Consider the following 143877-nt stretch of genomic DNA (forward strand, 5'->3'; position numbering starts at 1 on the left):
TAAAAGGGGAGGGGGAGGGAAAGTCGCTGTCCAGAGGAATTTACCAACTACATTTGGATGGCAGGGGAGACAATGAAGGGGAAAGAAAGGTAAAGTCAAAGGTAGCTAGGGATGAATGCAAGAAGACCCTACCTTCCATTTTTGCCTCATTCATCCAATGACGTGGCTGCTGGCTTATGAAAGCCTTTGCCATAATACATTTATCTGACTGAAAGGTGCCACCAGACTCTTTGTAGATTTGGTCGCAGCAGGCTAATGTGGCTGCCTCCTGGACTGTATTGATAGGTTTCCCTCCTTCCTCCTCCCGCCATTCCTGTTTTCTTCCCACTGGTATGTTCTCCCCCAGATCATGCAGTTTTGGATTAAGGGTCACCATTCCCTTTTGGGGTCTCTGAAATATGTGGCACCCCATGAAAGGTGAAGCCCAATCCGGCAGGAAGTTCTCCAGCCTTGTGGAAAACCCTGGGAACTGACCCAAAGTGTTGTGCCCTGTCTGGTTTGTCGGAAGGGGAGCATAAGGAAGTTTGCATCACAAGGGAGGAGTGTTTCCAATGCTGCTTGTCTTCTGGAATGTGACACTTGACAGAGAGGACTTGGGGCTACCCCTGAGTGCCTGCCTGTTCTCAGTGAGTCCTCACTACCCGACAGCTCTTCCATTCAAGGTCACTGCAGCAGTTTCATATCTAGCTGTCTGGTGCTGCTTTCTTATCTACCACACAGTTTCTGTTTCCCTCTCTTTGTGTTCCTGGAGATATTGTGTTTGATAAAACTTGCTGCTTTTAACACCCTTGGCAGTGCTCCATGGATAAATGCTCTCTTTTCCACCTCCTCTCACCAGAGTTAAAATGAGAAATGCCAGGGCTCACACCAGCCTTGAAGTCATTGTGTCCTCTGTTATTAGGACCATTATTGTCACATCTACAAAGTGTCAGGACTGTGCTAAGGACAAAGTACTTGGGGCCCCATTCAATTTGGGACCATGGTATACAGGAAGACTTCTCTCCCCCCAAAAAAACATATGCTATTTGCCCCAGTCTGGAACTGCCTGGGGGTGCTTTTTGACCTGGTGTTAGAAACCTAGGTGTACCCAATCAGCGAGGCAAATAGCAGCCCTCCACCCCCGGATTGTTTCAGGTTGAGAAAACAGTGAACACACATGAACACATGAACTGCCTTCTACTGAATCAGACCCTTGGTCAATCAAAGTCAGTATTGTCTACTCATACTGGCAGCAGCTCTCCAGGGTCTCAGGCAGAGGTCTTTCACATCGCCTCCTTGCCTAGTCCCTTTAACTGGAGATGCCAGGGATTGATTGAACCTGGGACCTTCTGCATGTCAAGCAGATGCTCTACCACTGAGCCACAGGGGAGGGAGACTGAAGCCCCCTTCTCTAGCACCATGGCCCTGGATTTGAATTTCTAGCAGAAATTCACAACTCACGACCGCTCATGTACACCCCGGAAGGACCCAGGGGGAAATGTAATGCGTAGTTAGGCCCATTATTATTTAATGAACATTACGGCACATATTCCACTCGTGTCACTCAAAACAGGTTTGTGAGGCTACACCGGGTGAACAGTAGTATACTGTGCCTTCCGTCCCAGCACTCAAGAGATTATCTTTCTCTATAAATTTGAATTAAAATGTCTGGGAAGGGTTCTTTTTGAGCCTGTGTATTTCTCAGCCTTAATTAACTCAGTGCCTCCAGAGGAAGGAGCCAGGTGTTTGCTACAAAGGAATGTCCTGACCCAAGACTTGCATTTAATTTAAAGGACTTTTCAGCAACCGCACAGTGTTTGCTGTAGGAGGAGGAGTTTTCAGAAGGTGGAACCTTATCTATGACCTTGTAGAAGCCAGAAGGAGAATGCTGATATCTGGATCTGGCATGAAAGTTGCTTCCTTAGGCAAAACGGTCCTTTGTCCACCCAGTGTTACTCCCCACCCCACAAATAAACTTGCCTCCTTGTTCTCTTCAGTCTTGTGTCTTCCACATTTGTCCCTGTGGGCCACAAACTGCATCAGCATGCTTCTCAATTACTATTACAGGCTCAAGGACTCTGCAGATCTTTGGCTTTCCCCTCGCCTCTGGCCACTGTAGCTCATACCTTAGTAATTCACTTCTTTTCCTTTATTTGTTTCCCATAATACCCATCTTGGGCCAGTCACACTAATTCTAGTCCTTTGGATTCCATTCGGATCCTCACTCCTCTCCTTGCTACTTAACTAGCTCCCTGCCACTTTCTGTAAGCCCCCCTTCCGCTTTTCTTCCTATTGCAAATTTTCACCCACTCCCTGTCCCAAATATTCCCCGTGGGATCCACTCCCAGTGCCCCAGTGTTCTCAGCTCAGTGGTCTCCTTTATCCCTAGTGTTATAGATTTGCCATAGCATCGCTGTTGCTGCCATAAATAAGGTTGTTGGATGTTTCTAGACCCGGGCAGCACACTACAGTCCCATCTAGGCAGTTGTCACATCGTGCCTCAGAAATTCAGGCTGCAACTTAACATGCTGACTGACCATGAGTAGGTCAGTCATTAGTGGCCTCATGCAAGCAAACCAGAACATTTATTTTATTTAGTATGATTTTTTAAAAATTATGCTGTTACTCTGAAGAGCTCAGAGTGACATATGTTAGTGTCCCCTCTTCATTTTATCCTCGCGCCAACTATGTGAGGTAGGTTAGGCTGAGAGAGAGTGAGTGGCCCAAGCTCCACGGCACAGAGTTGATTGGTCTGACCCTTTAGCCACTACGCCCCACTGGCTACAGGAGCCTCATCTGAATGCTGCTCTAGTGGTCAGCATGTTAGGTTGCGGCTATATGTCATCTTGGTCCAGGTGGCTCGGTTGTTCTTATTTGTAACCTGATGTTTAAGCAACTATGAAATTATGTATTCTCTTCACCCTTCCATGTGTATTGCTGTGCTTGGCTGCAGTCATTTTTTTTCTGGCGCTTAGCTGCACTAAGATCTAAAAACAGTAAGTGGGTTGGACTGCATACAGAAATCAATATAGGGAAATGACTTGAAAAGCAGTGTACACGCAGTTTCCAGATTCTCTGTCCCTGAGTCACTGACAATGATGCTCTCTGTTGGGTGGAGAAGGGCAGCTAAACATCGAGGACGTATATAACCAAGTCATACCTATTGTAAAGGGTGGAGCCGCTCTAGAGAGAATTAGGGTACGTGACTCATTTTACTGGGTTGGGGAGTCACTCATGCTTCCCAAATGCATGTTTTATGCCCACTTATTTCCAGACATGGGGAAATGAAGTTGGTAAGCAAAGGTTTAATTCTGAGTCATTTAAGAAGGTTAAGGCTGGGGCTCAAGAAGATGAAGCAACTCATGTTTCAGGAAGACTCCCATAACCATCTTTAGATGTTTTAATTTCAGGAAACAGAGTTGAGATAATTCTGTATGTACATCCCCATTCCTTCAAATGTAGAATGGAAAGACCAATTCACCAAAAGGGCTAAAGATAAATGTTGCCAAATCCAGCTTCTTGTCTAGGTTGGAGGTCCTTGACATTTCCCCACATTTAGATCTTCATGGTAGAATTAAAGAATATCCAAGAGCCAGAATTTTGGACAGAGTTAAAGGTCAAATTCCATCATCGGTGATCCAGTAGATGGAAGTTCAGGTTTTGCGACTACAATCGTAGGGCTGCAATCCTAAGTTCGCTTACTTAGCGTACCTATTACACTCAGTGGGATTTACTCCTGAGTATACATGCTCAGGATTGCACTGCGAACTCTTCAACGTCACTGTCTGTAATATTGTTTCAGGCTTGGGGATGATTCATATGAAACATTTTTATGGGAGGCGATAATGGATCCATTAATCAGCTGATCAGGTTTGCTTTCCTGCTTACTTGCTTAGGGTATAATTTGTTACCATATTTGGAGTTAGGAACAAAGTCTCCCTCGGGTCAGACTGGGAATGTTTGCCTTGCCTGTGCTGCACTTGCTTGAGCTATCTGGATTTTGATTATTTCTTACCCTGTGGTTCTATGATGTACCACAGCAGCATTTTTAAAAAACTTTCCACATTCAGGGAGCCTTTCCCACATCTGCTTAGGTAACAGCATGCATTGCAGAGGCCTGGGGCATATTCCAGCATGTACTGTCAGTTCATGCAGGCTGTTGGCCAGCCCTGTTGGACTCATGTGAACTGAGGGTGCACTTTAGAGCACACCCAATATGGTCAAAGGGCAGCACGTTTCAGGAAAAGATAGGTAAGCTGTAAACTTTCAGTCTTTCAGGAAAGCCTCTCCACCATTACCACGCTTGTCATTGAGAAAACTCAGTACTTTCTTCTATACAAACCTGCTTGTGTATTGAAATTGTTAGCGGAGGCCTTGCTTTGAGTATCCCTACTTTTGAAGGTCAGATGGAATAGGAACAGGGCCTTCTCTGTAGTGACACCTCAATTATGGAACATCCTCTCCAAATGTATTTGTCTGGTGCCTGTTTTATTATATTTCAAGTGGTAGATTAAAGTGGTTTTATTTTCCACCTGTTTAGGCTTTTACAGGATATATTCTGCTTACAAGGCTGATGGTGTTGATTTTAGCACATTCTAAAGGTTCTTACTTGCATTCTTGGAGTCTTGTGGGTGGAAAGGTAGAATGTTTTTTTTTTTTAAACCCATTCTATTAATCAATAATCTCAGGAAATGCAGGGCTCCCAGAACAGTCTGAAAATAACTGATCTACAATCCTGGAGCCATAGGCTCACAACATGCGTCTGCCGCAAATATGATAAATGCTTGGTGGGTCTTCCCAAGGTCCATTCTTAATGTGGCTTTAAGGGGGGGGGCAGAGTCTCTGGATTGCCAGTGTGACAACTTTACCTATTGTGCGTGGAACATCTATTAGTTGAAGTGTATGTGTGTCTAAGTGAACGGGCACTACTCATGCAGTCTGTCCACTGAGGAAAATACCAGGCCCATGTGCATCGGTGTTGCTGAGTCATGGGCAGTCATTGTTGCTGTGATAACGTTAATGCTTTCATGGATTTCCTATTGATTTTAATAGGATTTAAGTGTTGGTTACAACGGGAATTAAGAACACGGTGCTTAATTGAGTGTGAGGTCACACCATTGGCCTTTTCTCTGCCTTCATAGGCATGGCTAGATGGAATGGGAAAGGTGGTCACAGACCAGGGAGCTGATTTTAGGGGTGTAACTGGTTGAGCATGGCAAACAAACAAAGAGGCCAAGTATGAATCCACACATTCCAGGGTATCGCAGCCACCAGCCTCTTTAACTCCCCATCATCTAGCTCTCCGGAGTCTAAGACTAGAAATCAACCCTGTAAGGTTGTGCACTTACAAGGTGAGTTCCAATGAGTCTCTAACACTCTGCAGCTGTATTAGATCCAATTAACAAGCACCCAAGCAAGAAGGAATGTGCAGGCCCACTTAGGCAGCCCTGAAACCATTAGGGCAGATGATGTACCCAGCCCTATGAACACTTTCCATCCTCCTTGTTTCTCCCTCTGAGCTACAGTCAGCTCAACTGTGGTTCTCAGGGAACAGAAATCTTCCATGTTCTTTAGGCTTCAGCCAGACCCACTGTTTCACTTTTGAACAAGAGACTATGGAAGAGGCCTAATCTCAAAGGTCACTAATCTTCCCCCTTACTTATTTATTGCCCTTTCTAAACCAATAATGCAGAGAAAGAAAGAGAAGGAGAAGTCAGAAATAAGATTGCAGAATCTAATTCCTTTGTGAAATCTGAATGGTCTCATCTAAAGCAGGTCTCCAAAGAATGTGTGCCATGTAACTAAAGGGCTTTATTCAAACCTCTTCTCTGTCCACACTCTCCCTTTTCCTGTTGCATCAGACAATTCTAGGTGTTAAACTCCTGGGAAGGAAATTGTTTCTTTAGGAAATATATTCTTCAATACCAGTTAATTTTAGACACTTCATAAATAAAATATGGTGCCAATAAGGATGTTTTTAAAATGGTTTTAATTTTGTGTTTCACAGGATTTTATGTGTTATTCTTCTAGAGAGCATTTATTATTGACATATTGTAAACCCACTGTGATCCTATGAGTGAGAAAACCCTGCTAGTTATGTAGAACTCTGGTTCATGTTGTAGGTCACATCTGGATGTCCCAGATGTGGCTGAGCAGCTCTGTCCACATCCAAAGAGGCATCCAATCAGTGGAACCTGGATGAATATCACAATGTGGATGGTGATATACACCCTCATCAGCTATGCTGTGCACATGGATGTCTACTTTAATATGCAGATTCCTGGATTAGGGCAATTATCTCTAAATGTTTTCTAGGTGATTAACTGTCTTGTAGAAGGCCTGTCCATGTTTCATAAACAATGCACCACCAAAGTTTCCAGATACTCTGGGATACTAGGTCATTGCAAAGCGGAGGGGAGGGGCTGTGTCTCAGTGGTAGAGCATCTGCTTGGCATGCGGAAGGTCCCAAGTTCAATTCCCGGCATCTCCAGTTAAAGGGACTAGGCAAGTAGGTGATGGGAAAGACCTCAGCCTGAGACCCTGGAGAGCCACTGCCCGTCTGAGTAGGCAATACTGACTTTGATGGACCAAGGGTCTGGTTCAGTATAAGGCAGCTTCGTATGTTGGTGTGTTCACAAAGGCAGTTCCCTCCCCCCCTCCATTTATACTTCTTTCAAAGAAATTGCACCTGGTTGGCCACTGTGTGAACAGACTGCTGGACTTGGTGGGCCTTGGACTGATCAAGCAGGGCCTTTCTTATGTTCTTATGCTCCAATCACAATTTAAAATTAGTTTTTCCCACTGAAGGTAAACACTGAATATGTAGCTCCTCAGACTGATAAGGACTGGCTGAATCTATTACTGTCAAGTAGAGCCAGCATGATGTAGTGGTTAAGAGCGGCAGACTGTAATCCAGACAACCAGGTTCGATTCCCCACTCCTCCACATGAAGCCTGCTGGATGACCTTGGGCCAGTCACAGTTCTCTCAGAACTCTCTCCGGATACATGGAGGCAGGCAATGGCAAACCACCTCCGAATGTCTCTTGCCTTGAAAACCCTGCGGGGTCACCATAAGTCAGCTGTGACTTGACGGCACACACATACATAACTGTCAGGTAGTACACAGTCATGCATAATGCAGTGTTGCGGACTTCCCTAGATGTGATCATTTGCTTCCTCATCTTAATAGAGCCAGTGGCAATTTGCAACTGAACAAGTTTTGTTTTAAAACAAGCAGCATCCAACTCTGTAGTCTTAAAGGATGCAGCCAGATGTACTAACTGCTCAGTTACTCACTAATCCCCAGCCTGGAGCTGTCTTCCTTAGGTGGTGCTGGATGCTAGAGTAATCATACAAAACACCAAGCTGGAGGTTGGTAGGGGAAAAAAACATCAACATGGGTAAATTAAGATTCTGATTTACATACACTAACTAATTGGACATAGCTGTATATAGTCAATCCACTAAAGAGTTTACATTGGTCAACAGCTTTAATGGATTTCTCTTTACTTGTTTTCTAGATCAATGTACATGCTGAGATACTAATGCCATTTAATTGATGATGCCGGAGTTTTAATTTTCCCTCTGAGTTCCTATCAATTTGTCCTCCGTTGCTTCATTTCTTACTGTTAAGTCGAGAACTTCCTCCAGGGTTCAGCCATGACTACTTCTGCCTTGCGGCGGCAGGTAAAAAACATTGTGCACAATTATTCCGAGGCCGAAATCAAGGTGCGTGAGGCCACTTCCAATGATCCCTGGGGGCCCCCTAGCTCCTTAATGTCGGAGATTGCAGACTTGACCTTCAACACGGTGGCGTTTGCAGAGGTCATGGGTATGATCTGGAGGCGGCTGAACGACAGCGGCAAGAACTGGCGTCACGTCTACAAGGCACTGACACTTCTGGACTACCTCATCAAAACGGGCTCTGAGAAAGTGGCTCATCAGTGCCGGGAGAACTTGTACACCATTCAGACTTTGAAGGAGTTCCAATATATAGACCGCGATGGCAAGGACCAGGGCATAAATGTTCGGGAGAAGGTCAAGCAGGTTATGAACCTGCTGAAGGATGAGGAAAGGCTGAAGCAGGAGAGAACCTATGCCCTGAAGACTAAGGAGCGGATGTCTCTGGAGGGCATGGGCATCAGCAACAGTAACAGCCAGCAGCTTGCCTACGGACGGCGAGCGTCACAGTACGGAGATGACTACGGAAGGTCAAGAGGTTCTCCATCCTCCTTCAACTGTGAGTACTGTAGCATGACGGAATGGGGCGGCTCTAATGGCTCCGGCCATGCAACTATTTCTCATCAGCAACTTTGCCAGGAGAGGTCTGGGTGCAAGTCACACACCATTTGTGAATGTTCTTGGTTTCCTGTGCGGGGAGACTGAAGTAGCTATTCCTAAAATAGAATAGCACAAAAAAAAATTACACAAAGAAGATTTTAATCTCATGAGTAGAATAAATGCATATGGCATTTTTAGTCGCATTGGCAACAAAAATTATTGCAGGACATACCAATTTTTGTTGTTGTTCTTTTTCTCTCTCCTCAGAATAGCATTTGAGGAGGGAAGGGTAGGACTTCGGGAACATTTGGGTGGCAAACATGTGCAGGTGGGTGGAACAGACAGGTGTTGAAGTGGGTCTACGGAGGCACACTGACCTGTGCTGAGTGCAACAGCTCTTCTCTCTCCCCCTTTCCACATCTCTCCTGATTCACTTGTGATTGCACATGCACCTTTTAAAGCTCTGCCTACATACCCTGGCAACTGGCTGCTGTATATGTAGGCCTAGTTCTAAAAAATGCATGCAGTCACCAGGAAATGGCAGGGAGGAGAGGTTTTAATCCCTCTCTGCCCTACCACCGTGGTCCCTATCCGAACTGCACACACCCCGTGCCTGCTTTTTTAAGATTAAAGCAAACGCTGAGAAAATCACAAACCTAATGTGCAATCGGGTCCTCAGTCTCTCACAGTGCTCTCTAATTTGTTTTCACTCTGTGCCTTCGCATCATTATTAATTGATAAGGAAACAATGGGCTCAGAAGAATGATTTAGAATTCGAACAAATGCTGTCGTGATCACAAAACACCGGGGGCTTGTTTATCTTAGAGGATGCTGGTTCTTGGAATCTTTGCTAGCTGCTGAGGTCATGACTTGAGTTTTTAGACTCAAAAAGTTCATTTTGGTTTCTTATTGACATATCTACACCACAGACATGTATCAGTTTTATATGAATTTTACCTGCTTCCTGCCTCCTCCAAATCCTGTTGCAGTCGGATACTCAGCATTCTCTATTTAAAAAAGCCCTTCATAGAACTATCTACCTACACATTTTTATCCTTTTTTCCCCTTTAGTTTCAGTGTGACACTGTTCAAGGCTGAAATGGCTACATGCGCAGTATCATTAAAGTAAATCCTTCCCTTCCTCCAAGGATATCAGGGTGACATATGTAGGTCTTTTTCACAACCCCTCTGTAAAGTAGGGAAGAGAATGACTGGCTCAAAGTAATCTTGTCAGCTTTTTGAACTGAGTGAGTATTTGAACTTCATTCTCCCAAGCCATTGTGGTGTAGTGGTTAAGAGCGGTGGTTTAGAGTGGTGGACTCTGTTCTGGAGAACCGGGTTTGATTCCCCACTCCTCCACATGAGTGGCGGAGGCTAATCTGGTAAACTGGATTTGTTTCCCCGCTGCTACACATGAAGCCATCTGGGTGACCTTGGGCTAATCACACTCTCTCAGTCCTGCCTACCTCACAAGGTGTCTGTTGAGGGAAGGGAAGATGATTGTAAGCTGGTTTGATTCTTTCTTCAGTGGTAGAGAAAGTCAGCATATAAAAACCAACTCTTCTTCTACATTGTCCAACATTTTAACTAACTCAGAAACTTCCAATTGGTACAAAATGTAGCAACCTAGTTTTTGATAGGAACAAACATAACACCTGTTTTTCAGCACCTTAATAGGTTGTTTGTTACTAAGCTCAATTTAAATTGCTAATTTTTACCACTAAAGCCCCTTTGTGACTTGGGATCCACACTTAAAAAGTCTCTTCCAGTCTGCACCTGTCTGATATCTGAATTCCACTCAACAGCTTTTACTGGCTTTTCCATCTCTCAGGACTGCAAGGTCAGCTTTGGCTCACTCCTGGGCCTTTTTGGAAGTAGCCCCATTCTTTAAAACAGTGTTCCTTAAGAGGTAGAAAATCATCTTCCCATGCAGCGTTCAGGAGGTCTTGCACAGCAGCATTGTTCTGAAGGGCCTCGGGTAGTGTATAGGTAGAGAGCGGGTTTGGAATGCAGGGCCTGTTCTGGTTTGTGATGTTTTTATTTGTGCATACTATTTGAAAGTTATTTAAAAAATTTTATTGGTTATTGCTCATATGCCTGTTAGTATATATTATGTAAACCTCCTTGAGGCTCTTGTGTGAAGGGAAAATGGGGTATAAATATTTAAATAAACAAATGTATAAATAACTGATACCGCACTGTTTTGAGAATTTCACTGGGCAAAGGAAATTATTTTTAAGTCTGTCCATATTATAACTAAAACCGTGAAGCATCTGATCAAATTAACATGCAAAAGATAGGCTGGGGAAGAATGGGAATAGCCATTGACAATAAGGGAAGCCTGTCCTACCAAAATGTCACATTCAGAAACTGTTACGTCTGTCTGGCTTCTCCAAGGAGCTCAAGAGAAGCATACTTGGTTCCCCCTTCCTACATTGTGTCCCCCCTCTTCATTTTCTCCTTGTAACAGTTCTGTGAGGCAGACTAAGCTGGGAAGGAGTGACTGGCTTAAGATCACCCAGGAATCTTCATGACTGAATGGGAATTTGAACCGAGTGGGTTTGACTGCCTTTTTGATCACTTTGCCCTTTATCCCTCAGCCTCTTCCTCATCTCCTCGGTTCAATTCTGATCTGGAACAGGCAAGACCACAGACTACAGGGGAAGAAGAGCTTCAATTGCAGCTTGCCCTGGCCATGAGCAGAGAAGAAGCAGAAAAGGTAATGTTGGGGCGTTCTTCCTAGTTAAGTCAGGCCTGACTGAGATTTCTGGATGCTTTCAATGCCGGTATTGCTGGGCATGGTCTTGGGTTGTTATTGGCTGCTCCACATAAGCCTCAGCAAATTAGGAGACCATGATGTGTGGCTGGCATCTACATGTGAATGCAAAAAAGGCTCCTTGCTGCAGTAGCAGCAAATAGGGTGGGAATAGGCAGGAATGGCAACCACATGGCTCATTCTTGCTCTGCTCACTGTTCCCACTTCTCCACCCTAATTCCTCCCCCTGTTCTTTGTCATGCCTGTGCAAAAGCACAGGTGCAGCTGCCTTTGCAGTGGCACCCCCAGCACCCCCCCAGCCTTTCCCCTTTGTAAGACTACAGCATCGCTCAGCAAGGAGAGGAAAACCCTTTAAAGGGCTAAAGGGAAGCATGTCATCCAGTAGCAAATGAAGTTTTTATTTTCTCTGGCTCAAAGAAGAAAACAACAGGAGCAAGATGAGTCATGCCCACATAGGGCACAACATCGCGCGGATGCACCTGTTTACTGCAGGGCCCCCTCACTGCCCATGGAAGGAAAAATCCCTGTGCGGATGCAGCCAGGACAGCTTTAATGTAGTGTATGTATGAGAACAAGTGAACCTGTGACCTTGTGATGATAAACTAGTGTGATTTAAATCAATAAGATAGGCTCTTCTAGACATAGCATCAGTGCTCCTCATTTTTTCTTCTTAATGGCTTTCTTGATGACAGATGTCCCTTGACACATCTTTAGGGAAAATAATTGAATCCAGCTTGAGACGCACATTCAGGATTTTGTTTTTGAAGGATTCTGAAAGACTAAACTGGTGTGTGAGAGAGAGAGGCGGAGGAGACACAAATGGACAGATAGACCTGGGAGTAACACCCGTATAGCCTCCATATACAGAAGCAGCAAACTTCTGAATCCTGGTGCTGGGAGTCAGCACTAAGGGAGGGCCCTGGAGGGAAGTCCTGCAGGGAAGCTGGTTGGTCGCCATGTTGGACTGCATGGACTCCTAGTCTGATCCAGCTGGTTATACCTGTGTTTGTAGGTTTAGAAATAAATGGCATTGTAGTGGTCAGTGCCAAGTGGATTGTACTCCTGGTTTTATTTGTAGGATTCTGTTATTTTTTCTTTTAATGCTTTGATATGTACCCATAATTCTTTTGTTGATTTTGTAGCAGCTAAGGAAGAATCTGCTTTCCCTAGGCAGTGTGAGTAATAGGGGCAGTGTGTGCGCATGTGTAGGTATGTGTGCCATCAAGTCACAGCTGACTTATGGCAACCCCTGCTGGGGTTTTCAAGGCCAGAGCTGTTCTGAGGTGGTTTGCCATTGCCTGCCTCCGTGTGGGCTGAGAGAGTTCTGAGAGAACTGTGACTGGCCCTAGGTACACAAAGTCTCCAAAAGAATCTATAAATGGATGCTGTTTCATGTGCAGTTTGTCTGCGCAAGCTTTCCATTGTGCATTACCAGAAGCACCAACTGCTATATCTGAAAGTGCCTTCTAAGTTGGTTGACTGCACTTGAACATTTGAAGCTACTTTTTGGCTTGCTTACTTGACAGCAATTTCCAGAGATGCAGTAGAGTAGTCAAGGTCCTTTTTGTCCGCACCAGAACTTCTTGTCAGCAGATCTGCTGCTCCCTTTCCAGGTCATTCAAGTGTTTGTTTACCCACAGAAACACAAGCTGAAATTAACTCTGACTCCCCTTCTTGTCACAAAGGATGTTGGTGACATTGGAGAGGTTGTAAAGGAAAGGCAGCTCCAGCCCTGAAATGGCGGATCAAGGACTTGTAGGTTTCCATCCCATGGCTTACTTATTTTGGTTCAGCTTTAACTGGAAGCATCTCGCCAGCATATTCTTCCTTAGTTTATCATAAAATATAAACTGTAATACTCCCGGTTGTACCCCAAGGACACACACACATTGATGAAGCCAGATCCTATCTTAAGTCCCTGGAAGAGCTGAATGATAATTTCCATAGCTGGCTCACTTTGTTCTGTTTAACTTTGGGTGCAAAGGGGTTTATGGCCAGCCCTGCAAACTGGCTTGCATTGTGTGCACCACTAAGATGTATAAGAGGATATTATACTTCCAGTGTGATATTGTTCTGAGTGCACTCTCAGAGGCATCTGTTGTGTAGACTTGCCCTAAAAAATAACCCTCTGATGTTTACATTTGTTTCAAATGAAGCCATCAAATGGGTAGCACTGGCATACCATCTATTGCATTTAATTTTATATATAATAAACTTCTCTATGGCCTTTGATTGATATATAGCCCTCGTCTGCTTGCTTAGAGGGAAAGACTTTATACATTAACCTGAAAACCAAGAGGAGCTGTAGGAGAAACCTGTCATTGTCAAAATCCCAGCTGTCTGTCCACATTGCTTCTTGAAAAGGTTGGGAAGCACTTGCTGTGTCAATAAGGCATTATGGGAGAGAAATTCCTTGAGAAGCCCAGAAACCACTCACACAAGGTAAAAGAAACCAAACCCCAGCATGAAGACAAACACATTGTAAAGTGATTTTGACACACATTTGCCACATTCCAATGCCTTTGTTGTCTTGACAGCAAATTCAGAGCATGCTTCCGCCATGCTTAGAATATTCGCCTGTCTTCACCCATAGTTATTGAAGACTTAATGTCCTTTTGACAGGGTCTTCTAGGCCTGCTTGCTCAAACACTGCTTGCAGTGTTGATTTCTGAGTCATCTACCCAATTATTCATTAAATTCATCTGAGTCTCAGGTATTAGCTAGATGGGAGCACTACCTGGAACATTAAAAAGCTTGAGTGCAAAGAAAATGAAGCAGGAAGAGAGAGAAAATGCTTCTAAGAATTGGTTTATGTATTCTTGAGTACTGAGAAATGGAAAAGTTTTATGAAGGTGCCTTTTTGGTAAGGAGTACTGTCAAATTAATTGACTGAAAGGAGCACTGATGACTTGTCTCTTATTCGTACGTCAAGTGAATTGCATTGACTAGTCGAATAATGAAAGCTGGTCTTGAAGGGCTGTGGTATGATGATGTTCTAAAACGGTAATCTGTCCCTAAACAAAGGTATTTAGTATTGTTAGGGCAAGCCGTTTTAGGGTGGAAGAAGGAAATGTTCCGCCTGCGATTGGACCATTTGTGATCATATGTCCGTCACTTCCTTTTTATTTAAAGGTTCTTGCTGTTTAATATATAATGTACAACACTATCAAACAGCCTTTTCCCGCTCATGAACCCAGCCTTTCCCTCTCATAAATCTACCCTCTTCCCTTGCCCTAAACAGAAGGGAGGGGGAAAGTGAGCAAGAGAGAAAAAAGAGTGAGAGAAGATCCAGATATACAGCAGAAAACAAAGAAAATAAAGAGATAAAATAAGTTTTTTTAACTGAAGTTTCATAGAGATCTAAAAATACCATTGTATTTCATATCTGGGTCCTGTCTATGAAATGCTACTTTCCCCTTTACTGCAAGATCCAGTAGTTCTTCGGTCCAAGCTTCCATATGTGGTAGAATTACAGTTTTTCAGTGTTGCAGGATAAGACATTGGCAGTAACAGCAGCCCATAAAATAGAGAGCTTCTGGTCCCATATACTCAAGAAATACTTTACATTTTTCATAAAAATCAGAGGTTAATCTATTATTCACTAAAGACATTAACTTAGCCATATCTGCGTATTCTGCTACTCTATTTGTCCATTCAGTTACATCTGGGTAGTTTTCTGCTTTCCACTTTCTTGCATACTCCACTCTTGCTGCTGTCATATACTTAAATAGTTCACTATACATTTTTGGCATATTATCTGGCAAAATATTTATCAACATACTTTTTGGATCTAACACAAATTTTATTTTCAATATTCTTTGCATTTCATCATGTATCATTTTCCAATAGTTTCTTGCTTTTTTACAAGGCCACAACATATTATAAAATGTTGCATCTGTGCTTTGACATTTCCAACAGTTTCCATCAAACCTTTTACTGGCCTTTGCAATACCTTTAGGCATTATATAACATCTAAAGTACATTTTATACCAGTTTTCTTTGAGCAGCACAGTCAGATTTGTATGCAGATAAAATGGGAAGAAGAAGGGAGCCCCGTGGCACAGAGTGGTAAGCTGCAGTACTGCAGTCCAAGCTCTGCTCATGACCTGAGTTCGATCTCGATGGATGTTGGTTTCAGCTAGCCGGCTCAAGGTTGACTCAGCCTTCCATCCTTCTGAGGTCAGTAAAATGAGTACCCAGCTTGCTGGGGGTAAAGGGAAGATGACTGGGGAAGGCACTGGCAAACCACCCCGTAAAACAAAGTCTGTCTAGTAAATGTCGGGATGTGACGTCACCCCATGGGACAGGAATGACCCGGTGCTTGCACAGGGGACCTTTACCTTTTTAAGATGGGAAGAACTCATTTGAGAAGGCAGGAGGTAGAGGGAGAATGGTGAGCATTCGTTACAGCCTAGAATGGCCAGTGGGAGGTAGCAGGATTTCCACCTACCTGGCCATTCTCTGTCATATGGAGTCATTCTGTTTCCCTGTTTCCTCACTCAGGACTTCTCAAGCCTCACTGAATTATGCCTACAGTGTGCCCTTATGGTTTGATAACTCAGATACCATCTGTGCATTTTAGCTTTCAGCAAAGTACTGACAAAACAGTTGCTATCAAAAACAGTGCAAACGCCCTCCCAGTCTAGCTACCTCTTCTCTGATCACTGTGCGCAGCTTGATTCGTTCCCAAGACAAACCTCAGGGGATACAAGAATCAGATTATATATTGCATTTTCATTTATTCCAAAAGGCTCAGGGTAGCACAAATACGGTCTGCCAGTTTTATCCCCATACTAACCCTGTAGCATACATTAGGTTTAAAGAAGGTGACTAGTGCAAGATCACCCAGTGAGTTTTAAGGCTGAGCAGGAATCTGAACCCTCCCAGTCCTGGTTCAGTGAAGAGCTACGAGAACTGAGTGGCCTTCTACCTGGACGCCAACGACATTACTGACGTGGGAAAGAAGCGCTCCACCTTCCTCAGCCTGTGCGCGGACTACAAATGTACTATTAATAAGGCGCTGCGGCCGCACGCCTACCCCGTGCCCGTTGTCAGCCACCTCCTGGCCTCCCTCGCCGGGGGCTGGGTGTTTGCCAAGTTGGACCTCGCCCAGGCATACCAGCAGCTGCCTTTGGACCCTGAGTCGGCAGAGGCGCAGACCATCGTTACTCACCGGGGTGCCTTCCGGGTGACGTGTCTACAGTTCGGGGTCAGCACTGCCCCGGGCATCTTCCAGAATTTCATGGAGGACCTCCTGAAGGGCTTGCTGGGCATCGTCCCTTACTTCCACGATGTCTTGATCGCCGCCAGCTCCCATCATGAGCTCCTGGAGCGCGTCCACCGGGTGCTCCGCTGTTTCCGGGACGCCGGGCTGACGGTCAAGTGGGAGAAGTGCCAGTTGGGCCTGCCACAGGTGGAGTTCCTGGGCTACTTGATCGACGCGGAAGGCATTCATCCCACGCCCGACAAGATCAAGGCCATCCACAACGCCCCGCCGCCCCAGTGCAGGCAGGAGCTCCAGTCGTTCCTCGGCCTGCTGAATTTCTACCACGCCTTCCTCCCTAACAAGGTGTCGGTTGCCGAGCTGTTTCACCGCCTCCTGGACAAGTCCTCCCTGTGGTCGTGGGGCAAGACTCAACACCGGGCGTTTGAGGCTGCCAAGGCCCTCCTGTCTCCCTCCAGCTTGCTCCTCCATTTTGACGAGAAGCTTCCCGTTCTCATGACTTGTGACGCCTCACCCTATGGCATCGGAGCGGACCACAAGCCTCTCTTGGGGCTGTTCATGCTGGATCGCCAGACGCCGCAAATCCTGTCCCCCCGCATGCTCTGGTGGTCGATCTTTCTCACGCCTATGACTTCAGGCTGCTGCATCGCCCTGGAACTAGCATCGCGAATGCGGACGCTCTCAGCCGCCTGCCGCTCGAGGACTCCGGCCAGGACCCGTCCCTGGCCTACGACGTCATGCTGCTGGAGACCCTGCCGGAACCACCGCTGCATGCCTCGGACATTGCTGCTCACACCGCAAAGGACTGCACCCTCGCCTGCTTTCTGAACTGGGTGGGGAAGGGGTGGCTGGCCGCCAGGCCGGATGGCAAATTCAAGCCTTTTTCCATGCGACAGCACGAACTCTCGCTTAATAAGGGGTGTCTGCTCTGGGGGAACCGTGTCGTGGTTCCAGCCAAACTGCACACCAAGGTCCTGGAGGCTCTGCATGCCTGCCACCCGGGTATCGTGCGTATGAAAGCCCTGGCTAGGAGCTACGTTTGGTGGCCGGGCATAGACACGGTTGTAGAGGAGTGGGTGAGCCGTTGCTGGCCTTGCCAAGAGTCGCGCCCCGAGATGCCGCGAGCTCCTACTCACCACTGGGAGTCCACCCACACACCCTGGTCCCGCCTCCACATAGACTTTGCGGGCCCATTCCAGGGCAAGACGTTCCTGATCATCGTGGACTCCTACTCCAAGTGGCTGGAGGTCGCCGATGTCGGCTCCATGAGTCGCGAGTGGTGGTTCTGGAGCTGCAAAAGATTTTTGCCACCCACGGCTTGCCAGAGGCGGTGGTCTCCGACAACGGGGCCCAATTTACGCTGTGGAAATCGAAGAGTTCTTGACCAAGAACGGAATCCGCCACACGACCTCAGCCCCGTTCCACCCCGCCACCAATGGACAGGCGGAGCGAATGGTCCGAATGACCAAGGAGGCGGTGAGACGCATCGAGCGCAACGACTGGGACAGGGGGCTGGCACTCCATCTCGTCCTCGTGTGTCCTCCCCATGCGGACTTAACAGTTTCACCCATGTGGGATATGAGTATGATACCTCATACACGTAGGGTTGCCAACCTAGCTGGAGATCTCCTGCTATTACAACTGATCTCCAGCCTATAGAGATCAGTTCCCCTGGAGAAAATGGCCCCTTTGGCAATTGGCCTCTATGGCATTGAAGTCCTTCCCCTCCCCAAACCCTGCCCTCTTCAGGATCCGCCCCCAAAACCTCCAGGTATTTTCCAACCTGCAGCTGGCAACCCAACCACAACTTCAGCAAGCTACATCCCTAGCAAGCTATGTGTTACAGTGGGATATATTTTCTTTGTCTTAGTAAAAGCATTTGTAAACAACTGACTCAGACTTCACAGCCCCTTCTTTATAGAACACACTGACAATCCTCAGTTTCCTTTACTTCCCATACTATGTTTTAGAACGGAGCAGTCAGTGATTCTGGGGCCTTAAGCAAAAGTCCAGGGTGGGACCCTAGACTCATTGCCACTCCCCCACCAGCCCCACTACCAGGGCCAAGCAAGGGTGGCCCTCACCCCACATCAGATGAATGGGGTCCTGTGCCACCAGCAGCAAGCTGGCCAGGCCCCAGATGGGCTAGAGGCAGGTGGTGGCAGGAGCCTGTCTCTTTTTTCTTTTTAGGAGATGGGCTGTGAGTAGTTTTGGCCCCTCCTAATGTGGGGCCTGCAGCAGTTATCCCTTTTACCTACTGGCTAAGACCACCCCTTTTATAGAGTACAGTGAGTTCCCCTCAACTAAGAAAACCATTTCTGGGACAATGCTTGTTTTCTTCCTATCAAATCAGACAGTCCCTACTCCAATTCAAACCTTGGAAATATATGGAAGGTGATAAAAGGAGTGGTGAAAGCCAAGAAAGATTGGTAATAACCTGGTACCAACCTTTTAACCTAGTTAATTATAGACAGTCCTTCCATCCAGTGTATTAGTGGAACAAAATGTGTAGGGCATAAGAGGTTGATTACAGCCACGTTATAATAATGGAGACAGTCATATCCTTCTAATTACCTTAATTATTAGAGTTGGAAAGCAAGTCAGGATGCCTAATGGCAGTTCTTGCAACCTTTTATTTTCCTACACAGCAAATTCAGTTTTCAGTCGGGCAGCCCAGTCCTGAAGGGGGGGCAGATCCGTGGTGGCTGAAAGCAGCGGCTCCTCAGAGGCTTCCTGGATGCTTCAGAGGCAAAAAAAGAAGTTTATAAAATAAACAAAACAATGGGGAAATACCCCATTGCCTCCAATGGGGCCGCACCATCAAAAAGGTGGCGCAGCACCGCCATAGCGCGAAAGGGGTGAGGAAGCTACCTAACAGTAGCTCCTCCCCAGGAACACCCTGGGAACGCCCCCCCCCACCAGTGTGGGCTTTCCCTTTTGGGAAATCCCTGCCAGCGTGGCTGCGCTGGCGGCGGGGGCTGGCAGCGCCTGGACACCGACATGTTTGCCCCTGCACTGGTGTAGGCACCACCTTATTTCAGGTGGCACCTACGCCAGCTTCTAAGGAGCTTCACTCCCCCTTCAGGAATGGGCTCTAACATGTCAAACAAAAATGTAACTCTTATGGATTCTAGGTTTTTGTAAAAGTAATCAACCCCATTTTTCTTTCAAAATAATCTATATAAATATACTTGTAGTTCTTCAAATATATACTTGCAGTTGCTCTTCATAATTCCCAAAGCCTTCCTTTTGTTATTCCACATATAAAACTGAAGGCATAAATTAGTAACATTTGTTTAGACAATTTGCCTTTTCACATACAAAAATGGACAAATGATCCATCACGAGTTTTCTGTGTGACAGGAATTATTTGATGCTCAACTAATTTGCTTTCCCTTGCACCCATGGACTGACTCCAGTTTTTGTACATAATATGAGCAGAGCTCTCAAAATATAAAAATCCATAGAGTATGAACGAGTAGCCACCCTATAGTAACTGTCCAGCTATTATCTAGTTAATCCTTGCAAGTCAAAATGCCAGATCAATTTTTTAATGACTTTTAAAAAAAGTTTTGTTATATGGCTTTCTGATGCTTATGACTGAAGAACATTCTCAAAATAAATCTACCTATCAGCTCTTCTGCCCTGACCTGGATGGCCCAGGCTAGCCTGATCTGGTCAGATCTCAGAAGCTAAGCAGGGTCAGCCCTGGTTAGTATTTGGATGGGAGACCACCAAGGACCACCATGGTTGCTGTGCAGAGGAAGGCACTGGCAAACCACCTCTGTTAGTCTCTTGCCATGAAAACCCCAAAAAGGAGTCACCATAAGTCGGCTGCGACTTGATGGCACTTTACACACACACACACACACACACACACACACACACACACACACACACACACACCAGCTCTTCTAGTAGTATCTAAAAATAACGGATAATGCATCTATTTTATAAGCAAGAAGCTTAAGCGCAAAGGAAATAGTTTTGTACTGTATGGGCTAATCCATGAAGTGCGTTCCCTAACCCACCTTTCAGTCTTCAGTTTAATTCAAAACCCACTCCACTACATTTGTTTTACAGCAAGTCTCATTTCCCTGTTTAAGCTGTTTCAGCCTTTAACTGCGAAGCAGTAAATCTACCCAACAGAAAGCTGAAAGGCAGGAAACCTAGTCTGGATATGCCATGGCTGAATCCTCATGGTGGTCATTGGACACTGATAATTGATTTTAGGGGCAATAGAAAGGAACAGAGATGCAGCCAGTGGGAGTGGGGAGGTTGGTGCCTGTTTCCTGGCCACTCACCCCATTAGATGTCCACTGGCCTGGGAGCTGCAAATTGCTACAGTTTTCTAAGAATCCCAGTCGAAATGCAGCCACATTCCTCAGCTTGACAGAAAGGTGATCTTCACAGGGCTCTGCTGAGGAAGTGGTTCTTCATTGACATGTGGAATCAGATCAACTGTGGGAATTTAGCACAGCGATGCCCTCTAGAAGGCAAATGGCTTGCCATGATTCATGGAGCCAGGCTGACAAGAGTCTCTTCAAGAATGCATGTAAAAGTGGCCAGCCAGTTTTTGTGTGGACTTATTCTATTAAATATTTGTTCTTTCATGCACTTGATTGTATATTTTCTCCCTTTTTGAAAGCTGCGTATGAGTAAAGATAATTGTAAAAAATAAATAATAAAACAAAGCCTGAGTAATCAGCAATGGCAGCTTTACAATGGCCAGTAAACACCAGACCAAGTTTGATGAATATTTTAATGCTTCCTAAAGATGCTTAGGCTTTAGCAGGTCACAGGAGAGTCCCATATGTGTGCTCAGGAACCATCCAATTGTCTGCAAACTTTGCAACAAATACCATGACGTTCTCATGGTTTGTCGTGAGTTGTGCTTTACTTTGGGGATTTTAATGCGGAAATTGGCACCTTAGAATAGATCTGTTTTACTGTGGCATCCTTCAGCAACAGCAAGGGATGTGACGCAGTTTCTCGGTGCTCTCACATTCTAAACTTGCCTTGCCCTTCATTTACCTTCTTAATCTGTTTAATTTTAAATCAAAATAGTTAGCTGAATATGCATATGGAGTACATTGCTATTTCAAATTGCAGAGACACAAACATGATGGGTTCTCAGTTTTCCAGTCTTTGCACACCTCTGTGTGTTTACAGATATTTAAAAGAGGCCCATATCTGTCTGGGTGCAAATCAGCTGAATTTTAGAAAAAAGGCTCTAATCACCCCCTTCCAGTTGAAAAACAGCTACATTAATAGGAAAGGAGGAAACTGGTATTTACTGTGTTTAGGATTACAAAAAGACTCACAGAGTTCCTGGAAACATATTGTACTAGGACAACAATGAAACAGTGCATTCAGAAACACATTTCCAAGGATTTTTTAACAGAGGTGGCTCTACTACTGATACAACCCATTCAAAGCAAGAAGATAACTGGCAGGACAAGCTAGTTATCTGAGTGCCATGAAGCAAAAATCTAAGTCTAAAGCAGCAGATTCATTTCAAAATAAATTTGAAATTGGGGTAAAGTTACTAGGGGCTGATTCCTGAGGGGGGTAAAGTGGGTCATGTAAAAAATTCACCCTTTCCCCCATTTATTTATTTATATCATTCCTCTTTTGGGCAGCTCAGAGTACCTTCCATGGGCCACTGGCAGGGGATGAGGGGTAGGGCTGCCAGATCTAGGTTGGGGAAACTCCTGGAAATTTGGGGATGGAGCCTGGGGAGGACAGGGTTCTCAGTAGGGTACAAGTACATTATTGGCCTCTCTCGGATTTGGCACCAGAAAGACAGTCAAACAACTCTGCTTCTTTTCCACCCTCAGTGGATGAGTACAGGAGGTCCCCCCCCCATGTATTTTGCAAATATGTAAAGCCTTGGGAAAAGCTGCCAAAAAAAGTGGCTTTCCCCCCTTTTTTATGTGAAAAGGCAACATTTCAGTTGGTTTCAGGCAGCTTCCCCCAGCACAGGGCAAGGCTGTCTTGAAGTGAAGTGTCAGTTGCCCTATTTCACTGTACTAAGTGAACTGAAAGTTAGAAACAAGCATTTACAAGCCACTCCTGCAAAACAACAAATGTAGAAGCTCCTGTTCCCCTTTCCATCACTGATATTAAATCTCCTAATCTCATTTCCTCTTTGTAATCCCATTATTTTCTTTGTTTTTTAAAAACTGGTCTGTCAGTCGTGTTATTTCACTGTTGCATACCAGCACAGCTATTTATTTATTTTAAATTCCAGCTTGCAAAGTCAACAACAACAAAAATGAAATGCTTTCCCCTCTCTTACAGTCACCATCCTGTACATTAAACATTTCCTCATCACATTTCCTTTTAGCAATCACAGTTGCTTAAAAATAATGAGGGCGGAGACTGCATTGGAGGACATTTGACAATTATATCGCAACCCAGAAATGGCATAGTGTTACCAATCACATCACCAGTCTGACCCCTCCTCCTGCCAGGTATATCCATAATGCTTTGCCAGTCTACTCTGGGCAGCTTAAGGCTGTGTTTTTCTTCAAGCCAAAGATATTTTTACAAACCAGCTTTTAAAAAGACAGGAGGACAAACACAGAACACACTGAACTTCAACACTTTACTATTATTCTCCATAATAACCACTTTACTGAAGGATGGAGATTCCAGACAAAATGGCTATTCAGCTCCATCCGTCAGTGTAAATAATACAAATATCTGAGGCAATCATGAAGATTCAAGGGAACAATATTTATTTGTGAAAGCATGGGATAAAAACTGTTACACCTCGCCACTGAGAGCAAATATCCTGATTCCACAAGGGTGATCTATATTCAGAAGTAGCCCATCTATACTCATAGCTGAATGTGCATCTGAATATGCATCCCCATCTACGTAGTGATGCTCATCGGTGTTCCACTGAAGTGGCTGGCTGTGTCTTTTGACGCATGTGAGAATTCACATCCCTATCTGGAACCATAGGTTGTTATGCACAACTAGTGTCTAAAGATAAATCCGGCCTGAAGACAAGTACCCTGAAGCATTGTGTGTATTTAAAGTACACGATCAATGCTAACTGCTAGTAACAGACCTAAAGGCAGTATCATGACAGGGCTTAATGGTGTCGGTGGTTGTTCATGCTACTAAAAAGTAGGGTCACGATTTTTCTGTTAGGGTAGCAAAGCACATGGTACCTGCTGATGCCGCCATCTGTTTGCTTGCATTTCAGCCCTGTTGGAGGAAAGTGGGTTTTGGAACAACACTTGATATGCTTTGGTTGTAAGGAAGGACAGAAGGGTCATAGCAGCCTGTAATGCAAGCTATATAGTTACATTAGCTTGGGAAGACAGCCAGCTAGCTAAAAGTCCAAACAAAAAATGGAAACCAATGCTGTAGGCACCAAGTAAGACATAGAAAGGCACTGATCGCAATGCACTGGTGTACTGTTTAGTCTCCAGAATGCAGTTTTAAGCTTGCTTCCTGCTTCTTACACTTTTTTCTTCTCCCCCTTCCTCCTGCCAGCCATATAACTAGGATGGGTAAATGTTAGTTCATAAATGTTAGTTTGTTTCTTTCATTAGCTGTGTTTACCTGCGTTCTGAATGTTCACTGTGCAAATATATGCGAGGTTGCTTAACTAGTGTTAGGCTTCTATTTTTCCTGTTTGTATTTAATCTAAGTGTTATTATTAGATCTACAGTGATCAGATAGAGTCCCCTGCTCCAAAGGGGATCTACATTGTATTGCTAATGAGATCTGTATTTCAGAATTTGGCTTACATAGGGGGTTACCGCATTATGTTTTCCTAGCAATGTATTAAGAGTTTGACAATGTTATAAAAAATACTGTTCACATTTTCTATGCATTCCCACCGATGTATTAAGAGTTTGGAAATGTTATAAAAAATACTGTTCGCACTTTGTTTGGCCCCTTTAGCTGTGAAGATGTCTTCCAACCATTTATTAGCCGTGGTATCCAAAAACCCTTTTAAAGCGATGTTTTTTACAACATTTTCAAACTCTTAATAAATCGCTGGGAATACAAAGTGTGGTAACCCGTTTGATTCCCCACTCCTCCACGTTAGCGGCAGAGGCTAATCTGGTGAACCAGGTTGGTTTCCCCACCCCTACACATGAAGCCAGCTGGGTGACCTTGGGCTAGTCACACCTCTCTTTGAGCTCTCTCAGCCCCACCTACTTCACAGGGTGTCTGTTGTGGGCAGGGAGGGTGATTGTAAGCCGGTTTGATGCTTCCTTAAGTGCTAGAGAAAGTCGGCATATAAAAACCAACTCTTCTTCATTCTTTGTGATAAACACTGAGCCAGAAAAAAAGAGGTAGATTTCAGCTATAGGTTTTAACAGAAGTTTCAGCCCTCATTGTTGCCATCATGAACACACTCAGTGGGCACTTTGGCCACAATCTGACACAGCACTAGCAACCTTATCTAGGTCTGTGTAAGCCCAGTGAGTTAAATTTGTTTAATTGTAAGCATATCTTTCTGCCACTTTATGACCGTGGTCAATTACATCTTCAAATTACTTTACAAGCAGTTACTAAATACAGCAGCCATGATTCCTACTCACAGTGTGTACCAATTTTTAAAAAGGGGGAACAATTTTTCCAAAATCTGCATCTAAACGTATTGGGTGTACAGGTGCACAGTATGGGAAATAAATGTGTTTGATAAATATATTTTTTTAATTGACGCAGTTACTGATTTTGCAATTCCCTGAGGAAGAAGTGCATATGAGTGAAGATAAATACTGAGACAACAAAGGGTCAAATAAAGATAAACATGCCAGAAAGGGTACGCTGAAGCCGCCTGTAGCTCATTGCAGCAGCCAACAGAAGACACATTGCAATTCAAGAAGAGGAAGGATATGTCAGGCCTTAATTAGTCAGGGGCTATAGGGGAGCTGTTAGTCTTGACAGGGCCAGAGGCCAGTAGCGCAGCCCAGGGCAGGCAAAAGTCAAGTCCCAAAAGCAGAAAATTAAGGTCACAAGGGCCAGAGGCAGATAATGTAGTTCAAGACAGGTAGGAGGTCAGTTTACAAAAAGGCAACAGTTAGGGTCACCAACCTCCAGGTACTAGCTGGAGATCTCCTGCTATTACAACTCATCTCCAGCCAATAGAGATCAGTTCACCTGGAGAAAATGGCGGCTTTGGCAATTAGACTCTATGGCATTGAAGTCCCTCCCCTCCCGAAATGCCGCCCTCCTCAGGCTCCACCCCAAAAACCTCCTGACGGTGGGGGAAGAGGGACCTGGCAACCCTAGCAACAGTGCTGGGGAAAGTGACCAGGTTCCTTTCCCAAGCAACAGAGAGAAGCAATTCATAGAGAGGAGCAAATGCTCCTCAATATAAGGTGCACAGTGGGCTGGGCTGGTCATTGGGATCAGCTGATTGAGTGCCGACTGCATAGGGACGCTGGCTCTGTGTACTAGGCAATACCCTTGAAGCACCAAAGTCAGTAAGTACTGAAGTAAAAACCAAGTGTCAGGCAGCAAGGTCCCGAGGTTTCGCTACTGGGAACCCTTGTATCTCTACAGGGACATGGTGTTGCCACTTCGGGGTCAATATTGACTGAGGAAGGAGAGATAGACATTGAGAATGTTACAATAAACAATGTAATGTATGTAGTGTACAAAATGTATTTGAATCCAATCCTTATCTCATTTGTCCTTGCAAAGTCCTTATGAGGGAGGTGCCTATTTTCAGATGGGCAATGAAAGCTGAGAGAAAATGCCTTGGCCAAGGTCATCCAGTGAATTGTGTAGGTACATTTAGGATTCTGGGGGGGAGGCAGTGAGATTTCACTAGGCAAGGAGGGAAGGAAGCAAGACATTCAGCAACGTTTACATGTTTTGGACATGTCATATACTGTGTGTGAAAGATTACAATGCCAAAAATCAGTTTATTATAAGAGCTTTTGTTGGGATTACATTTTTCTACCTCATAACTTTAACAATGCTATCACATAGCTTAACAAAAGAGGGTACCATTTGATCTAAGGGATTTTTTCCCCTTTAGCACATAAAGCCTATTTGATTATTTTATAACAATTATTTTATAACAATAGGCCCTCCATATATAGAAGCATTGGGGCTCCTGAGGAAGAACACGGGCAGTAGGGAAATTCTCCCCACACCACCTTCTGTAAAAGATTCCCTTGAAGTATCATTTACTTAGTCAGACCATTGGCATAGCAAAGTCAGTACTGTCTCTGACAGGCAGCTGCTGTACAGGGTCTGATATAGAGATTTTTTACATTACTACTTGATCCTTTTTAACCAGAGTTGCTGGGGACTGAACCCGGGTCCTTCTGCATGCAAAGCAGATGGTTTTCAACTGAGCAAAAGCCTCTTCCTGTAATGACTTTATGGCTGAGCTGGGTTACACGTTCCAGCTTCTCAAATTCAAGTCTACCTCTTGAAAACACTGGCTCCACAGTATCTCAGTTCAGAACAGAAGGGTAAAATCTCACATGAAGAAGCAAAATTAAGTGTGGGTGGATAGCCACAAAAACAAGGGGAACAAGATGGCTGGATAGATGAATTGACTTGGTGATATTGTTACACGTGTGAGTTGCTAAATGGGCGAGAACAATGGATGAGTGTGGGGCTGGATTCAGTGCCCTCTTGCTCTTTGATCACAAAGAGAAGGGAAGGTTAGAAGTCAGAATGAAAGATTAAATACAGAACCCTGGAGCAAACCTTTACCCAATTCTGCTTCATTGCCAGCAGCCACCTCCTCCAGTTTCCAGTACAGATGAAGATGTGCAATTGCAGATAGCGCTTACCCTGAGCAAACAGGAGCACGAGAAGGTATCTCAAACCCAGGAGGTGAAAGGGCGCTTTGACTTTCCTCTTCTTCACCCTTCTCTAAATGGGGAACCTTTTTGCCTTGCTTTGCATCTTTCTGAGATAATGCTGCTCTATCCAGAAGGGGCTAGACATTCTGTACATCTGTTTATTTTCCACCTCAGCATCTGCTGACATTGTTGGAACCCTAAAAAATATGCATGCAAAATAACATTTCAGTTTCTATGATTGTGGAAGAAATCTTGAATCATGTGAGGAATTTCACCAAGAGTGGGTAGGTTGGGGGTTTCCCTTTTTCTCCCCTCTAATCCACAGCATAATTAATGAAATTCTGGAAGATAGCAATACTTGTTAGAAAATCAGATAAACTTATGCAAAAGACATATATTCGTTTACCTATTTTCATAATATGAAGGCAATTCTAGGCACATTTACTTAAAAGTAAACCCCTTTGGATTTAATGGGACTTATTTCTAAGTAAGTGTGTACAGGATTGCAATCTCTCTTTAGAAATTGAAATTGCATGGTTTTTCAAATGAGAGAATTCTAGACCCCATCTCACTGCTAGCTATATCTATTTCCTTCTCGCTTCTGATACTTCCCAAACTTTCACAGTTCTAAAGACTAACTGTTCCTAATAGAACATTTAACATGGGTTACACATATGTTAGAAAATTAAAGTTGCTGTTAAACATTGAAAAGTCATAAAGCAAAATATGACCTTTGCCAGCAGGAAAGAATCCTTTCTTTTTCAGCTTTCTTGCACTCAACTGAGAACTGTCCATTTTGATTGCAGGAAGTTAGGGCATGGCAAGGGGAAAATTCACTGTTACAGAAGGCACTAGAAGAGAGCAACCTGGGTGCAGAAGAGGAAGAAGATGATAAGATGAAGAAAAGCCAGGTATATAGTACCAATGCTCAGCTGTCTGGTAGTAGAGATGCAGAAATATTTACAGATTTCTCTTCCCCTACCTCCACTCTTTTCTTGTTGAATGTGTTTAAGATCCAAACACACAGGGCAGTTTGTTTTTCATTTTTGCAAATAAAATCTGCTAATTTCACATGTGGTGCCTTGGCAGTTTCCATTCGAAGCACTGGCCATATTGACACTTCCTTAACTTTAACAGCATAGCCTACGGTTCTCACACTCAAGGCCTATACAGCATGGAATCTGGTACAGAATTTTACTTGCTGAAACTCTCTAGTTAAGGAAGGAAGACCATCATAAGATCATGCTTTGTGCAGGTGTCTGTGTGATCTCCACTCTTTGATGACTTCCTAACCTGTAATGTACTACACATGTGCAAACCATTCACACTCTGGGTATCTGTGGACCCTAATACATTTTATCTGTCTGTATCTTTGCAGTCTTCTGTGTTGGAGCTGGCAGATATTTTTGGATCAGCACCTGTAACTTCTACCCACACATCAGCTGACCCATGGGATATTCCAGGTGGGGGTTATCCTCGATCAATTGAGGTTTGGAACCATGACACGGCCTTTTCTCCTGCCTTTTCTCCTCCTCTGTCCCTGTCCAGTTCTTGGGAGCCTAACAGTAAGGAGTTTTGCAACTGTTCTCTCCTTTTCTTACTCTCTCCAATTCCATTCATGCTTTTGTTCTTGCTTGAAGGAACAAACATGGTGACTAAGGTTAACCCAATGTTTGTTAATTGTATGAGTCTCCCTTCAGTTGTAATCTATCATTGATTAGGAATTTAGCTTAATTGATTGAAAGTGTTTTGATAGATTAAAGAGATCTTTTTGCCGCCGCCCCCTACTTAATTAAGCTGCAGATGCATTTAAAGCATGTTCATTATTTTCAATAGAAGTCCTTACTGAGGTTACAGTCTTCAACCTAAAGCAAAAACCATTGATCTAAAGCAAAAACCAAAATGATTCATGGGCATAAAAGAGCAACCAAAATGATCAGGGGACTAGAGGAGAGCGGTTAAAACACTTAGGGCTGTTTAGTTTGGAAAGAAGGCGGTTAAGGGGAGATATGATAGAGGTCTATAAAATTATGCATGGTATGGAGAGACTGGTCAGGGAGAAGCTTTTCTCCCTCTCTTATAATACTAGAACATGGGGTTATCTGCTGAAGCTGGTGGGTGAGAGATTCAAAACAGATAAAAGGAAGTATTTCATCACACAACATATAGTTAAATTGTGGAACTCCCTGCCCCAGGATGTGGTGATGGCTGCCAACTTGGAAGGCTTTAAGAGGGGAGTGGACATGTTCATGGAGGATTGGGCTATCCATGGCTACTAGTAAAATGGCTACTAGTCATGATGCATGCCTATTCTCTCCAGGATCAGAGGAACATGCCTATTATATTAGGTGCTGTAGAACACAGGCAGGATAATGCTGCTGTGGTCGTCTTGTTTGTGGGCTTCCTAGAGGCACTTGGTTGGCCACTGCGCGAACAGGCTGCTGGACTTGATGGACCTTGGTCTGATCCAGCATGGCCTTTCTTATATTCTTATACAGGTGTAACCCATTAAAACCTATACCATTGACTGACTAAAGTTACTTAAATTAGATGGCAGCCCTCATTCCTGTCCTCTACCCTCATCCATCTGTTTGTGACTTCTCATATATCTGCCTTCCCCCACCCTTGTGCCACCCCGATTTCATTTTAATTCACTTTGCACTTCCTCCTGCAACACCTGTGACTCTTTTTTTCAGATCCCAAATCCACTGTGGAATCGACAGGAACATCCTGGGGACCCCCTGCAGACCCCTGGGTTCCAGTGTCTTCCGTGGATCCTCTCAGTCAGACAGCATCGTCTACTAATCAAGCCTCTCCAGGGCCCTGGAACCTTCCCCCCATTTCCTCTTCTGCCTCATCCTCTGATCCATGGGGAATGAAGTCCCTGTCTTCCAGTGTCTCATCTTCAGATCCCTGGGGGAAGTCCTCACCACCTGCTCCAGTTGCTGCAGGCACTATTACTACTACCGATCCCTGGGGAGGCTCTACTGATAAGCCTTCCACAACTAGTAAGAGAATCTCGTTTTTGTCTGCCATTTTCAAGGCTTTGTAATGTGGTGAATCTATGGTTTTGTTTCCCCGTTTTTATGACTGTCACCCAACATTTCCTCCAATGCTTTTGGTCAGTTTCACTTGGAATTGCCTCCTTACCGAGGATGACTAGTACCTGGGTGAGAAACTGAATGGTACATTCTCGTGTTAAGAGTAAAAGCTGCTTGGATAGTTGGCTCAAGGGACAGAAATGGGATTGATCACTTCGTTTGTGACATTGATCCTGGAGTTCTCTCTGGCTCCTTTCTGTCTTTGAGGTTTCTGGCTGTTGAGGATACAAACAGCAAGTGCACCTTCACACATAGCATGTACCTCTGCCACTGCTTGACATATGGTGCAATCCTAAGCAAAGTTACACCTTTTTGAGCCCATTGACCTCAGTGGATGTAGAAGGGTGTAACTCTGCTTAGGTGTGCACTGTTAGGCTCCCAATTCCAAGTGATGCACCAGTGATGGAAAGAAATGAATGAACACATCTCTACCACCACTTCCCCAGGGCTCCCAAGGTGTCTGGGGGAAATCCATCTATCTTCTTGGTTTTCCAAAACAAAGACAAGTACACAGACTGATCAGTGCCTCCATTTCCCCTGTACTCCTGAATCCAACAGAAGTAGTCAGAGTGGTGGAAGAAGATGCAAAGGGGCAGATGAGAGAGATGCTGAGTTTTCTTTCTATCTTTGCATGTCCATAGGCAGTGCTACTTTTGACTTGTTTGCAAAACTACCAGAACAAGTGGATCAGCCAGAGCATGACAACACCCAGGCTCCGTCATCTGTGAAATCTAACAGCCCCATAGGTGAGCGAAGCTCTAACACATGCTAGGATCCAGGAGAGAGGGAGATAGTTATGAGAAGTGTGAAGGTGGCCATGGAAACTAACTTCTGACTTCCTGTGGCATTTTCAGGCATCATGTTCCTATAATCTTGACAATCAGGGCCAGGGGGATTCTGCACCTACTGCAGATCTATGACTGTGTTTATTTTATAGCATTAATCCTAAAAATATCTACCTTAGTCATGGCTGGCTGCTCACATATCTATCCTCAGTTTTGTCATTAGAATCCAAAATTTGCTATCAGCCCTTCATGCGTGGTGGGGGCTGGCCCTGTTATAAGGTTGGAAACTCATGAGGTGATTTTTAAATGTGAGACTGTGCGTGTATTCACATGCAAGAGCTACCTTAGATTAGGTTATCCATGAAACTTTTCTGGGAGAAACCTAAATTTTGCAGTAAAAATGCCTGTAGGAACGAGGACACTTTGAAATATCGATTAAAGGATAATACATTGTGTGTGTATGTGTGTGAGTTAAAGAAAAGCAGTTCAAAGCATAAGGAAAATTATGTGAGAAATACCTTATACAGAGTCCAAATAATTGAATATCTGATGCAGTGTTGTCTATTATTAGTAACAGTGGCTATCAAAGGCATCAGGTAGAGGTCTGTCCCAGTCATAACAATAGAATTCCTTTAACTGGAAATGCTGGGGATTGAACCAGGAATCTTCTACATGCCAAGGATGTGCTGAGGTACATAATGTGCTGAGGTGTGTGTGTCTGTCTGTCTCTCACGCACACAGATATACATGGAAGAATAAGCAAAAATAACTTGCAGCCATAAAGAAAAATGGTGGAATTACAGGAGTAAATTTTGAAATGCTGACTGAAATTTAGTGGGAAATGAGAATATGAAGGAAACCATGGATTGTTTCAATGATAAAGACAAGGATTAATACCTCTCTCTCACTCTTCCTCCTTCCCTGTTTTTGTTGTTAGATTTGGACCTGTTTGGGGAACTTATTCCAAGCACCAAGGAGAATGGAGTCAAGAATACAGACGTTTTTGATGTTACAGGTTTAGGAGACTCTCTTCCTGATTCCAAGGACAAAAAGGATTGCAAAACTCCAGAAACCTTTCTTGGCCCAAATGCCTCTTCTTTGGTTAATTTAGACTCCTTGATCATAGCTCCCCAAAGCTTGAAATCTCGTAATCCATTCTTGGCAGGTAGGTTATAGGAAGGGAAAATCCATGGGCGATTCCATATGGGTTTACAAGAGGCCTACTGGCCCTTATTTTATACCTACGCTTGCGTGCATTGAGCCCTTAGCCTAGAGCAACAATTTCCCCATTGCACAGTCTCCTCCTTCACCACAGAATTTCCACCCTTCCTCATTTTTCTGGGCCATTTAGTCACCAGCATCAGTCCTGGTCAGAAAGTTCAAAAAGCCACATATTAGGAGTTGGTGGGATGGGAATTTCCACTAACGGAAAGAGGAGGAAGATTTTTGCTGGTTCCTCCTTCCTGCTGCAGACCTCCAACTCATCCCTCGTTCTGTTCCTGGGGGCTCCCCATCCCACATTTTGGGCTGCAACAGAATATGGGCAGCAAGGAAGTCCCATTACACTGACAGGAATCTCTTCCGTTAGCAGAGATTTACTGCAGGGTCCAAGGCAATCTTTGCCATTTGAATGTAATGGCATAAGAAGCACCCTGTTATATCAGACTAAAGGTCCATCTAGTCCAGTCCTGTTTTTCACAGTGGCCAGCCAGATGCCTGGAAGATGCACAAACAGGCAAAATGATACCAAAACCTCCCCCATTGCCCCAATTCCATCGGGGCTTCTGAGCACTGAGGACCCATTTAACAATTATGGTGAGTAGACAGTGATGGTCTTATCCTTCATGGATTTGTGGAATCTTCTTGTAAAGCCATCTGAGCTAGTGGCCATCATGTCATTGTGTGGCATTGAGTTCCACAAATGGTGCATTGTGGGAAAGAGTGCTTTCTTTGGTCTGTCCTTGCTGGAAGAGCGCTTTGGTGTCCTCTGTGTTCGTGATTTTAGATAACTCCACTAACTGCTAGGTACTTCAGACCTTGAAAGAGTATGCAGGTTTCTTTCAGTGCAGTCCTAAGCAAAGTTACACCCTTCTAAATCCATTCAGGTTAATGGGCTTAAAAGGGTATAACTTGCTGTCTTCTTGTGCAACATTCTGAGGGCCTAAACGTCTGACTTTGAGTGCAAGGGAGGTTGTGACGGTGTCTCTTTCCCCTTCTCTCAGGTCTCAGCACGCCGTCTCCCACCAATCCATTCAACACCATGGACCATCCCAAACCAACTCTCAACCAGATGCGAACCAACTCTCCAGTGCCCAGCGTAGCCATGGGAATGACCATGAACTCCATGACCTACAGTGCTTCCCTCCCTCTTCCCCTCAGCAGCATCCCTCCAGCAATGACAATCCCAGCCTCCGTGAGTGCCTTTCCTCAGGCTGGAGCAAGGCCTTTCCCAGAGATGCCCACCAACTTGCCTCAACCTCTTTTACCACTGTCTGGCTCAGGTCCCCCTCCACTACCTTCTCAAGGCAGTATGAACCCCTTCCTTTGAGAAGATGCTTTAGGCATTGTGTCAACACTCTTGCCCTTCCCCAGCTGTGATGGAAATCTTCCCAAGCCAAAGCTTCGTGGGCACTGGCTCGTAGATTCGGATGGAGGACATTTCTCCCTGGATGCTCTTCTCCTAGGTCCAGCCCAGGACAGAGACAAACTAGCATGAACCTCCTTGGTTGAAGAGTTAACTGAGGAACCAGCTGCTCCTTCATGTTGAATGCTGCTTCTGGTGGTATTAGGGACATCCTGGTCACCAGCTGGCACTATTTCGATGGGCATAAAGTCCACAGGAGATCCCTTAAGAAGGGCTTTAATTTTTGAAGGCCTCTGTACTCCAGTGCTGTTTTTATCCTGGTACACCCCAAAATTAAGATAAAACATAAATTAACTCATAAAGATTGTCCCTATAGTGGGAAGGGATTTTTTTTTGTAAGTTGCATGGAAAACACAAACACTTTTGCCAGAGCTTGCAGCTATGTGGCGTGCATGACAAGGGTACAGTCTCACTTCTGGTGATCAGGACAGCTCAGCAAGTATAGTGGTGCTATGTACAAGAGAAGGAATCAGATTTCTTTCGCCAATTACACTTTCATTGGGTTGCTTGACTAAGAAAAACCTTTTTCGCTGCTTCAGTCACCCAGTACCACTACTGGTACTGCATTTAGAAAACCCAGATTTTATGACCATAAAAAAGCTTGCATAAATATTCATCTCGTGCATTCTTTGTGCTGGTTGCAAAGTATACAGCAGGTTTTAAAATGTACTGTTAGGGATCAGTAAGGAGGGAGGGGCTGTGGCTCAGTGGTAGAGCATCTGCTTGGCATGCAGAATGTCCCAGGTTCAGTCCCCGGCATCTCCGGTTAAAGGGACTAGGCAGGTAGGTGATGTAAAAGACCTCTGCCTGAGACCCTGGAGAGCTGCTGCTGGTCAGAGTAGACAATATTGACTTTGATGGACCAAGGGTCAAATACAGTATAAGGCAGCTTCATGTGTTCATGTGTGCAGAGCAAGTTTATAAAACGGGACAATCTATGGAAACATCTGTAAGGCTGGTAACGGGGTGGGTGATAACATGATCAATATGGGAAACAGAATGAGGTAGCATGAAGAACTCATCTCCAACCACTTGATCACTGGAAGTCTGACCTAATTCTTCTGACTTCTGATTCTTTAATAGAGCTAATAGAAAGAAATGACTAAATGTCCATTGAATAACAAACTTGCTTTTATAAAAACCCAAGATGGAGATGTTTGAAGAAACTACCACTCTTAAGAGTTCACAGTTCCTGGAGTCACTCAGCTTTCTACTTGATGTTCTGTATGGAATCCAACGTCCCTCTGCCTACTTTGAGTCAAATGACTTTTAACATTGCACTACATCTTCGTGGAATCTGGTTTTCCCCCTTGCTGTCTCCATGGATGACCTCTTAGATACATCCTAAGTCTCTCTTCCGGTCACCTCTCCCTAGATTGTTCATGCACCTGAACTCCAAAATTTGGGATGACATCCCAGGAACTGAGAAATGCTCCAGCAAGGGCTGACGCCGCAGTGCAGAACCACTGGAATAAGCAAACCAGGCTTTGTGAAGCTCATGAGAAAAATATGGACAGCTTTAAAGGAGACAAATAATGGAGGCCTTTATTTGAATATGACTTCAAGCACCTTGATATGCAAGGGACTGTTTTATTGTGCTCAGTGATCTTGGGGCAATTCCCTGGAGCTCAGACCTGCTTCAACAACACGGAAAGACCCAGATAGATACTTTATTTACTGGCTTTCATTTTTCGATCAGCTTCCCCCACCCAGGTCCTTCCAAGATATTAAGATATGTGTTGGAAACCAATATGCTGGAATAGAAGGAGAGTCTGTACAGCATGATGTTAATATCCTAATTGCCAGCTGTGTCTTAACTTCGGATTTCAGCATGCCAGTACAAGTTGCATCTGCAGGACAAGATGACTCTGGAGCGCTGATCCACCGGGTCCAGTCCAGAGGTGGTATGTGATACAATCACTGTGGCTTTATTGCCAATGCATAAGCACTATCACATCAGTTACCATACCAATAACAGACTTTCTGGCTATAATGGAACGTAGGAAAAACTAATACGCAGTCAATAAAGTGTTCAAATGTGCTTGAGGTTTCATACTTCATGACCTTGCATCCGTCAAATCCCCCCCTTTCCCTTTGCTTTTGGCCAATCAGGGCTGCACCGGATGTCCTCTAGTGAAAGGGGGAGGGGTCAGGGAGCCCAAAATGTTCCTTTTTAGAAGCTCCTTGATTCATGTTTTCTGTTCTTGGCAGCAGCTTTGGGGACGCTACTGTTGCTCAAACAGGCGATGTCATCCCAATCAGGAATGACAATCTGCATGATGAATCCATGCTAAATCATCATGTAGCCAGTGACTTTTAAGCTGTACAGCATCACAAAGCCAATTAAGAAATAGGCAATACCTGTTGATCTCAGTATCAATGGACCATAGCTACGCATCGTGTATTCAACTGGTTTTGACTGTGTGATGATGTCACAAAGCCAATTCAAAGGGAGGGCCACACTTCCTGCCTTCATTCGGGATGGGCAAATGCCTTCAATCCTGTTTGCAGCCCCCTGAAAAATCACGAGGGTAGGTGCTTTTCACAGGGGACAAAGGTGTTTGTAAAAAAAACACCCCTATTTCAGGTTAAACCCTGAAATAGTCCCAGCTGTAGTCAGTGGTGTAATTTGAGGCACTGCACTTGGGCCAGAAACAGGCCTCAAACAGCTTAGCAATCTTGAATGATGCTCAGGGTTGCCAACTTACCTGGAGAAAACTGTCCTGCCCCTTCAACAGAGGCTTAATAGGATGTGATTTATCTCCATGCCGTGAAAAGCTTCAACTACCCATTTCCACACATTCAGTGACAGGACTTATTTTTTTCTCCATCCGTTACCAGCTCTAGAGCACAGCCCTCTGACTTTCTGCTTCCCTTATCACACACACACAATGCTATTCTAAGAATGGTTTCCTGGGAGTAAGCCCTACTGAGTAGACCCCCTTAAAATGGCATTGTTAGTATGCTTATCCATGTATGTAGTGGTTTATGTCACTGACTGCAGTGCTATATCTGCTGCAGTAGAACAAAATCAGGTGAATTCTCTCCTGGATTTCAGAGCTAAATGCTGAACCCTCCCAAATTCTGCAACAACAGAAATTCAGATCCAGCAGCCAGAGCTTGTTAAGTCTTCACATGCTAAACTTAAGTCTTGCCTTTCTCTGTTCCTTTTGTAGATGTTATAACATGTTCTCAAACATCCGGTAATCACAGTCACAAAGAGGGCTGCCAGCTTTTGAAGCTGCCCCAGCAGCTGTCCCTTGAACAGCAATTTAATTGGCAGCAATTAGTAGGTGATGTTTAGCTCCATGCTGTTTAAAAAAACAAAATTTTAGCCAGTTGGCAACTCTTAACAATGAGAGACAGAAACATGTTTTGGCTTGTTCATTTGAGTCTGGAAGCTGAAAGCCTCTGTATGTGTTGCTACAAGATGCTGTGATACCTGTTTGCATAAGAGTGTGTTTCTTTTTTAAAAAAAGATTAGATATGTGAATGGAACTTCCATGTTCAGAGACAGTATACCACAATGCCTGGCTTATGAGCTTTGACTGGCCATTGTTGGAGTAAGAGTGCTGTAATAGCTGGATTAAGAGTTCAATCCAGCAAATCACATTCTTAGGATAACAAACAGGTAAATTATATACTTAGTGTGTGACTATAAAACCACGTTGAAATATATGTAGTCCAAGTCTTTTCCTCTAGCATCCAGTGTTATCAGAGAGGTCTAGAGTAATCTCCCAATTAAAATAAGGGGAAAACCCCTGCTGATAGTATTGCTTTAAAGAGAAAAATGAAAAGCTTGCTGTTTTTGCTTTGAATTGCATTTGCTTGGCATAACTCCTGTAGAAGGGATCCTGGATGTAGCCTGCAGCTCCTCTGACCATCATCTACTAGGAAACTGACTCAGTCTACTGATGAATGCATTCTGTAACTACTTAAGAACATATATGTTGCCAGAGCAGCACAAACGGTATCTGACTTTCCCCCCAATTTCATGTTTAACTTGAGACGCAGTTAAAGGTAAAGGTCCCCTATGCAAGCACTGGGTCATTCCTGACCCATGGGGTGACGTCACATCCCGACATTTACTAGACAGACTTTGTTTTACGGGGTGGTTTGCCAGTGCCTTCCCCAGTCATCTTCCTTTTACCCCCAGCAAGCTGGGTACTCATTTTACCGACCTCGGAAGGCTGGAAGGCTGAGTCAACCTTGAGCCGGCTAGCTGGAACCAACTTCTGTCGGGATCGAACTCGGGTCGTGAGCAGAGCTTGGACTGCAGTACTGCAGCTTACCACTCTGCACCATGGGGCTCCTTGAGATGCAGTTAAGGATTTGATATTTCATTCAAGAGGAACTGACATATTTGTTAGCAAAAAAACCCTATGAATATTACTCCTGGGCATCTGCTGTCACTACATATAAGCCACAGTTTTTGATGTGTGTGTTATGTACGTCCACACCTTATGCTGACATGTCCATCTGCACCAATACAAGTTGTCAGATACGACACACTACATGACATGGTACTGAGAGCACATGAGGGCTCATGAAGTTCTGAACCTCTCTCTGAAATTCATAGCAATGCAGTATACATTTGCAATAAAAAGAATGCATGTTACAAGGCAACATGTCACATAGAAACAGAAGAAACAGAGTTGGAAGGAACCTCTGGGGTCATCTAGTCCAACCCCCTGCACAATGCAGGAAATTCACAACTACCTCCCCCCCACCCTCAGTGATCCCCTGCTCCATGCCCAGAAGATGGCCAAAAAAACAACCCTCCAGAGTCCCCAGCCAATCTGGCCTGGAGGAAAATTGCTTCCTGACCCCAAAGTGGCTACCGACATTACCCTGGGCATGTAAGAAAGGGCCACAAGAGCCAAGCACTGACGCAACCCTTCCTGCCCTCCCTCTCATGATCTGCCTAAGTTCACAGAATCAGCATTGCTGTCAGGTGGCCATCTAGCCTCTGCTTAAAAACCTCCAAAAAAGGAGAGCCCACCACCTCCATAGGGAGCATGTTCCACTGATGAACTGCTCTAACTGTCAAGAAGTTCTTCCTAATGTTTATCCAAAAACTCTTGATTTAATTTCAACCTGTTGGTTCTGGTCCAACTTTCTGGGGCAATAGAAAACAACTCTGTACCATTCTCAATATGACAGCCCTTCAAGTACTTGAAGATGGTTATCCTATCACCTCATACATTTGTACCATTTTAGATTTGAGAGGACCTCTTCCTTTATCTGTGCTCTCAGAAAAGTGGCTTGAAGCTCCAGCAGGTAATGACTGACCAAGATGGAAGGCAGAAAAGGGAAGCTGTCGTGCATCCATGCATCAAATGTCAGAAAGCAGTGATGTGGCTTACATTTTCTTGCTGTGTGATAAGCCAAAGCAAAAAGGATCAGGATGTAAAACTGAATACATTTCTGCTAACCTAGTTCTCTATGGGTCTTTGTGACCTTGACGCTATCTTGATGTCTCTTCCTGAAAGCCTTTATTAAAAATATTGTTAGTCAAATGCCATTCTGATACACAATTTTAACCAGTAGAAGCTAGTCAAAAACTAAATAAAAATGCATCTACTGCATGGATTAGATCAGGCTATTCTAATTAGCTCTCCTTTAGCCCAGGCATCGGCAAATACACCCTCAATGCACAGTTCCACGTATATGAGAATTTAAATCCAATAATTAAGATGCTGACACACCAGTTTAGGGAAATTAAGTCTGACCTGGGAACTGTTCAGCCCCTGTGGTTTGTCTCTTATACTCTGAATGCAAATAGAAGCACCAATTTGAATGATGCATATTCTATGCTTCCAGTTAGAAGCTTTAGAACATGCTGCAGAATTTGGAGTTTCTGCTTTTAATTTTAAGAAGAGTTGGTTTTTATATGCTGACTTTCTCTACCATTTAAGGAAGAATCAAACCGGCTTACAATCACTTTCCCTTCCCCTCCCCACAACAGACACCCTGTGTGAGATAGGTGAGGCTGAGAGAATTCTAAGAGAATGGTGACTAGCCCAAGGTCACCCAGAGGGCTTCATGTGTAGGAGTGGGGAAACCAACCCGGTTCACCAGGTTAGAGTCCACTGCTCCTAACCACCGCTGTTAATCACTATACAACACTGGCTGTCATGCATGTAACTAACTGCTTGAAGATGCCTGTGCTTGAGTCACATTGCCAGCACATGTCCCACAGGAGGCTCCTGGGAAGTTTGTCCAGTAAAGCTTTGAGGGCCAGAATGCTGCAACCATTGTCTTGGCTATTCTGCCACCCACTGCATTGTAATCTATTTCATCTTTTATAATACACACACACACACAATTCTAGGCTTGCAAAGATAAAAAGTATGATCAACAAAGCCACAATGAATGCATCCCCTCAAAAAACTTGCAAAAAAGCCCCATTGTCTAAAACTCTCAATAGTTGGCTTAAATCAAAATAATATATATAAAAGCTAGTTATTTCAGTCCAGGGTATTGTGAATACGGAAGTAGCCAAAGAAGGGGAATCAGATTGTATCCCAGATAGTAATATCTAGCATTCAATGTCACATTTCAGATGTTCAGAATGCTTCGAATAACACCTCCGGAATCCTTTCAAGAGTGTTGTAACAAAGGCCAACATTCTCACATTCCAGAGGATGGCTTGAGATGGTAACTGAAAAATTACGGCTAAGGGGAACCCCCTGCCAACCACCACCCAATCACTAAGTCATTCATACTCTAGCTGTCAAGCATTAAAGCATTACCTGCAAAAGTTAGAATATTATGTGCATGAAAAAAATAGCTGACTGAGGAAAAGTACAGATCCGATTAACATCTTTGGAATGGTATGAAATCTAGCTGTTAAAAACTGGAATCTCAAATGTAAGGCAATTAGACTTCTAACTGTGTCCTGGGTATAAATCTGTAATTTGAGCAATACAGTTTAATAAAAAACAGCTGTTGGAATGGGGCTTTGAGTCCTTAAGCAGCTTCCTGCTCCTACCTGCCTCAGCATCCCAGCTCACGCCTCTCTGCAATTTGCTAACACAATTTGCTTAAACTCAGGGGTCTCTTTTCTTTTCTTGCAGAGAACACAAAAGCCCTAATTAAGACTAAGCTAATATCATTATCATACCCTTTTCACTGCAAACGTCTGCCTAGAAGAAAAGCAAGCATATCTATGCAGGCAACCCTCCCTCTGCAGGAGCCTCGCTAATAATGTACTATCTTAAAAAAAGAAATCTAGTAAAATTATCCTGTTTACTTTAATGGGCATCTTTCCCCCCTTTTCTCAGCTGCACAAATGGGGAATCAGTGATCAAAAGTCAGCAAGGCACAGGAGGAGGTTAATATGAAAGAGCTCTTAATGCCAGCTAAGGAGCCTAGTAGGATGGCTGTGTATAAAAGGTATCAAAGGTAGAGAATGGCAAGCTGTTAATTGAATATTAAGGTTGCTTCAGAATGAGACTGGAGTGGCATGAACCTCCTGGTTTAACAGGCTTTCTGAAAATGAGAAGGGATAATTCAGTTCTCTACCAAGGTTTATTTTTTTCCCCTATCAGTGGTAACAATTTCACTGTTTGGTGCAAAGCATCCCGCACCATTCAGAGCAGCCAAATGAGACAAATCAGGCTAGCGGGTGATAGCTAGAGTGCTTTTAATTCCATCATCTCCTGCACAATAAATATTTTATTTGTAAAATCATTTTCCAGTGCACGCATTTTCAAACAGACAGATAATGGCTTGCAGCGCAAAGAAACTATGGTAGTCATCTGTGGGTACACTTTCTTGCCCACTAGGCTAACTTCAATCCTTAAATATGTTTACTTAAATGGAAAGCAACCAGGAAGTTGAACTGATGGAGCCAGTTGGCTGGCAGCGCCCTGCCTTCTGCTTCTGATGGTTTGAGTCCCAGTTGGCTCTCCCTGCAAGACAGGAAGGGGAGAAAGCATATTTCACTTTTAAAGAAGAGGGGTTACAGCTCAGTAAAAGAATACATTCTTTTGCATACACTCGATTCCAGGTTTGGTCCCCAGCATCTCCGATAAATGGCCTGGGTGGGAAAGACCTGGGTTCAATGCCAGAACAAAATCCAGGACATGTGCCTTAATACACTGCTGGGTAGTGGCTGCATTTGTAGTTTAGAATAAACACATACTGGTATGTTTTGAATGCTAAGCAATGAGCAGAAGAATACGTGTGCTGTCTGCCATCACAGTAAGAAGCCCCGAGAGGTAGCTGGAGTTATTTTGCAGGCTGCATTTGGTCTGTTGGTTGCCAAGTTACCATCACACAGATGACCCGGCCGATCTAGAGCAGACTGAGAGCTCAACCTAGCAGGTCTTCTCAGAAGTTAATCCGGTTTTATTTAATGGACCTTACTGCCCCATGGCGTAGAGTGCTAAGCTGCAGTACTGCAGTCAAAAGCTCTGTCATGACCGGAGTTTGATCCTGACTGAAGTTGGTTTCAGGTAGCCGGCTCAAGGTTGGCTCAGCCTTCCATCTTTCCGAGGTCGGTAAAATGAGTACCCAGCTTGCTGAGGGTAAAGTGTATATGACTGGGAAGACAATGGCAAACCACCCCATAAACATAGTCTGCCTAGGAAACGTTGGGATGTGATGTTACCTCAAGGGTCAGTAATGACCCGGTGCTTGCACAGGGGACTACCTTTACCTTTTACTCCCAAGAAAGTGTTCTTCTGATTGCAGCCTGAGCCTCTTCTACTCTCTTGAGTGACTAGGAGAATTCTTTTATGCATACAAGAATCTGGGAGACTCCATATTAGCTTTGAGAAGACAGCACAGACACAGTAGCAGTTCCTAGTATGGCCAATGATTCTCAGACGAACCAAGGAGCAGAACAGAAGAGTTGGTTTTTATATGCTGGCTTTCTCTACCACTTAAAGAAGAATCAAACCGACTTACAATCACCTTCCCTTCCCCACAACAGACAACCTGTGATGTAGGTGGGGCTGAGAGAGCTGTGTGGCTCAGAGAGCTCTAAGAGAGCTGTGACTAGCCCAATGTCACCCAGCTGGCTTCATGTGTAGGAGTGGGGAAACCAACCCAGTTCACTAGATTAGCATCCGCCACTCATGTAGGAGTGGGGAATCAAACCCGGTTCTCCCGATTAGCGTCCACTGCTCATGTGGAGGAGTGGGGAGTTCAACCCGGCTCACCAGACTAGCATATGCTGCTCATGTGGAGGAGTGGGGAACCAAACCCAGTTCACCAGATTAGAGTCCATCACTCCAAACCACCGCTCCTAACCACTATACCACACTGGCTAGAAGACAACAGATATGACATGGCTTATCTTTAGTTTTTGTCCTTCCCTTGCAGCACTAGCAACAGCACTAGAGTGTGTGGGAGAAGGACTCCTTCTCCAAACTACGTGTTACATTTTAGAGCAAGTGGGGTCTGGGTTTGCCGGCCCACGTTGCTTTCCATGCAGCTGCACAACATCTGTGGGGAATCACATTTTAGGACTGAGGCATGTGGTGACGACCGGCTGCTGCCTTTCAGGAGTGGACTGGGAATCAACAATAGCCCTGGAGCAAGCCAAGGTGAGAGGCCCTTGTGGCGCTACTCGCCAGCTCTGCAAGGGTCACTCCGTTCAGTGGAGCAAACAGCGGGCATTAGTTCTCCTATTGCTTCTTTCTGAAAATCGACAGCAGTGCAGGAAAATGCATTTGGTCAACTGATACCAATGACCATTGCTGATGAAGGTGAACGGATCTCTATCGGCTGGAGATCAGTCATAATAGCAAAAGATCTCCAACTAGTACCTGGAGGTTGGCAACCCTACCACCAGTGGCTCACTGGGAAGTGTCACTATAAGTTAAATGGCCAGGCCTACTGCCTGCCCCCCTGCACTGTTTTACCAAGCTGAAACGGCCCCGGGGGGGGGGGGAGTTATCTGCCACATTTCGGAGCTGCATGTGCAGTATTTCATGCACATAACGGCCCTGGAACAGGTCTGGTTTAGAAAACAGTGCAGGGGAGGGGAAAGGCAGGAGCATCTCCTCCCTCCACACCCCAGCCCAGGGCCAAATCAGGACCATGCAGACCTCTAGGCATACTGAGAGCTGCCCCTCCCTTTTGTAGCACAATGGGGAACAGATAAGGCCACCGTTTTTTGCAAGAGCGCTATGAGGAGCAGAGATCATATTACTGCTGCTTGAGTCTCTGCAGTCCCACAGAGATAGCTGAGGAACATGGCAGCCATGTGCTTTCTACCAAGCGTTTTCTTGAAGTGGCTTATGAGGGTCCTGCCAGAAAAAGAGGAAAGGTGTGGAAAAAGGCAAGAGTGGGAATTTTTCCTCTCCTCCATGTAACAGTGTTTTGCTCTAAACCTGAGAACTTTGAAGCTTTGAGACAGGGTTTGATAATGTGGAAACACAGATGATGGCACCTTCCTTGTCTTGGGCTACCCTCAGTCAGGCCTGGGGCCACTGCCTCCCTCCATGAGACCCAAAGCACACCCCGACACTCTCCAGGCACTCTATATATGCACATTTGATATATGCACACAGACAAAGTGAGCTTTGACTCAAGAAAGCTTATTATACCCTGGACATTTTTGTTGGTCTTTAAGGTACCACATGGACTAGAATTTTATATAGAATTTTATTCTATACACGCATGGGTGTGGCATTTATTTTTAAGCCCTTGATGTAAAGGTATCTATTGATTTACTTCACTGAGAGCCCACTCTCGAGCTGGCACTCAAGGCATATTACAAAATATAGAAAACAATGGAATCAGATACATAGAAGTAGGGTTGCCAGCTCCCTCTTGGCCACCGGTGGGAGGTTTTTGGGGCAGAGCCTGAGGAGGGTGGGGTTTGGGGAGGGGAGGGATTCAATGCCATAGAGTCCAATTGCCAAAGTGGCTCTTTTCTCCAAGTGAACTGATCTCTATCGGCTGGAGATCAGTTGTAATAGCAGATCTCCAGCTGCTACCTGGAGGTTGGCAACCCTAGATAGAAGACATCCAGTGAACAATGCAATAAGACTAGGATTACAACATTAGAAGACCCTCCCTCCCAAAAAGTCTAGATCAAGACACATTATAAACAGTGCAGACTCAGACAATTTGGCCGCACGGATCCATGCTTTTTGCAGTCTTATGGCTGGATTGCTAGGATTGCCAGGTCCCTCTTCGCCATCGGTGGGAGGTTTTTTGGGCAGAGCCGGAGGAGGGCGGGGTTTGGGGGAGGGGCTTCAGTGCCATAGAGTCCAATGGCCAAAGTGGCCATTTTCTCCAGGTGAACTGATCTCCGTCACCTGGAGATCGGTTGTAATAGCAGATCTCCAGCTAGTACCGGGAGGCTGGCAACTCTATGGATTGCTGTAATGTGCTCTGTATTGGGCTGCCCTGGAAGACAACCCAGAAGGTGCCGCTGGTCCAGAATGCAGCAGCCCAATCACTGTCAGGAGGTAGCCGACAGGAACATGCTGGCCATTTTGAAACAGCTTGATTTGCTGCTGCTTCGTTTCCAGGTTTAGATCAACGTGCTGGTTATGGCCTTTAAGCCCTTCAGGGCCTGAGGCCCACATATCTGAAGAGCCCTTTCCTTCCATTTGCTCCCATGTGCCAACTAAGCCTTCAGCCCTCCACCTGCTGGCTGTTCCTCCACTTTGTGTGGCCTGCCTGGCATCGGCTAGAGCCCCGGGGAGCCTTTTCCACTGCAGCCCGACTCTGTGGAATGGACTCCCTGAAGAGGTGAGGGGAGCCTCCTTCTCGGAGATCTTTCGGAAGTGCTTCAAGGCTTCCTTGGGTGAAAACGCACGGTCGCTTTATCCTCCTTCAATCCCTATTTTAGCCAGGATCGAACGCACATTAGGCGAAACGCATGCGCTCGATCCTGGTGAGTTCCTGGCCAAAACAGGGATTAAAGGAGGATAAAGTGACCATGCGTTTTCACCCCTTGTTCTCCAGGGCTTTTGATGGGATATGAAAAGCAGGGATGGGGGTTGTTTGGGTTTTTTAAATTTTATTTGGTTTTAATTTGTAATGCTTTAATTATTATTTGCCAGCAGCCTTGAGCCAAGAAGAAAGGCAGGGTAGGAAGATTTTTAATAAATCAAATAACAGATAAAAACCCATTCCCCTCCTTAGAAAGGAAGTCTGCCTGCTCAGTGTGGACTAGGGTTGCCAGGTCCCTCTTCGCCACCGGTGGGAGGTTTTTGGGGCGGAGCCTGAGGTGGGCGGGGTTTGGGGAGGGGAGGGACTTCAATGCCATAGGGTCCAATTGCCAAAGCGGCCATTTTCTCCAGGGGAACTGATCTCTATCGACTGGAGATCAGTTGTAACAGATCTCCAGGCACCACCTGGAGGTTGTGCAAAGAAATAATACCAAGCTCTGAAACTTACTATATCAAAATTCTATTAGTGACAAAGTGAAAATCATACAAAGTGACCAAAATGAAAAATAACTATGAAATATTACAACATACAAAACTACAAACCGTAGCTGTAATGACGCTACAAAGATGCTACAAAGCAGCAAGGTTGCAAGATAATTATAAACTCTTATGATAGGAAAGTCTTTTTAGTTTGCAGAATGAGCGAGCATACAGAAGGTCGCTATGATACGAAAGTCTTTTTTTTGTGTGTATAAATCTTTCTTTGCAGAATGAGCAAAGCTTGTCTAGTTAATACCAGTGCATCTTTTGCTTAGCCACCCGGAGGTTGGCAACCCTAAAGCGGACCGCTTAAAACTCAGGAATGCCTGTCAGACGTGGTCCGGAGCAAACCCCCAAAATCAAATGCCACGGGAGGCCTTTTATTTACTTCGTTCAGCAAGCAAACAGCGTGCACTGCAAGCATTTCAGAACTGCACGAAAGGCTGACCTCGGCCATTTATGCAAGGGGGGGGTTGGCCTTGGATTTGCCCCTCTCTAGATGCACATTTCCCCCCATCCGGATTCTCAAAACTCTGCATGGGGGGGGGCTCGTTTTTGAGTTTTGTAATAGCTAAAGTTTGGAAGCAAGTGAATAAACCTTAAATTCGTGACTGGAGAGGTAAATTATGGATGTATATGAGGATGGCCAAATTAACAGAATTCCTACATGGAAAAGATATGGAAGAATTAAAAAAAAAAAAACTTGGGTAAAGGCCGTCACATCTTGGGATAAAACTGGCAAAAATGGATTTTACTATTTCAGTTAGTGAGTTATAGAAACAAGTGTATTTACTTTTCTATTATTACTATTAATAACTTTCAAAACTGTTTAGACACTTCTGCGGAAGGTGGGTGGAGGGTCAAAAGGGTATTTTTGCTTTGTTGAACTGTATAATTTTGTATGATTAGAGCTGATACTCTTTTGTATTTTCTTTTTAATGTTTTTTTGTTATTGTATTTGTTTGTTTTGTTTCATATTATAAAAAAAAAACCAAAGTCAGGTGATGGGTCCCTTTTTAAGGTGGGTGGAGGGTCAAAAGGATATTTTTCGCTTTGTGGAACAGTATAATTTTGTATAATTAGAATTGATACTTTTTTGTATTTTCTTTTTGTTTTTTGTTATTATTGTATTTGTTTGTTTTGTTTTATATTATAAAAAATAAAAAAACCAAAGTCAGGCGATGGGTCCCTTTTTAAGGTGGGTGGAGGGTCAAAAGGGTATTTTTTCGCTCTGTTGAACTGTGTAATTGTAATGGATACGCTTTTGTATTTTCTTTTTATGTTTTTTTGTTATTATTGTATTTGTTTGTTTTGTTTTATATTATAATTTTTTTTTTTTTTTTTACCAAAGTCAGGCGATGGGTCCCTTTTTAAGGTGGGTGGAGGGTCAAAAGGGTATTTCTCGCTTTGTTGAACTGTATAATTTTGTATAATTAGAATTGATACTCTTTTGTATTTTCTTTTTGTTTTTTGTTATTATTGTATTTGTTTGTTTTGTTTTATATTATAAAAAATAAAAAAACCAAAGTCAGGCGATGGGTCCCTTTTTAAGGTGGGTGGAGGGTCAAAAGGGTATTTTTTCGCTCTGTTGAGCTGTGTAATTGTAATGGATACGCTTTTGTATTTTCTTTTTATGTTTTTTTGTTATTATTGTATTTGTTTGTTTTGTTTTATATTATATATATATATTTTTTTTTTACCAAAGTCAGGCGATGGGTCCCTTTTTAAGGTGGGTGGAGGGTCAAAAGGGTATTTTTTCGCTCTGTTGAGCTGTGTAATTGTAATGGATACGCTTTTGTATTTTCTTTTTATGTTTTTTTGTTATTATTGTATTTGTTTGTTTTGTTTTATATTATAATTTTTTTTTTTTACCAAAGTCAGGCGATGGGTCCCTTTTTAAGGTGGGTGGAGGGTCAAAAGGGTATTTCTCGCTTTGTTGAACTGTATAATTTTGTATAATTATAATGGATATTTGTATTTTCTTTTCATGGTTTTTTTGTTATTATTGTATTTGTTTTGTTTTATATTAGAAAAATAAAAAAAATTACCAACCCCCCCCCACACACACATAAATTCCATATTAGGCGGGTTCCCTGCCTTTCCAGGCGTGACCCTCCTCCCCTTTGAACGGCGTCCTCCCACAGCGCCTTCAAACCGGAGTCACGCCCCATGACGTCCGCATCGCGCCCCGAGGAAGAGTCCCCGCCCGCCCCCCTGGCGCCGAGAGAGGACCGCCCCGCCTCCGCCTCCGCCTCCTCCCGCTCTCCGGCGCTGGGCGGCTTCCTCCGGCAGCAAAGCTCCCCGCAGCGCCGCCCTTTGGTGGCCGGCGGCCTCGCAGGCGGGCGGCGATGCCCCCCGCCCCCGCCCTCCTCCTCCTGCTGCTGGGCCGCCGTGGCTGCCGCCCGCTGCTCCGGCGGCTGGGGCCGAGCCGAACCGCCGCGGCTCGCAGGTACCGGATTGGTGCCCTGCCGCGCAGGGAGGGAGGGCCGAAAGCGCGGCTGGCCCCGCCCACAGCCCTCGCGACGGGTCACGTGCCACGGTCGACCTTTATCCTCCTTTAATCCCTGTTTTCAGCCAGTGACTCTTGTTGTCTCATGACGTGACCAAAATACGATAGCCTCAGTTTAGTCATTTTAGCTTCTAGGGGCAGTTCAGGCTTGATTTGATCTATCAAATCCAATGGGATTTACACGATAGTAAATATGGAACAGCCTTAGTGATCCTCAATAGGTGCTGTATCCACTCCCATGTTTTGTGGATTCTTTAATTGCTTCGGTGCTAAATTCTTCAATACAAAGTTATTTTGCTTTGGAGAACTGAAACCAGCGCATCTGTGTCAATGATCAGCGAAATTTATCAAGCCTCGGGGAAAACAATACCGGCCTGTATCCTACCACTCCACTAAGCATAGTATGAAGCCTTTCCTAAGGAGACTTCCTCTATTTTGAGTGACTATTCCTCCAATGGAAGAGCCACTTGAAGGAAGACTCCTTAGGGTGGAGGATTCTGCTCATAGTCTCTTACCAAATTTGCACAGCTGGTTGTAAGTCCTGTATATTTCATCTGTGAAATCAAATGTCATATAAAGCCTCATATAAAGAAGAGGCACATAGAAAATCTCAGTGTTGAGATTAAAAATAACCTGTCTCCTCCCAGATAGTTGAGATAGGTAAGAAATCTGATACAATCAACCATAAGTCTCCTTCATATTCTTAGGTCATGTTTTTTTCTTCTTCTTTAATGTACATGGATGTGGCAGGGAGCCATTGACCAATACTGACTTCCTAGCATACATTCTGTTGAAAACATGCATAGGACAAGTGCATAAAGCCCAGTTTTACATACATAAAGCCCAGTTTTTTACAAAAAGCCCAGTTTTACATGTGTGATGGGTAGCTGCCCTAAGATACTGGTTTTGAAAGACAATATACTGCAGCATGTCCCAAAATACTTTTAATGTATTCTCGTATTTATCTTATTACATTAGTTCAGAGGAATCAAGGTGAGGTTTTCCAAGACTACTTTCGAGTATAGTTTAAGCAGCCAAGTGTGAGGAAGGAAATGGAAAATCGTGTGGATACTCAACACCCCTACCACTCTAGTTCAGACACAAAACCGGAGCAAAACATCTGCCGGCTTCCAGCTCAGATCTCCCAGATCCTAGTATGACACGCTGTCCGCAGTGGTGCTGACTCTAGGGCAGTGGTTCCCAACCTTTTTTTGACCAGGGACCACTAGGACTTGTTTGTTCGGTGCAGGGACCCCAAGGTTCAAAATAAAAATTCCGAGAATTTGAAAATAAACTTTAATCATAACTGTTAGTTAAACATTAAACTTAGAATAATATTTGAATATATATATTTTTATAATAGAGAACTTTTAATTGAAAATGTTAATTTATTATGGGTTTATAACTTTGTTTCGCGGACCTTAATTTAGTTCTCGCGGACCCCTGTGGGTTCACGGACCCCCGGTTGGGAACCAGTGCTCTAGAGTCTGTTAGAAATGTGTGTTCTGATTGGTCAGATACAAACCACCTTCTGGAATGGGGGTGGAGTCAAAACCATTTTGAAAATTCACAGCTCTGACGTGGTTTCTTTGGGTTGGCAGGAACGGCAAAGGTGCTCCGCGGAGGTGAGATAGGCCGATAACTCAACATCTGAAACAGCAGCAGCGCTGCAGAACTTTAAGGTGTTTTCTGTTTAGCTGTGTTCGGTGATGCTGTGGCCGTTTTGAAAAAAGAGGATTAATTAATCACCTTAAGCAAAGGCGATGCTTTGAAAGAAGGGATTTGTCTGAAAACAAGGAAGGTCTGGCAGGAGGTGTTATCACCTGTTTCTGTTATGCATTTTTTTGGGGTTGTCAGTCTAGAAAAGTTGGGGTTTTGTTTCGTCTTGGATGCCAATCGTTGATTATGAAGTGGCTGGATAGTGTTATGTGATTTTGGAGTGTAAGGAACATATGGTGGGAAAAGATTTATATCAGTTGTAATTATTTGTGTTGCAAATAGCAGGAAAATGTACATTACTAGAAGGATTGAGACTGTAGTAAAGGAAGAATTAGGAGGCATAGGGAGGATTTGTGGATGGCGGTTAAAATTAAGAAATATGTGTTGGGAGGGAGGTTGCAGTTTAGTTAGATTCAGCATCAGAACAGAATGCAAAATTATTTCCAATGGTGTCTTCTGGTATTGATGTGATAATACAATCATCTTTCTTTTATTATTTACAATTGCTTCTTGGCTGAAATAAGATCCCTTAACCGGCTTATACCTTAACCTGGATAGCCCAGGCTAGCCTGATCTCATCAGACCTTAGATCTTAAGTGCGTGGGGTGGGGGTGGCTGGCGAGCCTGCAGCAGGTCCGCCGGTCCAGATCGGGACTGGGGTGTGTGCGTCTGCCTCTGCTGGCTTGCAGACCAGATAAGAGCTCTCAAGGGGCCGGATCCAGCCCATGGGCCGTATGTTTAAAACCCCTGCCCTGTGGGGTTGCCATAAATCAGCTGGATTGTAGGAGCAGTCAAGTCATAAAGTCCTTCCTGAAAGAAAGGTCTTCTTGATCACCCTTTGAAACACAGGGAGGGAGGTAGCCAGTTGTGCCTCTCCTGGGCAAGGGCCAAAGAGCAGTTGCCATAGCCAGCAAGGCCTTGTGGCTAGTTGCTACCCATGGCTCTTTGTTGCTTATGGTGATATTAGTGGTTAAAAGCACATTTTTGTGTTTTTACATCTGACATATAATCCTTCCACAAAGGGTGTATGAAAACATGTCCTTGCCCCAGAAGCAGCAACAAGTGGGGTGGGAAGGGCTAGGAATGGCATCTGCACACACCTGTCCTCACTGAATTCTCTGCTGCTGCTGCCCCCATCCCAGCTGCTTCTGCTTTTTTCCCATTGCATCTGTGCAAAATCACAGAGGTGCCGATAATTCAGTGCCCGTTCCCCATTTATTTATTTTATTTTATTAGATTTTTAGGGCTCAGGGCGGCTTACGAGGACACAATATAGTTAAATCTGCATCATAACAATATGGAACATGTAAAATAATTAAAAGTCTGTAGTACAATATAAATTAAACAACTTTAAACCAGAAAATCTAAGATCCAGATGGCTCTAACAACTGGGGTTGCCAGCCTCCAGGTACTAGCTGGACAGCTCCTGCTATTACAACTGATCTCCAGCCAATAGAGATGTGTTCACCTGGAGAAAATGGCCACTTTGGCAATTGGACTCTATGGCATTGAAGTCCCTCCCCTCCCCAAACCTCACCTTCCTCAGGCTCTGCCCCCAAAACCTCCCGCCGGTGGCAAAGTGGGACCTGGCAATCCTAGGTCCCGCAGATACAATGGTCTAGAAACCCCTCATTTCTCCTCTTCCTTTCTTGGCAAGTCCTGATGTCATGCTGAGAAAGGAAAAAGCCCTTTAAAGGGCTAAAGGGGGGTGGATGCAGAGCTTAGGTCTGCCCCTTTTCATAGTGACTGTGGGCGGAGTCCCAGGTGGACGCTCTACTTGCAGCCCCCATCTATTCTCCCTTTGAGCGGGATTAATGTGGGTATATTTTTAATCTGGCTCAAAGGGGGAAAAGATGGATGCCACACGAGTGATGCCTACATCGGAACAACATCACCTGGGTGCTCCCAGACAGTGTAGGGGCTTCCTGATGCCCATGCAGGAGAAACCGTTCTTGTGGAAGCAGTCATAAATATTCAGTAGCAAGAACTATCTGAGATTTGTACTGTGTGGTTCTCAGGAACTTGTGATCAGGACAGCCAGCGAAGTAGTGTGGATAGACAGAAATGCTAACATTGGACTAGGTTTTTAATTCCTGTTCAGCCATTGGATCTCTGAGGGCATATCTTCTAGTGCCTAATTTGGGGTATCGGATGCTCTTGTATACTCTACACTCAGCAGGGACTGGAGCTCACTGTGGCTTCTGCCATCCCACTTGCCTGACTGGGGCTGTGAGAACAGACTGGCATGAGAGTACATGCCACATCTATAATGTTCTGAATGGCCTTAAGAACGTCATTCCCTTTTTCATATGTAGAAGGGGAATATTAGCGACCTACCTGTCGCAGTTGTGTAAGTAAGTGCCATCAAGTCGCAGCCCCAGCAGAGGACTTCAAAGGCAAGTGATCAAGCAGAAGTGTTTTGCCATTGCCTTCCTCTGCAGCGTCTTCCTTGGTGGTCTCACTTTGAGTTTCCTACCATGCCACCTTCCCTCCACCTTACACAGTTAGCGGGGTGGATAAGATAAGGATGGTAAAGAACTGGGTGCTAAAACCGCAATAGAGATAATCGACCCCTACTCACTTTGAGAATAAACCCAACTAAGAGACAATCTGCATTGGGCAGCTGACTCTTGGGTTGGGAGAGCAGCTCTTCTCTCAGCTGTGACTTTGCTGAAACATAACCATAAGATCCATTTCTGTTGACCAACACAGTGAGTTGTGCACCAAGGAAGCCTGAAACCAGCCTGCGTCACTGGTGTTGTGTAGGCCTGGCAGTAGCATTTCCTGATAATTCAGACTGAGCCTGTCCAGTTGCTGATCTCACCAGGAGGTGAATCGCTCTCAGAAAAAGCCTGGCTTGATGAGCTAATCCAGCCCCTAGGGTTTTGGAGATTAGCCAGACTAAAAGCCCTCCGTCTGTGTTTCTTCTTGCAGAACCGTACTTCTGAGAACAGCGTTAGCCATGGCCACAGGAGGGAGGGACAGCCATTCCGGCAGCCCTCAGTACACTAACCGTCTGATTCACGAGAAGTCTCCTTACCTCCTTCAACATGCCCATAATCCTGTGAACTGGTAAGAGCAGTTTTCTTTCCGTAAGCAGAGGACGAATGGTCTTGGGGAAAATAGCTTTGGGATATAATAAACATTGTTTTTAAGGGGACACACGTTTCCTTTACTATTGTCAACCGGCCACACAGGTCTCCTGTTCTCTTCAGAGCCTCCACTCCCTCTCCCGAGCTGCCTCCTAGGCCTGCAGTTCCTTCCCAGAAGACCTGTGTGGTGCCACCTCTCTTTCAGATCTCTGCTCACCGCTCAGCTTTTCCATGAAGCCTCTTCCTTAGCACCTCTTTTTCATCCCCAGCTGAAAACGAAGTCTAAGAATGCGTAACCACATACACAAAATTCTTGCAAACCTTTCCTCTCCCTTTCTTCCTTCCTCTCTCTCATTTGTCTGCTCCTTTATTATAAACTAAGAGCCCCGTGGCGCAGAGTGCTAAAGCTGTAGTACTGCAGTCAAAAGCTCTGCTCACGACCTGAGTTCGATCCCAACGGAAGTCGGTTTCAGGTAGCCGGCTCATGGTTGACTCAGCCTTCCATCCTTCTGAGATCCGTAAAATGAGTACCCATCTTGCTGGGGGTAAAGGGAAGATGACTGGGGAAGGCACTGGCAAACCACCCCATAAACAAAGTCTGCCTAGTAAACGTCGGGATGTGACGTCATCCCATGGGTCAGGAATGACCCGGTGCTTGCACAGGGGACCTTTACCTTTTTTAAAATTATAAACTCCTTGGAGCAGAGACATGTCTTTTTGCCCTGAAAAAATCAAGGCAACTACTTATTTATGTATTTACACATGTACATCCCTACTTTTCTCCCACATCAAATAAGAGAGCAAGAATTCTATTTTCTGTTGGACTGTAGGGATTCACGCCATATGTGTCCCCCTATTCAATTCTGTGTATAATCAGAGCCAGCATTGTGTAGAGCAGGGGGTCCACAACCTTTTTGAGCCTGCGGGCACATTTGGAATTCTGACACGGCCTGGTGGGCGCAGCAACAAAGTGGCTGCCAAAAAATGGCTGCTGCAGGAGGCGGAGCCAGATACAAAATTATTGCCTCGGCTTAACTTCAACAGCATAGTAAGAACATAAGAAAGGCCCTGCTGGATCAGAACAAGGCCCATCAAGTCCAGCAGTCTGCTCACACAGTGGCCAACCAGGTGCCTCTAGGAAGCCACAAACAAGACGACTGCAGCAGCACCATCCTGCCTGTGTTCCACCGCACCCAAAATAATAGGCATGCTCCTCTGATACTAGAGAGAATAGGTATGCAGCATGACTAGTATCCATTTTAACTAATAGCCATGAATACCCCTCTCCTCCATGAATATGTCCACTCCCCTCTTAAAGCCCTCCAAGCTGGCAGCCATCACCACATCCTGGGGCAGGGAGTTCCACAATTTAACTGTGCGTTGTGTGAAAAATACTTCCTTTTATCTGTTTTGAATCTCTCACCCTCCAGCTTCAGCAGATTACCCTGTGTTCTAGTATTATGGGAGAGGGAGAAAAACGTCTCCCTGTCCACTCTCTCCAAACCATGCATAATTTTATAGACCTCTATCATGTCTCCCCTTATCCGCCTTCTTTCCAAGCTAAACAGCCCTAAGCGTCTTAACCGCTCCCCATAGGACAGTTGCTCTAGTCCCCTAATCATTTTGGTTGCTCTTTTCTGCACCTTCTCAAGCTCTGTAATATCCTTTTTTAAGGTGTGGTGACCAGAACTGTACACAGTATTCCAAGTGTAGATCATTGTGCTATGGTGGCAACTGCTGCCAAAGTAACATTAAAAAAAATCTGTACATCCAATCAGAAGCCTTGATGGGCAAAAGCCAGTGTGGTGTAGTGGTTAATAGCCGTGGACTCTAATCTGGTGAACCGGGTTGGTTTCCCCACTCCTACACATGAAGACTGTTGCGTGACTTTGGGCTAGTCACAGTTCTCTGAACTCTCTCAGCCACACCTACCTCACAAGGTGTCTGCTGTGGGGAAAGGAAGGGAAGAAGATTGTAAGACTGGTTTGATTCTTCTTTTAAAAGGTAGAGAAAGTCGGCATATAAAAACCAACTCTTCTTCTTCTCCTTCTTCTCTGGCCCTACACACTTCCAAAAAACTCTTGGTGGGCACCAGAAAGAGTGTTGGCGGGTGCCATGGCACCCACTGGCACCACGCTGAGGACCACTGGTGTAGAGAGCCAGTGTGTTGTAGTCATTAAAGCATTGGAGTAAGATGTGAGAGACCCAGATTCAAATCACTACTCTGCCATGGAAGCTCTCTTTGAATGACCTTGGGCCAGTTATGCCTTCTCAGCCTACCCTACCTCACAGGGATGACGTGAGGATAAAATGGAACGAGGAGGGAGGGAATGTTGTAGGCCACTTTGGACGCCCCATTTGGGAGGGGAAAAAGCAAGATATAAATATCTAAATAAATCATTCATAGCCTGTTCTAAGTGCATCAGAATAAACCAGATGTTCAGGCTGGTGGATCAGGCAGGCGAGATGTGTTAGCACAGCTCCCGGTTCTTTCTAGGTGTACTTTTGCACCTTCAAGCTTCTCATTCATGGCAACATTATTATGTCTTTGAGCACTGAGCAGTACAAGGAGGCTGAAGCTATGCCGATGAAGCCTGCCAAATGTGTCCCTTGCCTTGTGCTCCATGGCTGGGCATGGATAGGCCCTGTCTGCACATCTTTTTCTAGATGTTGTGCTGTTTGACAGAGTCTCATATGTAATTATGTTCAATTAGAGTTGCCAGTGATTGGAGGCATGTGTTTAAACCCTTCTATCTGGTTTAACTCTAGGCATATTAAATTGGTGAGCTGTAATGATGCAAATCCCAGTGTCTGTCTCCCTTCCCCTCCCCCAACTGCAGGTATCCATGGGGTCAGGAGGCATTTGACAAGGCAAAGAGGGAGGATAAGTTGATATTTCTGTCAGGTAATAAAGGAACGGCTTTATTTTATGTTGACTTTTATGTGCAGAATTATAGATACTTATGTTGCATATATGAAATTTCAAAACCATGCAGCACAAGCAATCACACCAGTTTAGTTAATGCTGGCATTAAATCTTATAACAAGATAAATTTGTGCATGGAGATTACAAATGGGTCTGATTAGGTCCCGCTCCAGAGGATGTGCCTCCCTGTTTCCATCTAGCTGTTTTCTGGCAATCCATCCCCCTTTCCTTTTGGGATCCCCCTGTGCAGTCTTTTTAGTGGGTGTGCAGTTGGCATCCGCAAAGGATGCTGCAAGGATTACTTACGAGGAAACAATCAGAGGATCACAAGTAGATTAGCTAGTACCAGGAGATGCAGCCTGTCGTCAATCCCAGGCCTGTTGTCAGGGAAGAGCTCTTAACTTGCTGGTTCAAGCAGGTGGGGATTTGGAAGAGGATAAAGATGCTTTTAGAATCTTCAGATACTTTAAAAACAGTTTAAGAAATTACTTCTAAAAAAGTTTCTAGCCTCTGTGGGTTTTAAAAAAAAAAAGAATTAATGCTTTAACATTTTTAAAATAACCTGACCAGTACTTCACTGTAAAAACAGTTTATGGAGAATTTCCAGTCTCTTTTCATATATTGGTCCAGCTCACTTTTAAAACTGTGCTGTTGTTTTGTTCCCTGAATGGATCTTAGGAAACCATTCCACAATTTTACTGAGAATCCTTCTTGTGGTTTCTACCCTGTTGTGTATATGTTCTCTTTCAACCAGTTCCTCCCTCATTTGTTCTAAGCCCTTTAAGTTATATGTGTGCAGATGTAGAATGCTATGGTGAGCGAGCATGGTGTAGTGGTTAAGAGCGGTGGTTTGGAGCAGTGGGCTCTGATCTGGAGAACTGGGTTTGATTCCCCACTCCTCCACATGAGCGGTGGAGGCTAATCTGGTGAACTAAATTTGTTTCCCCACACCTACACATGAAGCCATCTGGATGACCTTGGGCTAGTCACACTCTCTCAGCCCCACCTACCTAGGTGTCTGTTGTGGGGAGGGGAAGGGAAGGTGATTGTAAGCTTCCTTAAGTGGTAGAGAAAGTCTGATTCTTCCTTAAGTGGTAGAGAAAGTTGGCATATAAAAACCAGCTCTTCGTCTCTTGTCTTCGTCTCTCATCTCCCCCCCCCCCAATAAATTGTTTTCATCTCTTAATTCCAGTTCTCCGTTGCTTTGTTCATCATTGAAACTGTCATTAATTGACAATATTTGTTTTCAGTTGGCTATTCAACCTGCCATTGGTGCCACGTCATGGAACAAGAATCCTTCCAGAATGTCGAAATTGGTCAGATTCTGAATGAGAACTTTGTGTGCATCAAGGTGGACCGGGAAGAGAGGCCAGATGTTGATAAAGTTTACATGACCTTTGTGCAGGTGGGGAGTTGGAACTTGGGAAAGTAGCACAACGCATTGGGGGGCCTCTCTTTACTGTTGTCTCCAGATGTGGTGGAGAAGGGAACCTAACACATCCCATACCTTTTTCTTCAGGCAACCAGCAGTGGAGGGGGTTGGCCAATGAGTGTATGGTTGACGCCCGATCTCAAACCATTTGTAGGGGGGACTTACTTTCCTCCTGAGGATGGAATTTACCAGGTTGGCTTTCGGACAGTGTTGCTCCGCATCCTGGAACAGGTATGGAGTTCGGGCTTGTGCAAGAGGTTTGCCTTTCTCGTTTGAATAATACAATGAAGATCAAGTTAGATAGCTACTGGTGCTAGTTTGATCTTTGAAGGGCTAATGTGAAAAATGAATGAATCGTGATGGGCAAAGAATTTGGGAGAGATGAATTTGTCCCTTAGTTGTTATGAGCTGAATGAGTCACCACTGCACTTTCTTCCCTGTTACATCTTGGTGTGCAGTCCTGGAAACTTCTCAAAGTCCAGTGTTTCAGTTGATACTACATCTTGGGACTGATTTTGACTTTATAATTTCTGTGTGAAAGCTGCTGGAAATGCTTTCATGTGATGGTGGTTGCAGCGGCAAGTGTAATACCTGAGTACAGCTCACTGGCTCTGTTAAGATACCATGTGAAACTATGGGCTTTTACTCATTCTCATTTTCCTGGCATCTGACTTCCTGTTTCTTGGGAGGTTCTTTTCAGTTCCTCAGGTGTTTTGCTCCCTCTAGTGGTCAATTCAATGTAACAAACTTTTTATCAAGTGCAAAAAGCTGCTGATTTAAACTGCAGGGGAAAATGCTTCCTGTAGAGCTGTGTGATGTCGAATCGACCATCAGAGGGAGCAGAACACATGCAAAATTGGAAAAAAAACCTGAAGAAACAGGAAGCAAGACGCAAAGAAACTGAGAATGTGTAAAAGCCCTATGATTTAATTAAACAGACTGTGGTTACTGTGACCACCTGAGCATGGGCCACTCTACTAACTATGATTAGTTTGGATATGAAATCATGGTTTGAAGCTGGCTTATTAACCACAGTAAGATGTAACTATGATTTTGCATCATATAGAAATGTGGACATTCAGTCTTCATCCCTGGTGCCACCTCGGACGCAAAGCAGGCTGGGATACCAACTGCATTTCTGTGTGGGAGGTGGGAGGTGTTTTTATTGTATTGTTAACATTTAAAATGTATATTAAAATCTATATTTTAATGTTTAAACATTTTAATGCCTGATATTCTTACACACACACACACAGAGGAGTTATACCATTCTGTGGCCATGATCTTAAAATGGTGTAACTCTGCTTAGGATCATATGGTTAGGACTCTCTTTATTCATGCAAATTATGAGGAAGTTTTCTATTAAATCTGTAATTAGCTTATGCAAATTACTCCTCTTTAGCTTTTAATGTGTTTTTTTAATGATGGCTTTAAATTATAAATAAGATGCCACTTCCTAGTAGATGTCATTTACCCTGTAGTAAACATTGGAACCATATATATCTGGATGGATTCCTCCTTTGAACTCTGGCTAGCCATGCTTCATTGAGAAGAAGATAAACAGGCAAAACATGCATCCAGTTCTGGCCCTTTGTTTGTAGTTTTAGGGGAAGGTAGAGCACATTCTGCAACCACCTTTCTGAATTCATATGTGTGAACGACATCCTGGATGGCAAACCAGTGACCTTTGTGGAGTATTCACACATAGTCAAAAAGGGCAAGAGTCCAGTAGCACCTTAAAGACTAACAAAAATATTTTCTGGTAGGGTATGAGCTTTCGTGAGCCACAGCTCACTTCTTCACACATAGTTTGCCTCAATACCGAGGCAGAAAAGGATTGCAGTTTTTCTGAGGAGAGGGATAGTTGGATGAAGCAAAGGTCATGAGTAACTACTAGAAAAACAATAGATTTAAATTGTTTCTCCCCCTCCCCCCAGTGGAAACGGAACAAAGCTACCCTTTTGGAAAACAGCCAGAAAATTATATCTGCGCTGTTAGCCAGGACGGATGTGGGTGTACGAGGGGAGGAGGTGCCCCCATCCTCACAAGAGGTGATGACCAGATGTTTCCAACAACTGATAGAGTCCTATGATGAAGAATATGGTGGATTCTCAGAGTCTCCCAAATTTCCTACTCCAGGTTAGTTCAAGATCTAGTCCAGCAATCCCAGAAGGAGAGAGTAGCATGGCATAAGCAGCTGATACCGATTCTCTGCTTTCTTGCATTTCAGTCAACTTGAATTTCCTGTTTTCTTACTGGGCCCTTCATCGGTCAGCCTCTGAAGGGGCACAGGCCCTGCAGATGGCACTGCACACACTCAAGATGATGGCATACGGTGGGATCCATGACCATATTGCCCAGGTAAGGAGGGGGAGAATGTTAGTGTAGAGGTTCGCAAACTTCACTGGAGGATTCACAGGGTACTTCAGGACCTAGTAGCCTTTGCCCCACCTTCCACCCATCCCAGTTTTAGCTTTCAAATCTACCTCTCGATCATCCACTTTGAGGATAAAGGTAGATAAAAATAAAGTCAACGAGCATAGCATCATGGAAGAATAAAAACAGTAGTTGTTTAAAAGAACACCCAGAAGTATATGCCTGAAGAGAAGACTCCCAGGTTGTTTATTGGACCAGCTCGTTTAATGTAAGATAATTTCATCTATCGTGTGGGTCAGGATTGTTACAGAGACCCTGTTATAAACGTCCTGACTGAGGCAATCCTGCAAATGACATGGTTGCCAGCCCCAGATACCCCCATGTTAACCCATGCTCATATAGCCTGTGCTTACCAGGGCCAGATTCTCTAACAACACTGCATTCTGGCTGCCCAATAAGATGGGCAGAGGAAGGAAAGGTTTACTAGCAGTACAATCCTTAACAGAGTTAACAGTGTTCTAAGTCCATTGGCTTAGAAGGTTATAACTGTGTTTAGGATTGCACTGTTACCTTTCTTGGGAACGACAACAACAAAACTTATTGTACATGGTCTCCTCTCCTGTCCCTGTACCACTTTGGCTGTTCTTCTGCAATTCTATTCCAGCTTTGGCTGGTGGGCATTACGACATGGTGCCTTTCTGCAGGGACAGAGAGAGTAGCACCACTGCAGCCTTATAAGTGAGTCTAGTGTCCACAGAAAGGCGGCATTCCCTCAACACAGTTATAACTTCTAGCCATGCTACAAGGTGCTCAGTGACCCCTCCAGTAGTAACCTCTCCTGACCACTTTGGAATCAGTGTGTTAGGTGGGCCTGTCTGCAAGTTCTGCGAGCCAAGCTACACGTTACATTTCCCTCCGTGCCATTTTATCAACTTAAAACAGGCTTGGGAGGGTACTGTTTGCTGGGGCCTGCACATGTTATGATGAGCTACACGTTACATGCCCACAGGGGAGTAAATAGCACTCCCCATGGTTGTTTCAGGTAAAATGGCATTGGGTGTGTGTGTGTCTATGCCTCTCTTGTTTTGTACCACAGTCCTGATCCAATTACAGTAGTTCAGAACACGCCTCTCAACCTGATACAGCGACATCCTTGGAGAAAACGCAGCATGTAGTTAGATCCTCAGAGGGTTTTTTTTTTTAAAGATGCAGACAATGTTCTGCTGAAAACAAGATCTAGCCACAGTCTCAAGTAGGGGGAAGTGATAACAAAACTGTTTCTATCCACTCTCCTGTAGGGGTTCCATCGTTATTCCACTGACCAGCGTTGGCACGTCCCTCACTTTGAGAAGATGCTGTATGATCAGGGGCAGCTGGCAGCAGCCTATGCCAAAGCATTTCAGGTATTCCGTCACAGATGCCCTAAGTCTAAGCAATACCCTGGGCTTTCTAGAAGAGGGCCAGAAAGAACTGGTCGCATGTATCTGGTAGCGGGAAGGAAGAATGAGTGGAAATCACTTCTTTCATGACTAGAAATGCTGTTGTCAGAGGAAATGCATGGTTGGATGCATGCCGGTGATATGAACAGTGCTCATGTCAAGCAAAGAGTGGAACCAAAGCAGGACATTATGCAGGTATACTTTGGGGAGAAAGGATAAATTAGGTGCATTTCCTCAACAGTGGAATTCTATATTCTTCTCTGAAGGATAGCTGCGTTTGCTTGTTTCTGTCCCAATGACGTCACACGTACCAGAGAAGGGAAATACGGCAGTTCTCTGAGCAATATCATGACTGCTCTCTCCTTCTAAGTTTCCTGCATTCATGTTATTTATCCCATGACCCCAATCAGGCACATATATGGGGTGACTTTGGGAACAACACCATCCTTGTAACCTGTCGCCATAATGGCTCTTTCAGGCCACAAGAACAAAACAAGGCTGAATCATTTGGATGGGGTATTATATCTAGTAAAAGAAAAAAGAGGGGAATAGAACCCAACCTAGAAAACGGAAGTTGGGTACCCAAGGTTGGGTGGGATGAAAAATAAATAAATAAATAATGAAAATATATAATTTATTATATAATTTATAATAAATATATAATTTATTATAAGAATTAAAATTATTTAAAAACCGTTAAAATAGCACAATGGTATTTCTTAAGGATGATGTCTGTCACCACAAGCCAAACGCGTTTCGGCCTATACGGCCTTCCTCAGTGGTCTATTTAAGTCATATATAAAACATGCACACACATTACAAATATATTTACATATACAGGCAAAATACAACAGACCAGGCATGTAAAAGGTTGTATATATTACCAATTACACCAACATCTGGTAGGATTGTCTTAGGTTTTATGCTGGGCTGTATATGTCTCTCACAAAAGTTGTGTTCAAGTATCAACCTATGTCAAACAACGTCTGTTGTATATTGCCTGTATATGTAAATATATTTGTAATGTGTGTGCATGTTTTATATATGATTTAAATAGACCACTGAGGAAGGCCATATAGGCCGAAACGTGTTTGGCTTGTGCTGACAGACGGTTTTTAAATATTTTTAATTCTTATATAGCGCTTCTAATAAATTACATATTTTCTTTCTTTCTTTCTTTCTTTCTTTCTTTCTTTCTTTCTTTCTTTCTTTCTTTCTTTCTTTCTTTCTTTCTTTCTTTCTTTCTTTCTTCCTTCCTTCCTTCCTTCCTTCCTTCCTTCCTTCCTTCCTTCCTTCCTTCCTTCCTTCCTTCCTTCCTTCCTTCCTTCCTTCCTTCCTTCCTTTTCCAACCCACCCAACCTTGGGTGCCCAACTGGGGTGTTATATCTTCCCTTACCTGAATCCTGCATTGAGATTCAGTGAGCCCAGGGACTTGAGGCAGGATTCACAATCGGCAGCCAGCTGGGAGCACTATTTGAATGCTCTCTTCAACCTCACTCCCCCCCCTTTATTAAGGAAACACGTGATTTAATTAGCTTTGAGGTGGAGAAGGCGACTAGGGGAGAAGACACAAATGTAAATAGAAACTAAGCTTCTTGAACCCAGTTCCAGGATCAATCCAGTGTAAAGGAGAAGAAATGGAATGGCTTATTGGCCTCCTTGTTCCTGTCAGGCTGACTGCGACAGTACAATGCAGGGCAATGGCAACAGAACGCACGGGGTGGGGGGAGAGTTTCTTCTTTCATCTAGAAATTATTCTTGGCAGTGTCGTGGCACCTTGGGACTGTAATGAAAGCTGAGAGCAACACGTAGGCCTGTCGTTTTGTGCATTGTTGAGTTGCGCAGGGTTGTTCGGAGAGGGGAGAGGAACAAGAAATGGTTCAGTGGAGCAATGAGTATTACGTCCCCTCTGTGGTGCGTGGGCTCTGAGGCAGAATGCGTTTGCTTGGGACGTCAGCCACAGCTGTTTGTCCTGGGAAATGCTGGGTGTGGGCAGCTTGTACCATCTGCCTCCTGTTATACCACTCTCTATACAAAGTTTCCCAATTCCCCAAGAATATCCAACCAGTGTTGTTCAGTAAGTGGCCCTGAGAACACTTCACCAAGGTGGGAAGAATATTATCAGAGGGAAGCCTGGTGCAGGGTTAAAGGATACCGCGCAACTTTCTCGTCATGTCAGTGGCATATCCAGAAGGTTTTTTTTTTTAAACACAACTCCAAGGGGAACACGTTAGGCCTCCCTGTCACCTCCCTGTGTTCTGTCCCACTGTCTGGAATGCTGGAATCGATCCCTTTTCAGGGTAGACGGAGCCAAGTCTGGGTAGGACCCTTGCAAACAGTAAACCACTCCTGTAAAAGCTTTAGGCTTTATTTCAGTATAATCTGAAAGGTTTGGGAACAAACATCATTCAAGCAAGTTGGTGCGGTGAAAAGAAAAACTTCTAACTCCTAATACATACATGAAGATAAGTACAAGTGAAGGCTCAGGAGGTTCCATCTTCCCTGTTTCAGGGTGTGTGTGTGCGCACGTGTGTGTGTGTGTGAATGAGCGAGATTTGACTCCGTTGTTCACTCTGCCTGTCTTAAAGAAATGGGCTTCCCTCCTTCCTTCCCATTTGGTCAGGCTGTTAACAACCAGGCTAGATCCTTTGATAAGCAGACGGCATGTACAGGCTTTGACGTAGACCCTCTGTGGCACTTTCTCATCCAGCAGGATGTTTGTTCAAGTTTTATGACTGGACCAAATGCTCGGTGCAGTTCCTTGATCCGTTAGACATCCTTGCGTGAGCCAACCTACCTCTTGACAGAGGGAAGCTGCCTTGGGCTGCTTCAGAAAGAGATTGGGCGCATCTTTACTGGCTGCTGGCCACGGTGGCTAAATGGGAACCTCCATATTCAAAGGCATCATGCCTGTAAAAAATGGTTACAGGTTAGAGGCCTACTGTCTTCTGCTGGGCTTCTTGGAAGCATTGGGTTGGCCAGTGTGGGAAGCAGAACTCTGGACTGAATGTCACTGTAGCTTCTAAATGCAGTATGAGATGTCGCGGATGCTAGGTGATCCTTGACTGGTTAGGATCATTCTGGGAAGAAGTCCTAAACAGGGATAGAAATTATGGCAGAGGAGCAGCACATAGGCCAAAATGGCAGGGTTAAAAAAATGTGAATATTCTCATTAATTAGACCATTTAGAAATGATTAAGGGAACAAAGCTTAACATGTGTTTTAAATCTATGGCTCCTGTGGGCAGCAGGGCTAGGGTTGCCAGGTCCCTCTTTGCCACCAGCAGGAGGTTTTGGGGGCAGAGTCAGAGGAGTTAAGATGTGCAATATAAGAGGAACCTTATTGTAAGTATGTATTTTATTATATAGTTAAATTAATTTTATAGGAGATTAAGTGTGGAAAATGGCAAATTTATTTTATGGACTGATGAAGAATTTATATTCAAAGAATTTGAAATGGCTGTATCCTCTATGAATTTTTTCCTCGTTGAATTTTTCCCCTCATTGAATATTGATATTCTCCAACTCACCTGCATTGAGAAAAGCGCAGAAGAATGATGCTTGTACTCCTTGAGACACGTCATACATGAACTGTTCCCTTTCTTCTTTCACCTTTGGGTGCTTTGTTGTATGTTGTATTTATGTGTTGTATATACCTTATAGTTGACTTAGTACCTGGAGGTTGGCAACCCTAAGCAGGGCCCTTCCTCCTGGGGAAGCTATTTTGGACCTTGCTGAGGCTGGTTGAAGTGGGAACTCTGGCAGGTAGAGCAGATCCTTAGGCATGAAGTCTGCCCATTCCTGCCTTTCAATAATGATTTGTAAAGCCTCTTGTCAAAAGGCACAGGGAAAAAAAAGGAAGACTGGGATATGGACTGAATCCAGTTAATAATTTTTTAAAAGCCAGCGATAGCACACTGGATCCTCAGCAAGAAGTGCTGCTGGCCATAGCGGGAGGCGAGAGCTTTGAAGGTAAGCTACTCTCCTCCTCCACGCTAATTTTAATTGCCCATTACCTGGCTGCCCAGATGCGGTTCGGCTCTGAGGATTAGATACGGAAGCCGAGAAACGAAGCCGCCCGCTGCCTGTGTTAGGCCTCCTCCCCATCCTGTGATGATCCTGGTTGTCTCACTTTCACATCCTGCTGTTGGCACCATCATGGTCACAGCTTGTTAACCTTGTTAAGTAGCCTTAAGAGAAGTTCACCCGTGGGTGTGAATTCTGGCCATTTATCCATCCTCTTTGCTCATAGTTCTTCCTCAAACGGCAAAGGTGAATTCCACGAGAACAAATTGTGCCAATCAGACAAATCAGACTAAATTTCCATGATGTGCCTGGTTTGGTCCAAAATTTTGGTTGCTGCCAAAAAAACAATTGGCACAGGCTGGGCTGGGCTGGGGTGGGGGAAAAAATCAGTAAGGGCAGTTGGGAGCAAGAGCTGTACAGGATCAGTGGTGGGTGGGGCAGTCATTGTGAAGAAACGGGAAGGTGAGCTGAATGCAGCAACCTCAACCATTTCTATTTTTGTTGATATTTATTTCTGAATTAAGAAAGGATTTCACCCAACATGTCACCACAGAACCAGTCTCAGGACTGGAGTCCCTTCTGCCCCAGTGCTATCATTTAGTCAGCTAGCGTGGTGTAGTGATTAAGAGTGGCGGACTCTAATCTGGAGAACCAGGTTTGATTCCCTGCTCCTTCACATGAGTGGCAGACTCTAATCTGGTGAAGCGGGTTGGTTTCCCCACCCCTACACTTGAAGCCTACTGGATGATCTTGGGCTAGTCACAGCTCTCTCAGAACTCTTTCAGCCCCACCTATAGGCTTGCCAACCTCCAGGTACTAGCTGGAGATCTCCTGCTATTACAGCTGATCTCCAGCCGATAGAGATCAGTTCACCTGGAGAAAATGGCTGCTTTGGCCATTGGACTCTATGGCATTGAAGTCCCTCCCCTCCCCAACCCCGCTCTCCTCAGGCTCTGCCCCCAAAACCTCCCGCTGGTGGCAAAGAGGGACCTGGCAACCCTACCCACCTACCTCACAGGGTGTCTGTTGTGGGGAGAGGAAGGGAAAGAGATTGTAAACCAGTTTGATTCTCTTTAAAAGGTAGAGAAAGTCAGTATATAAAAACTAACTCTATCATCTTCATCTTCTTCATCATTCAGTTAAGCAGTACACTGGAAGATCAGTGCGCCTGGCTTTGATCCTGCCCAGCAATCAACATTTCTGCTACCTCATGTTTTTTTAACGTTCCCGTAGTCTACTGGTGTATGTCAGAAAGATTTCTGTTCCTTGTTGCAGTTGCGTGCTTTGGGGATCCTGGTGTACAAATTATGGTCTCTCTGTTCTCACTGTGGATTTAACAACCGCCCGCCCCCCGCCACATCCGCTTTTTAATTAATACGCTGCAAATATATCTTATTGGCCTACTTTCCTTCCCCCTCATATGCAGTTTCATTAAAACTGGAATGAAATCTATTTTGTGTCCTAAAACAGATTTCTGGCGAGGAATTCTTTGCAGATGTTGCCACAGACATTCTGCTTTACGTCTCCCGGGATCTGAGCGACAGGGTAAGTCACCCCGTCGGGAGCTTTGCTATCAATGCTAAGTTTGTCTTTGAGTCTCCAGCATCCCTGGGGAACTGATGGAACTACAGCCGGCTCAGTCCTGTACTGCTCCTGAAGACTCCAGTCTGATGGGTGAGAAATAGTCTCTTTCCTCCCTTTCAAGCTGACACAGGGCACCCTCTGTTACTTCTCTCAGTACATCCTGGAGTTGATTCCCTAAAACCCTGGAAATACCTCTGCTGATTTTGAAAACATATCAAATGAAAAGATTTTTATATAGCTCCAAAGCAATGCCATTTTGAGTGTCCCCAGGGCCAAAGTACACATGACACACAAAAACACACGCAATAAACCCCCTGATGGTGGCTACTAGGCAAATGTGTCTGAAACCTCATGGGGAAGGGGAAGCAGCTTGGGGGTGGGGGCGGGCGGGCGAGGAGAAGCAGTGAGTATGGGACTGCATAATAGGGTTGCCAACCCCCAGGTACTAAACAAATACGCACAGACAATTATACACAATCTTGACAAAATTATCATACATCAACAGTACATGCCATCTCAGGGGCGGCAGAAAACAAGGAAAGTATAACTATACAAGAGTGCAATGTCTCTCACTGTATGTACATCATTTACTGTATAAGTATCATACAGGTAAGTAACCAATTTTGTAAATGTTGTTGTACAGTTCCAAAGGGATTTGTTTCCAGGAGGATTGCTTCAAGAAAGATACGGCCGTTTCAAATTCTTTAAATTCTTCATCAGTCTTTCAAGCATATTCCTCTATATTGCACATCTCAAATAAATTAATTTCAAAGTGCTGCATGCATTTCAAATCCCACCAAATTAATTTATTTGAGATGTGCAATATATTTTGCACTTCTAGTATTTCTTTGCTCCTGTACTGAATTCCTTATCTGTTGATACTGGTACAGTGGTGTCTAATTTCTCCCTCAACCCCCAGGTACTAGCTGGAGATCTCGTGCTATTACTACTGATCTCCAGCCAATAGAGATCAGTTCACTTGGAGAAAATGGCCGCTTTGCCAATTGGCCTCTATGGCGTTGAAGTCCCTCCCCTCCCCAAACCCCACCCTCCTTAGGCTCTGCCTCAAAAACCTTCCTCCAGTGGTGAAGAGGGACCTGGCAACCCTACTGCATAAACACTTCCAGCATAGGGTTGCCAGGTCCCTGTTTGCCACCGGCAGGAGGTAATTTAAATTCAGATACCTTTATTGGTATACTACAGTTCACAAAATATAGAAGGGTAAAAATTAAAATAAAATTTGTGTATAATTCATTCTTTGATGTTATGGTCCACCAGCAGGAGGTTTTGAGGGCAGAATCTGAGGAAGGCGGGGTTTGGGGAGGGGAGGGAATTCAATGCCCTAGAGTCCAATTGCCAAAGCGGCCATTTTCTCCAGGGGAACTGATCTCTATCAGCTGGAAATCAGTTGTAATAGCAGGAGATCTCCAGCCAGTACCTGGAGGTTGGCAACCCTATTTCAGCACCTGTTGTTTCTCTGCTTCAAATCATTCCTTCCCAAAGCGGCTCTGCTTAGAATAAGCAGCTGCTGGGTTTACTTATGTATGTCTGCAGCTAACATACCTGTGAAATCTGGACAGTGAAGAAAGCTGATAGGAAGAAAATAGATTCCTTTGAAATGTGGTGTTGGAGGAGAGTGTTACGGATTCCGTGGACTGCCAAAAAAACAAATCAGTGGGTTATAGATCAAATCAAGCCTGAACTGACCCTAGAAGCTAAAGTGACTAAACTGAGGCTATCGTATTTTGGTCACATTATGAGATGACAAGAGTCACTGGAAAAGACAGTCATGCTAGGAATAGTTGAGGGCAGCAGGAAAAGAGGAAGACCCAACAAGAGATGGATTGACTCAATAAAGGAAGCCACTAGGACTGTTGAATTAAAAAAAATTCGGTATAGTTCGGATTCGGCCGAATTCAGCTCGTTTAGATTCGGGATATGCCGAATTCCGAACTCCCCCACTTCGGATCCGTTCAATTCGGCGGGAATTCAAAGTTCGGAAAAAAAATTCGGCCGAATAAAGCCATTAAAAACACAATCGCGCCTTTCCGCGGCTCTGGGGGAGCATTTTTGGGGTTAGAGGTCCCAAACTTTCAGCAGAGCTTCAAAGGACGTTTATTGAAAGACTCCCCAAGTTTTGTAAAGATTGGGTCAGGGGGGGCTGAGATATGGGCCCTGAAAGGGGTCCCCCCACACTTAATGTGCATCTCTCAGCAGAGCTTGCCGCCCACGCACAAAGCTCCCAGCCCCGACAACTGAGAAATTTGCAAAGCAACTGCAAAACAACTTCAAAACAACACAACCTTGTAAAACAACACCTTTGCAACACACAACTGAAACCTCCCCCCTCAAACCAGGGAGCGAGAGACTCGAGGGGGAACACACACCCCAGGCAGAACCGACGAAAGCCCCCTTTGGCTTCCCCCCCACCCACAGAAACTGCTCCCTCCCCCCCCACACACAGACTCTGCTTTCCCCCCCACACACACACATACACAGGAGAAAAATCATAGAATAAAGCCCCCAAAGAGGTCTTACTGTGGCTGTCTTCTGTTCCATCAAGAGGGGCTGGGGAGGACTTGTAATCCAAGATGATTCCAATTAGGCACGGGACGTTTTGCTCTGGAGAAGATGCACAGGATCGGCTGATCCATTCATCCCAATAGGGAAAAGGGGAAAGGGGAAAGCCCATATCTCGGGATCCCCTGACCCAATGTTCACAAAACTTGGGGGGTATCTTAAGAACACTGGTCTGAAACTCCGCTCAAAGTTTGGGATCTGCACCCCCAAAAATGCGCCCCCTGCAGCCATGGAAAGAGAAAAGGGGGGAGGCGATATTTCTGCCCCCACTGAACCCATCTTTACAAAACTTGGGTAGTATCTTAAGAATAATTGTCTGAAGTTATGCTGAAAGTTTGGGGGCTATATCCCCAAAAAAGCGCCCCCTGCAGCCACATAAATGGAAAAAGGGGGGAGGGAAAAGGGGGAGAGCCCATATCTCGAGACCCCCTGACCCAATGTTTACAAAACGTGGGGGGTATCTTAAGAAGCTTCATCTGAAGCTCCACTGAAAGTTTGGGGTCTGTACCCCAAAAAATGCGCCCCCTGCAGCCATGGAAAGAGAAAAGGGGGGGAGGCGATATTTCTGCCCCCACTGAACCCATCTTTACAAAACTTGGGTAGTATCTTAAGAATAATTGTCTGAAGTTATGCTGAAAGTTTGGGGGCTATATCCCCAAAAAAGCGCCCCCTGCAGCCACATAAATGGAAAAAGGGGGGAGGGAAAAGGGGGAGAGCCCATATCTCGAGACCCCCTGACCCAATGTTTACAAAACTTGGGGGGTATCTTAAGAAGCTTCATCTGAAGCTCCACTGAAAGTTTGGGGTCTGTACCCCCAAAAATGCGCCCCCTGCAGCCATGGAAAGAAAAAGGGGGGAGCCCATATCTCGGGACCCCCTGGCCCAATGTTTACAAAACTTGGGGGGTATCTTAAGAAGCTTCATCTGAAGCTCCACTGAAAGTTTTGTGTCTGTACCCCAAAAAATACGCCCCCTGCAGCCACAGAAAGGAACGAATGTGCACAAGCACCCCCCACACACACATGAGGATTTCTCTCTCTCTCTCTCTCTCCCTGGCCGGGCCGCACATCAGCTGATTCCTCCAGTACTCAATCCTGACTGATTGGCCAGAAGAAGACCCAGCTTGGCCACCGATTGGCCGGGGGAGGAGAATGCTGCTTACTGACGGTTATGCTGCTTACTGACGGCCCCGAATTTGCCGAATTTATTCGCGAACTCCCGAACTCGCTGAATTCGGCCCCCCCGGTTGCCAGCCAGTTTTGAGTTCGGTTCCTCCCGAACTAAAAACCACAGAATCAGGGGAAATTCGGCTGATTTTCAGTTCGGGCCGAACCGAATCAACAGCCCTAGAAGCCACAGCCTTCAATTTGCAAGATCTGAGCAAGACTGTCAAAGATAGGACATTTTGGAGGACTTTCCTTCATAGGGTCGCCATGAGTCGGAAGCGACTTGACAGCACTTCACACACACACACACACACACACACACACACACACACACACACACACACACACAACATACCTTTCAGCCCTGAGACAGCCTTCCCTAGGGCAGGGGGTCAGTAACCTTTCTAACTGGAGAGCCCAACTGCATCAAAATTCAGAGCAACAGATCGACATAGAGCCAGTGTGAGAAAACCTATTTGCACAACTGAAACTATGCAGCTTAACATTACTGATAATTAGGGTTGCCAGGTCCAGGTTGGGAAATACCTGGAGATTCTGGGGGTTAAGCCTGAGGAGGGCAGGGTTTGCAGAGGAGAGGGACTTCAATGCTATAGAGTCCAATTGCTAAAGTGGCCATTTTCTTGAGGGGAACTGATATCTGTTACCTGGAGATCAGTTGTTATAGTGGGAGGACTTGTGGATTCTCCCACCATGTGTGTGTGTTAAGTGCTGTCAAGTTGCTTCTGACTCATGGCGACCCTATGAATCAACGTCCTCCAAAATGTCCTATCTTTAACACCCTTGCTCAGGTCTTGCAAACTGAGGGCCATGGCCTCCTTTATAGAGTTGATCCATCTCTTGTTGGGTCTTCCTCTTTTCCTGCTGCCCTCAACTTTTCCTAGCATGATTGTCTTTTCCAGTGACTCTTGTCCTCTCGTAATGTGGCCAAAGTACGATAGCCTCAGTTTAGTCTTGTGAACTTCAAGACTAGATTCCCCATTGTGTGGCATGGTCATGAACACGTATAAGACTTCCTGATCAACTCACTTCCCAGCAAGACTCTTACTCCTTTGTCAGTGTGGTTCGTGTGGACAGGGGTACTTTGTGTAAAGTGCACGCTAATGCTGCTGCTTTTGTTTCCAGTCAGGGGGGTTCTACAGTGCGGAAGATGCTGATTCCTACCCCACAGTGGTGTCAAAAGTGAAGCAAGAAGGGGCGTTCTGTGTGTGGACAGCTCAGGAAATCCAGAGGCTTCTACCAGACCCGATTGAAGGAATCCCAGAGAAAAAGACCACAGCAGATGTCTTCATGCATCACTTTGGGGTTAAGGAGGATGGCAACGTGAATCCGATGAAGGTGAAATGGGAGGAGAGGCATAACCTGAATGTGGGAATTGTGCCACATGGTCAGTGATGACACAGGTGCTAACCAATAGGTGCCAATGACATTCTTTGCAGACTTATTCTGACCACTGCTCCCGAACTTAGTAGCCCCACTGCTGAGAGAAAGTGTTCACTTACTGTTAAGTGATCTGCTGCTGAAACAGTTCAGCCAGCCAGCCAGCTCACATTTGTTAGCTGTTTTCAGACCAATTCCCCTTCCTTTATGGTCTGAAACAAAACTAGTTTTATTTTGTGTGTGTGGGATACCAGAAGTTTTCAGCGGGAAAATATATTTATAGGAAACACCAGTTATGTTTCTGATGAATAATCATTCATTAGTCACAGCAATCCATAAGGACACTTAAGGCTTTAAGAGGGGAGTGGACATGTTCATGGAGGAGAGGGCTAGTCATGGCTACTAGTCAAAATGGCTACTAGTCATGATGCATATCTATTCTCTCCAGGATCAGAGGAGCATGCCTATTATATTAGGTGCTGTGGAACACAGGCAGGATGCTACAGTTGTCTTGTTTGTGGACTTCCTAGAGGCCCCTGGTTGGCCACTGTGTGAACAGACTGCTGGACTTGATGGGCCTTGGTCTGATCCAGCAGGGCCTTTCTTATGTTCTTATGACACATGACTGTCAGAAATTGGCCCTCCTCTGCCCTGCCTTGGCATGCGAGCTCATTTTAAGGCCCCTGGAACACCTCTGCTTTCTTTGGCTCTGGTCCTCCAGCGGCTTCGATACATGGAGGCAGGATGTGGCTGCTGGCAAGCCGGCAGACAGCCGACACTTCAAGCTCCTTGGCTGTGCGTAGAACCTGCAGCTGGATCCTTTGGCTTATCTGTCCCAATTCTTCCCAATCCTTGCCTGGACGGCTTACTTGTTTCCCACCGGTTTGTCCTTAGTATGCCCCCGGCCCGATTCTGCTAAGTAACCCTCATTCCGGTTTGCCCCTGACAGTGACATTTCAGTTAGGAGGTAAATATGCAGACTATTATCTGGAAGTCATTCTTCTCCATTCCTGGAACACACCGGAATGTTTTGAAAGACAGGATCATTTCTGTCCTCCTGGCAAAAATGATATTCTGCCGAGCCTAATGGTACCCTCCCATAGGGAAGGGACCGTCTCAGAGAGAGTGGTTTTCATTGTTTCAACATCCTTCCTTCCTTCCTTTGAATGTAAACTCAATGAGGGGATGAGCTGTCGGAATGAGAAGACTGAGAAGAAGGAGCTGGCAGAGTGAAAGGGGAGAACGGAAGTCGCACAGAGGCTAAGAAAAGCAGCCCTGTGGCTGGAGGTCCTTGATTCAGCTCTCGCCTCTGCCACATAGCTGTGGCCAAGCCGTTCTTTCTCTCGGCTGCCGTCTGCAATACTGGTCTACCTTACAGGGCTGCTATAATGATTACAAAGTAATGTACGGGAAGCACTTTGAATACTGAAAGCATTATGTTAGTGCTAAGGTTAGGATTATTACAACTACTAAGGCCAGCCTTTGGCTGGGGAGGGCGGGGTAGAAATGTAACATAAATAAATAAAGCTGTATGTCAAAAATAATCCAAGTCTAGTTATACTCCCAGAACACTCCGTTACCAGAAGAAGAATCACAGTTTCCTCAATAATAATTTTGAGTGCTGGGACAATACAATATCCCTAGGGTTGCCAACCTCCAGGTACTATGTGAGAGGGCAGCACGAGGCTCAAAAAGAACTTAAATATATTTAGAAAGACAATGCTAGCTTAGGCCAATAAATTTATATTAGTATAACGTGTGCAGTAGGCTCAACTTCACCCGACTTACAGGAACAACCCCATTCAGATCTTGGTAATCTCTTGAATCTACCTTCTAGAATCGCCGAAGCTAGGGCAGAACTAATGAACTAGCTAATGAAAAAGCCCTTCTTTGTTTGGTTCTTGTAGGTTATCCGGGCTGTGTAACCGTGGTCTTGGAATTTTCTTTCCTGACGTTTCGCCAGCAACTGTGGCAGGCATTTTCAGAGTAGTAACACTGAAGGACAGTGTCTCTCAGTGTCAAGGGTGTAGGAAGAGTAATATATAGTCAGAAAGGGGTTGGGTTTGAGCTGAGTATTGTCCTGCAAAAGTATTGTCCTGTAAGTATCAAGATAATGTGCTAATGAGGGTATGGTATGTTAATATGGAACCATTGTATCCTGAAGTGATCTGTTAATGTGTGTAATCCAAAACTAATCTGTATGGCTATTGTTGAATGTTGTCTTTGTCTGGAGGTTTTTCAGGGCAGGAAGCCAAGCCTTATTCATTCTTAAACTCTCCTCTTTTCTGTTAAAGTTGTGCTGATGTTTATGAATTTCAATGGCTTCTCTGTGCAATCTGACAAAATAGTTGGTAGAATTGTCCAGTCTTTCAGTGTCTTGGAATAAGACCCTGTGTCCTGTTTGTGTCAGTCCATGTTCAGCCACTGCTGATTTCTCAGGTTGGCCAAGTCTACAGTATCTTTCATGTTCTTTTATCCTTGTTTGTATGCTGCGTTTTGTGGTCCCGATGTAAACAAGACCATGGTTACACAGCCCGGATAACCTACAAGAACCAATGAACTCTGACCGTGAAAGCCTTCGACAATATCCCTTCTTTGTTTGTTTCTAGGAATGAAAGGTATTCTGCTGGCGCTAAAGAGAGGGCACCTAGGAGCAATTGTGGCAATTGTTTGGGTCATTTCTTCAACTTGCCTTGCTCAGCTATCTATAGGGTTGCCAACCTCCAGGTACTAGCTGGAGATCTCCTGGTATTGCAACTGATCTCCAGCCGATAGAGTTCAGTTCACCTTAAGAAAATGGCCGCTCTGGCAATTGGACTCTATGGCAGTGAAGTCCCTCCCCTCCCCAAACCACACCCTCCTCAGGCTCCGCCCCCAAAATCTGACAAAGAGGGACCTGGCAACCCTATGTATCCCCCAAACAGAAGCAGTCCTTTCAGGGAAGATTCCTGGATATTGTGAGTCACATCTGTGCCTTTGTTGAGCTAAAAGGAAATGTTTTAGAAAGAGGGGTTCTTTGACAGAGCTGGGACTTCCCTGCTGAGCCAGCATAGGCCCCTAGTTAGTGGAAGGAAACATCTGCTGAGGAAAACTAGGCGAGACTGGACTTCCGAACTAACTGGATTGTTGCCCCAGCCCCAAGTGAAAACAGTTTGATAAGACTTGGGGCACTTATGCACATGCCGAATAATGCACTTTCAATCCGGTTTCAATGCACTTTGAAGCTGGATTTTACTGTGCGGAGTGGCAAAATCAACTTGCAAACTGTCGTTAAAGTGCATTCAAAGTGCATTGAAAGTGCATTATCCAGCATGTGCAGACGTTGGTGTAGACTTCAGAGGGAACAAGGGGGCTGTAACAGGAGAGTGCTCTAGTGATAAGCCCACAGCAGTGTTGTGATGGAGATCTTAGAGCAGCAGCTTTCCCATGCAACCTTCCTGAGGCTGGGGTGAACCACGGTTGCGGATCTCAACCCAGGTTTAGCGCAGTCCCCGTAGTGGGCTCCGAGGGAGGGAGAAGGATGTTAGCACCGGCGAGTATCCTTTCTGATCTTGTTCTCTGATGTTGGGTTTTTGTTTTAGGACCCTCACAATGAGCTAAAAGGAAAAAATGTGCTCATTGTTCAGTATTCCCTGGAGCTTACAGCTGCTAGGTTTGGACTGGGGTTGGAACAGCTGAAGGCATTGCTCACTAAGAGCAGGGAGAAGCTCTACACAGCACGTGGGCAGAGGCCGCGGCCCCATCTGGACACCAAGATGCTTGCGTCCTGGAACGGTAAGTGTTCTTTTTGGGTCTTTCTGTGCTGATCTCAGTGGCAGTTGATGCTCCTGTTGTGTCCATGCATCTATGAGTAGAACCTATAGCTCTGTGGAAAGATGGTATTCTAGTAGGTTTTCCCCATAATAGGGGAAGTGATAACTCACAGGCAATCAGTAGCATCTTATCAAATCCAGGTTTTCTCTTTCTGCCTTGAGGTAGGTGTTGTACAAGTTATGAAGCTGTGTTGTACAAGTTATGTGCGAAGTCATCTCTAATTCTGGAGGAAGAACCTTTGTTATGATCAAAATAGTCTGATGGCTGCTGTCTTTCATCAACCCGCTCTTGACCTATCCAAAACGCACTAGGTATCTATTTTCTGGAAATGTCCTGTCAACCAGCAGGGGGCAGCAGAATCTTGTTTCCTTGGAAGAGCTTTCCTTAACAGATACACTTGTGTTACTGTGGTTTTTCTGATTATTTAAACACATGGGGGCACTACTGCCCCTTATAGAATGAAGATACACGAAAATATAACGGGGGGAATCTGTCGACAAATGCCTGCCTCCTGAGAGAATGCCTGTGTTCAGCAAATCATTCCCCAATTCACAGGGTCTTCTTTCAGCAATGAGTTCGGCTCACAAGAGTACACTCGTCTTTTAAAAAGTAGTGGGAGAAGTAATGATTGAAACTATAAAGTCTATTTTGCTATGGCTAAATGCTGACGATTGCCCTGGGGCAACTTCCATACCTGTACCCATTTGGTTTGCATTGTTCTGCCAAATGAAGAGGGAAATGTTAGAACTCTCCTTCTGCTTACTCCAACCTCCAGGGACTAGCTGGAGACCTCCTGCTATTACAACTGATCTCCAGCCAATAGAGATCAGTTCCCCTGGAGAAAATGGCCGCTTTGGCAATTGGACTCTATGGCATTGAAGCCCCTCCTCTCCCCCCGAACCCTGCCCCCAAAATCTCCCACTGGTGGCAAAGAGGGATCTGGCAACCCTATACCCCAGTCTCTGGGTGGGAGTGGAACTGGCAGAATTCTTTTCGCACAGAGTACTGTGGCCTAGACAATGGTCTTACCAAGTGATTCTGTGCACGTTGTGATAGGGTTGCCACGCTCCAGGCGGGGCCTAACATTCGCCCAGAATTACAGCTGATCTCCAGATTACACAGATCAGTTCTGGGGAAAAAATGGCAGCTTTGGAGGGGTAGCCTGCACGGAGCCAGATACCCACGGAGCTCCCCCCCACCTCCCCAGGCTCCACCCAGAACTGGCAACCCTTCCTGGTGGTAAATGGTGGTCTGTATTCATCTTTCGTTTAGTCTGTATTGAGAGCCACCTCCTTAAGCAGCCGTTTTAGTGTAAATTGGCTGGGCATCGTTCCGGCTCTGTTGGAAGCTGTGAATGGCGCCTGACCTGTTTTCTGACTGCGCTGAAATGTCAGGAGACACGAGATTCTCACAAGAGTACTCGAGGGTGTCAAACTGAGCGCTGACTGGTGCTGTTCTTGGAGTCTGACCGGGTGCCCTTTCCGCCCCCTTCCCAGGGTTGATGATTTCTGGTTTTGCTCAGGCTGGAGCCATCTTGGGCAAGAAGGAGTATGTTGGCCGGGCGGCTTCCGCGGCTGACTTCTTGCAGAGACACATGTTTCATGCCAGCTCTGGAAAACTCCTCAGGAGCTGCTACCGGGGCAAGGACAACTCGGTGGAGCAGAGGTGAGTTGCAGTAGGTGGCAGGGCGATTGCCCCTCTCTCTGTGGTGCCGTTCTTCTAGCTGATGGGTTTGTGGGAGAAGGCAATTGAAAAATGGAGAGCACCAGGGCTGGGTCCATGTTCCTCCCTCCAAGCAACATCTAGTAAAGATTTGGAAGCCAGCGGAGACAGTGGATGGGCCTTTTGGGCCATAATGTTCCCTTCTAGCTGACCCTTTTGTCTTACTGTGGCTCATTCCATCAGTCTCTCGGGCTCTGCTCTCACCTCTCACTAGGGTTGCCAGGTCCCTCTGGGGGTGGAGCCTGAGGGGGGGTGGGGTTTGGGGAGGGGAGGGGCTTGAATGCCATAGAGTCCAATTGCCAAAGCGGCCATTTTCTCCAGGGGGACTGATCTCTATTCTCTATCGGCTGGAGATGAGTTGTAATAGCAGATCTCCAGCTAGTACCTGGAGGCTGGCAACCCTCCCTCTCACCCACCTCCGACTTTAAAATTCTGAACTCTGCAATCTGAACAAAGCAATAAGAGATTATGATCGGAGAGCTTTATAGTGCATGGTAAATTGATCCTGGCTGGTGCAACCTTCCTCATTCTCTGGGACACAGTGGCAAACCCCCCCTTCCCATGATGTTATTAGCTTTAGATTGCATCCTGAATTCGTGGTGAAGTGTGTGACCTTGTGAGAGGTAAGCGGAGCTCCTCATTTCATGCCAGCCTTGTACTTTGGGCCGTGGAGGGCCCTGTCTCTTTGAACCACTGTGGAGTTTGAATAACGGCAGCAATGTTCCATGCCTAATAATACTAAGCAGAATATTTCTCCTAACTGCTTCAGTTGTGTTACCTCTGCACTCCCTTACAACAGCCTTGAAGAGTAGGCCAGGAATATTGTCCCCACATCACAGCTGGCAGACTAAGGCTGAAGGACAGAGAAGAAGAAGAGTTGGCTTTCTATATGCTGACTTTCTCTACCTTTTTAAGGATTCTCAAACCGGCTTACAATCTTCTTCCTTCCCTCCCCACATCAGACACCCTGTGAGGTAGGTGGGGCTGAGAGAGTTCAAAGAGAGCTGTGACTAGCTCAAGGTCACCCAGCTGGCGGCATGTATAGGAGTGGGGAATCAAACCTGGTTCTCCAGATTAGAGTCCACCGCCCCTAACCACTAAACCACGCTGGCTCTCTCAAGGTCATCCTTGAGGCTTCCTCAAGGTCATCCACTGAGTGCTTGAACAGGGCCTTCCTGGCTCGTAGCTGAGTCACCAAAGAGCACCACCTTGTACATGATGGAAGCAATTCTAGGGTGGAGACCAACAAATTCCATCTAGCAGAGAATGAGCGTTACGGTGGAAGGAAGGTGTCTCCCGAATCCAGCCAGTGTGTGTGTTTGTGTGTGTGTACGCACACACACAAACTGCAATCTGGGCTGCCACAAGAGGGGAACACACAAAGACAGGCAAGTGGGCAGTTGCAGCAGGAACACAAGCCTTTCACGCATTGCCAAGATCGCAGTATCTCACCAGGGCACCTCTGCCGATGCTTGGCGTGCAATGGCTCATTCTGCTGATGAAATGATGTCCAGCTAGTGGAAACTTCCAGACTAATAACCCTCCCCGTGGCGTTCTCCTTGTTCCTTCTCAAAGGCATCCCTTCTCTCATGCAAAGCATAAATTGAGTTTATGCCAGCCGACTGGGAAAAAAGAGTTTGCTTGGCTACTGAATGCAGACAGGAGCTCTGTTCTCCCCCCTTGTTTTAAGGGTTAGTGCATGAAGGGGGCAGGTGAAAAGCTGGGGAGAGGATGCAAAGGAGAATGGGGATGGGTGTTTAATTTTAAAACTTGGTTTAAGAAGAAGAAGAGTTGGTTTTTATATGCCCACTTTCTCTACCACTTAAGGAAGAATCAAACCGGCTTACAGTCACCTTCCCTTCCCCTCCCCACAACAGACACCCTGTGAGGTAGGTGGGGCTGACAGACAGTGACTAGCCCAAGGTCACCCAGCAGGCTTCATGTGGAGGAGTGGGGAAACCAACCCGGCTCACCAGATTAGCCTCCGCCGCTAACATGGAGGAGTGGGGAATCAAACCCGGTTCTCCAGATTAAAGTCCACCACTCCAAACCACCGCTCTTAACCACCACACATTATTTTTTCAAGCAGGAGCAGCCTTTCCCTAGTTTAGCTCCATGAGTAGAATGCTTCACTTCTGTCACGTGTGCGTGGCAATTTCAGTGGGGAATGGAGTGTTGCTGTTTTCCTTTTTGCCTCCCCCACCCCCCTGCCAGGAAGAATACATTGTCGATCAGCCATTTGTTTGCCTTGAGTCAGGGAATAAATTGAGGACTCGTCCTCTGAAACGGATTTGTTCTCCAGCCATTGTTCCATCTGGGAAGACAAGCCCTTATGCTGCTTTTCCAGAACTGCCCATGCTGTTTCTTCCAGGCACCCCAGGGGAAACAGCAGTAAAATACTGCTGCAAAGCCCAGTGTTAATTTAACATCACACTCCTGCATATTCAGCAATAGTTTCTGGTATGGACTGGCAATGGGCTGCAAGTGCAAACAGATCCTCACTCCAGTGTCACATTCTCACCCCATTCTCACAATGGACAAGAGCAAAAGGTTAAGTAATTTCCTGGCCAATGCTTAGGGTTGCCAACCTCCAGGTACTGTAATACAACAACACACAGACTGGCACAATGCAGCAGATCAAATAAATATAATAAATACAAATTCAAGTGAACAACCACTGGTATGCAAAAATAAAGACGCAGCATCCCATCTAAAAGTTCAAATAGGTACTCAGTATAAATGAAGTTTCTTTCTTCACTATAAATGATGTTCCTTTCTTCCTGATAGGAGAGTACCTCCAGGTACTAGCTGGAGATCTCCCACTATTATGACTGATCTCCAGCCAATAGAGATCAGTTCCCCTGGAGAAAATGGCCGCTTTGGTTATTGGACCCCTATGGCATTGAAGTCCCTCCCCAAACCCCACCCTCAGGCTCCGCCCCAAAAACCTCCCACTGGTGGCAAAGAGGGACCTGGCAACCCTACCAATACTCCCCCCCCCCCCCGCTCATCCTCCAGTTCTGTGCCAGGGGAAATAGCACAGGAGCAGATCCCATCTGTCTGTGATGAAGATTATATTGATTGGCATCCGAAGCCATTGACTGTGGCCTTCTTTCCGTGTGATGTCTCTCATGCTGCTACGGTTCCCCACAGTTCTGCCCCCATCCATGGTTTCCTGGAGGACTACGTCTTTGTCATCCAAGCGCTCTTTGACCTTTACGAGGCCTCGCTGGACCCGAGGTGGCTGGAGTGGGCCGTGCAGCTCCAGCACAAGCAGGACGAGCTCTTCTGGGATCCAAAGGGCTTCGCTTACTTCTCCACTGAGGCTGAAGACCCTTCCTTGCTCCTCCGCATAAAGGATGGTGAGTGTCTATCAGGGATCAGGTGATGGAGAGCCCCATCCTGGGTGAAGAAAGCCTTAGCAAAATCTCCTGTTGCCTTTCTTTTCTTTTTCAAGCTCCCATGACCCAAAGGTCTCGAGAAGTAAATGGGGAGCCTTTATTTCTTTAAGGAAAATATGGTGGAGAGATACTTGGCCACCACCAGTGTTGTTCTTGGATCTCTCTCTGTGTGTGAAGTGCCGTCAAGTCGCAGCCAACTTATGGCGACCCCTTTTTGGGGGTTTTCATGGCAAAGAGACTAACAGAGGTGGTTTGCCAGTGCCTTCCTCTGCACAGCAACCCTGGCATTCCTCGGTGGTCCCCCATCCAAATGCTAACCAGAGATCTTGGATCTCTATTCACCAGCAAAAAGGGGACTATTTTATCTTTTGTTACGGTGGCAGGTAATTTGATTAAAATGGGGTAATCTGCTGATTGCGATAAGAATTGTATTGGGGACATTCCAACATCCTATGAAGCAGTGCTTCAGCTCTCTTCCGATCACACGGATGAAGTCTATCTGAATAAGGCACGTTATCGTATCTTCCGTTTAACACCGCTGAAGGAGCAGCGTTCAAACGAGCGAGCGTAAAAGCTCTGCGGTAGCAAGGGGACTGTTAGGTTGCAAAAATAAGCTGGGATCTCCTGTTGTGGTGTAGGGGTGCAGCTAATCAGGGCCTGCAAAAACCAAAAATTCTACATCAGACAGTGACTGTAGAACGGGGGAACCAACAGGAAATACAGGCCACGTAAGCAGGGATTCACGTGTCTGCTTCTGCAGTAGTGAAATACCTTTCTGGGGCAGGAACCTCGGTTCTGTAACTGTTATATGTTGCAATCAGGGAATTCGTGCCAGCTGACTGTACTGGCAAGTATCCACATGGAGTAATAGCCATGTGGGTAGGGAGGTTGCAGTGGGAAGGGGAAGGGGTGAAATCGCTCTCTTCTTCTGTCAGCAGAGCTCCACTGAAGGGACAGAAAGAAGGTGTGATTTCACTCTCTTCCACCTCCTCATTGCAGTCTCCCGATCCGCATGGCTATTACGCCATGCAGGTCGTGCGGCCCCAGGAAGAAAGTTTTCCAGAACTGGGAATGGCTGCTGGGAGAGAGGGAATGCCAGGAAGACCTGCAGTTGCCAGCGCCTTCGACTGATGGATCGCAGGAGCCCAACCCTACTGCAGACCCCTCCTTACCCCACTGTGCTGTCCCCGAGGGCCCACTGACAAGCAGGAACAGAATTCGGGTTGGTTCAGTGGGCTGCAGCTGGAGGCAGAAGTTCTGCTCCGTGAAGTCTGTGTCTTGTTGGATACGGACCAATGTGACAGCAGCTGATGTCTGAATCTGCCTTTACCTTTATTGTGGAATGTCACTGTCCGCAACAATCTGTGCAGGGATTAACAGCATCAGAGTGAGGAGTGGGAAGGCAGATGTGCTGCTTTGAATATTGAAAGGGAAAAAATTCAGGGAGGGAGGGAGGAATGTGCCTGCTGCTGCTGCACCATTAGGGTTGCCGGGTCCCTCTTTGCCACTGGTGGGAGGCTTTGGGGGTGGAGCCTGAGGAAGGCAGGGTTTGGGGAGGGGAGGGACTTCAATGCCATAGAGTCCAATGGCACACTTGAGTCTTTTCAAGAGTGGAAAGAACTCAGCATCTTACCCCTTTGGGGAAGCATTATGCACTTTACTCTGGAAAAGGTTATTCTTTGAAACCTGTTATCATGGATGGTGATATATGATTGCTTGCATTGCATTTTTTGAAGGACTGAAGAAGAACTGAGCCTTGTGCTCCGAAACGATCGTATTCTCCTTGACTGTTCATCTTGCAGCAATTGTGATGAGAAAATACCAAAGATATTTATTTCAATGGACTATGTGATATTATGTGATACTTACCTGATAGAGGATTTATATGACACTTACCTGATAGGATTGATATTTCAAAATAATTGTGGAATTTTGCACATCCCTTGTTGCATTGAATGTATGTGTTGTTGGTGGGTTCATTACCACATACTGTAAAGTATATATAGCTATAATATACTTGGCATTGTTATCAGCATTGTTCCTGTACTGGTTTTCTCATCCTCCAGATAATAGTACAGAGGTGTCTTTTTTTCTCCTTCAGTACCTGGAGGTTGGCAACCCTATGTATCAGTCTTATCTCAGGTACAAATCTCCAGTCCTGGGTCCCAGTGTACCCTCTTTCCTTTCAGCTAGCAGCTGTTGCCAGGCACATCTGCAAAGGACAATTCTATGATTCCATCTCATTCTCTGAATTCTTTTTTTTAACTCTTTTTTTATTTTGTACTACAAATACACTACATACATATAATACATATACAAAGCACAAAATACATTAAAAAAACTTAACATACATATTACATTATATCTAATACAAACAACATAAGAGTTTGTGCTTTACTCTGCTCTGGAGAATCTAAAGAGTTATTGTTATATTACCATTTTACTGCCATTATTGATTACTTTGTTTATCAAACCCTTGAGGTTAATGTTATACAATCTATTTAAATTCTGTTTAAGTTTCTCTTAAAAGATAAAACTTATTACATCTTACTTAACTTTATCACATGTCTATTTTATAGACGTGAATTCCTCTGCACTTACACACTTAGGAAATCTCCTTCTAGAAAAATACTAATAGGGGTTTCCCCCCTGATCTCGCAGAGGAAAGTAATCTAGAACAAAGGCATTTGTAGATGGATTCACTCAGTGAAGGGGAGTCTGTCTTTCCACCTCAAGGTCACTTTCTCAGTTACGTGGAAGATCTGCATACCTTTGCTGCTGTTTTGAACTGACTTTTGACCACCTTGGTTTGACCGCCTTGGGCGGCAATCTTAAGAACACTTCCCTGGGAGTAAAAAAGGTAAAGGTCCCCTGCGCAAGCACTGGGTCATTCCTGGCCCATGGGGTGACGTCACATCCCGACGTTTCCAAGGCAGACTTTGTTTGTGGGGTGGTTTGCCAGTGCCTTCCCCAGTCATCTTCCCTTTACCCCCAGCAAGCTGGGTACTCATTTCACCGACCTCTGAAGGATGGAAGGCTGAGTCAACCTTGAGCTGGCTACCTGAAACCCACTTCCGTCGGGATCGAACTCAGGTTGTGAGCAGAGCTTTTGACTGCAGTACTGCAGCTTAACACTCTGCGCCACGGGGCTCATTCCCTGGGAGTAGGCCACATTAAATAAAATGGGGTTTACTGCTGAGCGGACCTGCTGAGGTTTGCTCCTTTGGTCTTTTACGACCGCCCAGCATTGGTTGGCTTGGGATTTGAATATGTCTTGAGCCATTCACGAGAGAAGTATGTGCTTGAAGGATCTATCTTAAGCTAAATGAAAAAAAAGTCAGAGTCTAGTTGGGAAAAGTGGTTGCATGGATCCATACAAAGTGTGAAGTGAAGGAGACTTTCACGCGTCCTTTCAGTTTTTGAGATTGTCATTGATTGATAATGGGTGTGCCTCCCCCCAACAGGACCTTGGTGGTCTGGTACAAGCTCCTACTTGGCTTTGACAAGCCGTGTGTGCATAGTGGGGATAAGATTGGTACCAGCCTGGAAATGCCAACAGGCCCTTTCACTATATTCCCAGTGCCTGTGTTAAAGAGGGGAGGGAAATCAATTTTTGTGCTTGGTATCGCTGCATGGCCATCTCCTGAGACTTCTGCAGGGTACCTCTCCTCAGGGAGATGTTTGCTGAATCCACAGCCCCAACTCATGCTCCAGTTTCCAGTCTTGAAAGAGACAAATATTGGGATTTTGAGCTTGGTATATGATCAAGGCATTGAGGAATGAATCAGACAAGCATCTCTTTTGGCTGAGTGCATGAGCGTGTCAGTATTAGGGTGCACGTGTGCCTGATTGCTCAGCCTTTACTTGTAGATTTGCCAGATGGCCTCACTTCTACATGCCATTATCATGTTCACAGACTCCATGCTGTCGGTACCGTTCGACTGTAGGTGGGCCTGTTTATATTGCGAGATCAGAGTGCCTCTGGACGTTGGCTGAGCTGCTCATGTCACAGAGGCAGGCTGCCTGAGGGGCAAATGGCTGAGAGCCAGGGGAGTATTGGGAGAGTTTACCATTTGAAAGCCAAGCTCCATAAGCAACTGTTTGTTTTTCATTTTTAAATTAGACCAGATAAAATGTCATGTAAATGGTCTGGGATTTTAAGAGACACCGTCTGGGTACAATTCAGGTGGAATACTTCGGAGCCTTTAGCTAAAAAGCCATTGGCTGCAGGCAAAGGATGCTTAATGCTTGAGTTAATGGGAATTGGCTGAGCCGAAGCAGTGCTCCTCAGGTAGCTGGTTGGCTGTCATTTCATCCTCTCCTTTAGACCAAGATGGTGCAGAGCCCAGCCCCAACTCTGTTGCTGTCACCAACCTGCTTCGGGCAGCCAGCTACATGGGCCACAAGGAGTGGGTGAAGAAAGCTGGGCAGATCTTGGCTGCCTTCTCAGAGAGACTCCTGAAGATCCCCGTGGTCCTCCCAGAGATGGCCCGAGCCACTGCAGCCTCCCATCTGACTCTCAAACAGGTATTGTGGGTTGGGAAAGGCATAACAGCCCTCTGCTGGAGGCCATCGTCCCCAGATGGTTAGCACTGGTGGAACCTTGATGATCAGCCCATCAAAATAAGGGGAGGGGGAGATGGAAGCTTCCTTTGAGAGCCAGCATGGTGTAGCGGTTAAGAGTGGTGGTTTGGAGCGGTGGACTCTGATCTGGAGAACTGGGTTTGATTCCCCACTCCTCCACATGAACAGTGGAAGCTAATCTGGTGAACCGGGTTGGTGTCCCCACTCCTCCACATAAGGCCAGCTGGGTGACCTTGGGCTAGTCACAGCTCTCTTAGAGCTCTCTCAGCCCCAGCTACCTCACAGGGTGTCTGTTGTGGGGAGGGGAAGAGAAGGTGATTGGAAGCCGGTTTGATTCTCCCTTAAGTGGTAGAGAAAGTCGGCATATAAAAACCAACTCTTCTTCTTTGTGTTCCTCGGTCCTGTGCCCTACCTTACTGACAGTGTGTTGGGATCAACCAAGGTTTCCTTTCTTAAAATTTTTTGCCATCTTATAAGCATCTCTAGCAAATACAAATACAAAAACCTGTAATGGCATAAATACAGTATTTCTACTTAAAATTCCTAAAACAATAGGTAGCAAAAGCTAAAATATATCTACATCCATTGCTGCATGTAAAGCACAGGGTACCATTTAGTGCGGCATGCTTAACGAGGTTACAAGGAATCTAGCTACCGCCCAAGTTACATGCGGGTTGCCATCGTTTAGTAGATATTGTACAACCCTGCGTCAGTTTGAGCTTGGCTGTTGATTAAGAGGGGTACTATATATTTCTCTCTGGCTGATGTATGGAGTTCGCAGAGCAGGAGGATGTGGACAGCTAATTCTGGTTGTTTTTTGGCACATGAACAAAGTCTGTCCTCATAGGGGATGTTTGTGTACCTGCCTCTTGTAACTGCAGACGGTAGGATATTTAGACGTGCCAGCATAAACTGTCGTCTTAGAGGTGGGGAGATAAGGGAGGAAAAATAATTTGGCAAGCTGCCTCTTTCTGGGTTAATCCCAAAGTGTAGTGGGGAGCATATTCTCCGGGCCATAGACCGTAACGTCTGTACTTCAATATCAAGGATCTTTTGCTCAAGCAATCTATAAGCTTGCTGTTCATTTAGAAGGAGCAGCGATTCAAAGGGTACTCCCATGGACTTAATTTTTGTTAGGATTCCTTCTCTCCACGTAGAGTGGTAACTGTCGGAGAGGAGCCACCAAATCAGCCCTAATTCTGATGCTTGGAAATGTAATCGCAAACCAGAACTTGAGTGTGCATAGCCATACTCTGGTTTCCAGAAGATTTAAGCCCAGCTCAAGACAGAGGGTATGAGATGCCACACAGTTGGGAATGCCTAATATGCGTCTTGGAAAGGCTGCTTGGCATTTTTCGATGCTTTGGGCGCTCTCTGTCGCCCATATAGGTGCTCCATGTAGGAACTGAGGAAGTAGTTTGGCCTTTAGAATACGGATGGCTGCTGGGACAGATTGTCCTCCACGGGCATAAAATTTTTTTAACACTGCCCCCATCTTACATTTAATTATGTTAGTGACTTGCTTTCTTTGGGTGGTCCAGTTTAAATTATAGTGGAAATTTATTCCCAGATATTTAAAGGCCTTAACTTCTCAATTTGGTTCCCGTTTAGACTCCAAGGAGTAGGGCGCCATGACCTCGCGAAAACTAGTACTTTGGTTTTCTCATAATTGAGAGATAGGTGGTTTTCGATGCAGAAGGTTGCGAATCCGTGCAGGAGGCGATTTAGGCATATTTTGGTGAATGATAATAATACCGCATCGTCGGCATACAGCAAGAGTGGCACAGGCTGGGTGCTCAATTTGGGAGGATGCCCCTCCACCTGGCGTAGATAAGTGGGAAGGTCGGCCAGGAATAGGTTAAAGAGGTGGGGGGCCAGCACACATCCTTGTTTAACTCCCTTGTTTGAACTTATCTCTGGTGTGAGGTGTCCTGCTCTGCTGTATCTGATTCTGCAGCTGGTGGATACATGAAGCTGGCGAATAAGGAAGAGCAGTTGGGGGTCTATCTTCATATTTTCCAGTTTAGACCAGAGGCTCTCCCTCGAAACTGAATCGAACGCCGTCCTCAGGTCCAGAAAAGCTGCATAAAGTTTCCCTCCCTTGGCTCTGCTGTACTTCTCGGCTAGGTGATGTAGTATGGCACAATGGTCGAGAGTAGACTTGCCCTTCGGAAAGCCTGCCTGCTCATGTCCTAACAAGGGGGACCCCATGCCAAAAGTTTAGTGAGTAAGTGGTTCGCGTATAGCTTACCCATTCTTGAAAGAAGGCTAATGGGGCGGTAATTTGAGGGCACAGATGGATCTCCCTTCTTGAAGATTGGAACCACTATGGCAGTTGTCCATTGCTCAGGTATCAGGCCACTTTGGTTAATACAAGTAAAAAGGGAAGCCAGAGGAGGGAACCACTGTTCCGGAAATTTGAGCAGTGTTTTGGCAAAAAATCCGTCGGGTCCCGGGGCCTTGCCCGGTTTTAGCTTTTTTATCAGCTTCCTCCACTCCCACTGGGGGCCAGGAGGGCAATTCTTGTATGGCTTGGTTCATGGGGGCCTCGGACGGGATGTTACCATCGTAGAAAATTCTTAGAAAGTGATGCAGCCAGGAGTTGGCTGAGATTTGTGGTGATAGCATAGGTAAGCGGTCTTGCATGCCTCCAGAAGCGATTCTCTAGAATTTCTGAGCATCTCTAGCATGGTACACTTGGGTGGGCCCTTCCACTTCTCTGTTTATTTTTGTCAACCTTTGCTATTCCTTCAATTTGAGGGAGGGGGCCATGGCTTAGTGGTAGAGCACCTGCTTTCCATACAAAAGGTCACGTGAACATAGGAAGCTGCTTTATGCTGAACCAGAGCAGTATTGTCTACTCTGGCTGGCAGTGGCTGTCGGGCAGAGGTCTTTTATATTCCCTTTTAAATGCTGGGGATTGAGCTTTGGGCCTTCCATGTGCAAATCAGGTGTGCCCGCACTATGGTCCAACCCAGGTTCAATCCTCTGTGCCTCCAGTTAAAAGGATCAGGTAGTAGTCTCCTTTACTTGAGACCCTGTCACCAGAAAGAGTAGAAAATACTGACATTACAAGGTTAAAGGACTCGTTCAGTAAAAGGCAGCTTCTGGTATCTAATATGTTAGGACTGTTGCAAGGGCTCGACATAGGTGACCTGCATCCCCCTGTGAAGCTTTAGGTTCCCACAGTCCCTTCTTCTTGCTTAATTTCTTGCAGCATTTTGCTTTTTTGTCACTGCTTTTGGATGCAGGCGGTCTTGGGACAGGCAGTGTACTGGATAAGCATCCCAGTACACAAATTCTGCCTTAGGGCACAAGCTAGTCTTGGCTTGGTCCTGGGGCACTGGAGTCCACTTCTTCAGGGCCTGAGATTTTTCAGGGCCATCTGTAAACGGACCGCCGCATCCTCCTGTCGCTCCCCAAAGCGGTTTTCCGAGCCGAGGTCCCTCTGCTGCCTACTGCAGCCTGTGAGGATTCGGCTTTCCCTGGCGTCGGCTGCCAAGGTTCTGTACCCTGTTCCAGGCACAGCCTGTGGAGAGCCGCGGGAGTTCCTGCCCGCCTCGCAGCAGACGCGATTGCCAAGAGCCCTTCATCGTCAGCTTTCTGCTCCAAGATCTAATTAGGGATCCCGCTCACTGCCCTCGATGCTCCCCCTGCCTTACTGCCAAGTGGCAGCCCACAGTTTGGCGGCGACGGGAAAGAGAGAAAAAAGATGGCAGGGCGGAAAACATTTCTCTCGGTTTGGCTGGCTACAAGATGTTCCTTTGATTCTTCAGAACATATGTTGTGCCTAATCTGTTGTCAGTGAGGTGTGTTCGGTGTGTATGTGGTAGTTGTTTCAGCTTTATTGTTTACTGTTACTTTTTTTTTTGTTTAACAGTGGGTGGCTAAGGAGAAGAGAGGGGAAGAAGCTGTGTCCTTGGCCTTAGCTCTGGCATTTCCTAGCAAGAGCGCCTGGGATCCCTCGTGTGTCTGGTTCCATCAGCTGAAAAGCCCATCCTAGAAATTGCAGGCCCATAACCATGAGTGTCAAACTCATTTGTTATTAGGGCCAGATATGACATCAATGTCACTTGATTTGGGCCAGGCCATGCCTCGACAGCCCAGATTGAGCCGGCGGGGGGGAGGGTGGCTGCCTTAGCTGGCCTATGAGCTGGATAACAGCTCTCAAGGGGCCGTATGCGGCCCTGGGGATGTATGTTTGACACCCCTGCTCTACACCGAGAGTCCTTTTCAGTGAACTTGGCAAGAATGTTGAGTGAATGTGATCATTTTTGCGCCACCACTTGAGAGCCCAAGATGATTGCATTTTGCTGATGTGTCTCAGCTGAGGATTTTCTCTGAGCATGTTTTGCTCTTTAGGGAAGATTCAAAGCACTTCCTGATTCTGTGTCTCTCCCCCCCCCCCCTCTGGACAGGTTGTTATTTGTGGTGATCCATCCAGAGAAGACACTAGAGAGCTGCTGAACTGTGTTTATGCTACCTACACTCCAAACAGGGTAAGAGCCACCAGTGAATGGCTGCTTTCTCCTTCCTCTGGGTATTTCAGACCTGATGTTTCCTTCCCAGGATATGGGGCACTGGGGCATGAGGGACAGGTGGTCCTCACAAAGTCAGGGTCAACTGAAGGACAGGCCCAGAAGGGCCGGGCCCGTCAAACAGCAGGACCCATCCTATCTAGTTCATAGGGTTGCCAGGTCCCTCTTCGCCACCGGCGTGAGGTTTGTGGGCGGGGCCTGAGGAGGGCAGGGTTTGGGGAGGTGAGGGACTTCAATGCCATAGAGTCCAATTGCCAAAGTGGCCGTTTTCTCCAGCTGAACTGATCTCTATTGGCTGGAGATCAGTTGTAATAGCAGGAGGTCTCCAGCTAGTACCTGGAGGTTGGCAAACCTTTTAGTTCAGGTTTGATGAGCAAAAAGGTGCCAGCAATTGATTTAAGCTGAGGGGCAGGTGGTGCAGAGTCAGTGCCAGGCAATCCAAGAGGATTCATTACAGGAAACAGGCAGTAGTCTAGATGCTGAGTTTTGCTCAAGGGTCATTTCCCAAAGGACTGTTTTTTGGCTGGGGTTAATAGCGGTACAACAAACAGAGCAGGGTAAAACAAGAGCAAGGGGCAGGCTGAAGACAGGGAGAAGATCCCAGGGATCAAGATAGCAGGCTTATAGGCATAGCTAGCTGTGCAAGGAAGTGCTTTTTAGTAGGGTTGCCAGCTCTGGGTTGGGAAATACCTGGAGATTTTGGGGGTGGAGTCTGAGGAGGGCAGGGTTTAGGGAGGGGAGGGACTTCAATGCCATAGAGTCCAATAGCCAAAGTGGCCATTTTCTCCAAGGGAACTGATCTCCGTCACCTGGAGATCAATTGTAATAGCGGGGGATCTCCAGCCACCACCTGGAGGTTGGCAACCCGATCTATTAGGCTGGTAGAAAGACCACAGCAGGACAGGAAGTTATTGATTGGCCAGTCCCAAGGAAGTTCAGTTCCTTGGGCTCAAGACTAGGAGGAGAGTGAGCAGCCAAGTGGCTGTGTTGAAGATGGCTCCTCGGATAGGCTGCTGGTCTGTGCACTGGCAAAGGCACGTGTGAGGTGTGAAACCTCTCCTGAGAATGGGCGTCTCTTCCTGGCTATGAGGGCTGCACTTGCTTGATCTTGTTTGCCAACTGAGCTTGTTTAGAGCAACTGCCTTGTCCCACTGCCCTGGTAAAGTCTGCACCAACATTTGATATTCCTCAACAAGAAAGGCCAGAGAACGCGAACAAGATAACATGATGCAGAATTAGGCAGTTACACAGACTGACTTGGATGTAATATTAACAATAGAATTTATTAGTTACGGAATTTAGTTCTCTTCTTGATTTCTGGCAGGCAACAAAATGGTGGGGAATGTAGGATTAGAGGTACTCGATCTCCACCAACTGGGCATTGCCAAATCCTAGCTTGTTCGACTGCTTATGGCTCCTGGCAGAATTCTGCCGAGATTCCCTGAAAATTGGCAAATGCTTAAAACACAAATAACTTGGTGAAAAATTCTGAACTCGGGGGAATTTATGCAATCCCACAGGGCTTTAAACTAGAAAAGTAGTCGGTAGACAAAACAAGACTGACCCGCTTTTGCTAGCAGCTAGCCAGTGGGAATCATTGTCTCACCCCGGTTGATTTGTGTGCTCCGAACGAAGCAGCCCACCATGAACCAGACTCGCCCTGCTGTAGTTTCTACTTTTTGAACTCTGCATACTCTTCCCTGCTTCCATTTGTTTTGTTTTTTGAGATAGCCTGCCTTCCTGTTTAGTGCTCCCTTATTCCCTTGTCTTCAGGGTGAAAGCTGCAAAATCTCGTTTGGTGAGGCTCTGCTTAAAGTGATGGTAACGGTGGTTGGTTTTTTCCTTGCCCCCATCTTGGGAGACATAATGTACCAGCAGTTTGCAATTTACGAGCACGTATGTTTCAGCACTGGGCTCCGGCACACCCTCCCTGGGGGCAGCCACTTGTGACAGTAGCAGATACCTTCCTCAGCTGTCATCCTTTGGTTGCACATGCATCTGGATTCATAAACTGACACAGACTCCGTGTGGAAATGTCCTGTTTCCCTCAGCAGTGTGAACGGATTGGATGACAGCAGGGAGAATGTGGATTGCAGAGTGTGTTTCGCTCCTCCAAAGACAGAAGGGCAGAGAGCTGTGTTTTACAAGCATCAGGCTAGGAGCTTATGGGCTCTTCCATCTGATACCTGTTTGAGTGTCCTATGATCTGTCCGTTTGTCTCCATGCTTCAGATTTCCTCTGTGCCGAAAAATAAAAATAAAGTGCAGCCCCACACTGGAGGAAAAAAAAGATTCAAATTCATCTTGTAGAAAGCTTCATTCCGACAACTCAGAATGAATTCTGCATGCCATTTCATTTGTTTTGAATGCGGTATTTGGAATTTCTCAGCATTCCCTTTAATTTTCCAGTAGCAAGTGGTAGGAGGCAAAAGGAGGCAGGAAAATAAGAGCTGTTGGCTGGTGGGGCAAGGCAGGTCTGGGGATATATGGAGGGGCAAACAAGAATCTTGGGAAAAGACAAATGGTTGTGGAGGGTGCAGAAACTTTGGTCCCGGGCACGGCCCTCTTTGGTTTCTTAGCCTTCAAGGGGAACTGCCCTGCACTCTGCTTGCACAGTACTGAGAACTTGTAACTTCCTTTCTTCTAAATGAAAGCCGAGCATCTCGGAAAGCTAAATCTTTTGCTTGATTCTACGGATGGGTCGAAAGGCTCGGACGTTAATGCGGAACCCGCTCATGTGTGTGTGTAAAGTGCCCTTGAGCTGCCATCAACGGATAATGACCCCCTCATGGGGGTTTTCAAGGAGAGATACGAACGGCCGTGGTTTGCTGTTGCCATAGTGACCCTGGATGGCCTTGGTGATCTCCCATCCAACCAGGGCCAACCCTGTGTAACTTCCAGTATATGAGATCAGGCCAGCCTGGGCCATCCAGGTCAGGACACCCACTCATAGAGCCTCTACATTTGAACAGGCATTCATGTTTCTGAGATCTCTGCATGCTGCGGTTCTAGGCTGTACGTGTTACCTCCAAGGACAAAATGGACGAGCTTCTGTCTTCCCCCCCCAGCAGAACTACAGGGCAGCTGTTCATACTGTAGTCGGTTGGAGGTGGTTGGAATGCATCAGTGATGAAGCGGCTGGCCAAAGCACATCTTACACCCGGATGTCCATTTGGGGCTTTTAGTGGGCGGGTTGTAGGGTCAGGGAGCTTGGCCACACGTGGAGCGTTTTTGCCCAGCAGCAGGAGGAGGACCAGGCTCTGTGGGCCCTGGGCAAGCAGGGGGCAATCGGCGGACTGGCATCTGCCTGCAAAGTAGTGATGGAAAGCAAAACCCCTGAGCCTGCTCTCCTTGTGCTTCCCTTTCGGATATTGGACACTGACCACGCGGAATAGCATCTGTGTGGCTGATTTGTTTATTGTTTCATGTGGAAAAATTACGTGCCGCCTCTCCAGAGCCCGGCTCGAGGCGGATTGTCTGCTCCTCCTCACCCCCCCTCTTGTTGTTACTATCCATTGGCTTGCTTGATTTGATCGTATGTTTCCTGCCGGTGATGTTTTAATAGGCTTGCCGTTTTCTAATTTTCTTTTAGAGATTGCTGCTGTTTTTAAGATGTTGTTATAGGCAGGTCTTGCTAAATAGGAATAAGCAAATAAACAGTAAATGCTACTGAATCCTGCATACCGTGGAATCCTGCAGGTACGGTTCTTCCTGGGGCCACTGCTGTGTCTTCAGTAAACACGCATCTTAGGGGCCAGGGGCTCTTTCCTACGCTACCCTGCTGACCTTTCCTACCCCCTTGAATATTGAACGAGTCCCCTAGAGTTTACTGTTCTGTGAATTCGGATTGCTCTCTGAGGAGTGAAGGCTGGAAATGTGACTCAGGTGAATATGTAACTCATGCTCTGATGGACCTGTTAACAGTCTTGGGTCTTCTCTTCCCTTTTACCACTTTTAAAGGTAAAGGTAAAGCACCGGGTCATTCTTGACCCATGGGGTGATGTCACATCCCGACATTTTCTAGGCAGACTTTGTTTACGGGGTGGTTTGCCAGTGCCTTCCCCAGTCATCTTCCCTTTACCCCCAGCAAGTTGGATACTCATTTTACCGACCTTGGAAGGATGGAAGGCTGAGTCGACCTTGAGCCGGCTACCTGAAACCAACTTCCGTTGGGATCGAACTCAGGTCATGAGCAAAGCTTTGGACTGCAATACTGCAGTTTACCACTCTGCGCCTACCATCTCTCTTTTGTCCTGTTTGTGGTGACTTGCGGTGCTGCTGTCAGCGTCTCCAGCTTTTGCTGGCGGCAGAGTGCCGCATGCCCCAAGGTGGGTGGAGCCGGGGGACCGAAGGGCTTTGGTCCTCTGGCATCTCTGCCTCAGGGGCGGCCGTGTGGCTGGAGAGGCAGGGGCCGTCTGAATGCAGCACCCAGGCACCACTGCTGCAGCGAACAGGGTGACAGCCAGCTTTCTTGGCAGCTATCACATTTGTTAGGCTGCCTCCGACCTCCCTGTGATTGACACCTTGCTTTTTTGGGAATGTGACAAAACAAATCAGGGAGAGATGGGGAGAGAGAGAGAAAGTTGTGACCATCTGGACTGGGGTGTTGTCACTGAGAGGGACAACACACAGCCAAAAGACGAGGAGCCCTACATTCTAGTCAGCGGGATGCCTGGCCTACCCTTAAAGGGACTGTTTTATAAAAATGAATACACCTCGAAAGACTTGCCACTGGGAGCCACATATACAGATGCTGTGAGGGAATCTTATCCCCAACCGAAGCAATATGGAGAGGCCTCCCCATGGCAAGTGTAGCATGTAAACTGGCTCTTTGGCTCAACATCGAAACGTCCTGATATCCTTATACAAGCCTGTGCTGCATTCCAAAGGCTTTTCAAAATGTGTGGAGGGGACCGTGATGGTCACCTTGAAATGCAGATCTCAGAAACCGGCTTCGCTGCTCAACGTTTGGCCTCCAGAATGGCCTCCAGCTCCTGGAGCCTGCAGTCCGGTCAAATCAATCCCCACTGAAAGGTTCAGGCAGGGCTGCTTCTAAGGATGTTAGGCCAGTCATATGTGCTTTCCCTCTTTGCTTCAGCCTAATTTACCTGACAAAAATGTTTGAGAGTACTGGCAGACTACTGCTGAAAGTTAAAGGAGAAAGTGCCAAAGCAGGACTATAGTGGAACATCAAGAAAACAAAAGTAATGACCACAGGAGAATTACTCAACTTTAAGGTTGACAACAAGGAAATTGAAATTGTTCAAGACGTCCTATTCCTTGCCTCCATCATCAACCAAAAGGGTGACTGCAGCCAAGAAATCAGAAGGAGATTGAGACTCAGAAGGGCAGCCATGAAGGAGCTAGAAAAGATTCTGAAGTGTAAGGATGTGTCACTGGCAACCAAGATCAGGTTAATTCATACCATCGTATTCCCTATTACTATGTATGGTGTGAAAGCTGGACAATGAAGAAAGCTGATAGGAAGAAAGTAGATTCCTTTGAAATGTGGTGTTGGAGGAGAGTGTTACAGATACTGTGGACTGCTCAAAAAACAAATCAGTGGGTTATAGATCAAATCAAGTCTGAACTGACCCTAGAAACTAAAATGCCTAAACTGAGGCTGTCGTACTTTGGTCACATTATGAGAAGACAAGAGTCAGTGGAAAAGACAAGCATTCTAAGAAAAGTTGAGGGCAGCAGGAAAAGAAGAAGACCCAACAAGAGATGGATTGACTCTATAAAGGAAGCCACGGCCCTCAATTTGCAAGACCTGAGCAAGGCTGTTAAGGATAGGACATTTTGGAGGACATTGATTCATAGGGTCGCCATGAGTCGGAAGCGACTTGACAGCGCTTAACACACACACATGGTGGGAGAGTCCACAAGTCCCCTTGCCTTGAGCTCTGCACTGGAAGAGCCAGATAGGAAAGTGAAGGAGGGAGAATTGAGCTGGCCTTCTGAGAGCCACATCAACCATTCCTCAGGAGCTTGGCTGTAAGGAAAGTGGAGGCCGGAGCAGTGGCTCACTCCTTGTGGTGAACCTCCTCAGCCTGCTTGAAGGAGTTAAATCATCCAACGCCTCCCCTGCCTTGTCCCTGCTGCGGTGCCTTGTTCTGTAGGCTGTAGCTGCTGCTCGCCGCTCGGTTTCTCCCTCTGCCGTCTCCGTCTCCATCTCCCCCCCCCCATCGCCTCCTCGCGGAAGGATTAAAGGCAGTGACCCACTTTGCAGCCCTCGTTGGCAGCGGGAAGCCGGGCCTGCCGGTGCCGGTGCTAATAAATTACTCTCTCCCCAACAGCTGTATCAGCTTTTGTTCTCTGCAACTTCTCCACGTTCCAGGAGGGACCCCAGATAGATGATGAAGCAGCGGAGAAGGCGCGGAGGGGAGAGCCTGATCAAATCAAACAGCATGGAAATTAAATTCCATTCTCACAGTTTAATTCGATTTCTTCTAACGGCAGCAAAGAGCTTTGGAAGGGAAAGCAGTGAAATGTTTTGGGGTTTTTTTTGAAAAGGGGAGAGTTGTTCTCTGAAGTGTCGTAGAAGCGGCTAGGAATTCTGGAGGGGGGAAGGGCGGCGCTGTTGGGCAGATGACAGCAGCTCCTTGTCGGTGGGCCTTCCGGGGAATCAGAAAGGAAGGAGAGGGAACAGAATGTCAGCTCCTTTTTAGGGTATTCTGTGATTCCTGGGAGCTTTTGAAGACCCAACAGCTGCCTCCACTAGCATCAAACTCTTCCTGTGGCTGAATGCAGCCATGACATATTGTCGCCACCTGTTGGACATTTGTAGGAGCAGCAGCTTTGCAGTAACCCCCGCCCCCCCCCCAAATAAACCCCAGAGTGTCTACATAAGGGATTGGTTCCTCCCATGCCATCCCCTAGGAAAGGGAAAACAAAGCACAAGTTTCAGTTAGTGGGTTCATATTGTTACCAGGATCCTTGATGAGCTGCTGAATCACATACGGCACCAAAACACACCTGCATAAATCAAGATTGTGTATGTGATGAGATCAGCTCTTGGGATTTGGACTGTGACAAGTAACTCACACGTTCTGTTTGTGCAAATGAGAAGCTCTTCCTAGATTCATGCCCCTTCCTGGGTCTGTGCCACAAACAGGGTCTGGATGGCGCAAGCATGATAGCCGTGATCGCCTCCTGGCTTCTCTTTGTCATACAAGGCCAGCAGGCTGGTTTAGATCTTGGCCTGGTAGTCCTTAGAATCAGTGGATGGTTAGATTTCCGTGGCTAAAGAGACTAAGGGTCAAGAAGGCTAAAGGAAGTTTTCCAAGTGAGGTACATTTCACACTACCTTCACTAAAGGTCCTGCATTCATACTCGAGACCACTTCCGCTGGAGGTTTTGGACTTGACGGGGTGTCAAGCTGGTAGGTTTAAATAAAAAGCCTTTCTACAAAACTGCTTGGTAAATCTCTTCGCCCCATTGTCTGTTATCACGGCCTGAAAAAAATAGTATAATAGTCTCTATTGAGGCAGGAACTCTTGAGATGGTTGCAAACAGAGCAAGATGCAAGTAGTCCTGCCCTGTTTCTTGCCCTCAGATCCCCTCAGAGGCAGAAGATGACTACGTAAACTACCCAGACAGTGAACGCCATTTTCTAGCCTGTGCAAGTAACTTGGTGTCTGCGTCAGGAAAGCCAGCGCTAGGTAGCAGCGGAAGGAAGGATAGAACCAGGCCACAGATTCCTTCAGGCGAAGAGCAAACTAGTTTGAACTGATCTGGGCAAAGGCTTGCCTCAGAATGGGTTCCCAGGTTAATTTAGCACATCGCAAACCCAGCCCCATGTCTGGCCTCTTCAGAGCTGACTTCATGTTGCAGAAATTATATAATCAAGGAGAAAGGCAGCCATTGGTTGGTTATATTTCTCCCCAGGTATTTTTGTTGTTAGCTGCTCATTTGCCAACTGGCTGCCATCTTGGACTGGCCCCGCGCTCGGCGTCATGTCTTCAGAATACAGCTGCTGCTTCTCCTCTGCACAGTGCCGCCGGGAGAGCAGGGCTTGTGGCAGTGAAACAGTGGGCTTCCCCTTCCCACTGTGCCACAAACTTGAGGGGTTTTCTCTGCTGTTTCTCTTTCTTCTAGCCCCGGCAGAAGGAGAGCTTGCTTTCTGGCTTATTATTCCCTGCCCTGCTAATAGCCTCAGGGTGATTATGAAGGATTTCATTATCTCCTTTGTCCGCTGAGTGTTAAAGTCTTTCCTTTATTCGGCTTGACCAAGAGGACCTCCGGGAGGCTGCAAAAAAAAATAAAAAAAAATGAATTAATTAAGTTCAGATTGGACATGAATTGGTAATTAATCACTCCTGGAATTCCAGATAAAACCAGGGAGAGCGGATGACAGAAAATGAAGCAAGAAAGAAAAATGGAAGTATAGACAGGGGGCCAGTTATCTGTCCTAATGAGGCCACATTCGCATAGGATTGCCAACCGCACTTTAGGAAATTCCTGGAGATTTGGGGACAGAGCCTGGGGAGGTTGGGTTTGGTGAGGGAAGGGAAGGGACATCCTCTGGGTATCATGCCGTAGACTCCACCCTCCAAAGCAGCCATTTTCTCCATAACACGTTGCACAGCCACAAAAGAGACATTTCTCGCACACTCTTACACACGCACCCTTTACAGAGGTGGCGGTCTTGTTTTTGCGGGAGGTGAGCGATAGGGTGGTGCCGTCAGTTCTGGTCCCCTTCCCTCCTTCCCCTGTAAACCAGTCAGGGAGCTATTCTTTGTCCTGCGCTGACAGGAGTGCTTGTATTTCCCCTCCGCTTTGATTCCAGTTTGGCCTGCCCTGTTTTACACCTGGAACGAAGTTAGATGATCCTCGCGTTTGACAAGCTTCCTCCCTGTGCACTTTCCCTTAATGCCCAGAACCCAGGGGAGCTCATAATAATCTCGGTATTGTAAAAATTAATTAGTGCTGCAGCCATTCATTTCTCAGGCATGATTAGAGGCATTGCTACTGGGGGTGACCCAGTGACTCTGCAGCAGAAGCCTTTTGGTCCGCCCTAGAAAACACCTCCAAGGCCCCGATAGGAGCTGTGGGTGGAGCGGTGGGGGGGGGAGTGGGCCGAAGGGCGTCAGACCTTTCCCCGGGCAGGGTGAGTCTGTGAACACAGCAAAAAGGAGGCTGCCCTGCAAGAGGGGAAGGATACTTAGAGATGCGGGCAGGTGTCGCTCAATTTCAGTGCGTGTGGAATTTAAAGAGAGAGGGTGAAGGGGAAGGAAGGAAACATGGTGGCATTTAAAGCGAACGGTGCCGGTAGAGAAACAGGCAAGAGTCGAGCAGACTGGGGACGTGTGTGGGGGCAGCGTGCTTAAGAGGGAACAGATGGGTAGCTGTTTACTGAAGCACGTGGACGGCAGATGGAGTTGAGCGTTCGGCAGGGGGTGCTGACCAGTTCCATTCTGAAAGCAAGGGTAGGGTACAGACTCCGAGGACGTGTCCTTTGTTGCTCATCAGGGAGCCGTGCGATGATAGAATCCCGTTCTTGTTTAGGTAGTAATGGTGAGGCGTGGGACATATGCAGACCCTGAAAGCTTCCACCATATCCATCTAGATTTGTGGTAGGCTGGATGTGGTTCAGCCATAGGGCACAGTGAAGAACTCCGGGTTAGGTTCACATCAGGGCTTATTCAAAACCATCTGTGTAAAGTAGTGGTGTAGCCATAGGGTTGCCAACCTCCAGGTACTGGCTGGAGATCTCCTGCTATTACAACTGATCTCCAGCCGATAGAGATCAGTTCCCCTGGAGAAAATGGCCGCTTGGCAATTGGACTCTATGGCATTGAAGTCCCTCCCTCCCCAAACCCCACCCTCCTCAGGCTCCGCCCCAAAAGCCTCCCACCTGTGGCAAAGGGGGACCTGGCAACCCTGTGTAGCCACATGGCCATAGATCCTGGGAATGGGATGCTGCACCACAGACAGCGTGGAAAGGCATTTGCCATATAGCAGTGGGAACAGGTTGCTGCTCTTGGTTATCCGCAGTATCTCCCTTGGTCTTCTGCCATGGAATACCAAGAGCGTTTTGGAGGAGCTGGGAGAGATGGCATGGAACAGACTTATTCTGGGTAAGCAGGGCAAAGCCCTGAGAGTGAGACAGTACATTTTTTTTAATATAACCTATGCAAAAACTTTTGCTGCTGGGGAACAGATCTTTTAACTTCTATAGCTAAATGGACTCTTCAAGATGAAAGGCAGCATGTGCTTGAACAGCGGGTGCTGGGGGCATACACTGGAGGGTAGTCTCTTGTGTTCTGCCCTGCATGTGGGTTTCTGAGAGACATTTTCTGGCTGACCACTTCTGGAAACAAGATGAACCCGCCCAACCCCTGTGGTCATCTTTGGAGGCCCTGCTTCAGGTGCCCCCGCCTTCTGAGATTAGGCAGGTGGCAAGCTGGGAGAGGGCCTTCTTGGTCATGACACCAAAACTCTGTAAGTCTTTCCCCAGCTAGATTCACCTATCTAGTTCTTTTGCCATCACCCACTAGCAGGTGAACACTTTTTTGTTTTGTTGGGCGTTCCCTCAGTGATCCCTCCTTCCTTCCTATTATCTTAAGTTATGTTTTTATGTCTTTGTATGTATTTTAACTCTGTTTTTAATTGTTTGGTGATGTTTTTTTTTGGGGGGGGGTTAATTTTAATAGCTTTAAAATTGGGGTTTTCTCATGTATGTTTTAATTTGTTAGCTGCCTTGGTGACCCTTGTGAGGTCAGGATATAAATTTTGTAAGATTTTTTTTTTTTAAAAAGGTGCTGTACTAGATGGTCTATTGGTCTGATTCAGCAGGGAGTTGTCTTGTGTTCTTCTTAGCTGTGCCAAGAGGGTTAGCCTGATATCCTCTCTCTGACATCTGTCAATCTGGGTGCTTTAAAGAAACGTGTGAACAGCCCAGTATACTAACAGATCGTTGAAGTCCTTGACCGTCACTTCCTGTGTCCAGCTATAGAATGACTTAGCACGAGGGTGTCTGCCAGGCCCTTGACTGTCTGCACGAATAATCACTGATATTTTGCTACTATCGCTTCTGCAGGCGAAGCAGTAGGAGAAGTGACAAAGGGCATTTTGAGCGAATGAGAAAAATCTCGTGGAAAAAGTCTTGGGCCCAGACATTCCATAGAGGTGGAGGAGAGAGAAAAAAAACACATTACAGTTGTTTTGCTTCCCCCTGGAGAATTCCCTAGGTAGACTGAGTTCTTGGCAGCCCTAGAGCGTGGTTTGGCTCCCGTGGCCCTCTTTTTGTATCCCCTCCATCCCCTCCGCGTAGTGGAGCTGCCCTCTCTTTGGGAGCCTCCGTGACTGCAGCCGGAGAGAAAAGCGCCTCTTGGATCGAATCCATCCGCAGTCTGAGGATGGCTCTTTAACCCCCGACTCCCGGCTCGGGCACCCCGCACATGGCACGATCTCGTGGCAATCTGACCTCAGCGCTGGCTAGAACTCGGGGCTCGCCTGTACTCTGGCTCTTGAGTCCGGCATGTAGGAAGCTGGCACGCTGTAAAAGTGATTAATGCAGCTTGAGTTCAATTAGAGCAGCGGGCTTGAAGCCTGCCGGGCAGGCGGGGGTGGCGACAGCATGATTCTGTTGATCACAGCTTAGTTGTGGCACAGATGGGGCTGAAGTGCAGGGGGGGGAGGTAAGAGGATGGTGTAGGTGGGGGGGGAGGGGAAATGGACTCCCGTCCCCAAAATTGCTCCACAGCATTCAGTCCCCGATCATGAGCGGCAGGGGTTTGACGCAAAGAGCTTTCGCTTGAACGAGTCATGGTCGGCTCCTCTCCTTGCACTCCAAACTTCTTCCCCTCCGTGGATGCTGAACTAGGGGGACACCGTGGGCTTGTTTACACTACCCGGGCTGCTAGGTTGTTCCAGAGGCTGTTATTTCCAGTTTGTCCTCCTGAATAGCAGTCTCTCCCCTCAGGTTCCATTGCATATATCAAGGGTGTCACCTTGGATCTGGGCTTAACAGCCCTGGAGGGCCTGAGTACCTTAGGCAGGGGACAAGTGACACATTGGATTTCCTGTGTGAGAAACGAGACGTGCTGCCTCGATCCTATCAGCCCAGCATGCTGATGGAGACTGTTGTGCTGTATACATTGGGAGGTTCCCCAGCGCTGACAGCAGAGAGGAGGGAGGCTGACTGGTCCAAGAGTCTCTTTTCGTGTGTTTTCAGGACAGCACAAGTGAAAAGGCTCTGAAAAGCGTCTAGCTCAAACGCTTGCAGAGGGGTACAGTCCTTCATTCCCAAACATCCTTAACAAGGTGGGCCACAGGTGGAGATCACTGGGGGGCTACGGTGTGCCATTTCAGAAGTGCCCCATGGGAGCATGGAAACTACTTCAGAAAGTTCTCCCAGGTGGCCCAAGGAAGCAAGTCGTGCCACAAACAGCAGGGGGAAGCGGGAGGCAGAAATGAGCAGCTAGCCTGGCCTTGTGTCTGCAACACCTATGTGAACATTACAGTTTTATCCATGTTGCTTCAAGGAGAGAGCAGGTTGGATACATCAGGGCCCTGCAGGACCTTAAGGAGTTCCGCAGGGCCTGTAAAACAAAGCTATTCTGCCAGGCCTATAACTGAGGGCAAATGTAGGTTGTCCGTCATTGCTGGCCTCCCTGAGTCCCCCCCACACTACTGTCATCAGAGGGAGTTCACTTGCTTGTCCGGCCCACAGTGGCTACTCCGTTCTATTTTTGCCATCTTCTCTTATAATTGTTATAATTGTTGGTTTTTTTAATTGATGTTTTATGATTTTATGTGATTTTAAAGGTTGTTAACCGCCCTGAGCCCGGTCGAACTGGGAATGAGGGCGGGCTATGACAAATAAATAAATAAAAATAGATATTACCCTCTCCCTTGTCTGTGACCTGTTCTTCCTTTTGTTGTCTCTCTGTTTCAGGCGCTGATTCTTGCAGACGGGGACGGCGCGGGATTTCTGTACCGTCACCTCCCCTTCCTCTCTTCTCTGGAGAAGAAAGATGGAAAAGCCACTGCGTATCTCTGCGAAAATTTCACTTGCTCGTTGCCCATCACCTCCAGCCAGGAGCTGCGTCGCAGGCTGTTGCCCTGAGCTGGCATCCCTACCCCCTCCCGTCCGTTGCCCTTGAGTTTCAGTGGAAATGAGAAGAAAGAGCCAAACGTTTCACTAGCTACTTGGACCTTACAATAAAGCCTCTTCATCTTGCTGTATTTCCCTCCTACCTCATTGCTGCTTAGTTGGCACAATTAGTACTTGAACACATGAAGCTGCCTTATACTGAATCAGACCTTTGGTCCATCAAAGTCAGTATTGTCTACTCAGACCGGCAGCGGCTCTCCAGGGTCTCAGGCAGGGGTCTTTCACATCACCTACCTGCCTGGTCCCTTTAACTGGAGATGCCAGGGATTGAACCTGGGACCTTCTGCATGCCAAGCAAATGCTCTACCATTGAGCCACAGCCCCTGTTTCTTGTTCTGGTGGCTTCTTCCCTCCTTTCTTTGGGAAGGTGTGTGCTCTGTAGTTTTCAAGCTTATTTGCACTGGGGGACAGATTATTCCTTTAAGGGGTCTGGCCACTGGCAGGCGAAGTCAGATCTAAAGCCGAGCGGTGAAATTTCCTTGAGACCTTACTCAGAAAGATGACTGCTGCGTCATGTTTGTTCTGTCTGCATGAATAATCACTGGTGTTTTACTACTGTTGCTCTGCTTCTGGCAGCAGAGAGAGTCATTGTATCATTTTATAGGAATTGGGGGGTTTAGGCACTACTCCCCCCCACCACTTTTCTAGCCAGTTGGGCCAAGGGGACAGATTTCCTTTGTTTCTTGGTGCCTAAGAGAGGCAGCATGGTGTAGTGGTTAAGAGCAGCGGACTTTAATCTGGAGAACCGGATTTGATTCTCCACTTCACAAGAAGCCAGCTGGGTGACCTTGGGCTAATCACAATCCTTTCTGAACTCTCTCAGCCCCACCTACCTCAAAAGGTGTCTGTTGTGAGGGGGAGAGGGAAGGAATTTGTAAGCCGCTTTGAGACTCCTTTTGGTAGAGCAAAGCGGAATATAAAAACCAACTCTTCTTCTTCTAAGATCCTTCAAGGTTTGCTTTAGCCTTGCAAAGAAAATTGAGTCATGCATGTTATTTCCTGTTCTGCTCTTTGTCCTGAAAGTAATTTATTTATATGCTGTTTTTCTGGTCAATAAATGCCCAGTGTGGCCAACAACCAATATAATTGTACAATACAAGCCCACAAAAATTAAAAAACACAAATAACATAACAGCATTAACATCTCAAGGCAGCACCCTACTGTATTCTTTCAAAGGCCTTCTGAAACATACATTTTCAGGTTATGCCACAATGGGGCATATTGCACCTTTTGTGAGGAGGAGTTTCACAATTAGGGGTGGCAGCTGAGAAAGTGTATATATTAAAGCTAGCATGGAGGTACAAGTTCAACCACTAGATGAGAAAACCAAAGTTCAGAGGATGTTTATTAATAATAATTAATAATAGTGTTTTCAGTGTGTTCAAAGCACTGTTATAATCCTGACAACAGCTCTGTGAGGTGGGCAAGTGCTATTGTCCCCTCCTTGCAGACAGGGAAGTGAAGTTTGCAGGGAACGGCTTCTCCTGAGTTTGTGGCTGAAAGGAAATTTGAACCAGCTGTCTTCCAAATCACAACTCATGATCTTTGTCAGTAGGCTACACCATGTCCTTTCCAAATGAAATACATCTAGCCGTTTGTGCTGTTGCACAACATAGACTATGGTAAATATCATGCCCAAATCACGCAGCGCAAGTTTTTAGCTTGCATGTACGCAACGTATCTTTTAGCTAGTCTCTGCACTGCTTCCTTCTCCCTCCCTATGGACCCATAGGCACGGCATGCCTTTTCCCCATTGCCCAAACGTTCCTTATCCCACAACATCAAGAATGTGCCAAAAATCTCCCTAATGCATTTTAAATATATGTTACAACTGTAAAAAAAAAAAAAAAAATCATTAGGAAATACATTTGTTCATGTTTCCTTAATTTGAATACATACCATTTTAGATAAATCGAACCTCCTGCAGTTATGCACTTAAAGACCCTACTCCTCCTTAGGGTGTGGCGGCTGCTACTACAAAGTCATAGCTGCTGAGTGGTACCAGCAGTTGGGGCAAGCTGGGGAACCAAGAAGAAATGGTAACAGTTCAGTCGTAACCCATTGAAGATAAAGGGCGGTCCACCCCCACAGCTCCTGCCCCCACTCTCACTCAGTGGAGCAGCGGGAGCCAACCTGGGAGGGGAAAATGATGTCTCAGCAATGTGTGATATTGTTTTCCCCAGCCTCCATCCCCCCCCCCAATGCTCCTGGCTAGAAACTGGGCATGTATGTGTATGGGCGTGTATGTGTGCCCCCTCATGCTGTTCTGGGGAGGAATCCTCCTCCTGTGCCATGGTGGTCCAGAATCAGGCCCCAAAGCAAAGTTTAAAGGAGGTTCTGGCTGGGAACTCACTTTTTAAAATGGTGGCATGTCCCCAGGGTGAATCCGAGGACACACGTCACGTCTAGAGGAGCCCTTGAAAAGCTGTAACTCTTTGGATAGCTCTGCAAGCACCACCGTTAACTGGAAATGGAAGCTTTCCACTTTTGCACTTCCTTGCCTCTGTTTAAACCTCAAACCCCTGATGGTTCAACGTAGCATCCATCGTAGGATTGGGAGGATCCCTCCCAATGCCAGGGAGTCCCACAGTACGGTCGGGAGCGGTGATGGTATTTTCAGAGTAACATGATAATTCACTGAAATGAAAAGCCAAGTTGTTACGCATTTGGACGAGTAATTCTCTTAAGTGCTTCTGAAGCCCACGCAAGCTGCCAGCTCCCCACTGCTCGCAAAGGAGCCATTTCAGCCAGAAACCCCGAAATAGAGCCAGAACAGGCTGGCTTTTGAAGCCAAGATGCTTTGCTCTTGAGCAGAGCAGCATTTGCTGCTTTCTCTCCCTGCTCCCCATTGCCGAGTCAGGGCAGCACGAGCTGAATTATTCAGGACTCTCACTTTCCACTGTCGAGCGGGATCTGCCCTTCAGTGGAGCACTCCTGCTTCCTTTCATTTCCATACGTCAGGTATGCAAGAGTTGCCAAGAGTCAGTCTCCCTCTGCCTGTGCCAAGTGCAAGGAGCCAGGGAGGAAATGGGGACCCCTGAATGTCACATTCGGTAGTGGAAGGGAGGCTATTTTTGGATACTTTCAGGCCTTGCAGAGGTGGCCCATCTTAACTACCCTTGTAAATAGGGTTGCCAACCTCCAGGTACTGGCCGGAGATCTCCTGCTATTACAACTGATCTCCAGCCGACAGAGATCAGTTCTCTCGGAGAAAATGGCTGCTTTGGCAATTGGACTGTATGGCATTGAAGTTCCTCCCCTCCCCAAACCCAGCCCTCCTCAGGCTCTGCCCCAAAAACCTCCCGCCGGTGTCGAAGAGGGACCTGGCAACCCTACTTGTAAACGAGAAGCTTATCTGGGCTCCTTGCCTCCAGTTGGAGCATTTTCTCTTGGAACATCAAGGGGTAACTGCTCAGATAGCTAGGTTCCCCTGTTCATTGCTCCGTATTTTTTTTGGGGGGGGGGAGGGAGAAATGCCTGTCCAAGAGAGTCAACGCAACACTGACCACAGCAGGTGCTAAGAAGGGCAAATTTCAATCTGCAGTCAGATTTGGCATCAGGCTTAGTGCTGATGTTCTCTGTGTTATTGTCAGACTTAAGGGCCTATAACCTGCCTTTGACCGGAGGAGGTTCCTTTCCAGCTTAAGGAGCATTCCTCCAACTTAAGTAGGAAGAGGCTGTGCTCCTAAGGATACTTTTTGGGAGCAAGCCCCATTGAAGAAATTTTACTTCCAAGTAGACCTGTTTAGGATTGCTCCCTGAGCCACCTAAGTTAGAGGAAGACGCCTTAGGCTGAAGGAATAAGGTTGCCAGGCGGGACGCTTTGGGGGGGGGGGGAGCCTGAGGAGGGCGGGGTTTGGGAAGGGGAAGGACTTGCCATAGAGTCCAACTGCCAAAGCGGCCATTTTCTCCAGGAGAACTGATCTCTATTGGCTGGAGATCAGTTGTAATAGTGGGAGAGTTCCAGTTAGTACCTGGAGGTTGGCAACCCTAAGGAAGGATTCAAATTTTGTTAAGTAGGGTGGTAGGATACATGGTGAAAAACAAAGCAACAGAAAAGAGCAAGAGTCCAGTGGCACTTTAAATGCTAACAAATTTTCTGGCAAGGCATGAGCTTTCATGAGTCTCAGCTCACTTCTTCAGATTTTAAGCAAGACCAGAATGGTTAGATCCCTTCTGGAATGAGGCACCCAATGCTATTCAGGACTGTTTGGTTTACAGACTGTTGGAAGGTGCTGCAGAATTGCTGCCAAACAAAAGTCCTCTGGTTAAAGTAGATCCAAGACTGAAAGGCAATGTTTCAGTTTTACCCAGAGTACTGAATGATGGGGTTGCCAACCTCCAGGTCCTAGCTGGAGATCTCCTGGTATTGCAACTGATCTCCAGCCGATAGAGATCAGTTCACCTGGAGAAAATGGCCGCTTTGGCAATTGGACTCTATGGCATTGAAGTCCCTACCCTCTCCAAACTCTGCCCTCCTCAAGCTCTGCCCCCAAAAACCTCCTGCTGGTGGTGAAGAGGAACCTGGCAACCCTAATGATAGCCGACCTGTTCCTGCCATCCAATACATTAGAAATTTGGGGTGAGATTTACAGCCCCAATTTGGGCTTGGTGTGGTATCCAGGTGGAGCATTGCCATCTTGTAATCCTGCCAGCACTTTAAACTCCAACAGTATCAGCAGGTACTGGGCTTGTAGCCAAGCAGTACCTGAGAAGCTTGTGCACGGGACACAAAGGTCCCTGGGAACAAGGAAGGTATGAATCTGTGCAGCAGAAGTGTTGGCTGTGCTGTGACAGTGATGGATAGATTTAGTTATGGGGTCTCCTGACCCTTCTTGCTGTTCCCAGCAGTAAATTAGATAATGGCACTTCCAGACCTGAAAGGAACGGCCGCGTTCCCTGCACGGCACTTGCTCTCTCGTTAGTTTTGCTTTGTGACAAGAGGATCAAACCGCAGCCAGAGGATCTGGCTCATTCCTGCCTGGGGCTTAATGAAGTGCCGGGATGGGAAAGGGGCGCAGTCTACTTCATCAGTGAGGCTGGGGTTGGCACCGGAACGCCCCAACCGTTGCATGGCTCTTGAATACAGAAGCCTGGCATTCTCTTGCTTCTGTGGAAACAGCACTCTTTCCAATGGGAGTTCAAGGGGTTTCCTTGTGTGATAGATTCAGATTACTTATCAAAGCTTTTATATGAGCAAGCAGGAAGTCAGAGGGACCAGTAGCTGTTTCAGGCCTACTGTCTCCCATGGGTTCTTGATAACAGTCTCCTGTAAATGGTTAGTAACCAAAGTAGAAGGGGAAGCATCCAGATGTGTAACTGCATGAGAGAAGCGTGGATGTGGTAATACGAACCTTGGAAAGAGGAGTGTACTGCAGGTCAGTGTTATGTTTACTCAGAAGTAAGTTCAAGCATAGGATTTCAGGTTTACAGTGCAATCCTAAACAATGATATGCTCATCTAATAGTGCAATCCTAAACAGATTTGCAGCCTTCTAAGCCCTTTGGGGGGTAGCATTGCTTATTTATGTATGTACGTATTTATTTAATTAAACTTATATCCTCCCCTCAAAACCAAGCTCAGGGCAGCATAAATACAAATTATCCAATAAAACATTTGGCTTAGAACTATATGCTTAGTCTGAAAGGCAGAGAACGATGAAAATGTGCTTTTTGTCACACTGAATTGACCGCTATGTTTCCCTATCTGCTTCCACTCTGTGTTTCTGTCTAAGTGTGGTTAGAAATGAATGATTAGTCTCGCTCTTGCAGACTTATTAAACAGTTAGCTGATTATGGACTTGCTATGCAATCTTTGTCACCAATTGGGCTAATGCAGATCGAGAGGGTCAAAAAGCTACATCATTAGGCCGGGATGCTAACAGAAACTCCCAAGGCATGCTCTCTGCTGAATGCATAATCGAGTACGTAGTTAGGAGAAGGCCCTTTGTTTCCGTGGCAGACTGCGTGGTCTGAAGGCACAGGTCCAAGTGCTGGTCTCCCCAGTTACCAGACCTTAGGCATCAAGGGTGGGAAAGAGTCCTGTGGGGACTTTAGTGAGCCCCAGTCTGTAGGGTTGCCAATCTCCAGGTACTTGGGCAAGGAGAAAACAGCACAAGGTCTAAATTTAAGAAAAAACAATGCTATTTATAGAAACAAACTATATACAACTAAGTGCAACAAGACATATCAACTACAATGCCATGGAAATACTAAGCAATATCCAATTGAGACGGATTACAATGAAACTTTAGAAATTCCCAAAGTTGGCAAGCTTTGGCAAGAAATACCAACCAGGGGAAGATCAGCCTCAACCAATCCTAGGTTGAGGGTTGCCACATCCAAGTTTCCCCACATCTGACCTTTCCTTGCTTAAAGATGGCCTAACCCAAAGCAACTTCTTACTAGCAATAACGGACCACCCAACATAGGCACAAACTCAGGAACTCAACCCTGCAACAAACCTGGATGCCAACTTTGTCCTCATAGACCCTCAAGGGACATGATAATAGGACTTAACAATTTCAGTGATATCATCTCTACCTCATCCTCCACATATGCCATTGTGTGTTCACAATGTTGAATTTTCTATAATGGACAAACAAGCTTGTCTCTTTGGAAAACAATAAAGGAAACCAAATCTGACATTAACAGCGCAACCCTAAGTAGAGTTGCACTTTTCTAAGTCCACTGACCTCAACTGAGTTTTTTTTTAAAATACATTTTTGTGTTTCAAACACATAAAACAAACATGCACATAAAATTCTTACATTATACTGGAACTTACTTTATAACTTCTAATCTATTATTAGGGTTGCCAACCTCCAGGTACTAGCTAGAGATTTCCTGCTATTACAACAGATCTTCAGCCGATAGCGATCAGTTCCCCTGGAGAAAATGGCCACTTTGGCAATTGGACTCTATGGCATTGAAGTCCTTCCCCTGGAGATTGGCAGCCCCATTGGTACCTGGAGATTGGCAACCCCATCCATAAAGGAGGGGCTGTGGCTCAGTGGCAGAGCATCTGCTTTTAGTTCGGAAGGTCCCAGGTTCAATCCCAGGCATCTCCAGGTAAAAGGATTGGGTTGTAGCCGATGTGAATGACCTCCACATGAGACTCAGGCAACACTGCTCATGTAATAGACCAAGAGAGCAATCCTAAATAGGTCTACTAAGAATCGTAATGAGGTCTACTCATCTGGGTTTGCTCCCAGAAAGATGTCCTTGGGTCTGCCCTGCACTGGTCTGTTTCAGAATGAGGCAGCTCCATGACTTCATTCCGGTCATCTCGGCTCCAAAGTATGCCTTGTTTGTGAAGTTTTGATTTGGCGTCTCTGGTTCTGCTGTTTGGAGCACCAGATTGCTTGTTTCAAACGAGAGCATGACAGGAGGTTACCAGGCTGGATCTTGTTTGGTTAGAAACTGGCTTGTTTTCCCTCTGAAGCCCAGTCCAGTTATTTGTGAGTCATTAAAGATATGTCTTCTCCCATTTATTTTAAAAGCTCCACTCCAACCCCCCAATTTTATTCCCAATTCTAAATTGTCTTTGTTTCTGAGGCAGTTTTATTCAATGGCCATCAATGGTCACTGCACAACGCGCTGAAAGCCACAATGCTTTCCCTCCCCCCTGCTTTAATAACGATTATGAACTTTAATTGTGAAATATTGCATTTTCTCAAGAGCAGATTAGGAATGTGCAGCGTTTATGATGAAATAAGCAATTGTAATCCATTAAAAGAAAGAATCCTGTGCGGAGCTCCTGAAATTTGAGCTGAACCATTTTACCAGGACGGTTTTGCATGGCCAGGTACATAAAGAAAAAAGATATTCCTCTAAGGTTTTTAATATTGCATTATGACCATGTTATGCTATATTGCCCATTAAAAAGCAAGAACCCACCCCACACATTCTCATGGAAAAATTAAACTGGTTTGGGATGATGAAGAAGAAGAGTTGGTTTTTATATGCCTACTTTCTCTACCACTTAAGGAAGGATCAAACCGGCTTACAATCACCTTCCCTTCCCCACCCCACAACAGACACCCTGTGAAGTAGGTGCGGCTGAGAGAGCTCTAAGAGCTGTGACGAGCCCAAGGTCACCCAGCTGGGTTCATGTGTAGGAGTGGGGAAACAAATGCAGTTCACCAGATTTGCATCCACCACTCATGTGGAGGAGTGGGGAATCAAACCCGGTTCTCCAGATCAGAGTCCACCGCTCCAGACCACCACTCTTAACCACTACACTGCACTGGTGCAGTCTGGAACTTCTGTTGCTTTTGGTCCCTTCTTTTCCATCCCTGGTTACTCAAATTGCTCTCTTCTCTTGCCTGCAGTAGGGGGAAGGCAGGGCATCCAAGAAGGGGGAAATGGGGAACAAAACTCCAGGGGACTCTGGTCATCCTAGGGCTTCTTGGAGCTCAGAAAGTCATATGGTTTTTCTACAACTGTCTTTGGGCTGGATCTCAGTGAGGTGAGAGAGGGACTCAGGAATTCACACTTTCCCCACTGCAGATTGAAAGGGAGTGGAACAAATGTGGGGAGAAGAGGCAAGTTAAGCTAAGGTTGCCTTGCCTCTTCCTTGACTGGGGCGTTCAGAAGAAAATGCCCATTCTCTGGGTAGCAATATGGCAGCCACTGGTTTTTCTCTATGGGCCCTGCTAGCAGACACCAATGCTGGGATGGTGTCATAATCACAGAAGACCGGGAACGCATTTTGTTTGGCATAGCTCCAGCAGATCAGGGCTTTGCAGATATGCTGGTCCCATGAAAAGTGATGTGTAACTAACCAGTAAAGAATGTATTTGTCTATTTGGCATTGAGATATCTTCCATCATGGAACTCAGAGGCATATGCAGGGTTTCCAAGGAGGCCTTCCATTCAGGCACTGATCAGACCCAGACTGGTTTCATTATTGTCATCATTGTACCTCAGGGCCTGGAGCCTTCAAAGGTGTTCAGTTAGAGTTGCCAACCTCCAGGTAGTAGCTGGAGATCTCCTGCTATTAGAACTGATCTCCAGCTGATAGAGATCAGTTCACCTGGAAAAAATGGCCGCTTTGGCAATTGGACTCTATGGTATTGAAGTCCCTCCCCTCTCCAAACCCTGCCCTCCTCAGGCTCCACCCCAAAAACCTCCCGCTGATGGCGAAGAAGGACCTGGCAGCCCTATGTTCAGTCCATACCAGTTTCAGAATGGAACTACCCAAAGCCCAACGTGGATCTCTTTGGGGTGGTTGTGGCCCTGGACACCTAAAACCCACTGTCTAAATTCTTCCATTTCAGACTTTGCCAGTAACTCTACTGATCAGTGACTATAGCCAGTCTTTGGTGCAAATTCCACCAGTTCTTCCTAGGACATGTCATGGGAACAGTGCTGATACAAATAAACCTTTGCCTGCCAATTAAAAAAAAAATTGGTGGTGGAATGTGCTGTCAAGATGCAGCCAGTTTATGGCAACCCTGAAGGGTTTTAAGGGCAAGAGGCATTCAGAGGCGGTTGGCCCTTGCCTGCCTCTGCACAGCAACTCTGGTATTCCTTGGTGGTCTCCCATCCAAATACTAACCAGAGCTGCCCCTGCTTTGCTTCTGAGATCTGACGAGATCAGGCTAGCCTGGGTCATACAGCCCAGAGTAAGCAAAAGAAAAAAAACCATTACTGAAGCCTAATTCTGTTGCTTTCCTTTGCTTCTAGACTTCCCTATTTTCATTTCCTTATCCTTTCATGAATTATAGGGAAAATATGGTTTTGTGTTTCAGGTTTTCCCTTGATTGTAGAAGTACCTATAGCCTTTAAATGCTCAAAAAGTAACCTCCCTCCCTCCCTTCCTTATTTACCAGGATTTTGTGGTTGACAGCAGGACTTTCATGTTGCATAAACCTCTATGAGCTCAAAGGTAGAACCAAGAGGTATGCCTGTGTGTGCAAAGGCAAGGAGTGATAAAAATGTTTGTAGACATAATGGCTGGGAACAAGATGGTCACAGCTTGTTTATGTGCCCTGCTGTGCATTATATATTATTGCATGAGGAACCATACACTTAACTGACCTACTTTCCAGGTAAAAAGGCTATACAGCAGACAGGGATTCAGGGGAAACGATTCCTAATACTGCCTTGCTTCTTGAAAGTTATTGCAGATTTTTACCCTACTGGCCTTGGCTGAGAAACTTTACTTCTTCAGCTAGAAGCAAGGAGGGAAACTCTTACTAACAAATGGCTATTGGTGATTCTATGGGTGCCTAGTAGGGTTGCCAGCCTCCCGGTACTAGCCAGAGATCTCCTGCTACTACAACTGATCTCCAGCCAATGGAGATCAGTTCACATGGAGAAAATGGCCACTTTGGCAATTGGACTCTATGGCATTTCAGTTCCTCGCCTCTCCAAACCCTGCCCTCCTCAGGCTCCACCCCAAAAACCTCCTGCAAGTGGTGAAAAGGGACCTGGCAACCCTAGTGCCTACCAATGTATTATGGTCAATTCATCAAGGAATTCTCACTCAAGTGACCCAGTTCTATTAAATGTATGGTGGTAGAAAGTGTCATCAAGTCGTAGCCAACGGTGACAGGCCTTCTCTGCCAACTGAGGGCCCCCACATACCCTCCCATGATTTTGGGGAACCAGCAGGTTTGTTTTAAACTGTGAACCTTCCCCTCAGTTACCAGTTGTTCTTAAGGTAGCAAGTGTGAAGGCTTTGAGTTCATTGCCATGAGGTACGTTTTGTGATGAGCAAGCAGAACATGGAGATCACTGAGGTAGGAGGTGTAAATAAATAACAAAAAAAATATTTGTTTGTTTGTTTGTTTACAGGTTGGTTTCAAAGAACAGATCAGCAGCACAGGTCTCCAGATAGTCAAAAGTGAAATCTGACTGAGGCAAATAAAATTACGATAGTTATAGCTTTAGAGTGTGGTTTGAAATTTCTTTAATGCTTTCAGGTAGAAATGGACGTTTACTTAACTCTTTTCCGCATTCTCATTTTCCTTGCTTGTAAGTTCCTATTTCTTCAGGGTTTTTGTCCTGTTCTGCATGTGTTTTGCTCCCTCTAGTGGTTGGTTTGATATCACACAGGTTTACGTCTAGCATATCTCCCTGTAGATTTAAACTGCAGGTTTTTATGCTGGATATAAACCTGTGTGAAATCGAACCAACCACTAAAGGGAACCAAACACAGGCAGAACAGAAGGGAACCCTGAAGAAAAAGGAACAAGCAAGGAAAATGAGAATGCAGAAAAGCCCTAGCCTCTAGGTTGGATCCTCTCACATACACAGGATACCACCTGCACCAGCCGGCCCTTTCCCAAGAGTTAGACTAAATGGTATAAGAGTTGCTAATTACCAGAGACAGGCCTAACAATTGGGTACTCCATTCTCTCCCAGACATAGAGTTAAATTACTCTGCCATGCTACCAGGCAGGGATGCCTTTCTAACTGGCTGCCATTTTACTGAGGCAGAATGTGACAAGCCTCTTTTTTTTTTTTTCCTGCTGAGGGGACGCAAACAGCCTCCTAAGATTTTTGGGATCTAGGTTCGTTTCAAACTATAAACCTTCCCCTCAGTTTCCTGGTGTTCTACAGGCAGTGAGTGTATAGGCTTTGGGTTTGCTGCTGTGAAGTAAGTTTTGAAGCTGGATTAATATATAAACAGCTAAGAAGATGTGCCGTATTTTTCACTCTATAAGACGCACCTGACCATAAGATGCACCTAGTTTTTAGAGGAGGAAAAAGAAGAAAAAATATATTTTTTGAAATAAATATATATATATATTCTTCTTTTTCCTCCTTTTTCCTTCTTTTTCCTTCTCTTTCCCCACTGCCCCCCTTCCTGGGACTACCGGGAAGGGGGCAGTGGTGGTTTAAACTGCTCTGTGCTGCCTGGGCAGGCAGCGCAGTTTAACCTCCGCACCCCCCCCGCGTTCCCGGTCCCCAGGCTCAGCTGTTGGGCGGGTCCCCGCCCAACAGCTGAGCCTCGGACCGGGAAGGGGGGGAGGTTAAACTGCTCTGCCTGGCCAGGCAGCCGCAGAGCAAATTAAAGACCCACCGCCCCCCTTCCCGGGACTCCCGGGAAGGAGGGCGGTGGGTCTTTAATTTGCTCCGCGCTGCGCTGGGCGGCTGGGAGGGGCCTCCTGCCCCCAGCTGGCTGGCGGCTTCCCAGCCGGCTCCCGGGGTGGCCCAGCTCCGCGCTCTGCTGCAGCTTCATTCGCTCTATAACACGCACTGACATTTCCCCTCACTTTTGAGGAGGAAAAAAGTGCGTGTTATAGAGCGAAAAATACGGTATTTATTTACAGGTTGGTTATAAAGAAACAAAACAGCAGCACAGGTTTCCAGGTAGACAAAGGATAAACTTGGCTGAGGCACAAAAATCTAAACTGGGTTATGACTTCAGAGAGTAGTTAGACTTTTCTACATTGCTTTCAGGCACAGTCTTTTATTAACTAGCCACTAGATTGGATCCTTGCTCACACACAGGATGCCACCCACACCAATCCGCACTTTCCCCAGCATCAGGCTAAATTGTACAAGGTCTGCTCAACACCGGAGACAGGCCTAACAATCGAGCCCTCTCTTCTCTCCCAGAGATACAGCTCAACCTCTCTGCCATACTACCAAGCAGAGCTACCCTTCACTCTCGTCTGCTCTTTTTCCTGAGTCAGAACCTGCTCTCTCCGAGGCAGAACTCAACTCTCACTTCTCCTGTGTTCTCTCCATCATCTTATCCCCCTTCTGGAAGGTGATTGGATGCTGGAGCAGCACTCCTATGGGTAGGGTTACCGGGTCCCTGTTCGTCACCGGCGGGAGGTTTTTGGGCCGGAGCCTGAGGAGGGCGGGGTTTGGGGAGGGGAGGGGCTTCAAGGCCATAGAGTCCCATTGCCAAAGAGGCCATTTTCTCCAGGTGAACTGATCTCTATCGGCTGGAGATCAGTTGTAATAGCAGGAGATCTCCAGCTACTACCTGGAGGTTGGCAACCCTACCTATGGGCTCATCTGAGTGGCTTCAGGGGCAGTACAACTTCCTGTCTGTCACACAGACCCCCAAAACTCAAAACTACCCTCTTCCGGAGGCAGATCTGAACTCCTGCGGTGCTTCTCTCTAACGTTCCCATCCCGCCTCTGAAAGGTGGTCGGATGCTGGAGCAGCACTCCCATAGGCTCAGCTGAGTGGCTGTTTTTTTGTTCAGGGACAGGACACCTCCTGTTCATCACACCAATTTATGGCAACCCTGTACGGTTTTCTAGGCAAGAGAAGTTCAGAGGTGCTTTGCCATTGCCTGCCTCTGCATAGCGACCCTGGTATTCCTTGGTGGTCTCCCATCCAAGTGCAAACCAGGGCCAAACTTTCAGCTTCTGAAATCTGATGCGATCAGGTTAGCCTAGGCCATCCAGGTCAGGGCAATATATGTATAGCTTTGATCAAATTCAGTGCACAAATAATACAGCAATCCTAAACAGAAGGAGGAGGAACATGGTTACATTTTTTCAAGAGGCTAATCTGATGTGTAATCAGGAGACGGAGAGACAGTCCTGGCAGTTTGACAAGCATAGCACCTTGCTAGGCTGCCAATGCAATAACTCAGTTTTATGTTCGTGCTTGGATTGGCCAGATGTTGTGATAAAATGGGAATAATGCAGCAGTTTGGGTACTTGAGAAGTCCAGATGCTATGTAACGTTACGGCGCAGGTACCGCAATAATCTCGGAGTGCTGTAGCCCCTTGGGTGATGCACAGCAGGGAGTAGTTAGAGCATCTGCTTTGCATGCAGAAGGTCCCAGGTTCAATCCCTGGCATCTCCAGTTATACGGCTCCAGTAGCAAGTGATGTGAAAGACCTCTTCCTGAGACCCTGGAGAGCCGCAGCCAGTTTGAATAGACAATACTGACCTTGATTGACAGGTAGTCTGATTCAGTTTTGTGTGTGTGTGTGTGTGTGTGCGCGCGCGCACAACACATAGCCGGTTTTCTTTGGTTTATCAACAGGATTGTGCAGCCTCTAATTGAGAACTGATGAGGGCTTTTTGGACATAATAATGTTTCTATACCATGAAGGAGTAATAGGGAAATAAAATGCATCTATATATCTAAAGGTAAAGGCAAGCACCAGGTTATTCCTGACCCATGGGGTGACGTCACATCCCGACGTTTGCTAGGTAGATTATGTTTTCAGGGTGGTTTGCTGTTGCCTTCCCTAGTCATCTTTCCTTTACCCCCCAGGAAGCTCGGTACTCATTTTACCAACCTTGGAAGGATGGAAGGCTGAGTCAACCTTGAGCCGGCTACGTGAACCTGACTTCTGTCGGGATTGAACTCAGGTTGTGAACAGAGCTTTTGCCTGCAGTACTGCAGCTTATCACTCTGCGCCATGGGCTTTATCTATACATCTAAAGACTCAAAAATATTCATGCTTCAAAGTTCATGATATTCTAAATCAGTCTTAAAATTTCAGCACTGGAATCTGACTCATACCTTGGGGTAGTGAGACCACTTAACAAAGTTATGTATCTCAGCAGGACAGTCCATGAAAAGAGCAGCTCTCTCGCATGACGACGGGAGAGTTGGCAATCTTGCTGTGTTGGCATTCAAGCTATTTTTACTTCAGAAAGATTAGGGAGTGGATGCATTTCATACAGCTTCCTCGCAATCTGGGCAACAGTGAGAAAGCATCCCCAGCAACAGGAGTGGCCCATTGACAGAAAATAAATATCTCCCTTATCGTCTGCAAACCTTTCTGATGCTTTGTTATCGCTTGGATATTCTCAGGCTCCGCTTTGAAGCAGGCGGTTCGATCCATGCCAAACACACCATTCCCAGCCTGAACAAGTGTCTGCTACAATCTGGAAGTGCGTGTCGAAGGGGGAAGTGCGCATTTTGCAGTGCGAGTTGCCAGCTGGTTGGTTCCCGAGCTTTCCGAGGGGATATTCCAGGAATCAAGGAGAGGCAGCCAGGAGAAATGGCTTTGAAGTCAGAAAGGAATTTTTCACCTCATCTTTGTGAATATTTCATTGGCTACCAGGGAAGAGGGAGAGAAGCCATCTCTCTCTCTCAAACACACCCCGAAAAAAACCTTATCCTTTGGGACCTAACATACTGCGGTATTTCAGAATTTCAGACTGCAAGGTATTTGAAATGACAAGGTGGTTTATCAAAAAGGATCTTCTGGCACCTGTTTTAAGGAAAGGGATTAGCGAGAGAACCTCATTTCCCATCTTGGATTCTTTGCTTTCCCTTAATACACTCGAAAAGCACTTCACATGAGACTTAGCATTTTGAGCAGCGACCCAATTCCTTTATTTGTGCGAGAGAGCTCAGTTGTAACCAGAGCTGCTCATAAGAAGATGGAGCAGGGTAACTGTAGTCCAAATTAAAAGGGCTGAAGGTATTTTGTAGCAAAAGGCATGTACCTAGGGTTGCCAACCTCCAGGTAGTAGCTGGAGATCTCCTGCTATTACAACTGATCTCCAGCCGATAGAGATCAGTTCACCTGGAGAAAATGGCTGCTTTGCTACTGGACTCTATGGCATTGAAGTCCCTCCCCAAACCCTGCCCTCCACAGTCTCTGCCCTAAAAACCTCCTGCCGGTGGCGAAGAGGGACCTGGCAACCCTACACGTACATGAAGACAGCTGCAGGCCTGATCTTGAAAAGGGCTGGACAGTTCAAGTACTACAGAATCCCGACAGTGCCATCCTATATAACTCAGTTTAGGATGGCACTGTGATTCCCGACAGGAAAACCTCAGATTTAAATCTCACCTCAGATGGGAATTGTTGTTGTGCCTTCCCTTGGCCACTCCAAGAGGCGCTACTTAAAAAACCATTCCCACAGAAAGGTGATGTGACCAGTTATTGCCTCCTATGCTCCAATATGACACTTTCATGCATCTGAGCATGGCCTTCTGCAGGTACCATCTTGCAAATGGGCAAGATCGACAGCTGCCCGTACATGTGAATTCTCTGTAGTAGCCCCCTCCTTCTGTGGTGCCCAGCCTGAGGACATCCAGAGGGCTCCCATACTTCTGACATTCCTCAATCTATGTGAATCAGAGTTGTTCAGGAGGGCATTTTTATAAAGGTAAAATGGATATATTACAACAGAATAGTTCAGGAGATGTTTCAAGGAATCGAACAGGTCAGTGGACTTCACTGCTATGTGTGTTATCTATTGCTATATGAATTATTGTGTTCTCAGTGCATTGTAATACCATTTATTACTTGTTTTAACATGTCACGTTTAATATTTATGCTTTGTTGAGATGTTTGCCTTGTTATAGATTTCTGCAGTCCCATTCCTGTTACTTTGCTTATTAGATGTCTCATTCCTATTGATTGCATTGACTTACACTGTAGAATCCCCCTTGAGTCTCACTGAGAATAGCAGTCTATAAATAAATAGTTTATTTGTTTAATTTTTATCCCTCCCCTCCCTGACCAAGGTTGGGTTCAGGGCGGCTTACATCACTATGGTCAACAATCATATACAGTAAGTTAAAACATAATAAATACCTATAAGTTTCTATTAAAATCCAATAGAATCCCCCAATTTATACAACTGCAGTCCAAAGCGTCAATAAAATCATGTTTAAACCCTCAGTCAGGAGAGGCAGGCAGATGGGCAAGACGGACCAACTCATTTATACACAACACAGGAACAGGGAAGCCAGGGGGTTACCACACTTGTATTCCCAGCAATGTATTAAGAGTTTGAAAATGTTATAAAAAATACTGTTCGCACTTTCTATGTATTCCCACCGTTGTATTAAGAGTTTGAAAACGTTATAAAAAATACTGTTCGCACTTTGTTTGGCCCCTTTAGCTGTGAAGACGTCTTCCAACCATTTATAAGCCGTGGTATCCAAAACCCCTTTTAAAGCGATGCTTTTTATAACATTTTCAAACTCTTAATACATCGCTGGGAATACAAAGTGCGGTAACCCCCCCAGTTTTGATGGAAACTGTTGCTGTCCACAAATATATGCCTGCCGGAACATCTCCGTCTTGCAGGCCCTGCAGAACTTCCCTTGGTGTGTGAAAGTAAGGCGAATATCTCTTCTCAGAGGCAAGTTTCATTTAATGAAACTTGCTCCTTTTCATAAAAAATATTGTTTTTCTGATATGTAAATAAATGGGGATTTAATTGATTACTTCATCAATCAATTGACTAAAATATGTATTATTAAGTACCAACGAGTTCTTTAATTGCACAACAGTTCTAAATATTGCTATTACTTCAAGGGATAAAAAAAATCAAAGATGTCAGTGGTATATCTTTTCCATGCTGCCACAACTGGATAAAAAGATGACCCCCATGCGCAAGCCAATTAGTTTGAAATGGGCATCAAATACTAGTTGATAGACTTTGGACAGTAAAATGGCACTACATGGCAATTATGGTTGTTTTTGCTCCCTCCCCCTCCCCATTTATAGCTTCTTTGCTGGTGGTTCTTTGCAGGATCAGGCCTATCCAGTTTTTTTCATGAGCCCTCCTTTAGAAGCCCTCACAGATTGGTTGAAATCAGGTAGGCATATCAATCACTGCACTGCAGAAGAGCTGGTTGTTGCAAAGAAGCCAAAGGACAATCTCAAGAAGGAAGGGAGCAAGAGGGAAAGAAAAAGCTGTGGAAAAGACAACATTTAAAAGAATTGTGGTGTAAATGTTGGTGCACATAGGGTTGCCAACCTCCAGGTACTAGCTGGAGGCCACTTTGGCAATTGGACTCTATGGCATTGACGTCCCTCCCTAAACTCCTCCCTCCTCAGGCTCCACCCCAAAAACCTCCCGCCAGTTGTAAAGAGGAACCTGGCAACCCTAGGTGCACAGGAAATACTAATGAGTGGTGAAATACAAGCAGGAATAGGGCCACATGAATCTGTCTTGTACTGAGTGAGACTATTGGTCTGTCAAGGTCAGTATTGTCTACTTTTGCTGGTAATGGCTCTCCACAGTCTCAGGCAGAGCTCTTTCCCATTACCTGCTCCCTGATCCTTTTAATTAGAGATGCCGGGGATTGAACCTGACATGTGTGGCAGATGCTCTACCATTGAGACATAGTCCCTCCCCATAGCCAGCCTTCCTCACTAGGTAGGGCTGCCATCTATCCACTGGAGTGTCAAATAAATTAATGGAAAAACCAGTGATTTCCTTCCTTATCAACACAAGTGGCTAACAGTGCCATCCAAAGCAGAGGTACCCCCTTCTGAGCCTGTTGAAGCCATTGAGCTTAGAAGCATATAACTCTGCTCAGGATGGCCCAGTGGCAGTCACATTTGAAGCTCGTGTCTGTGAAGTATAATCTAAAACATACATATTCAGTAAGGGCAATTTTTCAAGCTGGGAGGGAATCTGAAAGTTCCTGAATGGTTTGATAGCAGTGTGGGTAGAGTCAGGAATGCCATACCTCTGTAAAGGCCGTCAACTGTCAGTGACCCCAGCAAGGGGCTCAAGGGAAGTGAGAAGCAGAGGTGTTTTGTCACTGCCTTCCTCTGCAGAGTCTTCCTTGGTCGTCCCCCATCCAAGTACCGACCCTGCTTTAATGCCGAGATCTAACTAGGCAGGGCTGTATCATGCCACCTTCCCTCCCCAGGAATGCAATAGCAGGTGTTAAACTGGTGGTCCCAGAGCAAAATGTATTTGGATTTCCTTCAAAGTAGTTTCCTCTAGACTTCTGAGCTATTGTATTCTCTCCTCTTTTTTTTTGTCCTCTTGTACTCAGTACTTCGTTGCACTGCCACTGTAAACAAGCTGTCAGTTTTAATTGAGTTGAGCCAGGGTGAAAAATTCTTTGATAAAGAAATAAAGGGGTTGGTGGTGCTTATGTCCTTGTAAGACTCTGCAGCTTATTCTCAGAGCCAGTTCTCAAGAGTTTGCAGACTACAATCCTTGTGATCACGAAGGCCATAGAGCTTATTACATTTCTCTCTTAGAATTTGAAATGTTTGGTAAATCCAGCCTCCACGCTGCCCAGGTCAACGTATAAGAAACATGATATGTAATTCAGAAAGAAAAAAGGTGCACATTCTGATTCATACATCATTTTTAGGTTTCAAAAAACGGTGAAACAAACACTGTACATGCATACTTTAAATATGACTAGTTCAAACACCACATTTGATTACTTTTAAAGGGCCCTTATGCATAGATACATAGAATCATAGAGTTGGAAGGGACCACCAGGGCTATCAAGTCCAACCCCCTGCACAATGCAGGAAATTCACAACTACCTCCCCCCCCCCACACCCTTAGTGACCAGAAGATGGCCAAGATGCCCTCCCTCTCATCATCTGCCTACGGTCACAGAATCAGCATTGCTGACAGATGGCCATCTAACCAGTAGTTTTATTTATGCAAGCCAAGATAAACTGTAATGACTCTGCCTGACTACCTCCTCCACCTGTACTACTTTAGTTTCCCTTTTCTCCATTCATGACTAATCTCACAGTGGCACTCTTCCTTGTTCACAGACCTGCACACCCTTCCACTTCTAGATTTGGTGGTCAGCATGGCATGCATATGTACGATGAGCCACTTTGGACATTGCTTATTTTCAGCCAGGTCGCCCAGCATACATATGTTAAACCAATTATATGAGCAATCCATCACAATCAAAAATCATGATTTTGCACACTGTAGTAAGAATGTGGTGGTGAGCACAATTATAGTTTATTCTCACGATGCTTCCATGAAATATAGGGTTGCCAACCTCCAGGTGGTGACTGGAGATCTCCCGCTATTGCAACTGATCTCCAGGCAACAGTTCCCCTGGAGAAAATGGCCGCTTTGGCAATAGAACTCTATAGCATTTAAGTCCCTCCCCTCAAACCCCGCCCTCCTCAGGCTCTGCTCCCAAAACCTCCCGCTGGTGGCAAAGAGGGACCTGGCAACCCTAGTTGTAATAGCAGGAGATCTCCAGCTAGTACCTGGCGGTTGGCAACCCTAATGTTACCCCAGAAATGGATATGGGACAAATCCCTTTCAGGCAACAAGATCAAGCCATTCTTTCACTAAGGGGCAAGTATGTCCTTGATGGACCAAGAACCTGGGGATGGTCCCCCAACAATTAAAAAAAAAAAAGAGCTCAGAATGAAGCTTAAGGGAGAAACTCTGAGAATTCAGAAACTCCAAACTTAATTTCCGGAAGGAAATATTAGCTTGGTGACAGCATACCCATCTAAAACCCTGGACACCACATGGAAATGTGCTGTGTAAATGTGTGCTGAACCAGTTCCTGGCAGAAATTCTTCTGGGGAGTCCCAGAGCTATGCAGTCACTGAGTGACCCTCGTCACTTTCCTCGGCCTGCGAGGCCTCCCTTGCATAACGGCAGAGGTGGAAATGGACCCTGACCGTTCTGGAAAGCCTTGTCTGCCAACCAGTCCCCTGTGCTCTGCTGGCTTCTTTGTAATGGCCCTTGGGCGAAAGCTGACGGAACGGTAGCTCTCAGGGCAAGCGGCTGGCTCATCAGCCCCAGAATTTCACAAGTACCACGTGCCTCCGACGTCCCCTGAGAGATCTGCAAAGTGCTAGTCTTCTCTGCAGAGGAAGGCAATGGCAAACCACCCCTGTTAGTCTCTTGCTTTGACAACCCCATAGGGGGTCGCCATAAATGGGCTGTGACGTGATGATGCTTCACTCGGACCAACAGTCTGCAGCTGCATCTCAGAAATGATGAACGTTTCCACCTCTGGGCTCAGCGACGGAATTATAGAGCAAATGTCTCAGTGACAGGACGGATCCCTTCTGTCCCCCCCTCCCCCACTGCAGTGCAGAGGCTTCCAGTTAAATTTTAATTGCCTTTGCAGATTGGAAAGAAAAGGAATGTAGGTGATGACAGACCGTTCCCAGGTCTCTCTCTCTCTCTCTCTCTTGCTCTTCCCCTCGCTCTTGCTCTCTCTCGCTCACTCATTGCAATGGAGCAAAACCTCTGCTTAACAGAGCAAAAGCTGAATAGTGCAGGATCTGCAAAGGGGGAAGTGGAACTAAGGAGAAAATTTATCCAGCGTAGGAAATGGATGGCCTAGCTACAAAATCACCAAAGAAAGGAATTAATCTGCTTTAGCCCCGGGGGATGTAACACCTTGCTGTAACTCAATTGTATAACATGCTTGGTTGCTTCCTCCCCTCCCTCTTCCAAATAGAAGTAAAGACATCATTGTTGGCAACAGCAACATTAACCTTGGAGTGGGATCCCACGGCGGCAGTTTCCAAAGTCACGCTCTGGAGGGAAGCTGAGAGACGATCCTAGTGCTAAAGGTAGCGTGGCTTCCCGAGGGCCCTCTTAACGGGTTCTGTAGTGAGATGAGGCATGTCACTGCTGGAGAAACTGCACCTGTCCAGGGCACTGCTGTGAGTGAACCTGTACAGGGCTGTGCCAAAGAAGGGCAACTTGTAGTTCATATTTTGAAGGAGCTCATGTTACTAGGAGAGAGCCCCGTGGCGCAGAGTGGTAAAGCTGCAGTACTGCAGTCAAAAGCTCTGCTCACGACCTGAGTGCGATCTCGACGGAAGTTGGTTTCAGGTAGCCGGCTCAAGGTTGACTAGGGAGGGAGGATTTTGGGGCGGAGCCTGAGGAGGGAGGGGTTTGGGGAGGGGAGGGACTTCAATGCCATAGAGTCCAATTGCTAAAGCGGCCATCTTCTCCAGGTGAACTGATCTCTATCGGCTGGAGATCAGTTGTAACAGCAGGAGCTCTCCAGCTAGTACCTGGAGGTTGGCGACCCTATGTTTGACTCAGCCTTCCATCCTTCCAAGGTTGGGAAAATGAGTACCCAGCTTGCTGGGGGTAAAGTGTAGATGACTGGTTAAGGCAATGGCAAACCACCCTGAAAACGTAGTCTGCCTTGTAAACGTCACGATGTGACATCACCCCGTGGGTCAGTAATGACCCGGTGCTTGCACAGGGGGACTACCTTTACCTTTTACCATATTGTGTGTGTGTGTGTGTGAAGTGCCGTCAAGTCGCAGCCGACTTATGGCAACCCCTTATGGGGTTTTCAAGGCAAGAGACTAACAGAGGTGGTTTGCCAGTTCCTTCCTCTGCACAGCAACCCTGGACTTCCTCGGTGGTCTCCCATCCAAATACTAACCAGGGCTGACCCTGCTTAGCTTCTGAGATCTGACGAGATCAGGCTAGCCTGGGCCATCTAGAGTGCAAAGGATGAGGGAACTGTAAGCAAAAAGGACATCACCTGGGCTTAGTTTGGCAACCGCTGATTCTGCCAGCAGCCTAGCATGTACGCCCTTTGGGGGAAAGCCAGAAGGTGTCAAACTGTCCTGTTATCAAACATCCCTGTCAGGTCCTGAATTAGTGGCATGAATGACCGTGATGATGGCCCAAGAGAGCCCCGACCTGAGAAACAAGGAAGTTAGAAGCTATTAAAGCTCCTTCTGCCCTCATTACATTTCCTGCCAGTAACTCACCAATTTCCCTGCAAATTACGTTGATTTGCTGAAACTGTTGTTTTCCACCCCTTGCTTGTCTGCACAATTAAATTAAAGTTTTGTTGACAGCCACACGGCACGTACATGACAAGATGCAGCGATGTGAAAAGTTTCCGCTCAGTGACTCACCTGCTGATTGGGTTCTATGTTGAGCGGGCTTCTGGTCCTCCTCCTGGAAGAGGTGGCTGCAGTGTCCGAGTGCCCAGCACCGAGTGCGAAAGGCTTGGAGGCTGCCAGCAACTGTGGTCCTTTTATGCCCTCTTCTCCATGGTCAAAGCAGGACGGGTGTGTGGAGAGAAACCAGTCTGAGTCATGGAAGAAGAAGAAGAAGAAGAAGAAGAGGGAGGGGCCATGGCTCAGTGGTAGAGCATCTGCTTGGTATGCAAAAGGTCCCAGGTTCAATCCCCGGCATCTCCAGTTAAAGGGACAAGACAAGTAGGTGATGTGAAAGACCTCTCTGCCTGAGACCCTGGAGACCCTGCCGGTCAGAGTAGACAATACTGACTTTGATGGACCAAGGGTCTGATTCAGTGTAAGGCAGCTTCATGTGTTCATGTGTTCAAGAAGAAGAAGAAGAAGAGTTGGTTTTTATATGCTGACTTTCTTTACCACTTTAGGAAGAATCAAACCAGCTTACAATCGCCTTCCTTTCCTCTCCCCACAACAGGCACCCTGTGAGGTAGGTGGGTCTGAGAGAGCTCTAAGAGAGCTGTGAGCTAAGAGAACCCAACTGGCTTCATGTGGAGGAGCGGGGAAACCAACCCAGTTCACCAGATTAGAGGTCGCTGCTCATGTGGAAAAGTGGGGAATCAAACCGGGTTCTCCAGATCAGAGTCCACCACTCCAAACCACCACTCTTAACCACTACACCACACTGGATGAAGTGCATTTGCTTAGTGGCCACTGAGGTATGTGTGTGTATGGACAATCTACATCATTTAAAAAGTCAGCACCAAAATAAAGGGCAAATTATATTTCTTTCAGCATAGCCTCATTATCTGCCTGAGAATCCTGTTAGCCAGCCCTGATGGAATCATTTGGGCTAATACCAATGTTGGAAATAATTCATATACTTTTCGCTTTACAAGACAACCTGCATGGTGTAGTGGTTAAGAGTGGCGGACTGTAATCTGGAGAACCGGGTTCAATTCCCAGTCCTCCAAATGAAGCCTGCTGGGTGACTGGGGTTGCCAACCTCCAGGTACTAGCTGGAGATCTCCTACTATTACAATGGATCTCCAGCTAATAGAGATCAGTTCCCCTGGAGAAAATGGCCACTTTGGCAATTGGACTCTATAGCATTGAAGTCCCTCCCTTCCCCAAACCCCACCCTGCTCAGGCTCCACCACAAAAATCTCCAGGTATTTCCCAACCTGGAGCTGGCAACCCTATTGCCCATATCTGCCTCAAATTTGCTTTCTCAAATCAGCCTGCCTACTGAAATAGAGAAAGGATGGAGGGAATACACCCAGCTTCAATATTTAGGGGAAAGGATTTCATGGGGATTACCATAGGTTTCTCTGGAGAATGGGTGTGATGCATAAATTAGGTGTTCAATAGCATGAGGGGCATACCAATGAAAAATAAATGTAATACTTCATTACCAAACAAACTCTGTATTCCCTAGATGCTTTCAAACGTTACTGTTATAGAATCATTGAGCTGGAAGGACACATACTAGTCATCTAGTCCAACCCCCTGCTCAGTGCAGGATCAGCCTAGAGCATCCCTGACAGGTGTTTGTCCAGCCTCTGTTTGAACTGCCAGCAAGGGGGAGCTCACCACCTCCCTAGGCAGCCGATTCCACTGCTGAACTACACTAACTGTAAAAAATCTTTTCCTAATACCAGTACCTTTCTGCCTGAATTTAAACCCATTATTGCGAGTCCTATCCTCTGCTACCAACAGGAACAGCTCCCTATCTCCTCTAAGTGACAACCCTTCAAATATTTAAAAAAAAGCAATCATGTTCCCACTCAACCTCCTCTACTCCAGACTGAACACTCCCAAGGCCCTCAGCCTGTTCTCATAGAGCTTGATCTCCAGGCCCTTGATCATCCTAGTTGCTCTCTTCTTCTCCCACTCCATTTTGTTCACATCCCTTTTGAACCAAGGCCTCCAGAACTGCACTCAATACTCCAGGTGCAGCCTAACCAATGTGGGACTATGACTTCTTGCAATTTGGATTTATATGCCCCTGTTGTTACACCCCAAGACTGTGTTATCCTTTTTTTTGCCGCTGCATCACACTGACTACTCATATTTAGCTTACAGTCCACACATACCCCGAAATCTTGTTCACACACACTGCTACCCAGAAGTGTATTCCCCATCCAGTATATGTGCTTCTCATTTTTGTTAACCAAATGTAGAACTCTGCACTTATCCTTGTTGAATTACATCTTGTTCACATCTGCCCCCTTTTCAAGTGTGCTCAGATCTCACTGAATTCTATCTCTATCTTCTGGGGTGTTCACTACTTCTCCCAATTTGGTCATCTGCAAATTTAACGAGTAGTCCCTCCACCCCTCATCCAGATCATTTATAAAAATATTGAAAAGTACTGGGCCCAGAACCAAGCCTTGTGGCACCTCTCCAATCAGATGAAATGCCATTAACAACTACTCTTTGCATGTGGTTCTCCAACCAGTTCCCCATCAAAATGACTATCCTAGGGTCGGGTCCGCAGTCCTTTCGTTTACCCATCAGAACATCATGGGGGACTCTGTCAAAAGCTTTACAGGTAAACAATGTCGAAAACATTCCCATGATCCAGTAAGTCTATCACTTGATTAAAAAAGGAAACAAGGTTGGTATGGCAGGACCTGTTGGGGACAAATCCAAGTTGATTTCCCTGGATCACCAGGTTGCCCTTCAGATGCTCGCAGATTGACCCCTTTAAAATCTGCTCCAGTATCTTCCCTGGGACAGAGGTCAGGCTGACTGGCCTGTAGTTTGGGTCATCCTGCCTCCCTTTTTTGAAGACTGGGATAACATTCGCCCTCCTCCAGTCTTGTGGCACATGATCTCCTGTCTTCCAAGAGGTCTGGAAGTCTAAAAAGTTCTTTGAGCACTCTTGGGTGCACCTTCACCCCATCAACCAACTCTTGCCTGTTGGTTAATATTAAGTTGAGTATGGTCGAGCCCCTTGTAGCTTCCTCCACCATTTGAAAAAGGAAGTTGTCAGCCAGACAGGTCAGGAAGTTGTGTGACTCTGGATGCTTAGCAAAGTTTGTATCCCAGGAGTCAGGACTTAACAGGAAGCTGAAGACACCCATAACTACAAGGTCATGTTGCTTGGACACACTGTCAAGCTTCTCAAAGAGGGCAGCAACCACCTCCTCACCCTGGTTAGGTGGTTTGTAGCCGACTCCAACCACAAATTGGTTTGTACTTCCTTCCCTTATCTTCACTCTGCTACTTTCCACTGGGCTGTCACCTGCCTTCTCCAGTATTTCCTGACAAGCAAGCCCTCTCCTCACGTACAGTGCCACTCCGCCTCCTCTTCAACCCTTTCGGTTTCTCTCAAACAACTCATATCCATCCACTGCTACATTCCAGTCATGGGAATCATCCCACCAAGTCTCTGTAAATGCCTACTAAATCTCATCCCTCTGTCTCCGTTAGAAGAATTCCTTCTTATTGCTCAAGCTTTGGGCATTGGTACATCGGCTTCCACCTTCCGCTTCATTTGACCTCGCCTTCCCAGGTGGGCTTCTGCTGTTTGTTCTCCTTCGTTGAAATCCCTACGTAGGTCCCAGCTCCTCCTCTTCTCAGCCAGCAAGAGTCCTCTGTAAACTCCCGTCCTCTGTGTTCCTTACCAAGATGTGACCCTAAATTACAACGGTCTCTAAAATGCATATGTCCCACTGACTCCAAAATAACACTTATGGTCCAGATATAGGTGAATAAATGCTGACACCTGGACCCGCTGATCCTTGCTTGCTCAAAGGTTGGTTTTGCCCACCATGATATTGCCTTGCCTCTCTTGGTGTTGGCATCAATGAAGCTTTGCTTCTAATACTTCAATTAATATTCCCTGGAAAAACTGCCACCGTCTGATCAGCAGCTGGTTCTGGGAATCTTGGCTTTTTATCTTGGCTCGCATTGATGTTACATCAATAGGAGACGGGGGCTTTGAAATCTGTTTGCGATGTGCAAGCCGCAAAGGACAGCTAACAAAGCAGGAGGGGGGAAAAACACAATATGCAAGGGAGCAGACTGGTGAGGACATAAGCTCAAATGCCTTGGAAAACACGTACGTGTTGGAGTGGAAACGTCCAGACGCTGCGATGTTGACCTCTTTAACAAAATGAATGGGCGGCCTCAAGACCGTTGCTGCTGTTCTGACAACCACTTGGCATTGCTGTGTGCACCTGAATAATATATACTTTCTTTCCTTCGGTTATGAGATAACCAGCAATGGTAGGAACATGTGCATTGGTTTTATGCCACTCTTCCCATTTCCAGTCTCTCAAACATTCCCAGAAAATAGATTGGGTTTGTCACTGTTTCAGTGTCTTTTTGCTTCGCCGCAGTTGTAGTGCATTCTGGTATATCAGGCACACCTGACTCCCAGATTGACCTGGCCAAGGGGCTCCTTCCTGCGATGTGCTCCCTGCTCCACTCTGAGCATAAAAGGTTGGATTCTACCAGCTTTTTCATTCAATCTCACCTCATTACCCTCCTTACTACATCTGCATGGCTTTTGTTCATGTAGGTCTCATGACTGTAAGCATCACCTTTTGGGTGGCCAAAGAGAACTCCCTCTGTCAAGATAGCAAGTCATTGCATATCATGAACTGTGAGGTTGGGAACACATTGCACTGTGGAAACTGGGTTCAGCTGGAGAGAGCAGGTGTTGCACATGAGCTGATACAAGAAGGTGCAATGACTAAGCTAAATGAGTCAGCTGGATGCTGATTGGTTCCTGTAAACCTGAACCTGTATAAATGTACTGTGAAATGTACCAACAGCGCGGGAGATAGTTGGTGGAGTGTCGAGAGTGTGTAAGTTGGATTTTATGCGCTGTAAATAAACAATCACTGGCTTTCGTAGCTTGGCTGTATCTGGATTCTATTCTAAGGACTCTAACTAATCCGCCAAGCTCCTCGCGACACCCTCCTGCCCTTTTCACCAACAGAAGATGTAGTTGGATCCAACCCAAAGTCCTATGTGACACCAATATTCATGCCACTCTTCATCCTAACCAAAAAAAGGGGGGCGGGTTGCACCTACATACTGACATGCACGTGCCCCTGGATGTTTGCACCAATTATGCTTTGTCACTAATACTCCATTTAATATTTCTTGGAAAACTGGGCATGTGTATCACATTTTACCTTATGCACATACTGGAGGATGACATCTGCTCCCTGTACCAGTGTGCACGAAGAATACGATAGATATGAGATTACTGGTAAAGTTTCCACAGCAAAGCAGCACAATATTATTACCAGTGATTACTGCAACAAAAGTGCCTGACCCAGTGGAATATTATGCAGGTGATTTACTTTAGTTTCTCAGTGAGTAATTACGGCATCTGAAAGCAACCGAGAGCACGGTTCTTAAAATCGGCTCTAACTAATTCCAGATCACTAAAGGCCTGACACAAAAGTTGACCCCTTTAGCTTCTCGCTGCCAAGTTAATTCTAGCCCAGGGTACTATCAGTGGCTAAAGTCACAGCTAATTCAAGTTGCTGAGTCTGTTGTTGTATTTATATGACAAACTATCAAATGCTAGCAAGATATGCCCATATGGCTTTGCAGATGACTCTGGAATGCCTTTACAAATCACCAGACAGTCTACTATAGTGGTTAGAGAGCTGGCCGTTTGGGTGTAAGAAATCCAGCTTTAGTATTATCTGTTCACTGTATATATTATCCACTTCACTGTCTTCCACTTATGTGATACTGTTTTCTGCACTGTTTAACATATCATTTCTAATCCTTCTTGTTTTGTTTTAAATTTCGGTGATCCTGTTTTGATTGCGTTGCTTATCAGTTGCCAGATCTGAGGAGCGCATTGATTTATATTCTACAATCCGCCTTGAGTCTTAGTGGGAAAGGCAGACTATAAGTAAATAAATCGCCATCGTCGTCGTCATCATCAAACCACTAAACATTTCTTGGCCTGTGGTGATTTATCAGATTGTTTTAATGAGATAGTGGTTGCACTCGGTTGTAAACAGCTCTGATTAGAAAAGGGTTTTCTTTCTGATTATTATAAGCTTTATCGACATCTAGCGAAACGAATAAAGGAACAGATGCTTATGCCGGGCATGAAGACCATAACACCTTGCTTGCTTCCTGAGCAAGGCCTTTTGAAGATGGAGGTTTTAGGGTTGCCAACCTCCAGGTAGTAGCAGGAGATCTCCTGCTTTAAAACTGATCTCCAGCCAATAGAGTTCAGTTCACCTGGAGAAAATGGCTGCTTTGGCACTTGGACTCTATGGCATTGACACCCCTCCCCTTCCCAAACCCCACCCTCCTCAGGCTCCACCCCAAAAACCTCCCGCTGGTGGCAAAGAGGGACCTGGCAACTAGGGTTGCCAGGACCTTCTTCATCACCGGCGGGAGAGCCAGCATGGTGTAGTGATTAAGAACGGTAATTTGGAGCGTTGGAGTCTGATCTGGAGAACCGGGTTTGATTCCCCACTCCTCCACATGAGCGGCGGAGGCTGATCTGGTGAACTGGATTTGTTTCCCCACTCCTACACACGAAGCCAGCTGGGTGACCTTGGGCAAGTCACACTCTCTCCGCCTCATCTACCTCACAGGGTGTCTGTTGTGGGGAGGGGAAGGGAAGCTGATTGTAAGCTGGTTTGATTCTCCCTTAAGTGGCAGAGAAAGTCGACATATAAAAACCAACTCTTCTTCTTCTGATGTCTGAATAGTGTCTTTCTTGGTTTAGGAAGGCCTTTCTTTTTTTTGTAAGATTCTTCTGAAGCATCAGAGATATCCACAGTGGGAGGTAGATTGTCACAGAAGACGGACAAAGGTTAAAAAACTGATGAGACTCAGCTGTTGGTTTTACTGATCTCAGTCCGCACCTGAGGGCAACATCAGTTTGAACAAGGTCTCAATCCAATAATCATGCTAGGGACCAGGAAGGCATTACCTCACAGATGAGGTGGATGGATGGTAACCCAGGGGATTTTTTTTTTTTTTTTTTGGCCTTCTTGGGGTTGCCTGAGCTGTCTGGATTTGTTTACTCCCAAGCTCCTCAACACTGGCATTAAAGCACACCTTGCTCACCGTCGCTCCTGTTTGTTGCAAAGCAACGATGCTCTTTGTGCAACAGAACACAGCGGCTGGCGCGCCTGTGCTTGGTCTCCCTGTGTGCGGTCTGTGAAAGGAGTGTTTCTGTGAAACACTCCTTTCACACAGCATCCAAGAGTGTCCAGCCTTTGCCTTCAGGAGGAGTGTGGGACTGGGGAAGCACAGGCCTGATGCCATGAAGCAGAAGTGAAATATTGTATCTGCGGAAGGAAGCCCGTCACTTAATGAGCTCTTCTTTTGCCTTCTCCCTCCCCGAGTGGCTGTCATTGCCATGCAACGGAAAATAGAACTGAGTGGGTCTCAGGAGCCTCCTGTGAGAGCTGGCGAGGCAGGAAGCTGGACTGTAGCAAAGTAGATTTCTCTGTTGACTCTTTTGTTGCCCTCTGTGCTTGTGTACTGATGACGGTTCCAATGCATGAGTGCTTTGCTTTTCAGCCATACTGTCTCGTCCGTCTCCATCCTCACACAGAGCTCACTGGCATGGTTTGAAGAAGAAGAAGAAGAAGAGTCGGTTTTTATATGCCAATTTTCTCCACCTTTTAAGGAGAATCAAACCAGCTTGCAATCTCCTTCCCTTCCTCTCTCCACAACAGACACCTTGTGAGGTAGCTGAGGCTGAGAGAGCTCTAAGAGAACTGCGACTGGCCCAAGGTCACCCAGCTGGCTTCATGTGAAGGAGTGGGGAGAATCAAACCCGGTTCTCTAGATCAGAGTCCATCACTCTTAATAGGGTTGCCAGGTCCCTCTTTGCAACTGGCAGAAGGTTTTTGGGGTGGAGCCTGAGGAGGGTGGGGTTTGGGGAGGGGAGGGACTTCAATGCCATAGAGTCCAATTGCCAAAAGTGGCCATTTTTATCCAGGTAAACTGATCTCTATCGGCTGGAGATCAGTTGTAATAGCAAAAGATCTCCAGCCGCCCCCTGGAGGTGGGCAACCCTTGCTCTTAACCACTATACCACGCTGGCTGAACATAAGAAGCTGAACATAAGAAGAGCCATGCTGGATCAGACCGTCTAGTCCAGCATCCTGTCTCACACAGTGGCCAAATAGTTACTCTATAATTAGGCTTCTAATATATTATTTTGCTTTGGCCATCGTGCTGGTCTCTACTTTTTTCCAGCTCAGCAACATCCTTTTTGAGATAATGGTGACCAGAATTGCACACAGTATTCCAAATGGGGCCACACCATACGAGGGTATGTTTAGACTGTGCTCTAAAGCTTTTGCTATCCTGCACTAAATTTTGCTATTTGCAGCCAGATCCTGCATAATAGGTAAAGCAAGTAAAGCTATATGTGAGCCATTAGTAAGGAATGTTGCATATTATTGTTTTCTTTTGCAACCACCTAGTAGATCGGAATTTAGCAGCTTATGGACGTGCATGTTTTTATGGTGCACTGCTGCTCACTGGTACACTGCTCATACCTTAATTAGCACTTTTAAATGACTTTTGTGAACACACATGAAGCTGCTTTTTACTGAGTCAGATCATTATTCTGCCAAGGTCAGCACTGCTTGCTCTGACTGGCAGCAGCTCTCAGGCAGAAGTCTTTCACATTGCCCACTGCCTGATCCTTTTAACCAGGGAGGCCAGGGATCAAACCTGGGAACCCTCTGAACATAAAGCAGCCACTGAGCCAAGACCCCACTGAACTTTTACAGTAAACAATGCTTTCTCTCGAATTGAGCAGTGCAGGATAAACACTTTATCAGCCATGGTGTAAACAGCAATGGAGAGACTTTTATGGGTACCTGAAAGGATTTATTCAGCCTTGTATAATGAAGAACTGACAGGAAGACTGTGATGGCAGGCAACCTACATTTAGCTTCCTTTCCACTGGGGCTGACAGCTCTGGGTTGGGAAACACCTGGAAATGTCTGGGGTGAAGCCTGAGGAGGGCAGGGTTTGGGGGGGAGGGACTTCAATGCCATAGAGTCCAATTGCCAAAGTGGTCATATGGGATGACCCAGAGAGGTATGCAGCCCATCATTGGAGCAGCAGAAGGGATTTAAAAATACAAAAAAAAAATACACAAAAAATATATGAAATAGACTGTGAATGACTGTAATTCTTGAAGGCTGATGAAGCCACTTTTTAGTGGTGAAAGCGCTGTGATTTATCCGGAAAGGTGTTTCCCAACGTTTTTTGCCTAAGTAACTGTACCAGGAAAAGCATCCAGCCAAGCTGACACCCACGGCTTTTTTTGAGTGAGATGTTCCACTCAGAAGGAACTTTGTTGAGCACACATGACCTGTTTTCTGCTGTGTAGCATAGTTTGCAAGTTTGATGTACTTTGTATTATTTTGGTTTAGCATTTTGGGCACACCTTGTTGCTTGCTTGAGGCTTGCTATTTTTTTGTCAATTTCATTGACTGCTTTTGTATATATTGTCCTCCACTGTTTGCGCTTATTCTAATTATACAGTGTCATCTTGTATTTAGAGCCTACTACTGTTTTTTGATACAGCTTTGCTTTACAGTTTTAGTGAGTCTTTCTCACTCCACTAACTGGAGGTTGGCAACCTTATTTCCACTGTGGATTTCTCATGGATTTTGTAACATGTCATCCTGCTGAATGTCACAATAGAAATCCAGAATGGTACAGTATGTGGATGTCTAGTGGGACCGTGTGATACATTAAAATGGCCAGATGAACTATATTAGCCATGATAGCTAATAGAGAAAGTATATCTCTGAATGCCAGCCAGGCATTTAGAGTAAACAAGAGGAACGCTGTCACTGTTGTGTTCTGCTTGTGACCCTCTGAGGAGCATCTTGTTGGCTGTTGTTAGAACAGAATGTTGGACTAAATGGACAATGGATCCAGCAAGTCAAATCAGATATTCTCATGCCATTTGTGAGGTGGGCGAGTAGATGACTACATGGATAAATTCAGAGGCTTCTTCGCCACCCACTACCTAAATATCATCTTGCACAGGTTCTGTAGCTTGTTCCTGGTAAACAGGATCCACTGGCAGGTTTGGGGGAATTTTTTTAAAATTAGCTGTCTTCTTATAGACCCTGCCAATCCTCCCTTTTTGTTATTGTCATCCCATTTTCCCCTGAGCATCTTGGGAAGTCCAATATTTAGGGCCAGGCTACAGACCCACTAAAGGATTGAAGTTTTAAATGTGAGCAAAGGGATCAACTGTAGCCTATACGATATAATACACGGGGTTGCTTTTTTATTTAAAACATTTTGCAACCACCATCACCCCGTATATTGTACCAAGCAGTTGCACTACAGTATAGAAGGCCAAAGTTGTGGCTTGTTTTTTTTTTTTTGCTACTTCTTCACGCAATGCATAGTTAAATTGTGGAACTCCCTGCCCCAGGATGTGGTGATGGCTGCCAATCTGGAAGGCTTTAAGAGAGGAGCGGACATGGTCGTGGAGTAGAGGGCTATTCATGGTTACTAGTCAAAATGGATACTAGTCAAGATGCATACCTATTATCTCCAGGGTCAGAGGAGCATGCCCATTATATTAGGTGATTTGGAACACAGGCAGGATGGTGCTGCTGCAGTCGTCTTGTTTGTGGGCTTCCTAGAGGCACCTGGTTGGCCACTGTGTGAACAGACTGTTGAACTTGATGGACCTTGGTCTGAGCCAGCATGGCCTTTCTTATGTTCTTACTACTGCAGTTATTTAGCATCCTCCTAGTGCTGCTAATAGGCAATCTTCATAGTGAGTTATTAAGTGCAATCACTATAGTACAGGCAGGCAATTCACTGTGTCTGAAATGACACATTGCCAGGCCAATGTGAGTTTTCAAATTGCAGCCCCAGATTCTGTACTGCCAATCTGCAGCAGAAGGATGCAATTTGCAGTGGGGAGTCAACGAGCAGAAGGTAGATGCTGAACACTCCCTATGCCCATCACTTCTCCTGCTTGGATAATTACCCCACAACCACTGCCCCAGTGCTCCAGATGTATTTGGGGACTAAGGTACATGAGGATCAAAAACCTGTCCACATACTCACACAAAGTGTTTCTCAGTTATATTTATGCTTTTGCTTTATTTATTGTATTTGTGCAACGAGGCTCAGTGGGCCTTCAGGGAACATTACAACAGCAACAAAAGTCCACTTTTGATAAAATAGTATGTGATAGGTCTAGATGTGTTCAGGGTTGTCAGGCCCCCACTGGAAGTGGGGCATGCCCTGCCCCCAGCTCTTGCTTTCTGGGCCATTCAGAGAAGTGTTAGGAGAGTGAGAAAAAAGGCCATTGGGCTAGGGTTGCCAATCTCCAGGTGGTAAATCCCTAAGGAAATAATCTCAGTACACAGCCACTAATTTTCTGTAACATATGCACCTTTACTGATATACTACTGCAATATGCACAATATATATGCTCAACACTATGTAACTAAGTTCTAAACTACAAGGTTCTAAACTACAAAAAGCCTGAAATCAATGTTAAATAGGCTTCTATACATTTACACAGTTTTTTTTATAATACAATCACCCCAGATCATAATACCCCCAGGGGGAATATTTCTTACGACCAGCAGCAAGGTCCACAAAGTCCTTAAGATGTATTATACTTCGCCACGAATCAGGCAATACAAATTCAAAGTGTTCTCATTCGCGGTCAGCTGATTCCGCGTAGACCAATCCGATGATTCTATTCCCTTTACTGCTGGTTGAGCCGATTTTAAACGCTAGCTTCTATGGCTATGTGTTTTTGTTGTTATGATATATATGGCACATAAATGATGACAAGTTCCCGGTTATATCTCCTTGTTTCGCATAAAAGTGCAATGTGCTTCCTCAGACTGTGTGATAATATCTCTAAAATATTAACATTACAATTACATATCAATGAAATACAATTTTCTCTGAAACCCACCCTTGTGCATTTAATATAATATATCAAAGTGATTTTATCCTACCTGACTGCAGACTTGCTGTTCATGAGAATGACCCATAGTCACTTTTTTTCTTTTGTTAGTGCCATTCACCTGACTTTAAATAGTCTTTACCAGGTGTAAATGCTAAAATCTACTGTGGTAAGTATTCTGTATGAACTTATTTTGTTGTAATTATTTTAAATACATTTTTAAATACTCTTATAAATACATTTTTAAATTTATTTTTAAATATTTTTAAGATTTTATTAATGCTTTTAAGAATTTTAAAAGTTTTAAGATTTATAATTAATTTATTAAATTTTAAGAATTTTGAGAGTGTTAAAAGGATACTGAAAACATGATTCCTGTGGATGATTACATAAGAATTAATGCTTGATATTTGTTACTATTCATAGATAACTGGACAGATCCAAAGCAGAATTTAATCCTTGGGGATGAATTGATTGAAATAAATGAATGAACCGTGCCTCTTGCTGACATAAAATTCTATCAGCATTAATATAAGGGCCTTTCTGTATTTGCCAGATGGCAAAAAATTGTAAATCTATATCTCTGTGTCCTTTCTCTATAAAATGGGGAACCATGGGAGCCTCTAATACCTTATTCCGAATTCTGGACCTGTGCTCCCCTATTCTATATTTTAATGCCCTAAGGGTTTTGCCAATGTAAATTAGATTACAGGCACATTTAATGATGTAAATTGTCCCCTTTGAATCACAATTTGTAAAGGATTTGAGCACAAATCTAAAGCCTGTCTGTTGGCAAACAAATTCTTTCACAGGTAATGATAGATGGCATTGGACACAATGTCCACATGAAAAATGACCCTTAATAATTGGTTGAACATGCTTTTTTATGCTGAAATCAGACCGTATAAGATGATCCTTGATTGCTAGAGTTTTTTTTAAACCTATTTTGGGTAAAGAATTGCATCCAGAGATGTCACTAATTATGTGCCAATTTTTATATATTATAGCTTTTATTGCTGGAGCTAAATGTGTATATGTTAAGGAAAAAGATATTGATTTATTCTCATTGATTTTTTTATCTTGTAAAAGCTGCTCCCGGTTTGTCATTTTGGCCCTATGAAATGCTTTTTCTACAATTTGTTCAGGATATCCCTTAATTATCAATGAGCCCTTTAATTCTTTAGCAGCTGTTATAAAGTCTTGCTCTCTTGATGAATTTCTTTTGAGGCGGATAAATTGGCTGTATGGGAGGCTATTTTTTAAGTGAGAAGGATGGAAAGAGCCATAATTCAAAAGTGCATTTTTATCAGTATTTTTTCTATAAGCACGTACAGCTATTTTACCTTCTGTATTAATAAACACTTCTGTGTCCAAAAATGGGATCATAATAGGTGAAATATTGCCAGGTGGTGGCTGGAGATCTCCCGCTATTACAACTGATCTCCAGGTGACATAGATCAGTTCCCCTGGAGAAAATGGCTGCTTTGGCAATTTGATTCTATGGCACTGAAGTCCCTCCTTGCTCCAAACCCCGCCCTCCTCAGGTTCCACCCCCCAAATCTCCAGGTATTTCCCAACCCAGATCTGGCAACCCTACATTGGGCTGATGGCGTGATGTCACTGGAAAGTATGTTTATTTTGCCATAGAATTCCTGGTGATTCGTAGAGAGATGTGATATAGGATTGCCAGCTCTGGGTTTGGAAATACCTAGAGATTTTCAGGGCAGAGCCTTAGAAGGGGAGGGTTTGGGGAGTAGAGGGACCTCAGCAGGGTATAATGCCCTATATTACACCTTCCAAAGCAGCCTTTTTCTCCAGGTGAACTGCTCTCTATCGGCTGGGGATCAGTTGTAATCCCAGGAAATAGGGTTGCCAACTGCCAGGTAGTAGCAGGAGATCTCCTGCTAATACAACTGATCTCCAGCCGATAGAGATCAGATCACCTGGAGAAAAATGGCCGCTTTGGCCATTGGACTCTATGGCATTGAAGCCCCTCCCCTCCCCAAACTCCGCCCTCCTCAGGCTCCGCCCCAAAAACCTCCTGCTGCTGGCGAAGAGGGACCTGGCAACCCTACCAGGAGATCACCAGCTACCACCTGGAGGCTGGCAACCCAGCGTGATTTCATTTCTGGGTTTCCCAACAGCCACCCTCCTGTCCTCTGTCCTTGCCCTCCCGGTCTGGAAACCTTAGAATTGTGTGTTAACAAATGACAGGAGGAGGCAAAAATTACAAACAATTGACATTTTTAAAAAATCCATAAAATGGCAGAAGGGCAAAGCATAGCTTCTTCCCTCAGTTTTTAAGAAAATATGATTTTTACAGCTTAGGAAAAAATGGAAAGGGGGCTTATGTTACTTGTGAATGATTACATCAAAGTTTTGATGCAATAAATTACATAATACACACTCATGTATCTGTATTCTATACAGTAACAGTAAGAAATGTACCGTCTGTCACAATGAGCTTTGAATGCTGGGGAAATGGAACTGGCCATAACCAATGCACAATTCTGAAGGAACATAGGCAGACTGTGTTCACTAAATGAGAAATAATTGTGACCCAAATTGGTCCCTGCATCAGTCCTGTCACGTGCAAACGGTCCTACACATGTAGAACCAGAATACAACTTCTGGGGCAAAAAGGGACCGTTTCAGTGTATTGTATAGATGGGTCCCAGGTTGGCACAATAAATCTCTGAGATGAGAACAGTAGGAGAGAAACAAACCCTTAACCAGCAAGTAACTTTATAGCCTTAACAAAGGCATAGAATACAATGAGGGGAAACAAGACAGTAACATGAGCCAGCAAAAATACAGCAGTCATTTAAATCTGGCAATCCAATTAAAAACATTCACTTTCCTAGTGTTCAGTTATATTACTTTAAGCTAAATACCCAATTAATCCAAATAATGGCCAAAATGGCCAAAAAAAGCCTTCGACAATATTTTAAAAATGGCCTCAGTTGCCTTGATGGATGATCTTCATCAGGAGAGTGATGGGAAAGTGCGTTCCTGTTAATTCTGCTGGAGCTCTCTATGGGGTTTGATACCATCGACCATGGTACACATGAACACATAAACACATGGAACTAAACTGCTTTATACTGAATCAGATTCTTGGTCCACCAAGGACAATACTGTCTACTCAGACTGGCAGTGGCTCTCCAGGGTCTCAGGCAGAGGTCTACACATCATCTTTCAGCTGTAAGACAGAGCTATTCCACCAGGCTTCTGGTTGAGGACAGCTACGGTTTTCTTCATCAGTGCTGGCTTCCCTACCCTACTCTGCCCTGCCTGAGTGTTTTATGCTATCTGTAGGCTCTGCACTTAATTCGACCCAACAGCAGAACCTACTGCAGCCTTATGTCGCAATCAAATGCACCATCGGAGAGATGTGATTTTTATCGATTTTATAGGGCTGGTTTTATAATTCATTGTTTTGATTACGTTTATGATGTTTTATAGAATATTGTATATTTATATGACTCTGTGAGCCGCCCTGAGCCTGGCTTTTGCTGGAGAGTGTGGGCTATATGTTTGACAAATAAATAAACAAACTGGAGATCCTGGGGATTGAACCTGGGACATTCTACATGCCAAGCAGATGCTGCACCTTTTAGCTCTGCCCATGCCTCCATTCTGGTGTCTTTATGGAGTGGTTGGTTGAGTTGGGAGTGGGGGGTCCCATGCTTCACTGGCTCCATTCTTATTTGATTGGCCATTTCAGAAGATGGTGCTGGGTGACTGATGCTCCAAGGCGTTTATACTATGGGGTCCTGCAAGGTTTCATCCTATCCCCTGTGCTGTTTAACAGCTACATGAAACATCTAGAAGAGATCATCAGGGGACTGGGAATAAAGTGCCACCAACATGCAGATACCACCCAGCTCTATTTCTTCTTAGCAACTGAGTCAGGTGGGTCTGTGGAAGTCCTGAACAGGAATGCAGATACAGTGATGGGATAGGTGAGGGCCAATAAACAGACAAGATTAAGGTGCTGTTGGTCAATGACAAAGCTGCTCAAGGACTGAGAAATACATTTATCCTGGAGGGGGTTGCACTCCCCCTGAAGCAGTTTTATAATTTGGGAGTACTGCTGTATCCTGACCTACACTTAGAGGCCCAGATCTCCTCTTTTACACGTAGTGCCTTTTATCAGATTGGACTAATATGCCAGCTATGGCCATTCCTTGAAAAGCATGATATGGCTACAGTGATCCATGATCTGATTATATCCAGGTTAGATTACTGTAATGCACTTTACATGGGGCTGTCACCCAAATAGGTCTGTACATGTCAAAGCCATAAAATACAGAGGCTTCCCCTTGCTACCATGGAAAAAACGTGTGTTTTGGGTACTTCAGCACTTGGGATTAGGGTTGCCAGGTCCCTCTTCACCACTGGTGGGAGATTTTTGGAGTGGAGCTTGAGGAGGGTGGGGTTTGGGGAGGGGAGGGACTTCAATGCCATAGAGTCCAATTGCCAAAGCGGCCATTTTCTCCAAGGGAACTCATTTCTATCACCTGGAGATCAGTTGTAATAGCAGGAGCTTACCAGCTAGTATGTGGAGGTTGGCAACCCTACTCTAGCCTGTGAATACCAACGTCCAGATTCAGACCAACACTTGGAAGAACAAGGGGTAAAAGACTCTTAAACAGAAAGGGGATTCTATTTTATAAACAGAAGAGAAGCTAAATTAATTTATGCAATACAGTAGAGCGAAAATAAAACCACAACAAGGAAATGTTAAGTAAATACAACACAAAAATACAGCACAAAACGTAGCAAAACTGCCTACATGCTGGGGAATAAAACTATAAGGGTGGGAGAGAAGGGGGGTTGTTCTCAAGTGGCAAAGAAGCAGCATCAAGAGCTGAGACTGACCAGGCAGGGGAAGGAGACAGGAGACAGGTCCGTGAATCTGAGAAGTGAGAGGCCAACCAAGAGGCTGGGGTAACAGGATGAGTCCCATCCCAAACTGGCTACAAAAAGTGGGGCTGAGGGATAGTGCTTTATACCCTTTTGCTGTGACTAAGGAGGAGATAGGGTATTGGCACTGGAATGTGGCCATAATAAAAATGTGATCGATCTTTCAAAAATGAGCCAGCCAGAAAAGAAATCCTTTGTCTTTGTTGTGGAGAGGAGTTTTCTCATTTTGTATGGAGAATGTCAGAAGTGTTCTCTTGGGGATATTTGGAAATAAGATGTGGCCAGGTACTTGTCACAATTGGGGAAGGGCAGGAATCATCCTGTTCAGTGGCTGAGATATTGTTTCGGAGATCTGGGTCATTAGTTCGGATCAGAATTATCTGAGAAGAGGCTCTAAGGCAGGGGTGTCAAACATAAGGCCCGAGGGTCAGATACGGCCCCTTGAGAACTCTTATTCGGCATGTGAGCCAGCCGAGGTAGCCATCCCCCCCACTCTCAATCTGGGCTGGCAAGCTGTGCCGGACTGGCCAGGGTGTCAGCTTGCCCAATGGCAAGTGGGCCCTGTGGGGCCCCTTAAACAGGATTAGACAATATGTTAAAAATGTTAATGACCTTTTAGTAGCTTGAAAATATAATAGAAGTCCCAATACTATTACTGTATGCAACTAAAAATTTAATTGTACCTTTTTTCCACTTATGTGTTTTTTGAAAATTTTATTTATTTCTTATAAAAATTAAATGATAACCTTATAGTTGGGGCAACCTTTGTCTCCTGGCAACCAATATTTTTAGACCCAGTCCGCCACTGCTGGCAAGGCATGGCCCGGCCCAATCAAGTGACATTTATGTCATATCCGGCCCTTGTAACAAATGAGTTTGACACCCCTGCTCTAAGGTCCTTGGGAGAAATTACCCTTGACTGAATTGTTCTTAGGCTGGGCATTTGCATGATTGATAGAGGAGCTGCCCTGCATTCCTTTCCTCCT

The 143877-nt window shown here is 45.7% G+C and overlaps 2 protein-coding genes across 6 annotated transcripts; both read left to right on the forward strand.

Annotated features, from left to right (window-relative positions):
• The first annotated feature begins 7615 nt into the window (after positions 1-7615).
• EPN3 (epsin 3) lies at positions 7616-33514 on the forward strand. Of its 5 annotated transcripts, none has more exons than XM_056865544.1 (9): positions 7616-8219; positions 10861-10979; positions 26992-27075; positions 27869-27973; positions 28441-28627; positions 29759-30070; positions 30805-30909; positions 31886-32113; positions 33171-33514. In XM_056865544.1, the coding sequence occupies exons 1-9, from the start codon at positions 7640-7642 to the stop codon at positions 33494-33496; spliced, it is 2046 nt and encodes a 681-aa protein (XP_056721522.1). In that variant the 5' UTR covers positions 7616-7639; the 3' UTR covers positions 33497-33514. The 5 variants fall into 5 exon arrangements, with proteins under 5 accessions (XP_056721522.1, XP_056721545.1, XP_056721529.1 ...); XM_056865567.1 differs by having other exon boundaries at positions 28441-28525; XM_056865551.1 differs by having other exon boundaries at positions 26995-27075.
• Positions 33515-53154: 19640 nt separating this feature from the next.
• Positions 53155-103384, forward strand: SPATA20 (spermatogenesis associated 20). The gene is made up of 15 exons (XM_056853417.1): positions 53155-53293; positions 56154-56218; positions 57490-57644; positions 57759-57902; positions 59609-59810; positions 59902-60032; positions 61346-61450; positions 66982-67056; positions 71985-72197; positions 75821-76013; positions 77549-77717; positions 80928-81136; positions 85503-85702; positions 90178-90258; positions 103201-103384. The coding sequence occupies exons 1-15, from the start codon at positions 53184-53186 to the stop codon at positions 103369-103371; spliced, it is 2223 nt and encodes a 740-aa protein (XP_056709395.1). The 5' UTR covers positions 53155-53183; the 3' UTR covers positions 103372-103384.
• Positions 103385-143877: the final 40493 nt, after the last annotated feature.

The sequence above is a fragment of the Euleptes europaea genome, chromosome 1 (genome assembly GCF_029931775.1).
Source record: "Euleptes europaea isolate rEulEur1 chromosome 1, rEulEur1.hap1, whole genome shotgun sequence".
NCBI classification, from domain to species: domain Eukaryota; kingdom Metazoa; phylum Chordata; class Lepidosauria; order Squamata; family Sphaerodactylidae; genus Euleptes; species Euleptes europaea.

What these genes read in the sequence shown, in the direction of transcription:
- EPN3 (XM_056865544.1), top strand. Translation starts at nt 7,640, where the DNA reads ATGACTACTTCTGCCTTGCGGCGGCAGGTAAAAAACATTGTGCACAAT. An exon ending in TTCTCCATCCTCCTTCAACT is followed by an intron (nt 8,220 to 10,860) that starts GTGAGTACTGTA and finishes TTTATCCCTCAG; the next exon opens with CCTCTTCCTCATCTCCTCGG. An exon ending in GCAAACAGGAGCACGAGAAG is followed by an intron (nt 27,076 to 27,868) that starts GTATCTCAAACC and finishes TTTTGATTGCAG; the next exon opens with GAAGTTAGGGCATGGCAAGG.
- SPATA20 (XM_056853417.1), top strand. Translation starts at nt 53,184, where the DNA reads ATGGCCACAGGAGGGAGGGACAGCCATTCCGGCAGCCCTCAGTACACT. An exon ending in TCCATGACCATATTGCCCAG is followed by an intron (nt 60,033 to 61,345) that starts GTAAGGAGGGGG and finishes ACTCTCCTGTAG; the next exon opens with GGGTTCCATCGTTATTCCAC. An exon ending in GATGCTTGCGTCCTGGAACG is followed by an intron (nt 76,014 to 77,548) that starts GTAAGTGTTCTT and finishes CCCCCTTCCCAG; the next exon opens with GGTTGATGATTTCTGGTTTT.